General features: G+C 47.0%; 3 protein-coding genes, 2 long non-coding RNA genes and 1 pseudogene across 10 annotated transcripts in view; 5 read left to right on the forward strand and 1 right to left on the reverse strand.

The window, feature by feature from the left end:
• Positions 1–1,668: 1,668 nt before the first annotated feature.
• On the forward strand, positions 1,669–42,157 carry LOC103349599 (uncharacterized). 6 transcript variants are annotated; one of them, XR_007922483.2, is made up of 4 exons: positions 1,669–6,056; positions 35,389–35,529; positions 37,818–37,948; positions 41,691–42,157. It is a non-coding gene; the product is annotated as an uncharacterized lncRNA (long non-coding RNA). The 6 variants fall into 6 exon arrangements; XR_011381993.1 differs by lacking the exon at positions 1,669–6,056 and adding an exon at positions 14,035–18,147; XR_011381992.1 differs by lacking the exon at positions 1,669–6,056 and adding an exon at positions 24,111–24,509.
• A 12,433-nt stretch (positions 42,158–54,590) lies between these two features.
• Positions 54,591–69,942, forward strand: SUB1 (SUB1 regulator of transcription). Its single transcript, XM_002714111.5, has 5 exons — positions 54,591–54,725; positions 57,174–57,246; positions 61,774–61,896; positions 67,732–67,840; positions 69,618–69,942. Exons 2-5 carry the CDS (start codon positions 57,175–57,177, stop codon positions 69,695–69,697), a joined length of 384 nt encoding a protein of 127 aa, XP_002714157.3. The 5' UTR covers positions 54,591–54,725; position 57,174; the 3' UTR covers positions 69,698–69,942.
• A 34,472-nt stretch (positions 69,943–104,414) lies between these two features.
• On the forward strand, positions 104,415–135,903 carry LOC138845176 (uncharacterized). Its single transcript, XR_011381996.1, has 2 exons — positions 104,415–104,882; positions 133,443–135,903. It is a non-coding gene; the product is annotated as an uncharacterized lncRNA (long non-coding RNA).
• On the reverse strand, positions 123,363–124,124 carry LOC127492801 (small nuclear ribonucleoprotein Sm D1 pseudogene; annotated as a pseudogene).
• A 1,616-nt stretch (positions 135,904–137,519) lies between the features above and the next one.
• The window catches only part of LOC138845174 (large ribosomal subunit protein uL23-like), a 1,058,548-nt gene continuing 1,053,897 nt past the window's right edge, over positions 137,520–142,170 (forward strand). The window contains exon 1 of the mRNA XM_070056628.1: positions 137,520–137,911. The gene's annotated coding sequence lies outside the window, so the exon portion shown is untranslated. The remainder of the gene's footprint in view (positions 137,912–142,170) is intronic.
• The window catches only part of NPR3 (natriuretic peptide receptor 3), a 97,515-nt gene continuing 96,751 nt past the window's right edge, over positions 141,407–142,170 (forward strand). Inside the window, exon 1 of the mRNA XM_051853840.2 lies at positions 141,407–142,170. This exon is cut by the window's right edge and continues 6,355 nt beyond it. The gene's annotated coding sequence lies outside the window, so the exon portion shown is untranslated.

Below are 142,170 nucleotides of genomic sequence, written 5' to 3' on the forward strand. Positions count from 1 at the left end.
TTCGTGTTTAACCTGGTGAGAGGGGGTCACTGACAATGCTAATACAGACCCAGAAGCAGAGTGCAGCAGCGGTGAGGAGAGGAGGAGAAAAATAAATGAATCCCTGAGGTCTGCAGAGAGAACCAAAGGGTAGGGGCTGGCATTTGGTACAGAGCTTAAGCCGCTGCCTGAGAAGTCCACATCCCATAGTGAGCTCTGGCTCTTCTACTTCCATTCCAGTTTCCTGTTAGTGCTTATCCTGGGAGGCAGCAGGTGATGGCTCAAGTATTTATTTGGGTCTCTGTCCCCAATATGCGAGACCTGGACTAAGTTTCAGGCTCCTCACTTTAGCTTGGCTCAGCCCTGGCTATTGTGGACATTTGGGGAACGAACCAGAGGACGGAAGATCTCTTGTTCTCTCTCTCTCTCTGCCTTTTTTTTTTTTTTTTTTTTTTTTTTTTTTTTAAAGAAGGGTCCCCTAGAGAGAAAGCCATATAGAAGTCAGCTTACATTTAACTACTAGGAAGACAGTGAATTCCTTGAAAAGGACTCACATGAGGGGAGGGGTTAAAGATTCAATACAGAAGAAATGTGTTTACTTAAGAAATAAATTCAGGGGGGCCGGCGCCGCGGCTCACTAGGCTAATCCTCCGCCTAGCGGCGCCGGCACACCGGGTTCTAGTCCCGGTCGGGGCGCCGGATTCTGTCCCGGTTGCCCCTCTTCCAGGCCAGCTCTCTGCTGTGGCCAGGGAGTGCAGTGGAGGATGGCCCAGGTGCTTGGGCCCTGCACCCCATGGGAGACCAGGAAAAGCACCTGGCTCCTGGCTCCTGCCATCGGATCAGCGCGGTGCGCCGGCCGCAGCGCGCCGACCGCAGCGGCCATTGGAGGGTGAACCAACGGCAAGAGAAGACCTTTCTCTCTGTCTCTCTCACTGTCCACTCTGCCTGTCAAAAAAAAAAAAAAAAAAAAGAAATAAATTCAGGGGCCAGCGTAGTGCAATGTGTTGGGCCACTGCTTGCTCCACTGGCATCTCATGTCAGAGCAGCAGCTCAGCCCCAGCTGCTCCATTTCTGAAACAGCTCTGGGATAATGCACCATCAAGGCAGCAAAAAGATTGCCTAAATTACTAGCCATCAGGGAAATGCAAATTAAAACCACAATGAAGTCTCACCTCACACACACATCCCCATCCCACCCCCATTAGAATGGCTTTCATACAGAAATGTACAAACAACCAATGCTAGGGAGGATGTAGGGGAAAAGGTACCCTAATCCACTGTTGGTGGGAATGTAAACTGGTGCCATTATGGAGTGGGGACTCCAGTTATTCTCAATTTATTGATAATTACACATGCATTGAAATTTAGAGGCCAGCACTGTGGCGCAGCAGGTTAACACCCTGGCCTGAAGCACTGGCATCCCATATGGGCGCCGGTTCTAGTCCCGGCTTCTCCTCTTCCAATCCAGCTCTCTGCTATGGCCTGGGAAAGCAGTAGGAGATGGCCCAAGTCCTTGGGACCTTGCACCCACGTGGGAGACCCGGAAGTAGTGCCATCTGGGGAGTGAACCATCTGACAGAGGACCTCTTTCTTTCTCTGCCTCTCCTCTCTCTGCGTAACTCTGACTTTCAAATAAATAAATAAATCTTTTAAGAAAAAGAAATTTATTTTATATATACAATAATTATGTGTCAATTAAAAATAAATTAAAAGCTTAAAATAAAAAAAAAAAAAGACAATATCGGGATATTGTATGACCCAGCCATCTCACTCCTGGGAATTTACCCAAAAGAAAGGAAATCAGCATATAAAAGAGTGATCTGTACCCCCATGTTTATTGCAGCTCAATTCACAATAGCTAACACGTGGAATCAACCCAGATGTCCATCAACTGAGACTAGATAAAGAAATTATGGTGTCGCTCCCCGTCTTCGTGGAGGAGCGACACTAAACCCTGCCTAGGCTTCATATCCGAGTCACGGCACCATTATGTCGCTCCCCCTCTTCGTGGAGGAACGACACAGGACCCTGCCTAGGCTTCATATCCGAGTCACGGCACCATTATGTCGCTCCCCCTCTTCGTGGAGGAGCAACACAGGACCCTGCGCTGTTCTTTCGTCTGCTCGGCCCTCCCCGGGTTTGCTGCTGGTTCTTCCCGGGTTGGCTACTATCCCTTCCACCTCCGTGGAAGGGCAGTTCCCCCTGGCCACATTCCCCACTTCCGCAGGGGAGCGGCACACCGCCGGCCGGCTCTCTCGGGGGCTGCACAGTGTTCCCCTTAGATGTTCCTCGTAGATGTTCCTGGTGAATGCCGTCTCTCTCCTCCTTTATAGTCCTCCTCCGCCAATCCCAACTCGGCTGCCCACACGCCGAGTACGCTGCTCTCCAATCAGGAGCAAGTCCTACAGTTTATTGGCTGAACTGGAGGCAGCTGTGTAGAAGCCTCTTTCTTCTCTCCCAGCGCCATATTGTGGGAGAGCAGATGCATAGAATAAGTCTTAATTCCAGTAACAGTCTAGTCCGAGTTGCTCCCCACATATGGTATATATACGCTATGGAATACTACACAGCAGTAAAAAATGAAATCTTGTCGTTTGCAACAAAACGAATGCAACTGGAAACCATAATACTCAGGGAAATAAACTAATCCCCAGAATACAAATGCCATATGTTCTCCCTGATCTGTGGTAACTAATAGAGCACCTGACAGGTAAGCTACAGGAGCGAAATTGACACTTTGAGATGCAATGATCTTTTATAGCCCTTGTGTGGACTGTTGAGGAACAGTGTTTTGTTTGTTTTCATTAAACTATTTGCTGAACTCTTGGTGTAGGCTTAATCTTATGAGTATAACGTTAACTGAAAAGAGATCTTTGTAATAAATAAGAATGGGAATAGGAGAGGGAGGAAGAGGAAGGGTGGGAGTATCTCTATGTTCCTGAATCTGTGTATATGAAATACATGAAATTTGTATATCTTAAAAAAAAAAGATGGCCTGAAGGCTTGGGCTCCTGCCACTCATGTTGGAGACCCAGATGGAATTCCAGGCTCCTTTCTTTGCCTTGGCCTAGCTCCTGCTGTTGTGGCCATTTGGGGAAGTGAACCAGCAGATGGAAGATCTCTCTCTCTTTCTCTCTCTCTCTGTAACTCTTCTTTTCAAATAAATAAATAATTTTTAAAGATTTATTTATTTATTTGACAGGTAGAGTTACAGACAGTGAGGGAGAGAGACAGAGAGAAAGGTCTTCCTTCCATTGGTTCACCCCTCAAATGGCCGCCACAGCCAGAACTATGCCCATCTGAAGCCAGGAGCCAGGTGCTTCTCCTGGTCTCCCATGGGGTGCAGGGCCCAAGCACTTGGGGCATCCTCCACTGCACTCCCAGGCCACAGCAGAGAGCTGGCCTGGAAGAGGGGCAACCGGGACTAGAACCTGCTGCCCATATTGGATGCCGGCACCACAGGTACAGGTAGAGGATTAACCTACTATGCCACAGCGCTGGCCCCATAAATAATTAAAAAAAAAAAAGTTTGAAAGAGATTTTTAAATCAGTAAACTACCCCTTTTATAATGCATTATGCTTTGCAATTTCCTAGTTGGATGCTTTAAAAATAAATACATATGTAATTCCATCGGCGTGCTCCACTGATGGGGAAGCAGCAGTTGTGTGATGGATCAATGCCTGGACGCCCTGGGGTGCAGACTCCCAGGCTGTGAGAACCTCCACTAAAGGCTTTGTCTGGAGCTGGAGGGCTGGGGTTGACCTCCTGCCTCGTTTCCCAGCTTCCCTCCTGTTTCCCTCCTTGATGTGAAAAACCCTGGTTTAGAACTGTTTGCACCAGATTTCCCCTTCTTCCTTCATTAGTCACCTTTTAGTCACTGTATTAATCCTCGCATTTCTGGTAAAAGTTAGGTGGGGGCAGGAGCTAAGCCCTTGATCGTCAGCAGCTGAAAGCCTGCCGTCCATGTGTAGCTTGCATCAGGGTCTGCTTGCAGAGGCCCGGGGGGGGGGGACAGCCAGGAGACATCCCACCTTCACCCCGTAGTCTTGGGATTCCTCTTCTCCTGGAGCTCAGTGTCTCCCGTGTTTTTCCCTCCCTTACCCTCTTTGGCTCCTTCTTCAGTTTGAAGGGTCTATGTTTTAGCTGCTTCCATTCCTTTCCTGGATGGACCCAGGACGGTGAGTCAGGAGGGTGCTGGGAAGAGTGCGCCTGCCTTCAGGGAGTGGCAGCGAGCGAGCGGGGATCCAAACCTCCGCACTCCCCAGGTCAGCAGATCTTTAGGTATTAAGAAGTCCGTCAGCCTCATTTTGTTGTTCTAATCTGTTTTTCATTCCCCCTTAGGAGGAAGGAGGGTAAACAAAACAAAAAACCCTCCTTCCTGCTAGAAATCAAATATCACAGATGTTAACTGATGATTACAACAGAGAAGCCGGCCAAGAACCCCTGGAGGAGGCGTGGCCTGCAGCGAGGGGGCGGGGCGTTCGTTGAGCTGAGCGTTCCAGCAGATGCTCTGAGGTTGTGAGTGCGTTCCGCAGCTCTGCTCTTGGAGGGCTGGGAGCTATAAGGCAGTGGGACAAAGAAAGTCTGCATTTTCTACCTTTACTTTCTTCCTTGTTTAGGAAAATGGCACCCAGCTCTGCCTGTGTGAAAAGATGTGGGTGCCTCTTTTATGGAGTGCTACTTAGGGACCCAAAATAAGGAACAGCAGTGGACTTGCTGCATGCATTTTGCCTTCTGGGCAGCCACTGCTGCCTCCTCTGATAGCTGTTATGATGGGGAGGGTGGGGGGCACCCTCACTCTTGGTCCACACTGGGGTTCAGGGGAGGCTGACCTCCACTCAGCCCAATGCCCCTGATCCAAGCTGGGCATGGTTGCATGGGAGTGTCCCTGTGCTGAAAAGTCAGCCCCAGGCCTCTTGCTGGCACTCTTACGAAAGAGGGGAATGCTTCCCAATGCCAGGGCCAACCCTGGGACTTGCTCCCGACTTGCTGGCCGAAAGCTCACCAAGTGAAGCCGAGTAGAAGAGATTCGGTTGAGCAATGATGGGAGAAGGTTCTCTCTCTCTCTCTCTCTCTCTCTCTCTCTTTTTTTTTTTGACAGGCAGAGTGGACAGTGAGAGAGAGAGACAGAGAGAAAGGTCTTCCTTTTGCTGTTGGTTCACCCTCCAATGCCCGCCGCGGCCGGTGCTCTGCAGCCGGCGCTCTGCGGCCGGTGCACCACGCTGATCCGAAGGCAGGAGCCAGGTGCTTCTCCTGGTCTCCCATGGGGTGCAGGGCCCAAGCACTTGGGCCATCCTCCACTGCACTCCCTCCCTGGCCACAGCAGAGAGCTGGCCTGGAAGAGGGGCAACCGGGACAGAATCCAGCACCCCGACTGGGACTAGAACCTGGTGTGCTGGCGCCGCAAGGCGGAGGATTAGCCTAGTGAGCCGCCGGCCGGGAGAAGGTTCTTGAGAACTTGTCTGAAGATCTGCATCCAGATGTAGCTGAAACTGATATTACCTTGGACGTTTTCATTCTGGGCCCCATGAAGTCTTCCCCATCCTTTTGGTTTTTAAAAATTAATTCATTTAAGAAGGAGGGAGAGAGAGAGATCACTCGCCTTTGCTGGTTCACTTCCCAAATGCCCGCAATGGTCAGAGCTGGGTTGGACTGAAACCAAAGAGATGGGAACTCAGTCCACGTCTCCCATGTGGGTGGCAGGAGCCCAGTGCTTGACCCATCACTGCTGCCTCCCATCACGTCACTGCATGCCTCTGCATTGTGAGCGCAAGTGGACTTGTTGTCCCAGACTCACACAGATATCTGCACTCTGCTCTCTTCATGTCAATCTGGAGATTTGATCTAACTGTGGTGGCTGGGAGCTGGGGCCAGTGGCTGGTCTTTAGGCCACTGGAGGCATGCTCTGAGAGGGGCTTCTTTCAAGAGGGTTGATTATTATCTGAGTTCAGCTTCAGCCTAGGTTCTCTCTTTCTGGTTCTCCACGTGATTTTGCCTCTGCACCTGCCACAGCCAGTCTCCGCAGATGCTGGACTATGGGGCCATCGATCCTGAACTGTGATCTCAGAACTGTAAGGTAAAAGAAGCCTTTTCTTTCCCAAAGAACTTCCTCTTGGATATTTTCATTAAAGGAAAGCAGTTTCATACAGGCAGGCAGGAGCGGGAGCTAGGAATTGAACCTCGAGGCTCTGATGTGGGATGCAGGCATCCAGACTGACATCTTAACCACTAGGTCATTTTGCATTTGGTTTTCTGTCACTTGGAACCTAAAGGATCCTACGGGATACCAGTGGCTTTCCCAGAAGACTTGCGCAGCTCCCTGTGCTGAGCAGGGCAAATCAGTGCGGCTGCTATCTGCCTCGCTGCACGGCTGCCCTTCTATGGAGGAAGCCTGGGGGCTTATTTCCACATTGTGTTTGACTCTCAGTACACAGCTGCCTCTGAGAAAGACAGCCAGCCAGGGGTCAGCTGCCAGAACTTCGCTCAGCCATCAACATGTCTAGTTCTGTGCAGGGCTGTCGTACAGCAAGGCTCTCTGAGGACGCCCCTAAAGAATAATGAATGCCCATAAAAGTCCAAAAATGCCTCCACTGCTCCCATATGCGATGGAATAATTGTTCTCAGGCCTGTGGAAGAGATAGCTCTTGGCTCACTGAATGACTGACGTGGAAATGCTCCTTGAGTGGAAAGCAGCAGGAAGCAGCTGTTAAGGGGATGGAGCGTTAGAAAGACGAGGTCACTTGGAATTTCAAGGAAAATTTGAGAAGCAGAGTGAGAGAGAGAATGAACTCCCATCTGCTAGTTCTTTAGTATTTATTCATCTGCCCAGCAAACGTTGAGTGCCTTCTATTGTGCTAGGGATATAAACAGCGAGAAGGCAAAGCTCGTGGGTCAGGGAGACTGCAAGAGAATCAACGGGCCAATCATAGAATTGCTCATTTAAATGGAAATAATAGGAGAGTACTTGTCTGTCCAACAGTCTCCCTCTCCTTTATTTTATATGATCTCTCTCTCTCTCTCTCTCTCTCCCTGCCTTTCAAATAAATAAATAAATCTTAAACACACACACACACACACACAGAGAGAATTCTGGCTCCTATCCCCAGGGTCTCTGATTCAGTAGGTCTAGGTAAGGCCCAAGAATTTGCCTTTCTAACAAGTTCCCAGCTGATGCAGGTGGTGCTGGCCCCAAAACCACTGATCTCAATCAAGCATGGTTATGTTGTTCACCTGTTCTAGTGTTTGGTTTAGGGTCAGTCACATGACCACATTGAGGCTGGTGAAATGCAAGGGAAAGTCAATGGAAGAATTCCAGGAAGGTGTTTTGCTTCTTGGTGAAAGGTGCTTTTTCCGTTGGTTCACCCCCTAAATGGCCGCCACGGCTGGTGCGCTGCGGCCAGCGTGCTGCGCTGATCCAAAGCCAGGAGCCAGGTGCTTCTTCCTGGTCTCCCATGGGGTGCAGGGCCCAAGCTCCTGGGCCATCCTCCACTGCACTCCCGGGCCACAGCAGAGAGCTGGACTGGAAGAGGAGCAACCGGGACAGAACCGGCGCCCCGATCGGGACTAGAACCTGGGGTGCTGGTGCTGCAGGCAGAGGATTAGCCTAGTGAGCCGCGGCGCCAGCCCACTCCTCAAATTTCTGAAAAGTCTGCAACATCTGGGGATGGGTCAGGCTAAAATCAGAAGATAGAAATTCCATCTAGGTCTCCCATGTGGGTGGCAGGAACCCTAATACTTGGGCCATCATGCCCACAGGTGCCATTAGCAGGAAGCTGGATATGGAGCAGATACAGGACGTGGGCATCTTAGCGGCAGTGTCTTAACCTGCTGTACCACAAAGCCTGCCCCTAACCTGGCATTTTGGTTCCATGCTGAGCCTGGCCCTACCCTAGGGTCCTAATGGGGAGTACTTTTCCTCTGCTTCTTTGCAGGGCTGGCTTCTGTATTTCCTTTATTTTTAAATAAAAATTACTTATTTTGAGAGGCATAGAAAGAGATATCCCATGCACTAGTTCACTGGCTCACTTTGCAAATGCCTGGGAACTGAATCTGGGTCTCCCATGTGGGTGGCAGGGGCCCTACTACTTGAGCCAGCACCTGTTTCTCTCAGAGGGTGTGCCATTAGCCAGAAGCTGGAATGGGGAGTGGAGCCAGATCTTGTGGAGCTGGGCCTCAGACCCATATACTCCCATGTGGGAAGCGGGCATCCCAAGAAGCTGCTTAACCTCTGTGCCAAATGCCCACTCCTGGCTTCTTTCTATATTTGAAGTCTCCGCGTAACGTCATCTTCTCAGAGAAGTTTGCCCTGCCTGCCTCCCTCACTGGTCTGCATCTTGGCCCTTTCAGTACTCTTCCTTATTGTCCTAATCACAAGCTATGATTTATTGATGTATTGTAATATTTCATATCCATCATATTTGCTCCCTGAAGGCAGAGACCTTGTCTATCTTGTTCTCTATAATATCCCCTACGCCCCTGCTCCTAGCACAGTGACTTGCCTGTTGCTACGGACTCAATGTTTACATCCCAGTAGCTTTCATAGGTTGAAATCCTAACTCCCAGGTGATGCAATTAGGAGGTGGAGTTTTGGGGTGATTATGTCAAGAGAGTGGAGCCCTTATGAATGGAATTAGTGCTCTTGTAAGAGAAGCCCTTCTTCCCCGAGAGCTCCTTCACCCCTTCTGCCAGGTGAGGCTGTGTGTGAATCAGGCAGTCTACCAGAGCTGTGATCCTGGACTTCCCAGGTTCCACACTGTGAGAAACACATTTCAGTTGTTTGTAGTCACCCAGTCTGTGGTGTGCCGGCATAGCAGCCTGAATGGACTAATTCACCTGGAGCAATTGTTCCAGAAGTATTTGTTAAACAAATGTTAAAGGGGACTTCTCTGAGCCGGCGCCATGGCTCAATAGGCTAATCCTCCACCTTGCGGCGCCGGCACACCGGATTCTAGTCCCGGTTGGGGCGCCGGATTCTGTCCCGGTTGCCCCTCTTCCAGGCCAGCTCTCTGCTATGGCCAGGGAGTGCAGTGGAGGATGGCCCAAGTGCTTGGGCCCTGCACCCCATGGGAGACCAGGAAAAGCACCTGGATCCTGGCTCCTGCCATCGGATCAGCGCGGTGCGCCAGCTGCAGCGGTGGCCATTGGAGGGTGATCCAACGGCAAAAGGAAGACCTTTCTCTCTCTGTCTCTCTCTCTCACTGTCCACTCTGCCTGTCAAAAAAAAAAAAAAAAAAAAAAGGGGGACTTCTCTGAAAGCTAAAAAACATGGCAGTTATCAAATATATGATAACTCTGTCAAATATTTGTTTAACTCAATGAAGGAAACGGAAGAGACAGGAACATATGCGGAGTATAGGGTCAGAGTAGCTGAGTTTACATGAGTCAGCCAGGTTAGAGGCAAACCTGGTTCACGTCCTACAGCTCAAGAAGCTGTAATCTGTGGGGTTTCCCTGAATGTGAAGAATTCGCATCTCTAATATGAAAAGAATCCTTAAGTCAAACAAAACATTCTTCCAAGGAGCTGTGTAGGCCTGATAGACAAAGCTCCAGCATGACATCGAAAGAGCCTGCAGTTGTCTTTTTGCCTTAATTCTAAACCTGGGGCATTAAAAAGAAAGAATGGATAAACAGGTTCTCCAGCTGAAGGTTGGAGGGGAAAGACCTACCATCGTGTGTTGGCTTCATCACGTCTTCTCCAGACACTGTCACTGGAGCCGGCATCCAGTCTGCAAGTCAGTCCATATTTCACCTTTCCTGTGAAATCTGCTTAAACTTTTCTCTCACTCCCTATCAGGGGAACGGAGGTGTGGGATCCTTGTTATCAAGAGGATGATTGTCACCAAGCCCTAGCTTTCTTTCCTATGACTTATACGCTCCTGGTTTGTGCCAAGACACTTCCTTTTACCCTTATTACTCTTGCTGCCCAGGCCATATTTTTGGTTTGTGGATATGCAAGAGACTTTGGAATTCCTTGTGATAATTGAGATGGGGTAGGAAGCAGCGTATGGAGCCCAGTTCCTGCCATCAGCAGGTGAGTGCTAGGGGTCAAGGTAATACAAGCCATCATGGGATGAGCTCATTTGTCTTCCACCCAGGGACACCAGCTGCCTGCTGGCTAGACAGGTAGTGGAACTGCTGTCTCCAGCTCTCAGTCCCTTGAGATGCTACTCAAGAAAACAAGCCCGAGGCCGGTTTCACAGATTTTTCTCTAGATTTTCTCTAGATTTAGAGCTAACTTTATTCAAGGGGAGCATTATCCTTGGGACCAAAGCTGTGAGCATTGAACTGGGAAGAACTCGGGAAGAAAACATTTCCAAGGCAAATAATGACTCAACTCAAGCTGCAAACAGCCCCCTTTGCACATCAGAGGGGACCTTTCTGGCGCGTGGCATCTTGCCAGGGAATTAGCTCAAAACAAATCCCTCACGGGGGATACTGGATGGGGGGTTTCAGAAACAGCACGGGAGGGAGGGCGGACAGCGCAACAGCTTACAGGAATTGCCTGCTGCCGCGAAGCAGCGTGCAGAAGCCGGAGATGTTACATCAGGAGACCTTGGGGACGTTCTGCTCCGTCCCTTCCAGGGTGCAGGTGAGGAGTCCAGGACGCAGGGGGTTTGCAGGGCTTGCGTAAAGGCACACAGTGGAGAGCTGTGAGTAGAGTGCAGGCCTCTTGTGTCTGGGTGCAGAACTCAAGCATCCATCAGCAAACGGGAGGGAGAGATAGAAGCAGCCGCAGTGGGCGGGAGCAGCAGGTGACAGAGTGACAAGATACGTCAGCGCAGGCACAATTTAAAGCAGTGCCATGGCAACCGGGATTTACTCGGTTCTACATCGAACAGAGAACTACAGCCTGCTATTGAAAATGGCCTCCCGCCACCTGGGTGCAATGTCCCAGCCTCTATCCCCCCCCCACCTCCCCCACCCCCCCGCAGTGAGTGACTCTAAAATGCACCAAGCCCTGAATGAGCAAGACTGGTCCAGCTTCTTTGCCCGGGGTTGGGGGATTTCAGCATCGCTCACAGGAGAAGTGAACTCAGCAGCCTTGGGATTCCCCAGCAGGGACAGCGTCTGTGCAGAACGGTGTGGTTTTGCTTCCTTTCAGAGCAAGGGGCGGTTTCAAAGCGTCTTCCCTGAGCACAAAGCTTCCCAAGAGGGAGCCCTGGGTGAGCAGCGGGGTAAGGATGAGGGTGCCACTTTTGTTCCCTTCTTACATAGCGCAAGTTCTGCTGCTCTCCAAGCCGCCAAAGCCTTGAACCGTGGTGGTAGATCCGGCAGAGGCCTGGAAGGAGTTAAGCTCCATCTGCAGGACTGGTTATTGCCTAGGCCATGTGGTCCTGAGATGCGGAAGCTGCCTTGATTTTCACGTTCATGCTTATGTAATCTTGCTTGAAACTGAACTGAAACGGAGACCATTTGTTGTCTCCCGTCACATACATGAGCTCTGTCTCTGTCCCCAGGTTTGCGATTGAGAACACTGCAGGCACGGCGTCCAGCTCCCCTGATGAATAGACACAGTCATCGGACCAGCTTCTGACCATTGCGTTCTGATAGGAAATGCAATTTTCTGGAATATACCCTGTTCTTGAGCCCTCCCCTCTTCCTTTGGGCTGGCTCACAATTGTAGTACTCACAAGTTATCCTGGGCCACAAGGTTGAAGATGACACCCTATGAATGGCATACTTCTATGATTATTTATTAAGATTTATTTATTTATTTGAAAGGCAGAGTGACAGAAAAAGGGAAAGATGGAGAAAGATTTTTCACCTACTGGTTCACTCACCAAATGGCTGCAACAGCTACGGCTGGGTCAGGCCAAAGCCAGGAGCCAGGAGCTCCAGCTGGGTCTCCCACATGGGAGACAGGGATTCAAACACTTGGGACATCTTCTACTGCCCTCCTAGACACATTTGCAGGAAACTGGATTGGAAGTGGAGCAGCCAAGTCTCAAACCAGTGCATCAGTATGGGTTGCTGGCATTGCAAGTGACAATTTAACACACTGACTCATTCACCAGCCACTGTTTTTTTTTATGATAATTTTAAAAATATTACTATTTATTTTTATCACAACTGAAAAAGAGAAGTAGGAGGTATCTAATGTTAAGAAGCCCAGTGTGAGTACTGCTTTTGAAGCAGCATGACCCTACTGACCCTCTATTTTTTATCATCTGAACTTCTGATAAAAAGTTCACTATAATATCTATTGTGTAATGAAGAAAAACAACACATTCAGGAAAAAATTGAGATTAACTTATTTTTCTTAAAAGACTCATATCAAGGAATGCCCAAAGTTCAGTTTATGCCACTAAGCGGTTTTACAAGATCAAACCATGTACAGCTCCTTTACCAAATGCATGAATCTCTTTTATTTTATTTTTAAAAGATTTATTTAAAAGGCAGAGCTACAGAGAGGCAGAGGCAGAAAGAAAGAGCGGTCTTCCATCTGCTTGTTCACTCCCAAATGGCTGCAGAGGTCAGAGCTGGGCCAATCTGAAGCCAGGAGCCAGGAGCTTCCTCTAGGTTTCCCACGTAGGTGCAGGAGCCCAAGGACTTGGGCCGTCTTCTACTGCTTTCCTAGGCCATAGCAGAGAGCTGGATCGGAAGTGGAGCTACTGGGACTTGAACTGGCACCCATATGGGATGCTGGCACTGCAGGTGGTGGCTTTACCTGCTACACCACAGCGCTGGCTCCACATGAATCTCTTTTTAAAAAAGCCATTTTACATATAGCTAAACAGTGTCTTCTTGCACAGCAAAGTGCAGAAAGTTTCTCCAGAGAAATAAAAGTTTTCCATTTGTAAAATCTTTCAGAGTCTCTCCACCTAGCTTCTTATGATCCAATGCCGGGGGTTTTCAGGTTCCTTATTCACTAGGCATTTCCTGTGCACCTGCTGGTTAATATAGAAATTGTGTGCATCCACATCCGCATCTCTTGATCAAAGCCTACTTACAGTGGGGCAGACACTAACGGTGCTACTTTAGGTCCACCTTTTCTAAACCTTTTAGGACTCATGTGTTTTTATAAGACACCATTAGATGAAGTATTTTGTTATCAAAAACAAAAACAAAAACAAAAACAAAAACAAAAAAAAGCTTAAATTGCACTGGTTAAAGTCCAACAGCTGAACTTCCCTCAGTACTCTATCTGGTACTGCCTGAAAGTGAAGTCACCATTTTGTGTACGCAGATGGTTCCAATCAAAACTCCATCTTTTGAACCCTAATTACATCCATTGTGTTAGAGACTAAATCAGGGATTTGTTCTAAAAGAACAATGTGTGTTTTGCCATTTCCTTTAAATATAAGGACAGAGTATAAGGCTCTATTTCTCTATATTTTTTAATAACCCTTTTGATGGTAACAATTAACCCCAGTACTCTATAACTAATACCTCTACCAAAACCGCCAAAAATCATGTTAAAAGTATGAGTATTATTCAGTGTGCTTCAGGCTGCAAGTAACAACAAGGCTTGCTAAAGTAGCTTACAAGCCCAGGAGTTTAGGGGACAATGTGATGCAGCAAGTTAAGCCTCCATTTTCAATGCCAGTATCACATATTGGTGTGCTTGGCTTTGAGTCCTGGCTATACTCCTTCTGATCCAGCTTCCTGCAAATGCACCTGGGAAGGCAGCAGAAGATGGCCAAGTGCTTGGGCTCGTGCCACCACGTGGGAGACCAGGATGGCGTTCTTGGCTTCTGGCTCCTGGCCTTGGCTTTGTCCAGACCTCGAAATCACAAACATTTTGGGAGTAAATTAGTGGTCGGAAGATTATCTCTCTCTCCATGTCTCTGCCTCTCACACACTCTACCTTTCAAATAAATAAGTAGAAATTAAAAAACAACAACAACAACAACAACAACAAGAAAATAGGTTTAAGAAGTAATGTCATGGCCGGCGCCGCGGCTCACTGGGCTAATCCTCCACCTAGCGGCGCCGGCACACCAGGTTCTAGTCCGAGTCGGGGCGCCGGATTCTGTCCCGGTTGCCCCTCTTCCAGGCCAGCTCTCTGCTGTGGCCCGGGAGTGCAGTGGAGGATGGCCCAAGTGCTTCAAGTGCTTGGGCCCTGCACCCCATGGGAGACCAGGAGAAGCACCTGGCTCCTGCCATCGGATAGGCGCGGTGCGCCGGCTGCAGTGTGCTGGCCGTGGCGGGCATTGGAGGGTGAACCAACGGCAAAGGAAGACCTTTCTGTCTTTCTCTCACTGTCCACTCTGCCTGTCAAAAAAAAAAAAAAAAAAAAAAAAAAAAGAAGTAATGTCATTTCACAAGGAATCTAGAGGTAGAATGTTCTCAGGTTTGGCTTGTAGCTGGGTTGTTGTATTAATTTCCTATTCCTTCAATGATCAATACCACAAAGTTGGCTAACAACACTTTATTCTCTTACAGTTCTGGGAGCCAGCTGCCTGCCAGTGTCAGTGGGCTCTGGTCAGCCGGCCACATCATTAGGAACTTTTCCTTTTCCTGCTCTGCCAGTGTTTTGGTGACATCTCCCTTCACGGTTTTCTAGTCACTTTGGAGCTCCAAGCATGGCACTCTCACCAAGCCATGTCCAGAGCATGATGGGAAGGGCATTTCCATTCTGTCTCCCCAGGTTTGTTTTGCTGAAGGTTCCAGCAGACGCCATGCCATGTCCCATTGGGCAAGGCTGCGTCACCTGACGGTGCTTGGGCTGGAACAAGACTGAGAATTTGGGTTTCTGGCATTTTTAACTTTCTTAGCAGGGGCGGGTGCTGCTGCCAAGAGACAACCACTCCCTCTGGAAGGTCCTGCAGGAGATCCCACGGGCACAAACAGATGCCACCAAAGAGCCCTGGGTTCTGGCAACCATAAAAAGTGCCTGTGAGTGGGCTTTCAAGGCCTTCATCCCACATCAAGTACCTGTCTTGATTACTGCCTGTGGCTGCTGATTCCAGCTTCCTGACACGGCAGACCTCTCCCAGGGGAGAGGTGGAGTGAATTCCTGGCTCCCATCCTCAGCCTGGTTCGCTTCTGGCCATTTTGGGCATTGGTGAACTGGTGAACGGGAGTGAACCAGGGGGTAGGAGCTCTCTCTATGTCTCTCTAGTAATAACAACAATAAGCACATGTGATAAAAATATTTGTGGGCAAGTGTAGTAGTGGTATAGTAGCAATGGGTTAATTCTTTTTTAAAGTTCTGATTGGAGATCTGTAATTTGAATTTGGCCCCAAACATGCCATGTTAAGCTACTTCCAGGAAACCTGTGTGTTACAGGCTGAATTGTGTCCCTCTCAAAATTCAATACTGAGCACCTTAGATTGTGGCCCGATTTGGAGACAGAGTCTTTGCAGAAGTAATCAGGTTGAAATGAGGTTAATAGCGTGGGCTGTGGTCCACTGGGAAACAGGTGAGTATTTGGGGAGAGCACTACGGGAATATGAAGTTGGCCATCTAAAAACCAAGGAGAGAGGCCTGGAACAGACCCTTCCCACACTGCTCTCCGAAGGAACCAATGTACCTGACACCTTGATGTAGGACCTCTCGCCTCCAGAACTATGATACCATACATTTCAGTTGCTTAGGATGCCATATTTGTGGCACTTTGTTACAGTAGCCCTAGAAATCTTACCCTGGGACTGGCACTGGCTTAGTTGGTAAAGCCACCACCTGTGATGCCACCATCCCATGTGGGGACTGGCTACCTCTCTTCTTATGCAGCTCCCTGCTAAAGACCTGGGAACAGAAGTGAAAGATGGCCCAAATTCTTGGGCCCCTGCACCCACATGGCAGACCCGGAGGAAGCTCCAGGCTCCCAGCTTCGGATCGGCCTAGCTCTAGCCGTTGTGGCCATTTGGGGAGTGAAGCAGGGGATGAAAGACCTCTCTCTCTCTCTGCCTCTGCCTCTATGTAACTCTGTCTTTCAAATAAATAAATAAATCTTTTAAAACATTTCTATTTAATTGCCTACTCTGGATGGCAGAAAGGATGTTTGGTGTGTATGTGTGTATGTATCTGTGTGTAATATACCAAACATAATGTCCAACAGCTTTTGTAATGTAATGTGTTTTTTTAAGGGCAATATGTGATAATCAAGCTGACTTTTTATTCACTCAGCTGACATTTGGATCACCCTGTTTGTGCCCAGCCACTCCACCGAGGGCTGCAGTTGCACATACAAACTTCAGAAGGCCCTTGTTGTCAAGGAGATCTGGCGCATTGTGAGAGAAGAGAAATAGCAGAGCATTAATGGTGGCCTGGGATGCTGGCGTGGTGCACAGCGACACTTTATGGAACCCAAGAGCCAGGAAGCTTCAGGAAGAAGAGAAGCAGGAAATGAGCCATCAGCCTCCAGGAATGATGATCGGATCATCTCTCAGTCCCAACTCACAATTTCTTTAAAAAAAAAAAAGTTTTATTTATTTTTAAAGATCTATTTATTTTGAAAGTCAGAGTTAGAGAGAGAGGGAGAGACACAGAGAGAGAGAGAGAGAGAGATCTTCCATTCGCTGATTCACTCCCCAGATGGCTACAATGGCCAAGGCTGCCAGGCTGAAGACAAAGCCAGGAGCTTTGTCTAGGTTTCCCATGTCGGTGGCAGGGACTCCAACACTTGGGCCATCTTCTGCTGCTTTTCCCAGGCCATTAGCAAGGAGCTGAATCAGAAGTGGAGCAGCCGGGACTGGAACGGGTGCCTATAGGGATGCTGGTTGGCAGGCGGCAGCTTTACTGGCTACGCCACAATACCAGCCACACCAACTCATGGTTTGTACCCTCTGTGCCTTCTCACTCTTCCTCCTTCTCCGCCCACCCTGGAGTCAGTGGACCCTCCTACAGTGTGGAGAGGTCACACTGTCATATACATGCCATAGCCCAAGGAGGAGGGCTGTAAAGTGGGAGGTACCGCCCCGCACTTCTCAGAGATGATGAAAGGGAAGAGGAAGTGGGAGGTGGGCAGAGACGGCGGTTGTGCTATGAGTCACTTGTGTGAGTTGTCTGTACCCACTGTCAGACGGCTGGTTCCACTTCTCTGCCCCTGGAAGAGAGTGAACCAAATCCCTGCTGGGTTTGGAGGAGAGAGGGGCGTCTGCTGCTTTCCCCAGCAAGCACTCGGGCAGGCTGCCAGGGAGGCTCACGGCAGGCACAGGGCCAGCCTCTGTTGTGTTTGTATTAGGGAGGAAAAGTTAACAGACTGGGGGATGTACATGGGATTTTTCTCTTACCCCAACCGGGTCTCTACCTCTGTCCTGGTGCTCACTTCAGGAAGGGGGCTGGGATGCCATTGCCTGCAGCGATAGAAGCTCACTTTAAAAACTCATTTCCATAACTGCTGAGGGAGTAAATACTTTTTGTAGGAATCAATCTTTCTGGCATTGACATTTCAGGTCACAAAGACCCTGAATCTTAGGAAAGCTGAACTTTGTTTTCTTTCTTTCTTTCTTTCTTTCTTTCTTTCTTTCTTTCTTTCTTTCTTTCTTTCTTTCTTTCGGACAGGCAGAGTTAGTGAGGGAGAGAGAGAAAGGTCTTCCTTTTTCCATTGGTTCACCCTGATCTGAAGCCAGGAGCCAGGTGCTTCTCCTGGTCTCCCATGCGGGTGCAGGGCCCAAGGACCTGGGCCATCCTCCACTGCACCCCTGGGCCACAGCAGAGAGCTGGACTGGAAGAGGAGCAACCAGCACAGAATCTGGCGCCCCAACTGGGTCTAGAACCTGGGGTGCCAGTGCCGCAGGCGGAGGATTAGCCAAGTGAACTGCGGTGCTGGCCAGAAAAGCTGAACTTTGTTCTTGAGAAGTTTGGAGAGTAGAAATGAGAACACTGTCTTAGTCTGTTTCCTTGTTGCTAGAACATCACACACTGCATAGTTCTCAAAAAAAAAAAAAAAGATTATTTAGTTATTTTATTTGAAAGGCAGAGAGAGAGAGAGAGAGAGAGAGAGAGAGAGAGAGAAAGCTATCTTCCATCCACTGGCTCACTCCCCAAATGGCTGCCACAGCCAGGTTGTAGCCAGGAGCCAGGAACTCCATCTCAGTCTGTTTAATGGGTGCAGGGGCCCAGGCATTTGTATCATCTTCTGCAGCCTTCCCAGCCCATTAGCAGGAATCTGATCAGAAGTGGAATGTTCAGGACTCAAACCAGCACCATGATATGGGATGCTGAAGTTGCAACTAACAGCTTAACCTGCTTATCCACAACACTGGCCCCGACAGACTGGGTAATTTAAAAAATTTTTATGTATGAACTTGAAATGGTTCCCACTGCTGTTCCATTCCTCAAGTGTCCACAATGGCCAGAGCTGTCTAAGACAAAGCCAGGAGCCAGACAATCAATCCAGGGTTCACATGGGAGCATGTGGGAGGCAGGAACCCATCTACCTGAGTAATCACCCGTGCCTCCCAGAGCCTCCAATGGTGGGGAGTTGTTATCAGGAGTTGGAGCTGGAACTCGAACCCAGGCATTCCAATGTGGGGTGCAGGTATCTCGTCTGCTAGGCTACATGTCTACCCCTAGGTAATTTATAAAGAAAATAAATTGCTTTCTTACAGTTCTAGGGACTGAGAAGCCCAAGGTCAAGGGGCCATATTTGGTGACAGATCTTGCTGATGGGACTTTCTGTAGAATACCAAGATGACACGGGGCATCTCATGCAGACAGCGGTCTGCATCCGGAGGGCTTGTGAATCTCCTGTGTGATGGTGGTGGTGGCAGAGGCCCGTTGGATCTCGAGTCCTGTTGCTGTAGGGGCCTGCTTGGACTGTCCCCTGCATACTGACTCATGCAGGCTGCTCCGGCATGCCCCTTTCCACTAACAGTCTTTCCATGCACTTGCCAGGTTTCCTCCCCAACCCTCCCCTCCCCTCCTCCTGTCTAGCAGTCAGCATGCTAGCCAAGTTTAATGAAGAGAGTACAAACCAGGCTGGCATCTCAGCAAGGGACTGAAAGCCCAGTCTGTATTCAGACTGGAGTTTTTATGGATATGGATTTGGGCCTTTTGTTTCTCCTCTTCCTCCCTCTTATGGGATATTGTTGGGTAGAGGATTTTTTGGATGTGGATTTCTGAAATTCCTCCTAGAACTTTGTAATGGACCTAATAGCCCCCTTGATATAGGGTAGGGAAGATTTCCCCTAAGCTGTCCTCCAAACTCCCTTGGAGGGAAGGTTGAGACTGCCCTTTACAAGGCTATAAAGCAGAAGCAATACTTTAGATGTGTAACTGCATGTAAGATATACTATTTGAAAGAGAGAGAGAGAGAGAGAGAGAGAGAGAGAGATATCTTCCATCTGCTGGTTCACTTCTCAAATGCCTCCAACAGCCAGAGTTGAGCCAGGCTGAAGCCACGAGCCAGGAACTCTATCCAAGTCTCCCACGGGGGTGGCAGGGGCCATCATCTGCTGCCTCCCAGTGTGCTAGTGGGAAGCACTAGCACTTGGAAGAGCAGCGTAGATGGGGCTTGAACTGGTACTCTGGTATGGGATGTTAGCTTAGCCCGTTGTACCACAAACCTGCCCCTTCAAGCTGTTATGAGGGCACAGGAATCTCGCTGAAGGCAGCCGCTTTGTCTCTGCACCAATCAGGACCCCGAGCCCCAGGCTGCAGGCCTCAGTGACATTGTCCTTTCACCTGTCCCAGTCAGGGTGCACTGTGCTCTGTCTCTCTCCAGCTCTCTCGCTTTCTTCCATCCTCATACCCCTTCACAACATGGCCTATCTGCTGAAAATGGGCAATGAAAAAAACCAGCTAGTTAAGCATTTAAAATGGTGTTCTGCACATACATCCGTGGCACCTCAGGACATCTGTCTAGAGCTAAACCATTTGGAGCCTCAGCAATCAGAAGTCTCTGTGTATTTGCTAAAAATACAGATTGCAGTGCCCTATCCAGAATCTACTGGGTCAGAATCTTTCCACGCAAGTCTTTTGTGCACCAAAACTTAGAATTACCTCAGCATAGCCTCAAGCCAGTTGTCTACTGGGCTTTGTTATTTATTTTTAAATTTTCACTTTATTTGAAAAAGATATCAGGAGAGAGAGAGATGAGTATCTTTCTCCCTCTCATCTGTTGGTTCACCTCGAACATGCCCTCAATAGCTGGGACTGGGTCAAGCCAAAGGCAGGAGCTGGGAACTTGATCTGGGTCTCCCATGTGGGTGGTAGGGACCCAAGTACTTGAGCCATCATCTACTGACTCCTAGGGTGAACATTAGCAGGAAGCTGGAATCTGAATCAAAATCAGTGCCAGAACTCAAACCAAGGCATTCTGATATGGGATGTGGGTGTCCCAAGTGACGTCTTAACCATGGTGCCAAACCCTTGCCCGTCTGCATGTTTTAATATTAAGTTGTGTTTGTTCTCAAGCTGGTGCAGAGCCCTTCAATGTGCATTCAAGCCATGCAGAGGTCTTGTTAAGTTGGGTGATGGGACCTGAGATTCTGTATGTCTAACTAATGCTCAGGTGATGTTGCCACTGCTGGTTGTAGGGCCATGTCTTTTTTTTTTTTTTTTTAAGATTTATTTATTTATTTGAAAATCAGAGAGAGAAAGGTCTTCCATCCGCTGGTTCACTACCCAACTGGCTGCAATGGCTGGAGCTGTGCCAATCCAAAGCCAGGATCCAGGATCCTCTTCCTGTTCTCCCATAGGGGTGCAGGGGCCCAAGAACTTGGGCCATCTTTCACTGTTTTCCCAGGCCATAGCAGAGAGCTGGATAGGAAGCAGAGCAGCCAGGTCTTGAACCAGCGCCCATATGGGATGCCAGCACTGCAGGCGGCGGCTTAACCCACTATGCCACAGTGTAGCAAAGTGTTAGTCCTCATGAATATTCTCTGCATACTTATGAGGCTATCTTGAACCTTCTCAAATCCTTGATGCCAGTGGTTTGCTTGCAGGGGCATTTAAGAGGGCTGTACCCTTATGGGTATTGTGTTTGCTTGGCTGGGCTCTGTCTGGTGGCCACACAGACTCAACCTGCCTACCTGCTTTCCCCCTTCCTCCCTTCAACTCCCTCTAGTGCCATCCTCAGCCTGCTACCCCTCTGTGTAAGGGGCCACTCTACTGCCAAGTCCTGGTCTTGCTTACCCTGTGGGCTACTGTGACTGTAGATAAATAATCAGATCTCATTGGAGAATCTTTAAGTTTGCTAGTGTAGCGAAATTCTTCTTCCTCCTGGGGAAAAACATGGAGGTGATACTTGAACAATAATGGAAAATGGGCCGGCGCCCTGGCTCACTAGGCTAATCCTCCACCTGCGGCGCCGGCAACCCAGGTTCTAGTCCCAGTCAGAGCGCTGGATTCTGTCCCGGTTGCTCCTCTTCCAGTCCAGCTCTCTTCTGTGGCCTGGAAAGGCAGTGGAGGATGGCCCAGGTCCTTGGGCCCTGCACCCGCATGGGAGACCAGGAGGAAGCACCTGGCTCCTGGCCAGTTGTGGGGGTGAACCAACAGAAAAAAAAGGAAGACCTTTCTCTCTGTCTCTCTCTCTCACTGTCTAACTCTGCCTCCCTCCAAACAAACAAAAAAAAAAAATGGAAAATGAGTCAGGAGTTCTTTCTTTCTCTTTGGGTCTGTCATCTGAGGGGAAAGACATTCTTGGCTCTATTTCTGAGTCTAGCTTCCTGGCGATGTGCACTCTGGGAAGTGGCAGCTGATGGTTCAAACAGCTGGGCCCTTGCCACCTATGGGGTAGATTTGAATGAATTCTGTGCTCCTGGCAAGTGAACAAGCAGATGGGAACTCTGTCAGTCTGTTTCTCTGTCTTTCAAGGAAGGATGAAAGAGAGAAACGAAGGAAGGAAGAGAGAAAAATGATGTGATTCTTATCTCCAGCCTGGAACGCTTCCAGTGCTCAATCTTGCCTGGTTTTAATCCCTGTTAGTGAATAATAAGAAAGCAAATCAAAGGAAATACTGACCTGTGGTGTTCTTCAGCCATGGAGAGTCATCAGCCCGTTTGCAAGGTCTTGTCAACCTAAATAACAAGCACAGAGAGTGGTTCTCTAAAACATTGAGCTCTATGGGGAATAGCACAGCATTGCAACACAGAATACAGGTGCCATGGCAACCACAGGCACATTCAAGGAGGCAAAGGAGACAAGGGTTTTTAAAGATAAAATAAGGAGTCCATGTAAGTTGTTTGCAGGTTAACAGAACGTTGATTATAGGGGCTTATTATATAGGAGTTGACGTCAGTTCATTCAGTAGTGGAGACCATGTACCAGACAATGTTCTTCACATCTGGCAAGCCGTCCTTGTGACTCACCCAGCAAGGTGCACTTTGGAAAGTCCTTGGCAAGTTCTTGTTACAGGTGTATGTGCGTAAGAGCTCTCAGAGGTCTTTGTAATAGTTCTTATCGTAGGCATGTATGCTGAGGCCCCTCCCATCTTAGCCTCCGGGTTCTGTTTTGTTTGGATTTGACAAGAGAGACTCCATTTTGTTGTTGACAACTTTCATAGTCTAATAGTTGGTGTGAAGCCAGCAGTGGTCAGTGGACTATGATGGCAATGGATTCAACAAAGGCTCTTGATTGTTCAGTTGCTGACCTGTGGCCAGAGGGTAATCAGAGACACACTGGCACCTACACTAGGATCTGCAGAAACTCCATCAGCATCACCTGGGGAAATTCAATCAAAACGATTCCAAAGCTTACCCTTTGGACAATTTTGGAATTTATTTACTTGTAGGAGAGAGAGAGAGAGAGAGAATGAATCTGTGTATGTGTGTGTGTGTGTGTGTGCATGCGCTGCTCATCTGCTGTTTCACTCCCTATTATGGCCAGGGCTGGGCCAGCTTGAAGCCAGGATCTAGGAACTCAAACCAGGTCTTCGCTGTGGGTAGCAAGGACTAAGTTACTTGAGTCGTCATCACCGTGTTCCAGAGTCTGCATTAGCAGGAAGCTGGAGTCAGGAGTGGAGGCAGGGAGTGAACCCAGGTACTCTGCTATGGAATACGAGCATCTTAACCAGTGTCTTAACCCCTGGACCAAATGCCCACACTTCTTTGGACAATTTTTGACACAGTGTCAGGTTTGGGAAGCAATGCCTCAGCACCATGAGTTTTCAAATTTTCATCAGAGAAACTCTCTTCCTATATAAATGCTTATTGAACAACTTCTATATACTCTGTGTTATTCTAAGCTTAGGAAAAACAATGGTGAGTAATATTGACAAGGTCTTCATAGAACCCCAATTTAAAAAAAAAAAAAGATTGATCTTTCTGGAGTATTAAGGACTCTTTGTTTGACAGGATATTCTGTTGCTTGCTGAATTCCTGAGGACCATCAGGTTCTGTGGTTCACAATTTGACAACCTGGGAAGCAGCTTGGAAGCTTGTCCAGGCTTTTCAGTTTCCTCTTGATGAGGTGGAGAGAAGCCCAGAGAACTGACCACACGGATGGCAGAGTGCAGCACTGGATGTGCACCTGGCTCTCACCGCATTTTTGGTGTTGTTGCTTGGGGACAGGTTACTTCTCTTTGGTTGTGGGCAAGTTCAAGGGGACAGTAAGAATGTACCTGGAAACATGTTGCAAGAGGGGTCTGAGGCTCAGATGGGATAATGAGGAGCACAAAATGCAGAAGCCAACAATGGGCCCACTACTGCCACAGCAGTAAGCAGCCACAGATGTGAAGGTTCTTTTTTTTTTTTTTTTTTTTTTTTTCCACATAGAGTCCTCCTATGATCCAACAGTTCTACTCCTAGGTATAAACCCAAGTGAACCAAAAACATATGTCTACACCTGTTCTACATATGTCTACAAAAGTTCACAGCAGGGGTCAGTGTGTGGTACAGTGGGTTAAAACACTGCATGCAGGGCCGGCATCCCATATGGGCACAAGTTCAAGTTCTGGATGCTCCACTTCTGATCTAGTTCCCTGCAAAGGCACCTGGGAAAGCAGCAGAAGATGGCCCAAGTGCTTGGGTCCCTGCTAGCCACGTGTGAAACCAGATGCAGTCCTGGGTATTGTAGATGTTTGGGGAGTGACCCAGCAGATAGATGATAAATCTCTCTCTCTGCCTTTCAAATAAATAAGTCTTTTTTTTAAAGTTCACTGTAGAATTATTTATAATCACCCCAAAATGGGAACAACACAAATCTCAACTGATGAACAAAACAGAATATATCCATATTGTAGAATATTTTTCAGCCACAAAAGGAATGAAGTGCCCCTTTCATAAAATGGAAACCTGAAAACCTGATGCTAAATGAACGAAATTTAATACAAAGACTGCCCGTTGGAATGCTTCCATTTGTAGGAAGTGTCTTAAGGAAGAGAACCCACAGGCATCGAAGTTATATGACTAGTGTCTAGGAGATGGGAGAAAGAGGAGTGGGAGTGACCGCTAACGGACATGGGATTTGTTTTTGGGTGATAGAAATGATTTGTAGTTAGATGCAGGTGGGGAGATGCACAACCTGTGAGTATATTAAGAGCCACGGAGGTGTACACCTCAGAAGGGCGGATTTTTCACTCTGTTCTATACTGAAGGAAGAACCCGTCATTTGTGAAGCTGTGTCAGGCCATGTCTCAGCCCATGGGGAGTGTGTGAATGGTGTAACAAACGGTGTCACCGTGCCCCCGCGGCTCTAGTGGTGAGTTTTAGAAAACATTTAAAGAATAACATCTGCTTTGAACAAACTCCAAAGAATAGAAAAAGAAGGACCATTCTTTGACTCATTTTGAGGCTAGCCATTTTTAAATTTTTTTGAAAATGGAAAAAATAGTCCACTTTTAACTCATGAAATAAAGACAGATATCCTAAACAAGGTAGTAGTGAGCCAAATCCAACAACCTATGAAAGCAGAGTTTGCCTTACGGGCACTTCAATATTGGTTAAATGGTTAAAAACCTCAACTGATGTAGTTTTTCAGAAGAAAAATCATTATCAGCTCATGGTGGATACAGGATTTGATAAACTATCAAATTGTGACTAAAACAAATTCTTGGCAAACCTGGAAAAGGAGGCAATTTAAAAAAAAGATGTATTTATTTGAAAGGTTTATTTATTTATTTATTTATTTGGCTGGCACTGTGGCACAGCAGGTTAATGCCCTGGCCTGAAGCGCCAGCATCCCATATGGGCTCTGGTTCTTGTCCTGGCTGTTCCTCTTTAGCTGCGGTGATCCGAAGCCAGGAGTCAGGAGCCAGGAGCTTCTTCCGGGTCTCCCACGTGGGTGCAGGAGCCCAAGGACTTGGGCCATCTTCTACCGCTTTCCCAGGACATAGCAGAGAGCTGGATTGGAAGAGGAGCTGCTGGGACTTGAACCGGTGCCCATATGGGATGCCGTCACTGCAGGCGGTGGCTTTACCTGGTAGGCCACAGCACCGGCCCCTGGCCCCAAGATTTATTTGAGGGACAAAGTTACAGACAGAGAGAGAGGGAGAGAGGTCTTCCTTCCGCTGATTCACTCCCCATATAGCCACAATGGCTGGAGCTGAACCAATCCAAAGTTGGGAGCCAGGAGCTTTTTCTGGGCCTTGCACGTGGCTGCAGGGGCCCAAGCACCAGGGCCATCCTCCATTGCCCTCCCAGGTGCATCTGCAGACAGCTGGATAGGAAGAGGAGAAGCTGGGGCATGAACTGGCACCAACATGGGACCCTGGAGCCACAGACAGAGGCTCAACCTACTATGCCACAGCCCCAGGAGGCAACTTCTTTAATCTAATGAACAGTATCCACAAAAATCCCAAAACTCATCAGTTGCTAAAACATGAGAAGTGTTCCCTTTAATTCAAAAAGGTAGATTTTTGAGGTGGGTACTGCGGTACAGCGGGTTAAGCTGCTGCCTGCAATGCTGGCATCCAATATGGGTGCCAGTTCATGTCCCACTGCTCTGCTTCCGATCCATCTCCCTGCTGATGGCCTGGGAAAGCAGCAGAAGGTGGACCACGTGGGAGACCACAGCCCTGGCTGGGCCCAGTGCTGCCTTTCTTTAGCAGGCCTGAAAGGACCTACCAGTTTCTCAGAAAAGAGGGCCGGGTCATGAACAAAATTCTCCTGTTACAATCTATATTATTTCCGGGCTACATGAGTTTTTTATGTACCTGTATGCTTCAGCCTTAGTGATGATCTGGAAGTTTCCAAATAGGTGATTTCTTGTGTTGCTTTGTCAGACTCAGTCCTGGAAGCCCAGAGTGGACAGAAGCACTGTAGTGGGTGTGGGCGTGCCCTGCACATCTGTCCCCCTGGTCCCCAGGCGCACAGGCTGATCGGTAGAGCTCTCCAAGTCTTCCAGGCTCCCGTTGGGTGGGTGAGAAAAGCATTTTCAGGAGAAGCTGCTTGAAATTTACATGCTGTGTGAAAATGTGTTAGGGGGACAGAAGGTGTTTTGAAGCTTGAGAAGTTTGGAGCGTGAATGAGAACGAATGCCTGCCAGGGCCTCATGGCTCAAGTCTCTGGCTCATCACGGCCGTCAGGTTTCCTCCCGGGCGTGGTTCTAACCGTGTGCCACGTGACAGAATGTGTTACTGTGGCTTCCGCGCTGCGGCTGGAGCCTTGCTGCTGCACATTTGGGATTATCACCTTGGGTTTTTCAAACCGCTTTTAAAAAGGAAAACCTGGGGAAGTTCGCTGTTAGCATTTTGCCAGGAGGCTGCTGGGCAGCTGTTTGTGCTTGCTGCTGATTGTTTTTGTACAGGATCAGCGAGCAGCACGCAATTACGTCATTAGCGTGGCAAGCAGGAAACCCAGTTCCCTGTCAGCACTTCTGGGGGAATGGAGGTTCTGCCGCCGGTGATAGCGCTCTGAACACACAGTGGGTAGATAATCCGGTGGCTCCAGGAAAATGGCCCTCTGGTCACCTGCCAGAACCTGCAGCTTCTTCCGAGCCACTCTGGGCAGGCTCTCAGCCAGCGAACCCCAAACGTTCCTGGGGCTCGAGACAGGGTCACTGAGTCTGTATTTGAGCCTCTTGCTGCCCAGACTCCTGACTCAAATCTCTCTCGGCAACCCCCTCCCCCCACTCCTGCTAGCCATGACCCTGAATTAAAGCAATCCCAATGATCTGGAAGTAATTAGAAACTTCTTCAGTCACTGCTAAATGACAGCTTTATGGAAGTATAATTCACATACTTTAAAAGTCACCTTTTTATTTTTTAAGATTTATTTAGGGGGCCAGTGTTGTGGACTAGTGGGTAAAGCTGCTGCCTGTGATGCTGGCATCCCATATGGGTGCCGGTGCGAGTCCTGGCCGCTCCACTTCCGATCCAGCTCCCTGCTAATGCGCCTGGGAAAGCAGTGGAGGAAGGCCCAAGTGCTTGGCCCCCTGCACCCAGGTGGGGGATCCAGAAGAAGCTCCTGGCTCCTCGCTCCAGATCGGCTCAGCTCCAGTCATTGAGGCCGTTTGGGGAGTGAACCGGCAGATGGAAGATCTCTCTGTCTCTCCTTATCTCTCTCTCTCTCTCTAACTCTGCCTTTCAATAAGTAAAATAAGTAAACTTATAAAAACTAAATAATATGTATTTAGTTATTTGAAAGGCAGAGTTAGAGAGAGGCAGAGACAGAGACAGAGACAGAGATCTTCCACCTACTGGTTCACTCCCCAAGTGGCTGTGACAGCTGGGCTGGGCTGGGCTGGGCCAGGTGGAAGTCAGGAGGGTCTCCTGAGTCTCTCTCATGGGTTGGGCAGAGGCACTTGAGCCATCCTTTGCTGCCTTCCCAAGCACATCAGCAGGATGATGGATTGGAAGCGGAGCAGCTGGCAGGTGAGCTGGTGCCCGTATGGGATGCCAGCATTGCAGGCTGCAGTTTAAGCCACTATGCCAGGACACCAGTCCCGAAAGTCACCCTTTTAGAGTATGCAATTTGGTGATGTTTTTAGTGTATTCACAAAGTTGATATCACTACTATCTAGTTTTTTTTTTTTTTAAGATTTATTTATTTATTTGAAAGGCAGAGTTACAGAGAGGCAAGGCAGACAGAGGGAGAGAGAGAGTGAGTTACACACAGAGAGAAGGAGAGGCAGAGAGAGAGAGGGGGGTCTTCTATCTGCTGGTTCACTCCCCAGTTGGCCGCTACAGCTGGAGCTAGGCTGATCTGAAGCCAGGAGCCTGGAGCGTTTTCTCTGAAGTGGGTGCAGGGGCCCAAGAACTTGGGCCGTCTTCCACTGCTTTCCCAGGCCGCAGCAGAGAGCTGGATTGAAAGTGGGGCAGCCGGCACTTGAACAGGTGCCCATGTGGGATGCTGGAGCTGCTGACAGTGGCTTTACCTGCTATGCCACAGCACCGGCCCCAACTGAAGTAGTATCTAGCTTTAAAATCTTTTTATCATCTCGAAGAGAGCCTTGGTGTCATGCCCTGTTCTCTAGCTTCCCTAGGCCCTGACGACTGTGAATGTACTTTTCCTATGGATTTGCCTGGTCTGGACATTTCATGTAAACAGACTCATAGAACAGTTTTTTTTTGTGTTTGACTTATTTCACTTAGTCTAATGTTTTCAGAATTATTTCTTGGGCTAGCACATCTCAAACATGTATTCATTCTCCTTTAAAAAAAAAAAAAAAACTGTGCCTGGTGCTGTGGCATAGCAGGTAAAGACACCGCCTTCAGTGCCCGTATCTCACATGGGCACTGGTTCAAGTCCTGGCTGCTCCTCCTCCAATCCAATTCTCTACTATGGCCTGGGAAAGCAGTAGAAGATGGCTCAAGTCCTTGGGCCCCTGCACCCACGTAGGTCGAGACCCAGAAGAAGCTCCTGGCTCCTGGCTTCGGATCAGCCCAGCTCCGGCTGTGGCAGCCATTTGGGGAGTGAATCAGCAGATGGACGACTTCTCTCTCTTTTTTTCTCTCTCTCTCCCTTGCCTATCTGTAACTCTGCCTTTCAAATAAATAAATAAATAAATAAATCTTTTTTAAAAAACTGTACCAAATGCATATAACATAAAACTGAGCCCCTCCTCCTGCTTTTTTAAGTGCCCAGGTCAGTATGGTTAAGTACATTCATAATGTTGTTCAACCAATCTCTAGAACTCTTTCCATCTTGTGAAACTGAAACTCTCTGCTCATTAAACAACTCCTGGTTCCTCCTTTGCCCTGGCCGCTGGTAACCACCATTCTACTTTCTGTCTCTATTAATCTGTTTTAGGTCCCTTATATAAGTGAACTCATACAATATTTGTCCGTTTATGACTGGCTTATTTCCTTTAGCATAATGTCTACTAGGTTCACCCATATTGTAGCATGTATCAGAATTTCCTTTCAAGACTGAATAATATATATATATATATATTGCCAGGCAGAGTTAGACAGTGAGAAAGAGAGAGAGACAGAGATAGAATTATAGACAGTGAGAGGGAGACAGGGAGAAAGGTCTTCCTTCTGTTGGTTCACTCCCCTAATGGCCGCCACGGCTGGCGCTGCGACCATCTGAAGCCAGGAGCTGGGTACTTCCTCCCGGCCTCCCATGTGGGTGCAGGGACCCAAGCACCTGGGCCATCCTCCGCTGCCCTCCTGGGCCACAGCAGAGAGCTGGACTGGAAGAGGAGCAACCAGGACTAGAACCAGGGGTGCCAGCGTTGCAGGTGGAGGATTAGCCAAGTGAGCCAAGGCGCCGGCCAAGACTGAGTAATATTCTATTACATGTGTAATAACATGTTCTGTTTCTCCATTCATCCAGTGATAGACATTTGGATTATTCCACTTTTTGGCTTCTGTGAATAATTCTGCTGTGAACAAGAGTGAGCAAATATCTTTTGAAATTCTAGCCTTCCGTGCCTTTGGGTAGAGACTCAGAAGTAGGATGGATGCTGGATCATATGGCAGTTCCATTTTGAATTTTTGAAGGAACTGCCTTACTGTTTTCCATAGCAGTTGCCCCATTTTCCATTCTTGCCAACACCTGGTTTCTCCCAGGTGTCTTGAACACTTGTTGCTTTCTGGGTTTATCTACAATGGTTAAAACAATAGCCATCCTCATGAATGGGCCAGCCCCTTGCTGCAGTCTCACAGTCCGTACTTGAAAAGTCGACTTTCCTGTGAACTTCAGCAACTGTTACTCACCAGGTGCCAAGCACGGTGCTAAGTGTGTTTTCTCCCACGTAGTCCTTTCTGTAGCCCCTGGAGGTAGACGGGATTGTCACCCTGTCCCAGGGGAGGACACCGGGCAACTTAGTGCTGTGCCAAATGTTGCCAGGCCAGCGTTGCAGCCTCACTGTCTGCCTCCGTCTCTCTGAAGCCTGTGTTCGCTCAAGCAATCATAGTGGGATTAGCCTGACCTTACAGACTGGACGTGCTGGCTTGGCCATTTTCCCCCACTATTGAGAGCTAACTGGATAGGATGAAGAATTCTCCTGGACCCCCTTCATGCTCCATTGCTGTTTTTACAGAGGAGGGAAAAAGACCCAAGTTTCTGGCTTGTGTCTTAACCAAGGTCATAGACAGACAGGTGGCTGAACACTGGCCCTGTTGCCAAGTCTGGTTCTCCTTTATTCTAGGGGTGTTTTGTTGGCACTTATACAGTTGCCTCCCTACCCGCCACCCCCACCTTATCTGTGGCTTCACTTACCCACGGCCAACTGCAGCCTGAAAATACTGAATAAGAAATTCCTGAAATAAGCTGCATTTTTAAAAAGATTTTATTTATTTATTTGAGAGGTAGAGTTACAGACAGCGAGAGGGAGAGACAGAGAGAAAGGTCTTCCTTCCGTTGGTTCACTTCCCAGATGGCCGCAACGACCGGAGCTGTGCCGATCTGTAGCCAGGAGCCAGGAGCTTCCTTCCAGTCTCCCATGGGGGTGCAGGGGCCCAAGGATTTAGGCCATCTTCCACTGCTTTCCCAGGCCATAGCAGAGAGCTGGATTAGAAGAGGAGCAGTCGGGACTTGAACCAGTGCTCATATGGGATGCCGGCACTGCAGATGGCAGCTTTACCCGCTAGGCCGCAGCGCTGGCCCGTTTGTGAACAGTTTGTTTCTTGCCCACCCCACCCCCCCCAAAAAAAAGTTCATAACCAGAAGGGAACCAGAACGAAGGGAACCAGAATATGTCACTCGCAAATACGCCCCTTGGACATACAAGCTAATTTTGAGCTAAAGGCAATTAAGAAGCAGAAAATGGAGGAAAACTCTCTTTTCTGTCCTTTGCTGGAGATAGCTCCACAGTCTTCTTGCCCAAACAGGGCCCCTGAGAAACCTGCAAGCAAACCCGACTCCATTAGTTTCCTACCACATATTTACCTTCCCCGATTTCCCTGAAGTGCTTTCCTCTGTCTTATCATTTCCCCAGCAATGTATTGTCCTTTGCTGACATCGCTCTGGAAGTCAGAGTTCCAAGCCACTGCCTGGAGACGCTTTTCATTGGCGTTTCTTTTACATGATGAGTACCGTTGATACACTTGTTTATTTTTCTCTCGCTAATCTTATACATTTTTTTAAAATTTATTTTTATTTTATTTGAATAGCAGAGAGATGGGGGGGGGAAGAGAGATAAAGAGATAGACACAGATTTTCTATCTGCGGTTTTATTCCCCAAATGCCTGCAATAGCTAGGCCTGTGCCAGGCTGAAACTGGGAGCCCAGCACTTAATCCAGGTCTTCCTTGTGGGTGGCAGAGACCTAAGTGCCTGGGGCATCATCTTCTGACTCCCCAGAGTGTGCTTTAGCAGGAAGCTAGATTGGAAGTGGAGCTGGGACTCAAACCAGCAACTCTGATATGGGAGGTAGCGGTCCCAAGTGACATTTTTTTTTTTTTGACAGGCAGAGTGGACAGTGAGAGAGAGAGACAGAGAGAAAGGTCTTCCTTTGCCGTTGGTTCACCCTCCAGTGGCCGCCGCGGCTGGTGCACTGTAGCTGGCGCACCGTGCTGATCCGATGGCAGGAGCCAGGTACTTATCCTGGTCTCCCATGGGGTGCAGGGCCCAAGCACCTGGGCCATCCTCTACTTCACTCCCTGGCCACAGCAGAGAGCTGGCCTGGAAGAGGGGCAACTGGGACAGAATCCGGTGCCCCGACCGGGACTAGAACCTGGTGTGCCGGTGCTGCAAGGCGGAGGATTAGCCTAGTGAGCTGCGGCGCCGGCCTCCAAGTGACATTTTAACAACTGCACCAAGGCTGCACCCTGACCACCAACATTTTTACCGTGTCCATAGTTTTTCCTTTCCCAGAATATCTGGTTTCATTCTTACTGCAGAAAAGTAAAGATCTGTAATGCTTAAGCCATGTTGGTGAGAATTATCTCAGCGAAATACATCTTAGCCCAATCATTCCCCAATTGGATTTCCAGTTCCCTGAGGCAGAGGTACTATATTTAATGAGTTTGTATCTCTCATAATGCCATGGATGACTTTCTTTCTTTTTTAAGATTTATTTTATTTATTTGAAAGTCAGAGTTAGAGAGAGGGAAAGGGAGAAACAGAGTGAGATTTTCCATCCCTTCTCTCTGTCTCTCCCTCTTACTTCTGTAACCTAACCTCTCACATAAATAAAATCTTTTTTAAAAAGTGACTAGAAATTAAAAATTTTTTTCTTTAAGTTATACAACTTTCATGTATTTCAGATATACAGATTTAAGAACACAGTGATACTTCCCGCCCTATGAGGTAGGCTTTTAGGATGACTGTGATCAGTTTTACGTGTCAAATTGGTGAAATACCAGATTCGATCTTGAGTCAGAGCAGATTATCTTCCATATTATAGGAGCTGTCACCACTCAGTTGAAGGCTTTCTGAGAAAAGACTGGGGTCTTTCAAAGACCAGAGGATTCTGCCTCCAGAATTCCTTGGACTGAGGCTGTAGCATCATGGCCTTCCTAGTTCTCAAACCTGCTGTCCTGTCTTGAAAATTTCAGACTGGCCAACCCCTACAATCATGGGAGCAAATCCCTTAAAATCGATCTGGGTCTCTTTTTTTTTCTTTCTTTCCATGCTCTCCCCCCACAACACACACGCACGCGTGCACACACACACACAGACACACACTACATTGATTGGTTCTGTTTCTTGAGAGAATCCCGACTACTACAAGTACCCTAAAATGCAAACATGGATGGCTATTGTGCTCCTTATAATTTAGTGCTGGGTGGATATTTACAGCTGCTCAGAGTAGCTTAGCCCTCAGACCCAAACTCTGGAGGGCCAAGACTATAGAAAAAACCAGCAGGAGGCCTGGAAGGAAACACAATGCACACTGACAGCCCTGTTTAAGCAGCACCAGGAATCTTCGCAGCAGCCTGCCCTTAAAGGGCCTTTTTCTTTTTAATGGTGTTCTTCTCCCCAGCAGAGCTTTCTGTCTATTCATCCTGCTGCTGCTGTTTGCTTTTCTCACTCTTGCGGGGAATGTGCAAGACAGCAGCCTACCCCCCCCCCCCCGCCCCCGACAGCCCCAGGCTTGTTCCTGGGGAAACAGTCAAGGAAACGATGACAGGGTTTGGGAATTAATGGTCCGGCCCTGCTCCAGCCCAGAGCTAATCACTGAGCCAGCTGTACTGGAGGCAGCAAGGGAGGGGCCCAGAGGATGCCGAGAGGCCTGGCTTGGAGCAATCAAAAATTGATGCTTACTGGGAGGAGAGAGCGGTGCAACAGCATGGCAGCTGCAGGCAGAAGCAGCAGGGGAGAGGCTGGGGCTGGAGGAGGGGGAGCAGGTAGGGAGTGGCTGGCCTGGGCTTCTCAGCAGCTCCGTTATCCTGAAAGCCACAGCCAGGACAGGGGGACCCCAGCGAGGGGTGTCCCCATAGGCTTTCTCTGTGAGCACCACTAACCGCACAGAAAGATGACCTCAGCTGTTTGTCTTACATGAAAGAAGAATTTCCACGCAGACAAGGCAGAGAGAAAGGCAAGATTTATTTAAGTCACAAACCTCCTGCCGACTCGGCCTGCAGGGGGTCTCCCAGAGGCTGGTGGAAGTGGAGGTTTTTTTTATAAGCACAGTTTTGGGGAAAAACTAACGAACAGCTAACAATCAGTTAGAAGGCAGGGACAAAACCCATAAAAAGGCCAGCTTTTTTTTTTTTTTTTTTTTTTTTTTTTTTTTTTTTTTTTTTTTTTTTTTATCTTTTATTTAATGAATATAAATTTCCAAAGTACGTCTCATGGGTTACAATGGCTTTCCCCCCCATACCGTCCCTCCCACCCACCACCCTCCCCTTTCCCACTCCCTCTCCCCTTCCATTCACATCAAGATTCATTTTCGATTATCTTAGTATACAGAAGATCAGCTTAGTATACCTTAAGTAAGGATTTCAACAGCTTGTTCCCACACAGAAACATAAAGTGAAAAATAATAGATGATTTTTTTTTTAAATGATGATGAAATCAGATCAGACCTATTGTCATGTTTAATCCCAGTGAGAGTCAAGTTGGGAATTGATAGTTTCTTTTCTTTTTTTTTTTTTTTTTAACAGAAGATCAGTTTAGTGTACATTAAGTAAAGATTTCAACAGTTTGCACCCCCATAGAAACACAAAGTGAAATATACTGTTTGAGTACTCGTTATAGCATTAAGCCTCAGTGTACAGCACATTAAGGACAGAGATCCTACATGAGGAGTAAGTGCACAGTGACTCCTGTTGTTGACTTTACAAATTGACACTCCTGTTTATGGTATCAGTAAAAAAGGCCAGCTTTGTAATCTTATTTGCCCTGTCCAGCTTGCTCATAAAACAAAAGGGTGGAATAGCTAGCTTCTGCCTTTACAGTAAAGGGTAGAATCACCACTCCGTTGCTATTCTCATGATAAAACTGGGAGCTCCCAAGGAGTAGGATAGGCACTTTGGTCTTTTTTGGGGACGTGCAGTGGGATTTGTGTACCTTGATTTTAATAACTTTTGGGGAGAAACAAGCATTTTGCACCATTTCAGATTTTTTTAAAAGATTTATTTATTTATTTGAAAGAGTTACTCAGAGAGAGGAGAGGCAGAGAGAGGTCTTCCATCCAATGGATCACTCCCCAATTGGCCACAACGGTCGGAGCTGCACCAATCTGAAGCCAGGAGCCAGGAGCCAGGAGCTTCTTCTGGGTCTCCCATGCGGGTGCAGGGGCCCAAGAACTTGGGGGCCATTTTCTATTGCTTTCCCATGCCATAGCAGAGAGCTGGGTCAGAATTGGAGTAGCCGGGTCTCGAACCGGCGCCCATATGGGATGCCAGTGCTTCAGGCCAGGGAGTTAACCCACTGCACCACAGTGCCGGCCCCTCAAAGAGATTTTCCTGGGGGCCCATGCTGCCGCAGTAAAGCCACCACCTGCAGTGGCAGAATCCCATATGGGTGCCAGTTCGAATCCTGGCTGCTCCACTTCTGATCCAGGTCTCTGCTATGGCCTGGGAAAGCAGTGGGAGATGGTCCAAGTCCTTGGGGCCCTGCACCTGAGTGGGCGATCCGGAAGAAGCTCCTGGCTCCTGGCTTCAGATGGGCCCAGCTCTGGCCATTGTGGCCATCTGGGGAGTGAACCAGCAGATGGAAGACTTCTGCCTCTGTCTCTCTGTAATTCTGCCTTTTAAATAAATAATTTAAAAAGAAAGATTCTCCTTTCCTTATTTCCACCAGGACCAACTCAACCACCTATGAACCCTTCTGACTCCTCACAGAACCCTGCATTTTCTCCCTGGTGTCAGCCACAGTTAAGGACCCGCTATCTCTGTGACTGTCATGAATGCCAGGTGCACAAGAAATGACACTGACCACCTTGTGAGTATCCATCTAGGGGATGTGTGTCAGAGCACTTACGTGAGATTCCTATTGTCTTTGGTATCTAGAGAAAGTAAGTCCCAGAGCTTGCTTGCTATCAATCTTTCCATCCATCCATCCGTCCATCCATCTAGTATATGACATTTTTTCTTTTTTTTACATAAAAGCACAATCACATGTCACGTAACAACACACAGCAAATATGCTGGTGCTTTCCATAAGATTATATGGCAGTGAAGTTGTGGCAATCTTGGCATGGATACACTCTATGATGTTCACACAATGATGAAGAAACCACTTAATGAAGTATTTCCCAGAATGCTTCCCAGTTGTTAAGCAATATATGACAGTATATGCATAATGTTCAGCATTTTTAAAAATTATCACCATAGGCCGGCGCCGCGGCTCACTAGGCTAATCCTCCACCTTGCGGCGCCAGCACACTGGGTTCTAGTCCCGGTCGGGGCGCCGGATTCTGTCCCGGTTGCCCCTCTTCCAGGCCAGCTCTCTGCTGTGGCCAGGGAGTGCAGTGCAGGATGGCCCAAGTGCTTGGGCCCTGCACCCCATGGGAGACCAGGAAAAGCACCTGGCTCCTGGCTCCTGCCATCGGATCAGCGCGGTGCGCCGGCTGCAGCGGCCATTGGAGGGTGAACCAACGGCAAAAGGAAGACCTTTCTCTGTCTCTCTCTCTCAAGGTCCACTCTGCCTGTCAAAAAAAAAAAAAAAAAATTAAAAAAAAAGTTTAAAAAAATTATCACCTATCTGAAGCTCTCTGTCAAGATTCCCTGGACAACAGATTTAAAAAGAATATTCCTGTAGCTGTTGGCATGAGTTTCAGACAAGAAGGGTGGGTGAGGGCATACGTGCTTGTGGATCTTTGGAGATGGAGGGGTGGGTGGAATTTTGGGGGTCTCTGGAAGGCTAGCAGGACCCCATCTCCCCTTCTATTAAGTCAGAGCTTCTCCATGACGTATAAAGCACAGTTGTAACACTTTCGTGGCTATTGTTCTAGGGTGACTGGAATGATGGCTTACTGTTCTGTGATGTGTCCTCATGAAGCATTCCTCTCTTCTCATGCTGGATTCACAGGTTGGCCGAAGCACTGCCAGTTCCCAGACTCTCTAGTTGTCTGCCAAGGACTATTTTGCCCCCAGGAGACATTTGACAATATTTTGGAGACATGGTTTTGGTTGTCACAGCTGGGGGAGCGGTGTGCCCCAGAATCTGGTGGCTAGAAGCCAAGCGGGCACCTGAACATCTAACAGTGCAGAGCCAAGCCCTTTCCCCACCCCCAACAGAGAATTACCTTACACAGAATGCAGCGGAGTCAAGAGCAGATCAGTCATCAGTGCTTCACACAGCGCCCTTGCCCCATCCTTGTGGGGGACACGAGTCCAGTGTAGCTATCAAGTATCGCTGGCTGCTTTGCCTACTCTTCCGCGTGTTGGCGCCCTTCTCCCTTCTCTCTGGGACAGCTTCATCTGGAGAAGCTAATCGCTTTTTTTTTTTTTTTTTTTTAATTTTTTGGCAGGCAGAGTGGACAGTGAGAGAGAGAGACAGAGAGAAAGGTCTTCCTTTGCCGTTGGTTCACCCTCCAATGGCTGCCGCGGCCGGAGCGCTGCGGCCGGCACACCGCGCTGATCCGATGGCAGGAGCCAGGTACTTTTCCTGGTCTCCCATGGGGTGCAGGGCCCAAGCTCTTGGGCCATCCTCCACTGTACTCCCTGGCTACAGCAGAGAGCTGGCCTGGAAGAGGGGCAACCGGGACAGAATCCGGTGCCCCGACCGGGACTAGAACCCGGTGTGCCAGCGCCGCAAGGCGGAGGATTAGCCTAGTGAGCTGCGGCGCCGGCCCAAGCTAATCGCTTTTAAAGCAATGCGAGCAAACACTGCTGTTTAGATGGTGATAGCTTGAATCCTTGCTTCTCTTTGCCCTTTCATTTTGTTTTACCACCAAATCAGCCAGGGAGTCATGCACAGATGGTCCACAGGTTCCAAGTTCTTCTGGGATGTGAATGGCTGGGCCTCCCAGGTGCCTCTTTTATTGAGGTTGGGTCCTGCTGGGCAGAAGCTTCCTTTTATGTCTTCTTAGGGCATTTGATGGCTTGAAAGCAAGTAGAAGCAAATGGCAGGAGACGTTCAGCTGTTCTTTGAAGGCTCCCATGGGCAAATGAGTACTTTGCTTCATCAAAATCGTCTAGACTTAGAAATTAAGATGTCTGCAAAGGGTTATAATAGGAGCAGTTGATAAATTACACAGCTTCAAATGCCTTTCTTCATGTTGTCAGGGTTTGGTGCATTTCTCCAGGCCTGCACAAGGCTTGCCCAGAACTGGACTGGATAACAGAACGGGAGGTGACTAGACTGCGAAATTTGAAGCATTAGGAGGCACTCATTCTCAGCATGTTGCAAGTTCAAGGTCAGTGAAGGCAGCAGAAGCACCCCAGGTACCTGGTTTACTTTCCCCAAATCTTAGCCCTTAGCTTCTTCAGCCTTCCCTGGGGGCTGCCTTGTGTGTCTGAGGACACAGGAGGGTACACAAGGCTTAGAAGACACCCCTAGGGTCAAGAGTGGTGTTGAATCTCCTTTTGTGCAGCTTTGGAGGTAAATCCTAACGGGGTCTCTTGGTCTCCAGTTCTTTCCTCCGTCTCTGACTCAGCCTAATTATAGTCTAGCGTTATGTTACTTGTTCCCGGGACGTTCCCAGAAAGATAATTCAGATTGTGTTCACTCCTCTTTCTGATGAATCAAACACTAAAATCCAGTCTTACCTTCCGCATCCCCATGGTTCTCAGTTAGTACCTTATTCAGGGTGCCTGACAATGTGCTCATTCTCTTCCTTCTTACACTTGTTAATTTCCAGCTTACTATTGTGGAAGGTTAAAATACTAATCACCCAGGTATCCCTAGCCCAAGAGGCGCTGAACCAAGAGGATGGTTGGACCAGAGGAAGGAGTCAGGAGCCAAAGCGTGCTGGCAGCCTCCAGACGTTAGAAAAGGAAGGAATCAGATTCTTCCTTACCGTCCCCAGAAAGGATTGGCCCTGCCAACACCCAGATTTTGGTTCAGTGAAGTAAGTTTCAGACTCTGGCCTCTGTGACTGTAAAACCAGAAATTGGTGTTGTTTTAAGCTACTGACTTTGTGGTGGTGTTTTTGCAACAGCCTGAGGAAGCTAACACATTATCCTTGTGCTAAAGTAAGTAGTGCATAGAATTTTCTAGATCATACCTTCCATGAAGTAAAACATAGCTTGGGCTTAGGAAAGACTATCAGCTCTGGAGCAATGAACCCTGGGTTCAAATCCTAGCTGCTCCCTGAAGTAAACCTTTGCTAATATTTGTCTGATCAGCCAATTAAAACTTTTTTTTTTTAATTTGAAAGGCATAGTGAGAGAGAGAGAGAGCTTGACTGAGATTTTTCCATCTGCTGGTTCACTCCCCAAATGTCCGCGACAGCTGGGATTAGGCCAGGCAGAATCCAGGAGCCAGGAGCTCCATCCCTGTCTCCCATGCTGGTGGCAGAAACCCAAGTACTTGAGCCATACCTGCTGCCTCTCAGGGTGTACTCAAGCAGGAGGCTGAATCAGAAGTAGAGCTGGGGGCCGACAACGTGGGGTAGGAGGTTAAGCCTCCACCTGAGGTGCCAGCATCCCCAAAGGGTGCCAGTGTCGCTCCCCCTCTTCGTGGAGGAACGACACAGGACCCTGCGCTGTTCTTTCATCTGCTCGGCCCTCCCCGGGTTTGCTGCTGGTTCTTCCCGGGTTGGCTACTATCCCTTCCACCTCCGTGGAAGGGCAGTTCCCCCTGGCCGCATTCCCCACTTCCGCAGGGGAGCGGCACACCGCCGGCCGGTTCTCTCGGGGGCTGCACGGGTTCCCTTAGATGTTCCCCATAGATGTTCCTAGTGCGTGCCGTCTCTCCTCCTTTATAGTCCTCTTCCGCCAATCCTAACTCGGCTGCCCACACGCCGAGTACGCTGCTCTCCAATCAGGAGCAAGTCCTACAGTTTATTAGTTGAACTGGAGGCAGCTGTGCGGAAGCTGTTTACTTCTCTCCCAGCGCCATATTGTGGGAGAGCAGATGCATAGAATAAGTCTTAATTCGAGTAACTTAGTCTAGTCCGGATTGCTCCCCACAGCCAGTTTGAGTCCTGGCTGCTCCACTTCCGATCGAGCTCTCTGTTATGGCCTGGGAAAGCAGTAGAGGATGGCCCAAGTCCTTGGGCCCCTGCACCCACATGAGAGACCAGGAAGAAGCTCCTGGCTCCTGGCTTTGGATCAGTGCAGTGCCGGCCACTGTGGCCATCTGGGGAATGGGCCAACGGATAGAAGATATTTTGTTGTCTCTGTCTCTTTTTGTCTATAACTCTGCTTCTCCAATATAAATAAATTTAAAAGGTGAAGAAGAAGAAGAGGAGGAGGAGGAGGAGGAGAAAAAGAAGAAGAAGAAATAGTAGTAGTAATAGTAGTAGAACCAGAACTCAATCCCAGGCACTCCAATATGGGATGCAGGGGTCCTACGTGGCAGCTGAACCAGCTGTGCTGCAACGCCCACCCTGCCCCAGGCTTTTAACCTTCTTCCTGTAGGAGGTAGAATGTGTTAGCTGCCTTCCTAGCATTCATTCTCTGTTTTGCACTGTGAGCAGCCTTCTAATTCTGTCCAGGGTGACACATGTGACCATCTTCTAAATGATCACATTTCACCGTCTCCTTTGAAGCTCCAAGCAGCCAGGGACACAGTGCTTGCCAAGCAGTCATTCTGGGGAGGGGCCACAGGACAAGCTCTTTACAAGGTGGCTGATCTGACTGGGAAGCACTTTTTTCTTTGACTTATCTGGAATTGTGGAGCTGGTCTTCCAGCCCCGGGCTGCCTGTCTCCATCAGTCGTGACAGCTGTGTAACTTCATGGATATAATAAAAACCACAAAATGGTATGCTCTAAAAGAGAGACTTTTATGGTATATGAATTCACTCTCAGTTCTTAAAAAAAAAAAAAAAGACAACACAGAGTGTCTAGTATATGACAGAGATTCTGTGTTGGGTGCTGTGGGTCAGACTTGTGCCTATCCTCTTATTTGATCTTTATAAACCACTTCACTAGGGGTATCTTCCACCACCTTCCCAGACCCATTAGCAGGAAGCGGATTGGAACAGAGCAGCTGGGACTTGGACTAGCACTCTGACATGCTATGCTGGTGTTGCAAGCAGCTGTTTAAATCACATAAGAGGGATGGTATTTGGCTTAAAAGGTTAACACACTAGTTGGAATACCTATATATCCTATCGGGATGCCTGAGTTGAAGTCCTGGCTAATACACACCCTGGAGGCAGTAGATGATAGCTCAAGAAGTCAGGTTCCTGCCACCCATCTAGGAAGACTGGGATTGAGTTACCAATTCCTGGCTTCAGTCTGGCTCACCTCAGCCATTGTGGGCATCTGGGGAGTGAACTAGCAAATGGGAGTGCTCTCTTTGTCCTTTTCTCTCCATGACTCTTTCTCTCTGCCTCTCTACTAAATAAACAGTTTTTAAAATTGAAAGATAGATAAAAATGACCAGGAGAGCTATTATAGTGCTGTGAGGCTGTGGGGATGCCCACCTCGGGGCGAGAACTCCCCAAGGGGATTGGCGGGTAGCGCTCCAACCACATCCTTCTCACAGAAGTCATCTTCTTCCTCTCCTCCGACAGTCACTGCAGCCCTCACACAGCGGAAGTAGCTGAGGGAGAACCTGAGCTAGTGGCTAGGAGGGTGCCTCGAAAGCTCTTCAACTGTGCTGCTCTTCTGACTGCAGAACTTTTTATAAATAGCCCTCTGTCAAAGAAGGGCAAGTCAAAGTGAAAACAGCCTGGTTCTTCTTAGCTAAGCATGCCTGCTTTCCACACCTGTCTTACCGGATAGGGTGTGTCAAGGTGTGGGGGGGTGGACTTTGCTTGATTCCATTCCGAGTCACAGCTGTAGAAACAGATACTTTTTTTTTTTTTTTTTTTTGCCTATTTTACATCCTTAAAGAAAGTTTCTCTTGGAAAACAACCCAATTCAGTATTGACGTTTCTCTGCACGGTTTGATGGTTTTAAAAAGCTAATCGCTGTGCTGTGCTTATTTTGGGGATGGTCCATCGCTCTTGTGTTTGGAACAGCTCAGTTGTCTTTTGCACCTGCAGGGGCTACAACGATGCTGCTCAGGCTTGGGTCCTACATAAGAAGTGTAAACTGCTGTGAATTCAGAAGAAGCAAGAAACACCATGGAGGGCATTGAAATGTTTCCGTAAATTTTAATGATTGATGTCTGTGCATGAACAAATACAAGAAGGAAACATTTAAATATGGAGGTGACCAATGCAAATAAAGATGTATGGACCAAACAACGACACAAAAGCAGAAATAAAAATAGTTTGTTGTGAGTTCAGTGGGCTCCAATAGTTGTCTGGGAGCCCATGGATTAGCTAGCCTGACTCTGATGGGAATGGGAAATTGAGTCCCACAGGGGTAAAGTGACTTGTCCTCACCCTGCTATGGCTGATGTCACTGCTCTCTCCAGATTCAGCTCTTCTGCATCCTTTTCATTCCTCTGTACAGCTTCCATATATCAGTTCTCGGAGAGTCTAAATAACACGGAATCTGAGTTGAATTCAGCTGATTTGTTACTTTTACTTGACTCATGGAGTGTGGATCAGTCTTGAATAGGAAGAAGCAAAACCCCTGCTTAAAAGTATGGTATGGGGCCAGCGCTGTGGTGCAGTGGCTTAAAGCCTTGGCCTGAGGCGCCGGCATCCCATATCGGCGCCAGTTCTTGTCCCGACTGCTCTTTTTCTGATCCAGCTCTCTGCTATGGCTTGGGATAGCGGTAGAAGATGGCCTAAGTCCTTGAGCCCTTGCACCTGTGTGGGAGACCCAGAAGAAGCTCCTGGCTCCTGGCTTCGGATCGGTGCAGCTCCAGCTGTTGCAGCCATCTGGGGAGTGGACCAGTGGATGGAAGACCTCTTTCTTTCTGTCTCTACCTCTCTCTGTAACTCTGTCTTTCAAATGAATAAAATATTTTTTTTTTTTAAAAAAAAAGCATGGTATGTGGGTTGTGCTTAGTATTTGGGGAGCGAACAACTGGGATCAAACTCCAGCGCTGTAACTTACCAGCATCACAGTGCTGGTCTTCTCCTGTCCTAGGCCTGCTGCAACACATTACCTCAAGCTGGGGGGCTGAAAATAAGAGAGATGTATTCTCCCATAGTCTGGAGGCTCCAGGTCCAAAGTCAAGGCCTCAGCAGGGCCACTGAAGATTCAATGTCGTGGAAAGACCATAGTTCAGTAAGTGACAAAATGGAATTTATGATCTTTTCCTAAGGCTCTTAGTTTAGTTTTTTTTTGTTTGTTTTTTTTTTTTTTTTTTTTTTTTTTTTTTTTTTGATGGTTCAAACTTGAATATTCTACATAGCAATCCTGAACTTGAGTTGTGACAAATTGGATTATAATTAGATTTCTCAGTGCAATCATCACCCAGCCCTGAGGTCTCTGGCCAAGTAGCTTTGTAGGCAGATTGAGTTTTGTTCTAGAACAAGGCTGTTCTTTCACTTCCCTTAACCAACAGGCTGATTCAACCCAGACTGTCCTTGCTAGGGGCATGTTGATCGATTGGCTAGCCTAGCACTGGGCCCCAGTAACAGAGGGGAATGCTTAGAGTGGATTCTCATACTGGTTTCATTGACTATCACAAATATAGCAACATAGTATGCATTTTAAGTATTGGGCACTGCTAGAAAGTTTAGCTAAGTAATGAAACACATAGCCTGTCCCTGTAGTAGTCCCACTGAGAGGTCATTTATTTGTTCAAACACTGATCCCACATTTTCCCTCAGTATTTTTTCTCTAGGTGTAACCAAGACCAATTAGTGATCCATATAAAGATATCATTTATACATGCCTTACTTATTCCTATTATTCTTATATCCATGGTCATGGATCTTACTGTTTTTTGCTTTTTTTTTTTTTTTTTTTTTTTTTGACAGGCAGAGTGGACAGTGAGAGAGAGAGACAGAGAGAAAGGTCTTCCTTTGCCATTGGTTCACCCTCCAATGGCCGCCGCGGCCGGCGCGCTGCGGCCGGCGCACCGCGCTGATCCGATGGCAGGAGCCAGGAGCCAGGTGCTTTTCCTGGTCTCCCATGGGGTGCAGGGCCCAAGCACCTGGGCCATCCTCCACTGCACTCCTGGGCCACAGCAGAGAGCTGGCCTGGAAGAGGGGCAACCGGGACAGAATCTGGCGCCCCGACCGGGACTAGAACCCGGTGTGCCGGCGCCGCTAGGCGGAGGATTAGCCTAGTGAGCCGCAGCGCCGGCCCTGTTTTTTGCTTTTAACAGATAGAATTGACCTCAAAAGCTAACAATTTCTTGTCACTAGGAACATATAAAAAGTGATGTCTGAAGTTCTGACAGTCATTTTCTCTCTCCTTTTTTTTTAAGATTGTATTTTATTTATTTGAAAGAGTGACAGAGATAGAGGGGGGAGAGAGAGAGAGAGAGAGAGAGAGAGAGAGAGAGAGAGAGAGAATCTTCCATCTACTGATTTACTCCCCAAATGGCCACAACAGCTTGGGCTGGATCAGGCCAAGGCCAGGAGCCAGGGAGCTTCATCCAGGTCTGGCATGTGGGTACAGGGGCCCAAGTTCTTGGGCCATCTTCTGCTACCTTCCCAGGCCATTAGCAGGCAGCTGGATCAAAAGTGGAGCAGCCAAGACTTGTACAGCTCCCATATGGAATGTTGGTATTGCAGGCGGCAGCTTTACCCATTATGCCACAAAGAGGAATTATTTTTTAAAATAATTTATTTATTTACTGTTCTTTGTTTTTGTTTTCAAAGAGGGATTCTTTTTATTATTTAATAAATGTGAATTTACGAAGTACAACTTTTGTATTGTTGTGGCTTCCCCCCCAACCTCCCTCCCTCCCGCGGCCCTACCCTCTCCCACTCCCTCTCTCATCCCGCCCTTCATCGAGTTTCATTTTCAATCACCTTCATATACAGAAGATCAACATAGTATACACTAAGCAAGGATTTCAACAGGCTGCACTCACACAACCGCACAAGGTATAGGGTATTGTTCGACTAGTAGTGTTGTCTTTAAGTTTCATAGTAAAACACATTAAGGACAGAGATCCTACATGGGGAGCCTGTACTCAGTGACTCCCGTTGTTGATTTAACAATTGGCACTCTTATTTATGATGTCAGCAATCACTTGAGGCCCTTGCCATGAGCTGTCTAGGCTATGGAAGCCCCTTGAGTTCACCAACTCTGAACTTGTTTAGTCAAGGCAGTATCACAGTGGAGGTTCCTTCCTCCCTTCAGAGAAAGGCGCCTCCCTCCTTGATGGCCTGTTCCTTCTGCTGGGGTCTTGTTCACCAGGATCTTTCATTTAGGTTGTTTTTGCCACCATGTTATGGCTTTCCATGCCTGTGAGACTCCAAAGAGGATTTCTAAAAGTTAACTTTGGCCAGTGTCAGAGTCATCACAATGATTATATAGCCATTAAGAAGATGACTTTTGAAGGAGAAAATACTCATTTAGATGTATGTATAGCATATTTACTAGAAAGTAATTATAGTATTTTATAGTACATTAAGTCAGGAATAGCTAGTAAGAGGAGTTATGCTATTAATCTACTAAAATAGTATTTGTATATGTATGTATGTATTTGCTATTTTAAAATGCATTCTTCTATAAAAGGTGACATAGCATTTCAAATGAAAGTTGGATCTATGAATAGCTGTAGTACCAGGTTCAGAAAAGTCACCATAGGGTAAAAACGCTCAGCAGCTTGTATTTAAATGGCTTCCTATTAAATACATGCCTGTTATTCAGCACGTGTGACCTTATGCATACGTCATGGTTATTTATAACTACTCAAGTGGGAAGGCGTATTAAAGTTTTGGAATTACAAATTTACTTTTTATTTTCTTTCTTTTTTTTTTAAAGATTTGTTTATTTATTTGAAAGGCGGAGTTACAGAGAGGCAGAGAGAGAAAGAGAGAGGTCTTTCATCCACTGGTTCACTCCCCAGTTGGCTGCAATGACCGGAGATGAACCAATCTGAAGCCAGGAGTCAGGAGCTTTCTCTGGGTCTCCCACATGGGTGCAGGGGCCCAAGGACTTGGGCCATCTCCAGCTGCTTTCCCAGGCCACAGCAGAGAGCTGGATCGGAAGTAGAACAGCTGGAACTCAAACTGGTGCCCATTTGGGATGCTGGCACTGCAGGCAGTGGCTTTACGCACTGCAGCACAGCGCTGGCCCAACTTTTCCATATTGTACTCTGAAAGTTAATTTCTGAGAGCATACAGAAATATGAGAACCTGGAGTAACTTGTTTGGTAAAATAAAATTGTAGTGAGTGGATTTATTGGGAACAAATGTATTCCTTTCTTCTCCCTCTGTCTCCGCATTGAATCGTCCACTCTGGGATCCAGATGACCAGCGTTGCCTGTAGCTGTTGGCAGGGAATCTCACTCCCCTGGGTTTTGATTGCTGTTGAATCTGATTCAGTTATGTCCCTTGGCGGGCAGACCTGCTAACGCCAGGAGAAGGGGAACATATGGCACGCGCCAGTTCCTTCCTTCTCTGTCCCTAGGCCTAACTCTCCAGGGTCTCAGCAGGGAAGGAAACAAAGGAAATCACTTTTCTCATCTTCTTGAATGCCTGTGAAGCAAAGCTTTTCCCCTGCGACTTATTCTCCCTTTAGTGGTCTGAGGGATACAGCGCATGCCCTGTGGATATAGATGCTGCCTGTATACACTCTTCTTGGGGAGAGGGGTACTGCCCCATCTTAGTTTGGACTGCTATCAAAAACACCTCAGTCTGGGCTGCTTAAATAGGAAGCAGTGATTTCTCACGTTCCAGAGGGCATGGAGTCCAAGATCAAAGTGCCTGCAAATCTGGTGAGGGTGAACGCCCTAGTCTGCAGATGGCAATCTTCTTGTATGGAGGAGAGAGGGAGAGGGAGGGGGAGGGGGAGGGGGAGGGAAGAGAAGGGGGAGGGGAGGAGGAGAGGAAGAGGGAGAGGGAGAGAGGGAGAGGGAGAGGGAGAGGGTAGGGGAGGGGAAGGAGGAGAGGGAGGGGGAGGGGAAGGAGGAGAGGGAGGGGGAGAGGGAGAGGGAGGGAGGAAAGAGAAGGGGGAGGGGAGGAGGAGAGGAAGAGGGTAAGGGAGAGAGGGAGGAGGAGAGGGAGGGGGAGAGGGAGGGGAAGGTGGAAAGGGAGAGGGAGGGGGAGAGGGACAAGAAAGAGGTCTTCCATCCACTGGTTCACTCCCCGAATGGCTGCAACAGCCAGAGCTGTGCAGATCCGAAGCCAGGACCTGGGAGCCTCTTCTGGGTCTCCTACGTGGGTGCAGGGGTCAGAAGTGGGATCAGAAGTGCAGCAGCTGGGTCTCAAACCCGTGCCCATATGGGATGCCAGCACTGCAGATGGTGGCCTTACCCACTATGTCACAGTGCTGGCCCCTCCTGTCTCTTTTTATAAGAACATTAATCCCATTCATGAGGCCCCCCCCCATCATGATCTAATCACCTCCCAAAGGCCCCCACCTCCTAATACTATCATATGGGAAGACAGGATTTCAATATATGAATTGTGGGGAGACATGAACATTCAATCCGTAACAACCCCCATCACGTGGTACAAGAGAGTACCCTTCCACCTTTTAGAATCACTGCCTTGGAGGATGCTCAGGGTTCCTTCTCCTTTATTTTGACTTTTTTGAGTGGCCCAGATGACCTTCTCAGCCTTCCCATGATCTCTAGACATTCAGAGCTGGCTTGTCCTTTCATACCCAAATAGAATTGTTGGTGCTGCCATTCCACGGGCCACGCAACCTCCAGCATTCTTTCTAAGTTCTTCCAAACTTTGCTGGATGGAGTCATGTTCTTGTTTTTTTCCTTTCTCCTTTTTTTTTCTGGGGGTGGGGTGGGGTAAGTTCTGTTCTTCAAGTCCTTCCAGGCTGTGATTTTCTTCCCTGTTTTAGCCTGGATGCTAATCCAGAGGCCATTGGCCTCCCTCTGCACCTACTGTGTCCCTGGAACAAAACACTGCTCCTCTCTGTTTATTTCTTGTTTCCTCCTCTCTGTTTGCTACTGTTTAATGGTTGTCATTCTGTGTAGCGGCAGAAGCTTAATCTTAATCAATTCCAGGTCAGACTCATGATTCCTCCCATGCCCTCTTCCTCCTCTCCTAAATTCTGGACAAGAGTGGCATGGACTTTGACTAAGTCAGAGGAGCGGCAGGATTGGCAACCTGTCTAGGCTATTCTCTCCATTTGTCAGTGCTGCTGTTCACTGAAGAGCTCATCTTGTCTGGTTCTTGTTCTTCTCACTGCTTCTCTGTGGTATTTGTTGAGATGCCCATGTTCTGCCCACTCTATGCAGCTCGTGGCTGGTGGGCTCTCTTTGTCCTGACTGCAAGGCCCTCAGATCCGCTGTCAATGATATGCCTGTGTCACTCGTGGCCGGAGAGGAAGACATTCCCTGAGTCATGCAGCACCCTGGGCATCCAGGACTGCCTTACACCTGCTCTGACACTGCACAGACAAATGTACCCACGCCCTGTAGTTACAGAGGACCCCGAGAACTTCCCCACTGGAAAGCAAGGCACTAGTTTGCTTTGCTCTGACACCCCCAAGCCCTCTAGGTCGTTCCCTCTCCAGGGCTGGTCTGGGCACAGGAGCAGAGCTACTTCTCCATCACTAAGGAGGAGCTTGTCTTCTTTCTCTTCTGACCATTTCCTTCCACAGTGTCAAGAATTTCTAGAGGGTGATGTGGTGAGGATGAAGGAACTGGTATTGACTAATATATATTACTGCAAATCAATAATTTATGCCTGGAATGTGAATAGTTGTTAGTCAAAACTCATGAGACTGAGAGATCCTTGAAATAAAAGGGTTTATTGAGCTATCACAGAAGCTAGCCAGAAAAGGGCGAGGTCTTGGGACAAGTTCCTACAATGACCAGCAACAAGGCTAGATGGCAGTTGGAAATACATTTGCTGGACCTATAAGCCAAGAACATTTAACAAAAATGGGGGGAGTGGTGGTTTGGGGAGGGAAAGAGAGAGAGAGAAAGAGAGAGAGAGAGAGCGAGAGATAACTTCCAGCCATTACTTGAATCCCCTAATGGTTGCAATGGCCACGACTGGGCTAGGCTGAAGCCAGGGCCAGGAACTCAACCCAGGTCTCCCAAGTGAGTTTGCATGGACCCAACTACTTCAGTTATCACCTGCTCCCTCTCATGGTACACATTAGCAGGAAGCTGGAACTGAGAGTGAAGCCAAGAGTTGAATTCAGACACTCCAACAAGGGATGTGGGTGTCTTAACCAATAGGCCAAATGGCCGCCCATCAAGAGCATTTTTGCAGTGAACATTCAAGGAAAGAAATCCTAAGTTTTTAACATTGAATCTACATGGACAATAGAGCAGAGGATGGGATAACACTAAATGGGGAAGGTTTGGGGATGGGAGGATAGTTCATAAGAAGGACTTGTTGCTTCTGGAGTGGCTGGGGTTAGCAGGGTCAATGGCACCTGTGGTTCCAGTATAGGTTTTAACATTCAGGAATGTGCAGTCCTCTTCTGTTGGTTTGACCCTCAGCGTTTAACTCATTAACTCCCTTATCTTGTTCCTCCTCTATCCTCTGGCTCTTGTAATTAAATTTAGGACATCTCAAAAATTTTCTCTTACCATGGAATTGAGCCCCATTTTCACATATGAATTTTGAGAACACCGAAACTACATATTTGAAACAGCAAAAGAAAAGAAGAAAGTCAAAAACTAAAGAATGCGTCACATGTTTTTCCTATTGGATGCTATAGCTGAGAAGATGGGCAACGGTAGATAGGGCAATGGTTAGAAAACAGGAAGTAACAGAGACAAGAGCCACCTTGGGTACTTTTCAGTCACAATCTGCCACCTGAGCAAGTCTTTTTCCAGAGTGTGGAAGACGAAGGCAGGGGAGCCTATCACAGTGCAGCGCATCCAGGGACCAGTGGATGAGCTCCCCAGCCACACCCAGCCTTGCAGCTCCCTGGCTGGCCCCTTCTTAAACTCACTTCTCATTCCTGCTCCCCAATCCCTGCTCCCTGGGGTACCTAAAGATTCTCCACATTCAGCACATTTATTTGGCTTCTTTTTGTGTCACCTTCCTCAGGCCTGCAGTAGAGGGTGGGTGTCTTCCCCATCTAGAGATACCTCCTCTGAGTTTTCCTGTAAAGGGAGTCACACCCCAGCCTGCTCCACACAAATGCATGTGAATTCTGTCTCCCTCTTAGTTGAAAACAACTACAGCCCTATTTTTAAGTAAGTGTCTTCCTTCCTCTTTCAACCAAGTGTAAAAAATTATTCTTATTTCTCTGAATTACATGTACTTCTATTTAATAGACAGCACTTAGGACCAAGGATTTGCTAAGAGTTTCACAAAGTAACACACCCAAGAAAATTGGGCCAACTAAATTTGCATGCAAAGCACCAGGTTGCTGTTTCTAAAAATGCGTACCTCCTTCACAGTTCTCCACCTCTGAGGCTCTGAGAACTAAAACCCGAATCTATAGCAGGTGCACTGCTCAGGTCTCTCAGACACAGAATGTGAATGAAAACTTTTGTGAACAGGGAGAAGGGTAGCGACGCACTAATGGCCCTGGGTTTGCCCTGAAGGTCAAGTGGCTTCTTTAGGAGGTCATCGAGGGGTGCAGTCTCCCAAGACAGCAAGATGGCAGTGTCTATTTTCAAGGCCGCTTTTATTTCATGGTGATTAAGAGTTTCTAAAAAATGTTTTAAGAAATTAATTTTTTTGGTACTTAATCTTTAATAAGTCAAGTAGTGCCTGGAGGAAGAAGGTGTTGGCCAGGGATGCGTTCACATTGAGTGCTCAGATTTGACTCAGCTGCCTGTATTCTTTGCCTCTCCCCCTCATTACACATTGTACCTCTCCCCTCCAACTCGCCCAGAGAATGTGAAACTCTCTGTGCTATGATGGTGGAGTGGGTGGGCTCTGCAGTAATTGCTGCATATGTAGACTCAACCCATTGCCCTCCTCAGCCTTCTGCAACATTTGCAATTCTGAGCTTCTACAAGTTTCTATCCTCTGCTTTGCAAAGCCCTTACCTTATTGCTGACTGCTTTTCCTCTTCTTATTTCAGGATTCTGTACTACATATGTCCTTTGGTGTGGCAGCCACAAGAATGAGCCTTTTGATCTCCTGCTTTAAACAATGCTCTTGATAGAGGGCCTGTTGATCACTGCTGAGCACTCTTCTTCTTTTTAAAGATTTATTTATTTTTTTTGGAAGTCAGAGTTACAGGGAGAGGGAGAGGGAGAGAGAGAGAGAGAGAAAGCTATCTCTTATCTGCTGCAATGGCCAGTTGGACTGATCCAAAGCCAAGAGCCAGAAGCTTCTTCCAGGTTTCCCACATAGGTGCGGGGCCCAAGCACTTGGGCCATCTTCCTCTGCTTTCCCAGGTGCATTAGCAGGGAGCTGGATTGGAAATGGAGCAGCTAGAACTGGAACCAGCATCCATATGGGATGCTGGCACTGCAGGCGGCTTTACCTGCTATGCCATAGGGCAGGCTCTTGAGCACTGTTCTTATCAGGTGCTGCTCTGCCTCTTGGCATAATGTCCTCCCCTGCCTGTCAGCATGGTGTTCTCTCTTGCTGTCTATGAAGACCCAAGAGTTTACTTTTTTTTTCTTTAGAGATAGAGCGCACTCCCACCCACTGGTTCACACTCAAATGCCCACAATTTCTGGGACTGGGCTGAATTGAGCCAGAAACTGGGTAGCAGGAATCCCATGTAGGGCAGGAATCCAAGCAGCTGCACCATTACCTCCCAGGGTCTTCATTCGCAGGAAGCTGGAGTCAGGAGCTAGAAAGGGCATCAGACCAGATACTCCAGGAGTTTATTCTTGGTGGATGCTGGGAGCCTGCACACTTCCACAGCTGTGCCAAGAAGGAAGGTAGGCTCTTTATCCTGTGTTTAATGTAGACAAGTGGATCTCAAAGCCAGAGTGGCTTGGATCCCAGTGGCTTTGAGTTTGGAAGACTAGATCATCTTTTATTCCTAATGCTTACTTTGGACCCAGACAGAGAACTCAGCTGGGCTCTCAGATTGGAGAAGTCATTCAAATGGGAAATGACCTTTGGGAAGTTCCTTATCGCAGGCTACAGGGATGTTGGCTCTTTCTGTTGTGGATAAGTGGTAGGGAAAGTTGTCAGCGCTGCTCTAAACCATTCCCTTCTCCAGCCAGCACGCAGCTTTCCATGGCTTCCAGGTTCCAGCAGCCTAGTGAGCCTTGAGTTATGCCAGTATGGAAGTCCGACCAGACACCCACGCAGCAAGCTCGCCACAGCAGCCCGGAGTGCTTCTGTCCCCCAGGACACTTTGGTCATGTGGCCCTTTGTCGCTCCCCCTCTTCGTGGAGGAACGACACAGGACCCTGCGCTGTTCTTTTGTCTGCTTGGCCCTCCCCGGGTTTGCTGCTGGTTCTTCCCGGGTTGGCTACCGTCCCTTCCACCTCCGTGGAAGGGCGATTCCCCCTAGCCACTTTCCCCACTTCCGCGGGGGAGCGGCACACCTCCGGCCAGCTCTCTCAGGGGCTGCTCAGATGTTCCTCAGGTGTTCCTGGTGCATGTTGTCTCTCTCCTCCTTTATAGTCCTCTTCCACCAATCCCAACTCTGCTACCCACACGCCGAGTACGCTGCTCTCCTCCAATCAGGAGCAGGTCCTGCTGTTTATTGGTTGAACTGGAGGCAGCTGAGTAGAAGCTGTTTCCTCCTCTCCCAGCGCCATATTGTGGGAGAGCAGATGCGTAGAATAAGTCTTAATTCCAGTAACTTAGTCTAGTCCGAGTTGCTCCCAGTTGCTCCCCACCGCCCTTGTGTCCATGTGGGTGGTTCTCTAATTGCTTTTGGGTACATGCTCCAGGCTACCAAGCTACCAAGCTGAACCAGTGGTTACTGAGTATGTTACATCTTTTTAAATAATTTAACTTCATTTTTAACTTTCTCATTGAGGTATAGCTTATATACTATAAATTCACAAATCCTCAGATTTTACATCTATATACAGCCATGTAACTATCACCCAGACCAAGATAATTTCAGTAGCAGATTCTTTTTTTTTTTTTTTCCTTTTTCCTTATTTAACAGGTAGAGTTACAGACAGTGAAAGAGACAGAAAGGTCTTCCTTTTTCCATTGGCTCACCCTTCAAATGGCCGCTACTGCCGGAGCTACCCCAATCTGGAGCCAGGAGCCGGGTGCCTTTTCCTGGTCTCCCATGCAGGTGCTGGGGCCCAAGTACTTGGGCCATCCTCCACTGCCCTCCCGGGCCACAGCAGAGAGCTGGACTGGAAGAGGAGCAACTGGGACTAGAACCTGGCACCCATATGGGATGCTGGCTCCACAGGTGGAGGATTAGCCAAGTGAGCCATGGTGCCGGCCCCAAGTAGCAGATTCTTACTTGTCCCCAAGTGATGTCCTTCAGGGTATTCTGACCTACATGTTCCATAATTTCTTTTGCCTATATTTGAAGTTCATATAAAACAATATACATTGTTTTATTTAAAAAACTGGTCATCAGAGTGGTACTGCATGAAGTAAGAGGGGGATAAAACTTTTCCATTTTTCCTTGGTAGCAGTGTGAATAGGATAGTACATAAATCACTTCCTGTGTAACTCCAGGCAACTTTTACATTTTTTAAAGAGATTTATTTTATTTATTTGAAAGGCAGAGTGAGAGAGAGAGAGAGAGAGAGAGAGAGACGTCTTCTATCCACTGGTTCACTCCTGCAACTGCTGGAGCTGGGCCAGACCAAAGCCAGGAGCCAGGAGCCTCTTCCAGGTCTCCCACGCGGGTGCAGGGGCCCAAGCACCTGGTGCATCATTGGCTGCCTTTCCAGGAACATCAGCAGGAAGTTGGATGGGAAGCGGGGCAGCCAGGACTTGTATCTATGTTCTGATTTGGGATGTCGGAGTCGTCCTAAGAGGTGGCTTAACTTGCGGGACCACAATATGCCCTGAAAACTTATTCGTTTTAAAAACGATTTATTTAGGGCCCACTCTTGTGACAGAGCGGGTAAAGCTGCCACCTGCAATGTTGGCATCCCATATGGGTGCTGGTTCCTGTCTCCGGGGCTCCACTTCAGATCCAGCTCCCAGCTAATGGCCTGGGAAAAGCAGCAGAGTATGGCCCACGTGTTTAGGCCCCTGCATCCACGTGGGAGACTTGAATGAAGCTGCCATCTGGGGAGATACCCAGTGGTTGGAAATCTTTGTCTCTCTTTGTTTCTGCCTCTTCCCATCTCTATAACTCTGGATTTTCAAATGAGTAAATTAAGCTGCCTTTTTTTTTTTTTTTAAAGATCGATTTCCAACCACTTGTTCACTCCCCAAGTGGCCTAAAAATGGCCAACATAGGCCAGGCAGAAGCCAGGAGCCAGGGACTTCCTGGTCTCCCACCTGGACCATCTTTTGCTGCCTTCCCAGGCACATGAGCAGGAAGCTGAAGCTGAGACACCAGTGGAGCTGCAGGCAGCGGCTTACCCACTGTGCCCCCCCTCAACCCCCTTCTCACTCAGCGGTTGCTTGGTAAATCCTGGTTGAATAAATAGGCATTCAGCAAATACCCTATTCACCTGGTTCCCGCTTATGGTGCGGATCTTGCTGTGAACTTACGCCTCAGGACTTCCATTTAGGGTAAGTGCTGGTGGCCAGAGCTTCTGCAAAGGCTCCTTGCACTCTCCAGAACCAAAGGCTGACACTTTGGCTTCCTTCTTGCAGATAGGAGCCACGGCAGGGAGACAGGGTTAGGGTGGGGTGGGAGGAGCATCACTTTTGGGAAAACTGGTCAGAATGTTGATCTTTTCAGTACGCCCTCCCAATTCAATAGAACACACATTGAAGCAGTGGAAAGCTCAGTGCTTTCATGGGCCTCCGCATTCCCTCAAAGGTATCACCCAACCTTTGTGGCACCTCTTTTGAGAGACCATTCTGGAAGAGAGGCGGTCCCTTTAAGGCCCTGGAAAGGGTCTCGGTGTCGGTTTCCGCGAGGAGGCCACGCCCCGTCACGTGTGCACGGCTCCAGCAGGGCAGGGCTAGAGGCTCTTGGCTGTCGTCACTTCCGCTTCTCTGTCAGTCGCGAGCGAGTAGCAGAGTGTTCGGCCGCAGGGACGGAGCGTGAGTATGCGAGCCCCCCGCCCCCAACCCTTGGTGCCCCGACCCGGCCTACCCCCAACCTTGGACGGCGAGCCGCGAGCAGCCCGCCGCCCTCCGCGTCCCTGCCGGCGGTGGGAAATGGCGGTTCCGGCTGACCTCCCCCCTCCCCGCCTCGGCGTCCGTGAGCCCCCTCCTCCGTCGCCGACCCCCTGCCCGACGCGCCGAGAGCCCCTTCGCGCCCGAGGCCTGCTCCAGCGATGGGAGCAGAGGCGGCGGGCGTGGCGGCTCCGGGCTTCAGGGCGCGGCCGGGCGGGGGCGGGGAGTCGCGGGGAGGGTCCCGCGGACGCCCCCGGGACAATGCGGCTGCGGCCGGGCCCCCGACGGGGACGCGCGTGGGGCCTGTGGCTTGCCCCGTCCTCCTTGCGGCCCCGGCCCCTCGCTGGTGTGTGTTGAGGGGTTCACGGGGGGGGGGGGAGAGCGGCGGCGTCGGAAGGGGGTCGGCGGGGGAGAGGAAGGCAGGGTGGCGGCGCGAGGGGGCAGAGAGCGAGCGCTTCGAGAGGAGAAAATGGCGCTTGGTGCAAGTCCCTCCTCTCCTCACGCCGTCTCCTCCGCACTTCGCTGCCTCCCACGCCCCCTCCGACCGAACCTGTCTCCCCTCGCCCGGGCGGCCGCCAGTCCCGGCTTCTAGCAGCTTCCTGGCAGGAGCGAGTCCCTCCCCCGCCTTGGCGCTTTCCACGCCGGTGTGGCACCGAGTCCCTGTGCCCTTCTGTCCTAGTTCATTTTCACCTCGTTTTTCTTGATCCTCCCTGAGCCGGCAGGCAAGGACCAAGGGTCCTCCCCCCACTTCTCGTTTAAATTGCGTTTTGTGTGTATTCTGTGAGAACGTTCTTAATGAATTGCCTGTCCCACCATTTTTTGGAACAGTAAAGCCGCTCATTACATTAAAAAAAAAAAGTGTATTACTGAAAGTTCGAAGAACTGGGCTTAGTTGCCGTTACCTTGTTGTTACCTTATTTAGATTAAATAGGAGGTGGGAGTTTGAAATGATCTTAGGCCTCCAGGCAGCTATTACTAAACGGTGATAGTTGGGCTAGACCATTTTAAAGTGAAAAATATATGTTCGACTTGATTACCTTTTCAAAAAAGGCATTTTGGCAGTTAAAGTAGCAGCTGGCGTAAAAAAAAAAAAAGATCTAAATTTGTTTTGTAGACTAGGTTGTAAAAATGGAGCAGTAAAAGGAAAAAAAAAAATGTACCAGCTGTGCTTTGGATGTCGCTGTTCCTCTCTGAATTTACTCTTCTGGTCTTCAAGCAGTTGCCGGTTAAAATCAACATGGCTGAGTTGGGCTGATTTGGGCTTTTTGAATTTCATGGCCAGGATTGGGATGGCCCACTTCTTTTACCTTGACCTCTTATTGTGGAACACGTTCAATGCCAGGGCCTGCACAAGTTTAGTCTAGAGAGCTGGATTTTGATTTTTTTTTTTCTAAAAGGAAACTGAAGCCTTTCCCCCTTCCAGACATTCAGAGTTTGTCTTTATTAGGCCCTTAGTGGCATACAGAAATTAATAGGACCCATTCTCTTCTGAGATGGGGAAAGCAAAAGCTAAATTGAGAATTGGCGCTTTAGCACCTGGTATTGAGTGCCTTGCAAAGGCGGGCTCACGGGCCTGGAGTTTCTTACAACTGGGGCTGAGGTTTATTGATAGTGCTCTCCTTCCCCTTGGCAGTAAAGTCCAGTTGCAAGTAAAGTACTGGGCTGTGAACCTCTCTGGGGAGGAACTGGGAAACTGGATGGTACCAGTCGCTCTCATAAATAGATTCTTCATGATTTAAAATGATATTCAGGAGTAGAAAATAAGTGTAAAATGGACTGAATCACTCTGAGTTAATATGTAACATTGTGAACTCTGAAATAATACCTGTTATTTTGATGATATGGCCAAAAAGTCAAAATTAACATAAGAAATAGGAGGAAAAGTCATTATGACAAAGTTAATTAGATACCGCATCAGCATTGTATAGCTATTCCCCCTGTTGTACGAATAAATTCCTTGCAGTGAATAATTCTACATTAGTTTCTGCTGTCATTAGAACTATGAAGCACCACTGAGTGAAATTGTTTGTGTTTCTTTGGGTTTTAACAGTAAATGTTAGCAGCTGCTTTCTTACGATCACCCTACCCATAAACTGCTAACCCCACTAAAGTGAAGTATAAAAAGATCCATGGGCTTTGAGGTGGGAATGTGAGTGTGAATGTTCTCTTTCCTCACTGGTTCACAATATTTTACTGTTATTTGCAACTTAGGAGAGTGTAGATTTAAAGCTTGTGCTCAGCAGAATGATCTGTGTATCACAAAGTGGTAGAATGAACCGTACGGTGTGTCGATGAGTTTTAAATGGGAGGAAGAGCGTAGTTGAGGTAATAGGGCAACTTGTAAATTATTTACACAATACATTTTTCTTTTAGAATGCCTAAGTCAAAGGAACTTGTTTCTTCAAGCTCATCTGGCAGTGATTCTGACAGTGAAGTTGACAAAAAGGTGAGTATTACTACACTCAGTCATTTTTGTCGTACTTGACCCATCAATGTTGCCCACATCTAATCCTGAGGAACAGTGAAAGGCATGCCCGAGTATTTATTTATTTATTTATTTATTTATTTATTTGACAGGCAGAATTAGAAAGGTCTTCCTTTTCTGTTGGTTCACCCCCCAGATGGCCTCTATGGCCGGCGCACTGCGCTGATAAGAAGCCAGGTGCCTCCTCCTGGTCTTCCATGTGGGTGCAGGGCCCAAGGACCTGGGCCATCCTCCACTGCACTCCCGGGCCACAGCAGAGAGCTGGCCTGGAAGAGGAGCAACCAGGACAGAATCCGGCACCCCGACCGGAACTAGAACCCGGGGTGCCGGTGCCGCAGGCAGATGATTAGCCTAGTGAGCCAAAGCACCGGCCCGGCATGCCTGAGTATTAACAGAATCTGGGATGGCAGTGCTTCTGAAAGTGGCTGGCCCTCAGATAGATGTGCTTAGGGTGCTCATGGCACAGCCACACTCACAGGCTCTCCGTTAGCTTTAAATCTGTTGAGAACCCTTAGGACCCCCTAAGTGGCAGAACCACTGCTTTAGACTCTAAGGAAATTGGATTCTAATTAGATCCAGAGTTCCTCGTTGCCATTACTTAGAAGTCTGCCTCATCTGCCGGGCTGCTAGTAGTGTTTGGGCTAAATTACCTGAGGTTTTGAATTTGAGTACCAATTTTGAAAGCCGCCTTACAAGTGGTGTCTGTTCCTGCACACAAGGATTACTGAATTTAGACTTGATACATCTTGATATTTTTGCTTTGATCTGTCACTTTGAGTTAAACTAACACCTAGGAAAGCCAATTTGAAATAACTTACTTAGAATAAGCTTTTTGTGTATTAGAAGACAACAGTGCTATAAACTCTTCATTCCGCTTAATCGAGCATCTCAGTGGAGCATAACTGAGCGTCTCATGTGTGGTCAGGACTTCCTTTCACAAACAGCTGTCGCTTATCATGTGTGGGTTTACATGTATCCTAGAAGTAGAATAAATTGGTTGTATGCTTTCTAGTTAAGGTATCTCCTTTCTGAGAAGCAAGTAATTGGCTGTAGAGATCTGTAGTTTTTAAAAAAGATTTATTTATTTGAAAGGCAGAGTTACAGTGAGGCAGAGGTGGAGAGAGAGAAAGAGGTTATCCATCTACTGGTTCATTCCCCAAATGGTCACAACAGCTGGAGCTGGGCTGATCTGAAGGCAGGAGCTTCTTCCGAGTCTCCCATGTGGGTGCAGTGGCCCAAGCACTTGGGCCATCTTCCACTGCTTTCTTAGGCCATAGCAGAGAGCTGGATCGGAAGTGGAGCAGCCAGGTCTAAAACTGGGGCTCATATGGGATGGCAGCTAGCAGGCGGAGGCTTAGCCTACTACGCCACAGGGCCTGATCTGTGGTTTCTGAAAGTTTATCCTAAAGCAGCAGGCCCTCTATCTTCTTTCTTTCTTTTTTTTTTCTTTCTTTTTTTTTTTTTTTTGCTACCAAACTTTAGTTAGCAGTGTTAACTGGAAGAAAAGAGTGCTTACGGGAGGGTTGGGAAGTTGGGACCAGTAAGTATAAAGACAGTGTCATCTGGAAGCTTGCTAAAAGACTTAAGAGAGCACATGTTGTTGCACAACTGAAGAATTCTTCATTTTTTTCTTTGCACCTGGTATAGCATTTGAATGCATTCATGGAATACATTCATATTGAACTTTTATGTGCCAGGCATGCGCCAGTCCACAGGGAATACTTGGATATTGATTTATAGAATAATTGCTTTTTACTCACTGAGCTAAGTTTTGCTGTTTGTCCCAAATAGTTATTCCTAAAATACATCTTATGGTTTTCATCCCATGTTTTGCATATATATATATATTTGTGTGTAATGTTTTACCTAGCTTCATCTAATTTAGTACACTAAGTTAGTAACATTAAAATATTCATACTTTCTCCTCTAAGAAGGAGCATGACTGCCCTCTACTGTTTGGGTTGGGAAGTCTCATGGTTTTATGCACTCCAGAGAATGAGGCTGTATTAGAATAGTGCTTTCACACTGTTGTGACTTGGAATGCTAGTCAGACAGATTGCTGTGTGTCTTTAGTGAGTTTTTGTGATGGGGAAGTTTCTTGATTTGTTGATTTCCTGTACAGAGTAGCTTTCTTCAGTGTTGCCTAATCATAAATTCCTTAAGCCATTTTAAATGCCTTTTGGAATATTCATGTCCTAGAAATGTAGTAAGTTGATCGTAGGTTGCCTGACTAGTGTGTCTGCTTTGTAAAATGTAAGTCATTGACTCACTTCAGTAGACCTGTGGATCCAAAATTTATTCAAAAGCAGCAGTGCTCTTTTTTCTTTCTCTTGTAAAGAAATCTTAAGTGGGGGTGGGGGGACAGCATTTGTCACAGTGATTAATTAAGACACTACTGGGATGCCCACTTTCCATATCAGAGTGCCTGGTGGGAGTCCTGGCTCCACTTCCAGTTGATTTCGGCTTCCAGCTAATGCATACCCTGGGAGGCAGCAGGTGATGACTAAAGTACTTGAATCCCTGCCTTACATGTAAGGGACCTGGATTGAGTACTGATTCCTGGTTTTGGCTTGGTCTAGCCTGGGCTTTTGCAGCTTTTGGGGGAGTGAATCAGCAGGTGGAGCAAGTAAATTTAAAAGAGCCTGCATCGTGGCACAGTGAGTCTGCAATGCCAGCATTCTGTATCGGAGCACTGGTTCAAGGTCCCTGGCTGCTCAGCTTCTGATCAGGCTCTGTTAGCGAGCCTGGGAAAGTGATGGAAGATGGTCCAAGTGCTTGAGCCCCTGTCACCCATGTAGTAGCCACTTACAGAGCTCTGGGCTCTTGGCTTTGGCTCAGAACAGCTCGGGCTCTTGTGGCCATTTGGGGAGTGAACCATCAAATGAAGATCAATCCCTCCCTCCCTCTCTCGCCCCCCCCCCCCCCATAAATCTATCAGCTTTTTAAAAATATTTTTATTTGAAAGGTAGTGTTACAGAGAGAGCTAGAGGCAGAGAGAGAGAGATTAATCTTTAATCCACTGGTTTATTCCCCAAATGGCCATAACAGTCAGGACTGGGCCAGGCTGAAGCCAGGAGTTTCATTTGGGTCTCTTATTGTGGGTGCAGAGGCCCAAGCACTTGGGGCATTTTCTGCTGCTTTCTCAGGTGCATTAGGAGGGAGCTGGATGGGAACTGGAGCAGCCAGTCCTCGAACTAGCCCCCATAGTGGGTACTGGTGCTGCAGGTAGTGGCTTAACCCTCTGTGCCACAGCGCCAGCCCCAATAAATCTTTAAAAAATTAAAATACAAAAAAAGCAATGGAGCCTTTTTGGAATCAATTTTTTTTTTTTTTTAAAAGATTTATTTATTTGAAAGGTAGAGTGACAGAGAGGCAGAGAGAGCTTCCTTTTGGTGGTTTACTCCCCAAATGGCTGCAGCAGCTAGAACTGGCTCACATGGGTGCAGGGGCCCAAAGATTTGGGCCGTCTTCCCACTGCTGTCCTAGGTGTATTAGAGGGAGCTGCATTGGAAATGGAGCAGCTGGGACCTGCACTGGCACTCATTTGAAATGTGTTTTATCCTTAGTTATGTGTGCACATCTCTTTTAAAGATTTATTTATTTATTTGAAAGAGTTGCACAGAGAAAAGGAGAGGCAGAGAGAGAGAAGTCTTCCACCTTCTGGTTCACTCCTCAGTTGGCTGCAATGGCTGGAGCTGGGCCAATCTGAAGCCAGGAGGCAGAAGCGCCTTCAGGTCTCCCATGTGGGTTCAGGGGCCCAAGCACTTGGGCCATCTTCTACTGCTTTCCCAGGCCACAGCAGAGAGCTGGATTGGAAGTGGAGCAGCTGGGAATTGAACCGGCACCCATATGGGCTTTACCCATGATGCCACAGCGCTGGCCCCTGTGTGCACATTTTTTAAGAGTTAGTGAGGGGCGCCGGATTCTGTCCTGGTTGCCCCTCTTCCAGGCCAGCTCTCTGCTGTGGCCCGGGAGTGCAGTGGAGGATGGCCCAAGTGCCATCCCCATGGGAGACCAGGGGAAGCACCTGGCTCCTGGCTTCGGATCAGTGTGGTGCGCCGGCCGCAGCGGCCATTGGAGGGTGAACCAACGGCAAAGGAAGACCTTTCTCTGTCTCTCTCTCTCACTGTCCACTCTGCCTGTCGAAAAGAAAAGAAAAGAAAAGAAAAAAGAGTTAGTGAGTGAGCTTCCATCCTCTGGTTCACTCCCTAGATGGCGATGGTGGGTGGCACTGGGCCAGGCTGAAGCCAGGAACCTGGAGCTTCATCTTACTGTCTCATGTGGGTGATTGGGCCCCAAACACTTGGACCACCTTCTGATGCTTTTCCAAGGCACATTAACAAAGACCTGAATGGGAAGTGGAGCAGCTGGGACATGAACCGGTGCCCATATGGGATTCTGGCATTGCAGATGGCAGCTTTATCTGCTGAGCTACAATGTTGGCTTCATGTGCATGTTTTAACCATGTTCTTGCTTTTTTCTTTAAAGTTAAAGAGGAAAAAGCAAATTACTTCAGAAAAACCTGTGAAGAAGCAAAAGACTGGTGAGACCTCAAGAGCTCTGTCGTCTCCCAAACAGAGCAGCAGCAGCAGAGATGATAACATGTTTCAGGTAAAGTTAGTTGTTTTCTTAGAGCCAGAGGATTACCTGGCTTGATCTGAGGAGTATTGAAAGTACTTTTATCTGATATCAGTGATAAGTTTGTGTTTTGTAATCCTCTAGTTACTAAAATATGAAGCAAGTTAGTAGAAGTTAAAGTTATATGATGCTGGACTGTTGTTACAATCTAAAAGCCTATTGGTTTGCTGAATTTAAAACAATGCAAATTTGAATGCTATATTCAAATGATTCAGGACTAGATGTTCAGACAGCAGTTTGGTGGAGGTGGGTGGGATGTTGGGCTATGAGATAGGATAGGCTGTTACTTTAGGGGAAGCAGTAATATGACCTGCCTAATTTTGGGCTGATAAGAAACAGAAAATGGGAAGGGGGTTGAATAGATAAAAGTAATGAGAGATTTAATGAAATCATCTAAAGACGGTGAGTGTGGCTTCTGGTTTCTTGACCTTGTTTCAAGGAGACCTTAGTGTCACTAGAAGGTGGCTTTACGAGGGTAGAGGCATTAGGGATCAGTGGATCCTGATGAGATTGTAGGCTTTATTTGTGTGGTGATAGATTAGATTGTTTTCCCAAAAAAGAAACAGATGCCTATAAAGATACTGGTGTGGAAGAATGGACTAGAGAAATTAAGCAGGAAGTGAAGTGTGAACTTGATTGTACATGAGATGAAATGAATGGAGCGTTTCCTGTGGTACCTAGACTTGTCTGGGAAGTGTTCCTGTGGGACCATTAGCATGATTGACGGAAGTCTTCAGCTGTAGTCAGAAGAAGAAAGGGGCAGATGAAGGTATGTGTTAGGTGATGGAGGACGGAAGGGAAAAGGGTCGTAGATCAAGACAAAATGGTGAAAGAAAATGTGAACAGCAGTAGGATCTAGAAAAGGATAAGTTTCAAAGAGGCATAAAGTATTAGTTGAAGATGAAAGGTAGTACAGAATGAAACTACATTTATTTTATTGGAAAGTGAGGCCAGCTTGTGTAGAGTGAACTTTGAAAAGGCCATGGGGAAGAATGGAATTATAAGATGTTTATCTTGGTGCAAAAACTTGAAATGCGTAGCTTTTTTCATAATGTGGTTTTTCCATGTGCTTTTTGAATATTCCTTTTATTTATTTATTTTTCAACATCTGATGGCCTTGAAGGGCAGAATGCCAGAATTAAGGTGGAATAGCAAATGGAAGTTGGGTTTTTTATTTTTTTATTTTTTGACAGGCAGAGTGGACAGTGAGAGAAAGAGACAGAGAGAAAGGTCTTCCTTTGCCGTTGGTTCACCCTCCAAGGGCCGCCGCGGCCGGTGCACCGCGCTGATCCGATGGTAGGAACCAGGTACTTCTCCTGGTCTCCCATGGGGTGCAGGGCCCAAGGACTTGGGCCATCCTCCACTGCACTCCCGGGCCACAGCAGAGAGCTGGCCTGGAAGAGGGGCACCCAGGACAGAATCTGGCGCCCCGACCGGGACTAGAACCCGGTGTGCTGGTGCCGCAAGGCGGAGGATTAGCCTAGTGAGCTGTGGCGCCAGCCGAAGTTGGTATTTTTACTCTTGCTTTTTTATTTGCTTTGTTTTGCTTCCAGATGCAGAGTGTTTAGCTAATGGCTTTAAATCCTCTGAATTTTGCTTGTATAATTTAGAGGAACTAGGGACAGACTTGGTTAATTTGATGGAAACAAATAAATATATGTAAGGAAAATCTATGAAAGAGTCCTCATTGCTTTGCTTACTATATTTTGTCTTTTTCTCTGGCTCTGTCAGATTTTTTGTTGCAGTTATGAACCAAGTAGATGCAGTGTAGTTTCATGGAATTTATGGAAGCAGAAATCACACAAATATATAATTGTGACAAGGGCTGAGAAGTTTTAACAAGATGGATCATTATGACAGAGTAGCTGTTCTGGGAATCTCTTACCAAAGAAGTGGCATTTATAGCTTCAGACTTGGAGGAGGAGCCAGCCATGCCAAGTGTATGGGTGAGGGAGGTACTTTGAAGTAGAGAGATTTGTGTCATGGGCTCGCTTGTGTTAATAGCTTCAAGTGGGAAATAGCGTGAATAGTGTAGGTATTACAAAGCTGTTGGTTGGAGCCCCAGAAGTCTGCTGAGTCGAGGTGGGAATGCCGTTGGGTGAGGGGAGAGCAGCTCTTTTGGGGCCTTGCTGTTGGGAGACCATGTTTATCAGTTTGTGGTTTTCCTAAGCACAGTGGGAAGCTATTATAAAGGCAGAATGAAATTTAAAATCAGCAAGAGGATATTTTTTCCTTTCATGGGCTTTCTTCCCATGTAGAATGACTGGCTGCTGTGGAACATTTTTATTATGTTTATAAGTATTTTCAGGGCAAATATCTGCGGCTTTTCTCTGCTGAGTACTGTTCTTTGGAGGCCTGCATCTATGGCATTATAACATATTGTATCTTACTCATTTCATTCCCTAATTCTGTAGGTTAAGAACTAGGAATCTCAGATTCTGTTCTGTTCTATTAAGAGTAGTTTGGAGAAAACCAAATCTGTTTTTAGGGGAATAGTTTTCTCATCTCTTCCTCCAAAAAATGATTTTTTTAGTTCTTTTTAATATTACTTTCATCTACTTGAAAGGCAGAAGGGAGAGCAAGAAAAGGGCAAGGTCACTCCCCAAATGCCAGCAACAGCCAAGCCCAGAAAAGGCCAAAGCCAGGAGCTTGAACTCCATCCAGGTCTCCCACATGGGTGGCAGGAACCCAAGTACCTAAGCCATCATCTGCTTCTAAAATGCATGAGCAGGAGTGCTAGAGCAGAAGGGAGGAGCCAGGACTCAAACTGGGACTCCAGATGTTATGCAGGTATCCCAAGGAGCCATTTCACTGGCCTTCTGCACGTGCCCATCCCCAGCTTCAGTTCTTAAAGCCCTCATTTGGAGTCATTCCTAAGCCTCCTTGGGTAATTTGACACTTCACTTTTTTTTTTTTTTTTGATTTATTTATTTGAAAGGAAGAGTTAGGGAGAGATGAGAGATCTTTCATCCACTCGTTTGCTCCCAAATGCCACAACAGCTAGGGCTGCACCAGACTGAAGCCAGGAGCCAGGTGCTTCTTCCTCCTGATCCTTGTGGGTCCTCCGCTGCCTCCCCAGGCACATTAGCAGGGAGCTGGATCAGAAGTAAGCAGCTGGTACTCAACCGGTGCCTGTATGGAATGCTGGCATCCCAGGTGGTGGCTGGGAGGAATGTAGACTTTATTTTCAAAGTGGCTTTCATAGATCTAACCGTGTAGGCATTCTAAGAGAAGTATTTTTGTTACTTTGGCATTTTCCTTAAAATGATTTTTTATTTTTTATTTTTTAATTTATTAGGTAGAGTTACACAGTGATAGAGATAGATAGAAAGGTCTTCCTTCCATTGGTTCATTCCCCAAATGGCTACTACGGCTGGTGCTGCACCGATCCGAAGCCAGGAGCCAGGTGCTTCTTCCTGGTCTCTCAGGTGGGTGCAGGGGCCCAAGCACTTAGCCCATCCTCCACTGCCCTCCCAGGCCATGGAAGAGTGCTGGACTGGAAGAGGAGCAACCAGGACTAGAACCCGGTGTCCATATGGGATGCCAGCGCTGCAGGCGGAGGATTAGCCATGTGAGCCACGGTGCCAGCCCGAAATGATTTTTTTTTTTTTTTAAAGATTTATTTGAAAGAGTTACACAGAGAGAGAAGGAGAGGCAGAGAGAGTCTTCAGTCTGCTGGTTCACTCCCCAGATGACCACAATGGCCAGAGCTGCTGATCCAAAGCTAGGAGCCAGGAACTTCTTCCAGGTCTCCCGCGTGGGTGCAGGGCCCAAGGACCTGGGCCATTCTCCACTGCTTTCCCAGGCCATTAGCAGAGAGCTGGATTGGGAGTGGTGTAGCCGGGACTTGAACCAGCATCTGCTGGTGCTGCAGGCTGGGGCTTTAACCCACTGCGCCACAGCACTGGTCCTGGTTGGTTATACTAGATTTTAAGTAGCTTAGAGTACATTAGAGTACATTGATTATGTAATATTAAAAGAGGCCTTCATTTTTTTACTTAAAATGACCAAGAATATGCTTTGAAGACAGCTCGTACAGTGCAGAACTTTTGCTAGATCATCAGATGTTAGAATCTTTGAGGACCTAGGTTATAACTCTGTCAAAACCAAATAAATCTAGGAACTGAATAGACGGGAAGTATTGGCTAGTAGCTATAAGACAGGATTTTTAAAAAGACTTTATTTATTTGAAAGGCAGAGTAACAGTGAAAGAGAAGTAAATGAACTATTTTCTGTCTGCTGGTTCACTCCCTGTTGCTTGTGATAGGACTGGGGCAGGCCAAAGCCAGGAGCCTGGGACTCCATCCAGGTCTCCCCCATGGGTAGTTAGGGACCTAAGCACTGGGGCCATCATATGCTGCTGCTCAGATGCGTTATCATGAAAGTGAATGGAAGTGGAGGAGCTGGGACTTGAACTGGCATTCCCTAAAGGATGTGGGCATTCCAGGGGGCAGCTTAGTCTGCTGTACCACAGTGCCTGCTCTAGGATTGTTTTTGTTCAAACTGAAAAATCTCTCTCTCTCTGTAACTGCCTTTCAAGTAAATAAATTTAAAAAAATTATTTGTTTAATTTGAGAGAGCAAGCGAGAGAGAATGAATATGAGCACTCTGCTGGGTCATTCCTGAGAGCCCTAAACAGCTCAGCCAGGAATGTGGAACTTAATCTGGGTCCCACATTATTGGCAGGGACCACGTAGAGTTGCAGTACTTGAACATCGTTTGCTGCCTCTTGGGGTGCACATTAACAGGAAGCTGGAATCGGGAGTAGAGCCAGGACTTGAACCGAACCCAGGTGCTCCAGTATGGTATGCACTTTTTCATTCTTCAGTGGATGGACATTTGTGGTGTTTTCTCTTGGCTATTGTGAATAATGGTCCTCTAAACATGGCTGTTCAGTATTCCTTGGAGATTGTGCTGTCTAGGTATTTTTCGACATGCAGTCATGCACCACATAACAATGTTTTGGTTAGCAGACTATTGACATGAAGATAGTCCTATAAGGTTATATCACCTAGTGACATTGTAGCCAGCTTAGTTTATGTAAGTTCTTGTACACTATGATCCCATGATGAAATAAACTAGCAAGTTATTCATCGGTTCAGGGACCCAAGGACTTGGGCTGTCTTCCACTGCTTTCCCAGGCCATTAGCAGGGCGCTGGATCAGAAGTGGAGCAGCCAGGATTCAGCTGGTACCCACATGGGATGCTGGCACTACAGGCAGCGGCTTTACCCACTGTACCACAAAGCCGGCCTATGTAGTTCTTTTTTCTAGTTTTTGAGGAACTGCCGTACTATTTTCCATGCTAGTTGTATTTTTTTTTTTAACTGATGATGTTTGTAAATGTAAAAATGAAAGTGTGAGGTACTTTATATTTTAAGATTTATTTATTTACTTGAGAGGCAGAATTAACAGGCGGAGGGAAAGAGAGAAGTCTTCCACACTGGTTTACTCCTCAAATGGCCTCAACAGCCAGAGCTGGGCTTATCTGAAGCCAGGAGCTTCCTTGGGGGTCTCTTACATGAGTGCCAGGACCCAAGCACTTGGGCCATCTTCTGCTTTCTGAAGCCATCAGCAGGGAGCTGGATGGAAAGTGGAGCAGCTGGGACTTGAACTGGCGCAAATATGGGGTGCTGGAACTGCAGGCAGATGCCTAATCTATGCCACAGCTCCAGCCTCAAGGTGTTTATATTTTTGATACTGAAAAATCATTTTCATGGTTATAAGTAGATTGAGCATGCAGCATGTTGGTGAATATAAATGCACAACGGTGAAAGGAACAACTTTTTATGTTTTTGCTTCTTTTCAGATTGGGAAAATGAGGTACGTCAGTGTTCGGGACTTCAAAGGGAAAGTTCTAATTGATATTCGAGAGTACTGGATGGATCCAGAAGGTGAAATGAAACCAGGGAGAAAAGGTGAGGTTGCTTTCTTGAATTAGATTCTAAAGCTGAGACTTAATTAAAATCTACCTTACTTGAAATTGTTGGCAGGGACATGGGGTAGGGAAGAACCTTGTGCATCTGATTATCTTTTATTATAAATGATACTTAACTTTTTTTTAATGAGATGCCTCAAAAGATAAGATTAAAACCAAGAAAACACATCCCCATTATCACTCCTAACTGGTTATTAATTTGCTTGAGTGTACATTTCTTTGTAAAGTTATAGCAGTTTTCAGATGCACTATCTGGGAAGTTGGAAAATCAGGAATAGAAGGTTCTGTTCATACTGTTTCCTATAGATGAAACTCAAAAACCTGTTCTTTAGGAGAGTATCCTTCAAGTGAGTCTCTGGCCTCCTTCCCTTTGGGCTTCATTCAGTCCCAAGCCTGAATATTCACAAATACCTAGAGAACATTTTTTTAAAAAGATTTATTTATTTTATTATTTAAATGGCAGAGTTAGAGGGAAAGAGATTCCATTTGCTGGTTTACTCCACAGATGGTTACAACAGCCTGTGCTGGGCTCCATCCAAGTCTCCCACATGGATGACAGGGGCCCAGGCATTCTGGCTGTCCTTCCTCACTTCCCAGGTCTGTGAGCAGGGAGCTGGATGGGACTTGAACTGGTGCTCACATGAGATGCTGGCATTGCAGGCAGTGGCCTAACCAGCTGTGCCAAAACGCTGGCCCCTGGACAGCATGTTTGAGCCAACCTGATTTTGTGTGTTTGGTTAGTTGCTTCAGCTCTAGATTAGTCCTTTGCTGATGAAAAAAATGTCTCCCTATTTAGTTTTATTCTGTCTTCCTATCAGTTTGAAAGCTATTACTGTTTGCTTCATGCAGTTTCCAGGTTTACTAAACTGAATCTTTGTGTGTGTTCCTACCCTTCTGCGTTTTCTTGTTGAGTTCACTTTTGGCTTGACCATTAATATTGTTCCAGAGTGGCCAGTGGGAGGTTTTTTTGTTTTTCAAAACATTTACTGAAACAATTTGGTTAACTTTAAAACCCTTCTCAGGTTGTCTTGATGAATTCATTCTCCTTTTCAACTTCATGGCCACCCAGCAGTTTTCTGTAAAATATGTTAATTCGAATGTTTACTGATGTGTTGGGTGATGGGCTAAGTTCTTTAATCACATTGCCTGATTTACTAATGTATACAACATGTTGATGTGTAAGTACCATTTTATATAAGAAACCGAGGCTCAGAAGGTAGTGTGAAAAAAATTTAAGGTCCTTCAGTTAGTGATCGTGAGGCTGGGATTTGAACCCTGACAGCATGACTGTAGAATGTACTTTCACCCACTACATTCTAAGAAGTCCTCTATGTCCAAGCTGGAATGAGCGCTTCTGAAAGGCCTCAGTGCATTTACTGTAAATGCCTGTGGAATGGAAAGTTAGGGCAGACAGGGGGACTGATTGGATATGACAAATCTGTGCCCAACCACCACTTTGCCTGCTGCTTGGCGGGTCTTTCTGGAATGTATCTTCAAGTTGACATTTTGTTCTCATTGATTGTAATTAGCATTATGCAGGATGTACTGTGGGAGGTAAAGCTAGATGCAAGCTTGATCTGCTTGGGGAATTCTGATGAATCTAGTATAACAAATGTGAGGGATTTGACTGTTAAATATGATAGCATTGTGCCATTCAAAATGTTATTTTGATAAAATGGTATTTTAGTTGGAAATATAAAAATTCTCAAGAAAGCTTGAGTAGATTTTCAAGTTGAATCTTCAAACTTTTCTTTCAGGCATTTCTTTAAATCCAGAGCAGTGGAGCCAGCTGAAGGAACAGATCTCTGACATTGATGATGCAGTAAGAAAACTGTAAACCTGAGCCATACGATACCTGTGACGTCTTAGTTGTTTTACTCTGTCTTTTTACATTGGCTTTTGTTTTCTAAATGTTGTTTTCCAAGCTGTTGTATATTTGGATTGCAGAACACTTTGTAAGACAAATACTTTTTTTTTATGTGCATTATTAAAAATGTTCTGAGTGAAGCTAATTGTCAACTTTATTAAAGATCGCTTTGTGCCCACCTAGTGTAAAATAAAATCAAGTAATCACAATCTTAACTGTGGTGGCCTTTTTTGATCAGACATTTGGTACTATTTAAGGCCAAAAGGAACAGTTTTATAGACCTTTTAGTTTTAACTCAGCTTTTACATTAACAAGGATACTTTGTTCAGTTTTTAAACTTTTGATTTGTGGAATCTGTACTTTATCTTCTTTTCCAATGAAATGTCTAGATTTGTTTTGACTTTCTACCCCAATGATACTTCACTTCCATTTTTCTCCTTTATTCCATTTTCCTTTAATAACAACTCTCTTCATGTTCAGTTTTTATTTTTCTCTTTGATGTTCTTGACTATATTTTGCTGATTTGGAAAGTCAGTGAAATTGTCAAAAATATTATCTCAGTAAGGTACTTAATTAAAATATATGAGGACTACAATCACTAAATCTACTGTATTAAATATTAGCAGATAATTGGTAACAGGGCTTGTATGAGAACGTCGAATAAGTGTATGTCATTACCCATAGCGCTGTATGTAGTATCTTACTGCTTAGTCTGCAGAAAATATTGACTTAGATGTCAGGTTTGCTTTCACCTAGTTAATGTTTGCCGTGGGATGATGTCTGTAAAATCAGATACTGTTAAATAGACTAGGATTTAATAAAAATTGTGAAAGCTTACTGCCCTAACATTTTATTTTCTAACATTTAGTATGGATTATGTGTATGTAGCCAGAGATGGCACTGAGCTTTACTGTCAGGGTAGGTGATGAGGTCAGTTGTTAGGGGAAAGAGCATTTAAAGCCTATACTTGGATTTTTGGTCTTTGTTTCAGCAGACTTGATTATTTTAGACTTGCTGAGTTTTGGCAGACAGTTGTAAGTGGTTTTCATTTAACTGTATTGATGAAACACTACAGATTGAGGCACAGATGTCAGGGGCTTTGCGCAATAAATGGGGCATGGTGTGCCTTAGGAGAAGAATGTAAAGGCAACAGTAACTGAAAGTAAAGGAGGTGGCAGTGAAGAGGAAGAATTCTCAAACCAGATGTTAGATATGTGTTATTTTGAGATTTTGATAACATTGATGGAACGTAATTCTAGATAGAACAGTAAAACTTAGGTTTAAACACACGGAAAACATTGTTGACAGATTATTTATGGTAGCAAATCTCAAATGGTTACTGCCATCAACTAAGGGCTGCCGTATCAGAGGGTTGACCTGTTTTGCTACCAGGTTTGAGTCCTTTGTCTGAAGCATTGTGGTGTAGAATTACCAAGGACTTCAGTTTGAAACCATCTGCCAGCCCACACAGAATTTTTTTTTTTTTTTGTGATAGTTTTTTAAAAAAATTCAGTTAACCTTTTTATTGTATCTAGCAGTAACTGGTAGTTACAAATTGGTGAAAATAAAGACATCCTTGTTCTGGAAGTTTAGCCTTCATCAAATAATAGGTACCAAAGTGTTCAAAATACTGTACATATTTTAGATGAATGATTCTTGATTGATAATCCCCTCCCCCTCTTATTTGGGAATATGTGTGTGTCCTATAAACTTAATTGAAAGATTTGTAAATGAGCTCTTATTTTTGGCACACAGAATGGGTTGGTAGAACACAGAATTTTGATTTTGATGTGGATGGAGAGGGAATAATGGGTAACTTACCTAGGTTTATATGAATTTAGGGGAGTATACATTTTGAAACAATCTGCTAATAACAGATGGTGCTGAAATCTATTTCCTAGGATTTTTCTAGCTGTTTAGCACTATATTATAAAACCTTCATATAAGGAATGTTTCTCTGGCACAGTTGTGTAAGTTAACTGCTAAGTTCATGTAAATACACTATTGGATATGCAGTATGTCAAAATTCATAATCTGTAGGAAAGGGAGAGAGCTGGGTTAAAAGAAGAGACTAACTTGTACAGGAAAGAGAACATAGAGTACTTTGGTTTTCTGTTGAAACTTTATATGTCCTTGCTAAGATTTCTCCCAGCAAGAAGGGTGGTCGTTCTCAAGCATGGGTGTTTATTTTGCAGTGTCTAAGTGAATTCAGTTGATGTCAGTATTCAGGCTTTGTCCTTAATATATTCAGTAGCAGGGCTTTCTCATGGGTTTTTCCCCTCACTGGTTTTTAAAATATAAATGGCATTGACCAACGATAAAAACTCTGTAATGTAATTTGATTCTCTTTTCGTTTGCTGTATAAATGCCTAAGAAATTCTTCTGAAGAATTTGCCTGCCTCATTAGCTATTCAAGAAGGTGTGATGATATAAAATGGTTAGAAACAAAGTGTAGAGGGGAAAAATGAAAGACAATTACGTCATCCTGACTTAGCTATTGAGAAAAGAGAAAAATTGGGTATTAAAAGTTTGAAATTTTAAAGTACTAATATCTCTTGAAATTGTGATTTACTTTTTATGGAAATAATACAGTGAAACACTTTTTTTTTTTTTAAAGACATGTTTTCAAGATAAACTCTAGGGTAAACATGCACAACACAGTCACAATATGTTATTCCGTCATTGTGGAATGCCTGTATGCTTTGTTGGTACATCTTCCATGGAGATGTCATTGACTATAGTACTCAACCTGTGAATATTTTAAATGTTGAAATAAAAATAAGAAATATGCCCTCTGTGTTATCCCACTTTGACCAACTGAGGTTGAATGGATGGCTTATCTGGTGAATGAGTTCTGCTAACAAACAGAATGCTTTCTGTGTGAATGCTTCGGAGTATGAGTTAGGCTTAGAGTATTACATCTTCTGAGGCCCTCGGGACTGGGGCCATGGGGCTGTGTTTTTCCATCTGCCGCACTCTACAAGGGCTTTGCAGTCTGATTTCTTGGTGTACGCAACTGTATAGTGCACTCCTTTGAGTATTTTCAAACTTAAAGTCTCATTTTTGTCCTCATTATTTTTGCTTAGTTATATATTGAGGACTCCTTCAAATTTCTGTTAATGAACTTACAAGAGATTCATGGAAAGCTGCTTTATGACTTAATTCCACTTTCAACTATAAATTTGCTTTCAGTAAAAAAATGTACTCAAATTCAGTCATGGTGGGGTTTGGCACAGCAGTTAAGACACTGCTTGGGGCACCCACGTCCATATTGGACGGATTGCCGTGGTTTGAGTCCTGGCTCGGCTTGCACCTTCCTGCTAATGTACCCCCTAAAAGGTGGCAGACGATGGCTCTAGGGCTTGGTTCCCTGCCACCCTTGTGAGATACTCATTGACTTCCCAGTTCCTGACTGATGTGGAGGGATTTGGGGAGAGAACATTGAAGATCTAGCAGAATTAAAATCCAGAAGGAAGAAAAGCTGCTTGGGTTATACAGTATGGGTCAAAGGAGAGAGCTGGATTGGAAGAGGAGCAGCCAGGACTGGAACCGGCGCCCATATTGGGTGCTGGCCCCACAGAGCAGGCCCCTACCAACCTCTCTTTAAGGTCCCTTGGACTGGCTGTGTTCCTTACATAAAGGTAACCTCTGATTCTCTCTGACCCTGTGTGTTCACCTCACTATCCCTGTGGTGTTCCTGTTGTTTGTTGAAATGGTCTCTTGTTAGAGTCTCCAGGAATACAGAACCAGTAGGATAGATGGATGGAAAGAGATGTATGATGGGACTGATTAGGGAAATTGACTCATACAGTAATGGAATGGAACAGTCACAAGAAACACTGAGTGCAAGCTGGAGAACCAAGGCAATCAAGGTGGCGTGGCTCTCTCCAAGTTCAAAGGCCTTGCAACCAGGCCCAAAGCCTGAGACCTGGACTCTGGGGTGGGGGACAAAGGCTGGAGAGCCTGAGTGTGTTGAGCCCCAGGAGAGAAAACATTACTTCACTTTTCTCTGCCTTTTCATTAAGCTGATTGGGTGGTGCTAGCCCGTCTTGGGAGAAGGTGGATCTTCCTTATTCAGCTCACTGCTTCAAATCTCTTCTGGAAGTACCCTCACAGAAATACCCAGCAATAATGCTTTCCTGGCTACCTGAGTACCCTTCATCCAGTCAAGTTGATACCTAAAGTTAAGCATCACACCCTCTTCAAGCTGGTGTTGAGCGTGACTTTTTCCTGCACAACTGCCACAGTACTAGGTACCAGAAATGACTCTAGGAACTGCCCCTCAAAATTGCATTCAGAATTAGGAGACATGTATATTTATTTATTTGAGTTAGAGGAAAGGTTTATTGTCTGGTGGGGGAAGCCTGATGGGCTGAGGGGAGAGGTTGAAAGGGTGAGAGAGGAAAGAGAGAGACGCATGTTCAGGAACAGGTCCTCTTAAAACTTTGCCTGGGGGCAGGCAGGGAAGTAGGAGCATCGAATTCCATTAGGGTGGTTGGGCCATGGGGCTTAGGGCTGAATCCTGCAGGCCAGGGCATATAGTGGTGAGGAGACATGTATTTAAAGAAGGGCTAATGTCACTTGGGACAGCATGGTGGTGGTAGCAGTGGGGCGCCATAACTAGAACTATGACAGCGTAGAATGAAGGGCAGTTAGAGGTCAAGACCTTGCTAAATGGCCATGACACTTGGTCATTAGCGAGTTGCATGTTGCATTTATAAATACTTTGTGGAGGCTGGTGTGGCACAGCAGGTTAAGCTGTTGCTTGAAATACTAGTGTCCCATATCTGAGTGTGTGTTCAAGTTCAAGTGCTGGCTGCTCCACTTCTGATTCAGCTTCCTGCTAGTGCACCTGGGAAGGCAAGCAGAAGATGGCCCAAGTACTTGAGGCCCTGCCACCCTTACGTCAGACCAGGATGGAGTTCCTGGTCCTGGCTTTGGTCTGGCCCACACCTGGCTGTTTTGGACATTTTGAGGGTGTTAACTAGTGGATGGAAGATTCTTTGTCACTCTGCCTTTCAAATCAGTCAATCAAATCTTTGAAAATAAAAGATTTTGTGGGCACCTAGCTTCTGACAGCCCTGAGAAAGGTGCACAGGGGAAGAAAATCTGTGAACGTAGAAGGAAGCAAGACAGGTAGAACACCTCCCTGGAGCTTTGAGTCGGCTTCATCTGTGGTCACCAGACAATTGTGGGACAAGCCTACGGTTGTCCAGGCTTCGGAGTCACAGCACCACTGAAGTGCTCAGGCCCACCAGAGCTCTTGTTAAAAGGTGCTGTTTGGGAACTGAGATGGGGACATGAGGCTGCAAACTTTGAACTCTGAATTTCCCTGGACTTGGCACAGCCTACAGAGGCAGCTGTCCCTGCCTGCCCCCCCCCCCCCCCCCGCCCCAACCCTGCCCCGTGCCACCAGTTCCCAGAATTCGACCCCAACAGTTCCCTTAAGAGTTCCAAGACCTACTCCAGGAGAGGAGCCTACAAATGAAGGAGGGAATTTTAAGAATTTTCCAGTCTGTGTTGGAGTATCTAGGGAGTGTGGAAATGGCCCCTTACTAGTAACCACTTGAAGAATATTCACGTTGCAACCCCAATGAACTTGGACTTGTCCTTCCCACATTTTATTCTGAAAAGTTTCAAACCTGCAGAAAAACTGGATGAATAGCCTTCACCTATTATTTGGGAATGTGTTACTGAAGTATTGAAAGAAAATCGCGGATACATACACACACTTAGCTGTTTTTACATACTCTTCTGACACCCAATGTTTGCTGCCTATCTCCAGCACCACTTACCTAACACTGACCCCATCTGAGTGTTGTTTGATTCAATTCTGACACTGCCTGGAGTTAGTGTCAGATCCACAAGCCAGAGGGTTCCAAGTCCCAGGTTGTCCCTAGGTAGTGAATGATCAGCTAAAAAATCCAGGGGTTCCCCACACCCCCTTGTGCAGGTTCGGTAATTCACTGGAACCACACAGAACTCAAGAATGCACTTTACCACACCATTACTGGTTTATTAAGAAGAACACAACTCGGGGACAGCCAGATATAGCTGCTGAATAGGGAAGGGACTGGGGTCAGAGGCAGGGAGCATTCTTGTCTTCTTGGGAGCACCCTGCTCCCGGCCCTGCAGTGTGTTCCCCAACGCAGATCTCTGCACCCCATCATTTAGGGTGTTCCTATGGAGATTTTATTTTGGAGGCACGGCTGATTTAGTCATTGACCAAGTCTCCCAGTCCTATCAGAGTTTATGCGGTGGAACTGAAAGTTTGCAACTACTATCAGGTTTCCAGCTTTCTGGCCACCAGCCCCTATCTGAAGCTATCCACGATCCTTGCTAAAAATCGCTTTATTGGAACGAGGACGCTGCTACCATCCTTGCTCCTCAAGAATAGGGTTTCAGGAGCTCTGTGCCTGGAATCAGAGAAGTTAAATACCTTTCTCTGGAGCCACACACACATATGTTCTCACACATACAGTTCTGCAATATGTGACAACAGTACATGATGGTGGTCTCCTGAGCTTTATTGCCTGGTGACATCACAGCTGTTGGCTTGCGTAAGCACACATGGATGTTCCCCCAAGTGTGAAGTTGCCAAGCAATAGTCCCCAGAACGTGACCCTGTCGTTACATGATGCGTGACTACCTGCGTGCATTTTTTGGATGAACTATTTGAAAGTAAACTACAGATGTAGTCTTTCATCTTCAGTACTTAACGTGTGCATTTCTTTTTTTTTATTTTTTGACAGGCAGAGTGGACAGTGAGAGAGAGACAGAGAGAAAGGTCTTCCTTTGCCGTTGGTTCACCCTCCAGTGGCCGCCGCCGCCGGTGTGCTGTGGCCAGCGCACTGCGCTGATCCGCAGGCAGGAGCCAGGTGCTTCTCCTGGTCTCCCATGGGGTGCAGGGCCCAAGCACTTGGGCCATCCTCCACTGCACTCCCGGACCAAAGCAGAGAGCTGGCCTGGAAGAGGGGCAACCGGGACAGAATCTGGTGCCCGGACCAGGATTAGAACCCGGTGTGCTGGCGCTGCAGGTGGAGGATTAGCCTAGTGAGCCGCAGCGCCTCCCTGTATTTCTTAGAAATGTTAGCATTCTTATGGAAAAAAACCACATTTTCCAAAACCAAAAAAAAAAAAAAAAAAAAAAAAGGCTAGAAGAGTGGCATTGTCGTACAGTTTACCAGTCTCTTTAATACACGGTGACTGCGTTTTCCTATCCACTTCTCTCCTTGTTGCTGTTTGGATTGAAGCTTGTGAAACACATTTGGTCTCACAGACATGTTGTTGGGAAAAGCAGGAGTATTTAAATAGCTTTTCCAGGTAATTGTGGATATTTGAAAAAAAAAGCAACAAAACCTGGCGAGTGGTGGTTTCTGAAATGTTGATTGCAATGTGTGATTTTCCCACGCGAGCGTGTGTTCCATCCCCTGTTGGCAGCAAACGCTGTCAGTTGTTTTCCTTCAAATGCCAGGTTAGGCTGGTTCATTTCTGAGGAATGTCTGCAGGATCGCCAAGTCTGAAGAACCAATTTGTCAGTCATTCTTGCAAGTAAAACTGGAGCTGCATGGGAAATGCATTGATTCAGTTTGCAGTCCACGCAGTTATGCCAAAGCTTTTCCTTGAGACGGCCATTGGGCGTGGTGCTTCCTAAGAATGAAGACGGTAGAACCAGACCTTCAAGCTTAGAAAAATGAATTCAGCAATTTTATCTAATATTCGATCTGTGTGTAGGTTCCCACTGTCCCAAAAACATTGTTTATTTCTTCCCCTGATGCAGTATCTGATGAAAGTTTATGCACTTTCTTTTGTTATTACTCTTAGTCCAGAATAATTCCTGGCTACTTTTAGTGACATTGACTTTTTAAAAGAATTTTACTTTTTAGAAAAAAGATTGACTTATTTGAAAGAGTGACACAGAGAGAAGGAGAGGCAGAATAAGATTTTCCACCTGCTGGCTCACTCCACAAATGCTTGCAACAGCTGAGGCTAGGCCAAGCCAAAGCCACGAACCAGGAACTTCATCAGTCTCCTGCATATGTTGACATGTTAAACAATCATTAAATATGTATTTGAGAGGCAGAGAGAGAGAGAGAGAGAGAGGATAAGAGAAAGCAAGAGAGCCAACTCTAATTTGCAGGGTCACTCCCCAGATGCCCTCAGTGCCTTGGGTTGGGCTGAAGCTGGGAGCCAGGAGTCTCCTGTGGATGGCAGGAACCCAATTACGTGAGAGCCGCTACCACTGCCTCCCAGGGTGTGCATCAGCAGGAAGCTGCAGCCAGGAGCTCAAGCCCAGAATGGAACCCAGATAGTCTACGGTGGGGCTCAGATATCCAAAATTTGCATCTTAACTGCTTGGCTAATTGCCTGCCTCAGACACTGCCATTTTTGCAGTCCAAGCTAATGGGCCTGTTGTGTGTCCCACATTGTGAATCCGTCTGTCTTTCCTCACGTCTCAGTTCAGATGCAGGGGCTTAAGACTACTACATGGGGCTGGCACTGTGGCGTAGTGGGTAAAGCCACCTCCTTCAGTGCCAGCATCCCATATGGGCGCCGGTTTGAGTCCCAGCAGCTCCACTTCTGATCCAGCTCTCTGCTATGGTCTGGGAAAGCAATAGAGGATGACCCAAGTGCTTGGGTCCCTGCACCTGTGTGGGAGACCTGGAAGAAGCCCCTGGCTCTTGGATTTGGATGAGTGCAGCTCCAGCCATTGCGGCCAATTGGGGAGTGAACCCGCGGATGGAAGACCTCTCTCTCTGCATTTCCTCTTTCTGTGTAACTCAGACTTTCAAATAAATAGATGAATCTTTTTTTTTTTTTAAATTACTTTGTGGGTGAAGTGCATCACACCAGTAAGTTTGAAGCTAGGGTGCTTCCTTCTTGGCCATGTGAGGAGTGGTCACTGGGTTAGTTAAGGTGATCACCAATCTCTGTTTTTAAGATATTACTCTGTATTTAATCCCTTGGAGCGCAGGCGTGTTTGGGGACTTGGTGTGGAAGGCAGGGGTGATGCCAGCGTTGGTGATGGAGATGCTATTTGGTCACCTGGGGCGTGTCCTGCCACTGAACCAATAGGCAGAGGAGGCTATTATACTGTTGGAACTGCTTTTGTCTGAGGGAAATTTGACTGTCATTACACAATGGCCGCAAGAACTGTTTAGAAAGCAGGGGATTTATTGGTGACTTTTTCTATTCCCTTACCCAATTGTCTGATATATGAAAAATTGCAACACCCCATAAATAGAAGACCTTCAAAGACTCACACTGCGAGCATGATTTCTGAACGCTCCCTGGTAAAGAACCGTGGTCTAGCTGAGGTGTTGAGAAAGGTTAAGGAGGCGGCCAGTGTTGTGGTGTAGCAGGTAAAGCCACCATTTGCGATGCCAGCATCCCATATAGGCACAGGTTTGTATCCTGGCTGCTCCATTTCCGATCCAGCTCTCTGCCAATGGCCTGGGAAAAGCAGCGGGATCTAACCCAAGTGCTTGGGCCCCTACCAGCCGCGTGGGAGGCTTGGATGAAGCTCCAGGCTGAGGGAGCAGCCGGCTGTGTCGTGGGCTGTTAATACTGTGGAGGAGAGGCTTTTCTGCTGGCTGTGGGTCTCCTAGGCGTGAGAGCTACATGCAGAGCATCTGTCTCGTGAGGTCTGGCCAATGCACTGACCTCAGTCAGTTACTTTTTAGAATTTGATTTTGCCATTCCACTGCCCTCCTGATTCTGGGGGATGTAGGCACTTAACAGGCTTCATAGGCTTTCTTTATGATTTGGCTTGGATGAAGTTGGCTCCTGTCATTGTTATTGAACAAGGGACTCTAAAATAATTTGTTTTAAGGTTTAAACTTTATATGTAAGTGATAATATGATATTTTTGGTTCTGTTTTCATCGAACTTCATTAGCAAGAGTTAAAGTAATCTTGTTGATAACAGTTGTAGCAGCTCTGGTGTATGGATTTGCTTCCATTCCTTTGGGAGGTCACCCAACAATTGGCAACAGGTACTTACATGAAAACATGTATCTCTTTTTGTGTAAGTCAACTTTTTTAGACACTTTTGTTTATTTTCATTTTATTTGAAAGTCAGGGGACTGACAGAGACAGATGGAGAGAGATCTTTCATCTGCTGATTCGCTCTCCAAATGCCTACAACCATCAGGGCTGGGCCAGGCTGAAGTCATGATTTGGTAACCCAATTTGGTCTCCCGTGTGGGTGGCATGGACTCAAGTATGTGAGCCATCGCCTCCTGCCTCCCAGGGAGTGCATTAGCAAGAAGCCTGATGGGAAACACAGTAGCCAGAACTTGAGTCAGGCACCGGGTGTGTCTGACACTGGGAAACAGTAGCATATGAAGAACCCCTTTAGTTTTTCTCTGAGGGCATGTGCTGTTCCCAGGTCATGCAGATTAGGAGAGGAAGTCCTTGGGTTCCACCTACTGGCCATGTAGAGAAAGTGCTGGCAGTTACAGTGCTCAAATCATTTATGGTGAAAGACATTTCTAATCAGTTGTGGTCCGATCCTTTTTGTAAAATACAACAAAAATTATTGGGAAAGTCATATTAAAAGCAGATGCACACAAAATATGCCCATTCTTTATTATATTCATCCGACAATAGCATTTTAATCAATTTCTCAACGAAACAGGGAAAAAGAAAATAAAAACTGTACATATCATTTGTTTTAAGTGTAAACAAAAGTAAGCAGAGAGTTACCCTTTCCCCATGCTAAATGCCTAAACAGTGTTTTTTTTTTTTTTTTTAAAGACTTATTTTATTTATTCGAAAGGCAGAGTGGGCAAGAGATAGAGAAATCTTCCATTTGCTGGTTCACTCACCAATTGACCACAACAGCCAGGGCTGGGCCAGGCTGAAGCCAGGAGCCTGGAAGTCCATCTGAATCTCCCACATGGTGGCAGGGGCCCAAGTGTGCATTAGCAGGGCTCAGGAGTCAGAAGTGGAGCCTGGACTTGAACCCAGACATTCCAGTGTAGGATTTGCAGCATCATAACTGCTGCACCAAACTCTCAGCTAATAAACTTTCTGTGTTTTTTTTTTTTTTTTTTTTTTTTTTTTTTTTTTTTTAAGCAACACCTATTATAGGGAAACCAGCTCACAGGAGTGTATTAGTGGGAGTGGGAGAAGAGTCTTTAAAGCATTCTCAGTGAACCCAGGATGTTAATTTTTAACTTGCATGCAGAATTAAGCAAGTAAAGCTATATTTTCCAAAATTCACCTTCGGCCCTTCATAAATAACAAACTTTAGCAACTTATTCTGTCTTGTTATAGTTAAATTTTTGGTGAAAAAAATGAATTCCAGATCTGGGAGAGAGAAAGAGAGAGAGAGAGAGAGAGAGAGAATTTTCATTTGCTGATTCACTCTCCAAATGGCTGCTATGGCTGGAGCTGGGCCGATCTGAAGCCAGGAACCAGGAGCTTCTTCCAGGTCTCCCACGTGGGTGCAGGGGCACAAGCACTTGGACCATCTTCTGCTTTCCCAGGCCGAGCAGAGAGCTGGATCAGAAGAGGGGCAGCCGGGAACCAGCGCCCATAGGAGATGCCGGCGCTGCAGGTGGAGGCTTAGCTCACTAAACCATATTGCCAGCCCCTTGATTTTTTTTTTTAATGCTGAGACTTTATCAATGAAAGGAGTAGTGTGTGTCACTGGTTTACCAGTGAAATTCCAGAGCTAAAAGGTAGAGGCTGGTGTTGCATAGCCTGTGACACTGGCATTCCATATAGCAACAGAAAGAGTTGCTGTAAATGACTGGTTGGCACATAAGAAAAAAGTCAAAGTGTGACCCACATGTTTTGGAACTTTTTTTTTTTTTGACAGGCAGAGTGGACAGTGAGAGAGAGAGACAGAGAGAAAGGTCTTCCTTTGCTGTTGGTTCACCCTCCAATGGCCACCGCGGCCGGCGCGCTGAGGCCGGCGCACCAGAAGCCAGGTGCTTCTCCTGGTCTCCCATGGGGTGCAGGCCCCAAACACTTGGGCCATCCTCCTCTGCACTCCCGGGCCACAGCAGAGAGCTGGCCTGGAAGAGGGGCAACCGTGACAGAATCCGGCGCCCTGACTGGGACTAGAACCCAGTGTGCCGGTGCCGCATGGCAGAGGATTAGCCTAGTGAGCCGTGGCGCTGGCATGTTTTGGAACTTTTTATTCTACAAACCCAGTTGAGAATTTCTTTTTTTTCTATTTACGTCATGATAATGCAGTGCACTTATCTAGAGTGAGACAGGAAGTAAATCACAAAGACGTTCTGTGTCAAGCCGTCACCTCCTCCCTTTCCCAATAGCTGCTGGAACGCTGTCAGCACTGTGTCCCAGAAGTGCTCAGGGAAACCCAGGGCAGTGGGATTGTGAGTTTACCAGGGACATAAAGCAAGGGGCTCTGGCAGCCTTTGTGTGTACTGATGTTCATGATTGTATTTATTTTTAAAAGAGTTTATTTATTTTATTTGTTTGAAGTGCAGAGGGACAGAGAGAGACCACACAGGGAAAGAGATCTTTTTTTCTGGTTCACTCCCTAAATGCCTGCTACGGCCATGTGAACTCCATCCAGCTCCCATATGAGTGGCAAAGACCCAACTACTTGAACCATCATTGCTGCCTCCCAGGGAAGCAAGAATCTAGACTTGGGCCGGGACTCAAACCCAGACCTTCTAATATGAGATGTGGACATTCCAAACAGCACCTTAACCACTGCACCAAATGACTGCCTTTGTACTTGATTTTAAGTGGAAGCAGTGAGCACAGTAGTATGTTCTTGTTTTTCCAGCAACATTTGGGTGGATAAGTGGGTTTAAGCAGTATGGAGTTTTGCAGGTAAGTGGAACAGAGACAAGGTAGCCAAAGGAATTAAGAGTATTTGTAAGAAGATATTTAAAATGTTGGATAAGGAATATAGAGTGAGTTAAGAAGGAATATCATGTTGGAGGTGGAGTAGATGATGGGTAATGGAAAACTGGTGGTGTCAATAGGTTGGACTCCCAACGATGTTGAAGAATTTTTGGAGTGGGCCTGTGGGTCCATTAGCTAGAAAGACAATAGGTGGTAGCTCTAGTTTTGGTACTTTAGTAATTTCAAAGGTGCCTGAGGAGAGGTGCACAAAATTTGGGATGAGTAGGTCAGGGGAAAGAGGGAGTAGGATGTTGAATGGATGAAGACAGCATTGACATTTGAGGAAAGGGTGACCGGGAGGTCTGTTAAGTGACAGCAACAGGGGGGTTTAGAGAGGGTCAGCTACTGGCTAGGACTGCAAATAATCTGTAGTTTTCAAACTTTCATAAAGAAAGAACTTCGGGAGCAGACATTTGGCCTAGTAACAGACACGCTGATTGGGATGCTGCATCCCACACTGGAATCTGAGTCGCAGCTCCTGCTCCCAGTTCCAGCTTCCTGTAGTGCACACCCTGGGAGGTGACAGTGATGGCTCAAGTGGTTGGGTCTCTGCCATCCATGTGGTGACCTGGATTGAGTTCCTGCCTCCTGGCTTTGGCCCAACCCAACTCCAGCCGTTGCAGGCCTTTAGGGGAATGAGCTAGTAGATAGGAACTCTCTCTCCTCTTTCTCTCTGCCTCTCAAGGTGAAACAAAACAAAACAAAACAAAATGAAACAGAAACAGATCTTAAGGGGTTACAGCAGCAGAGTAAAGGTGAGCACTGCCCTCCTGGATTCTCAGAATGTTACTATCTTATATAACCATAACAGAATCAGCAAAAGCAGGAAGCTGATGTTGATACAGTTGTCCAATCTTAGAGATTTCTCAATTGTTCCACCAGTGTCCTTATTTTTGGTCCAGAATCCAAGCTGGGCTCATGCACTACGTTTTTTTCCTGGCATCTCTCCTTTGTCTCCTCTACATCGAAGTCCTTAATCTTCCTTGACTTTGACATTTGTGGGACCTACTGGCCACTCGCTTAGCAGAAGGTCTCTCAGTCTGGGAGGTTTGATGATTAAATCCAGGTTAGACATTTTTGACAAGGCTGCCCCAGAAGCGCCGTAGGCTTCTTAGTCTATCTTATCGGGAAGGACTTGTTTATTTGTCCTGTTCCTGATGACAACTCTGATGGTTTGGCTAAGGCGGTGTCTTAGATTTCTCCAGTGCAGTTTTTCAAGGGGGAAGGAGGAAACGTGTTGTGGACGTGACAAGGAGCACACTTTGGAAGGCACGAGGCCAGCACCCCAGAGTGGGTGGAGAAGGCTGCAAGATCCGTGTTCTTGGGGAGTGCCGGGTTTCAGCGACATCAGGGAAGTGAAAGGGACATCAGAGAAGAGGAGAACACTGAGCAGTGTGCTGCCCGCAGACTCTGATTAAAGACGGGGCAAGGGGCAGATTACGCTGCTGGACAGGCTGAGAGTCCACAGTATGGGGACCCAGCAGGGTTGGGGAACATCTGGCCCGTGGGCCGTATCATACCAGTGAAATTGTTTGATCTGCGGCCAAGGCAGCTGCAGGCGGGATTCGAACTTCAACAAATTACAGCAGGCTGATTTTTAAGTCGATCATTTTGTATGGCCCATGAATGATGTTATAAAAATCCACATGGCCCTGGGCAGAAACAGGCTTCCCCCACCCCAGAGAGGCTTGGGCTGCTGCAGGGACAGGCGTGCTGAGGTGGAGCCTGTGGCCTCAGCCTGTTTCCCCCGCCGCCCCGTGTGGTTCTGGAAGCAGCAGCAGCAGCCACCATACCTGGCTGTACCTGGCAGCTCGTTAGAGACGTAGCAGCCCCAGAGCTGAAGCAGAATCCATGGGTTTAACAAATTCCCACGGGATCGCTCAGCTTCTTAAAGTGTGAGAAGTCTTGTCCTGGTTCTGAGGTGTGAGTGTGTGGCTGGTAGGTCCCCGGGGTCAACAGGCTGTGTTCGAACACAGGCATGCAGCTCGGAGAGCCAAACAATCTGCCCTTCTTGTCTTTTCTCTCTCCCTCCCTGCCTTCCTTTGAAAGGCAGACTGACAGAGAGAGAGGGAGAGACACACAGATCTTCCATCCACTGCTTCATTCCCCAACTGTCTGCAACAACCCGGGCTGGGCCAGGGCTGAAGCCAGGAGTCTGGACCTCCATCCGGATCCCCCATGTAGTTGACTGGGTCTTAAGTCCTTGAGCCATCACCTGCTGTTTCCCGGGCACACTAGCAGGAAGCTGGAGCAGAAGTGCGGCAGGTAAGGCTCTAACCAGCACTGCAATGTGGGATGTGGGTGTCACAGTGGCAGCTTGACCTGCTATGCCACAGCACCCACCCCAGGCTGCTGTTCTTGGCCAAAAGGAGCTGTAGTTCTCCAACCCTGCATCTCCTGGTGCTGAGAGAGGCTACAGCTCCCTGCAGGGTCCTGTATTTTTTTAAAAATTATTTATTTATTTGACAGAGTTACAGAGAGGGAGAGACAGAGAGAAAGGTCTTCCTTTTGCTGGTTCACTTTCCAAACGACCGCAATGGCTGGAGCTGCGCTGATCCGAAGCCAGGAGCCAGGAGCTTCTTCCTGGTCTCCCATGTGGGTGCAAGGGTGCAAGGACTTGGGTCATCTTCTACTGCCTTCCCAGGCCACAGCAGAGAGCTGGATCAGAAGTGGAGCAGCTGGGACTAGAACCTGTGCCCATATGGGATGCTGGCGCCGCAGGCTTAGGATTAACCCACTGAGCCACGGCGCCGACCCCACTGCGGGGTCCTTTTTTACAGTGTGGTTTGGCATTCCTTCCCCGAAGCTCGGCCTAAAATCTGTTTTTTTACCCCTCACAATGCTTCTGTGAATTCTATGTACCAACTCACAAATCTCTTTCTTTCTTTCTTTTTTTGGGCAGGCAGAGTGGACAGTGAGAGAGACAGAGGGAAAGGTCTTCCTTTGCCGTTGGTTCACCCTCCAGTGGCCGCCGCGGCCAGTGTGCTGCGGCCGGCACACTGTGCTGATCCGAAGGCAGGAGCCAGGTACTTCTCCTGGTCTCCCATGGGGTGCAGGGCCCAAGCACTTGGGCCATCCTCCACTGCACTTCCTGGCCACAGCAGAGAGCTGGCCTGGAAGAGGGGCAACTGGGACAGAATCCGGCGACCTGACCGGGACTAGAACCCGGTGTGCCAGCGCCGCAAGGTGGAGGATTAGCCTAGTGAGCCGCGGCGCCGGCCGACAAATTTCTTTCTACTTAAACCACCTGGGCTGCATTCTGTGGTCTCAAACTAAGAACTTTCCCCTTTCTCAGAGTAGTTCCAGCAGTACCTCTGGCTTGATGAAAGTGGAGGAAGTGTGGAACGAGCCCTGGGTGGCTGGTTCTCTCCTCCTGGGACCACAGACGGTGGTTTTGAGAGATGGGCTCAAGCAAACTCATGGGCAGGAGATCATCTGACTCCATCAGTAAACTGACCTCCTTACCACAGCTGCCTCAGGGTGTTACTTCCTGCAGAATCGCCTTTTCTCTCTGTGTCTTAAATTTATTTATTTATTTTTAAGGATTTATTGTATTTATTAAAAAGCAAGAGTTGGGGGGAGAATCTTTCACCTGCTGGTTCACTCGGCAAATGGCTGCAATGGCTGGGGTTGGGCCAGACTGAAGCCAGGAGCCTGGAACTCCGTCCAGGTCTCCAAGTGGGAGGCAGGGGTCTGAGGCTTGGGGCATCTTCTGCTGCTTTCCAAGGTGCAGGGAGCTGCAGCCAGGACGTGAGCTGGCATACATATGGGATGCTGGCGTCAGGAGGTGGTTTAACCCTCCGTGCCACAATGCCGGCCCAAGAAGCTGGGACTTATGGCTCTGATGCATGCCAATATTGGTGAACCCCTGGACTGTAGGGCCCTATGAATAGAAACTTTAAAACAAAAGGGTTTAAAAATAAGGCAAATAGAGAACATTTGTTGCAAGAGAGATTACACAAAGAACATGTTAAGACCTGCAGGTGTCCCTCGGAAAGACAAAAATTGCTCAGAGAAACAAGGACTTAAAGAAAAAAGAGATGACACAGAAGATAAAATGTGAGCTAGCAGAACAAGAAAAGGACTGCGTGGGGTAGGGGAGGGGCAGGTGCTGTGGTTAAGACTCCACTTGGGGCCGGCGCCGCGGCTCACTAGGCTAATCCTCCGCTTTGCGGCACCGGCACACAGGGTTCTAGTCCCGGTTGGGGCGCCGGATTCTGTCCCGGTTGCCCCTCTTCCAGGCCAGCTCTCTGCTGTGGCCCGGGAGTGCAGTGGAGGATGGCCCAAGTGCTTGGGCCCTGCACCCCATGGGAGACCAGGATAAGTACCTGGCTCCTGCCATCGGATCAGCGCAGTGCGCCGGCCGCGGCGGCCATTGGAGGGTGAACCAACAGCAAAAAGGAAGACCTTTCTCTCTGTCTCTCTGTCTCTCTGTTTCTCTCATTGTCCACTCTGCCTGCCAAAAAAAAAAAAAAAAAAAAAAAAAAAAAGACTCCACTTGGAATGCATTCCATGTATGAGTGCCTAGCTCGAGACCCAGCTCCTCCTGTCCATTTTTGCATCACTGTGCACTAAAAAAAGAATCAGTGCTCAATTATTGCTGCCACATTAAACCAAGAAGACTTTGTTGTGGGGATAGGACCCCTAAGTTATATTTTAGCTCTGCCTGGGCTCAGAGAGACCCCTAGCTAGACACATTCCAGGTTCTTGTCTTCCTGCATCTAAGAAAACAACCAAGAGATGTAGACAGAGGAGAACAGAAAATCAGGACTTACAGAAAGGCGGAGGGCGCGCATTTTCAAGAGAGACAATTTCCTGAGATGTCAAGAAGCAGCCTATGGAAAATTTGGGTGAAATTGTCAGGAGCGGGGAGAGGTGTGTGTACTTCCCCCTAGAAACAGCTGCACCTGCTCCCCAAGACAGTAATCTGCATTCTGACTGCGATAGCAGCTTGGTTTTGCCTGTGTGTGTGTGTGTGTGATGATATGTAAATAGAGTCCACAATGTGCCTTCGTAGCATTTTGTGTATGAGATTCATTCATGTTGCTGTGTGCAGTTATAGATGGCTCATGGTAGTCCCTGCCATTTCTCCATGTATTGCTTATGTTTGTTGTGGGCAGTTCAGTCCAAACCTGTCATATCCTGTAGGCACATTTTCCCCACCCTGTTGGAGGACCTGTTTGTCTTACTGCCTTTGAATGACAGTTTGCTGGTGGAGTGTTCTTGGCTTCTTTCATCTGTACATCAGCAGTGCACGCTCTTTCTGGAGAGGAGGGCATGGTGGCCAGGCCAAATCTCAGCCTGAGTACACCCATTCAAGGGGGGACCTGACTTTGCTCTCTTCTGAGCCAGTGAGATGTCCTGTGAAACTCACTCCACCTGGCCACTGGGGTGCCCACTGCCATGGGCTTACCTCTGTTCCCCAACTTGACTCAGTGCCCTGGAGGGTCCTGGGCCACACATGTGCCTTTGGCAAGGCTGAGGTTGGATGACTCTACTGTTGAGGGGTTTTCTTTAAAATTTTTCCTTTTGGGATAGGTGCTGTGACACAGCAGGTTAAGCCATGGCCTGTAGTGCTAGCATTTCATATGGGCCCTTGTGTGTCCTGGCTGCTCCACTTCTGATCCAGCTCCCTGCTTATAGCCTGGGAAAGCAGCGGAGGATGGTCCATGTGCTTGGTCCATGTGCCGCTGCACCCATGTGGAAGACCCAGAAGAAGCTCCTGGCTCCTGGCTTTAGCCTGGTCCAGCCCCCTGTCATTACCTCATTGCATCATCTGGGGAGTGAACCAGTGGATGGAAGATCTCTCTGTTCTCTCTCTCTGTAACTCTGCCTTTCCAATAAATAAATAAATCATTAAAATTTTTTTCTTTTGATTTTTTCTGCTTATTTTCTTGGCTACAATTTTGTTCTTTTATTGCCACTATTCAATTTTGGGCATTAAAACTATTTTTTTTAAAAAAGATTTATTTATTTATTTGAAAGGCAGAGTTACAGAGAGGCAGAGGCAGAAGCAGAGAGAGACAGAGTCTTCCATTTGCTGGTTCACTCCCCAAGTGGCCACAATGACTGGAGCTGGGCTGATCTGAAGCCAGGAGCCAGGAGCCAGGAGCCAGGAGCCAGGAGCCAGAAACTTCTTCCGGGTCTCCCACGTGGGTGCAGGGCCCAAGGACTCGGGCCATCTTCGACTGCTTTCCTAAGCCACAGCAGAGAGCTGGATTGGAAGTGGAGCAGCTGGGACTCGAACTGGTGCCCATATGGGATGCCGGCACTGCAGACAGTGGTTTTACCCGCTGTGCCACAGCACTGGCCCAAAGTACTAATTTGCAACGAATTTATTTCTTCAGGTATTGGAGAAAGGAGAGCCTGTGATCCTATTTTCCTCTGCTGTCTTTGCCTATTCTCAGCCTCTGGTTGCAGCTGCAGTAGGTGCAAGTGAAGTAAGTCCACGTGAATTGTTGGAGGCTCAGGCAAGTCAGAGACGCTGAGAGGTTCAGGATTTTGCCAGAAGGTGGTAGCAAAGCTACAACCAGACCTTGGGTGGCAGATTTCAATGTCGACACAATGAAGAACAAGACAAACCAAATGGGCAAAGCAAAACAAGAACAAAACTGGAAAGAAATGTCATGTGTTTGTCTAATATATGATTTTTATAAGCCCTGTTTTCAGAAGGCAGTACTACTTAAAGGAACTATGTTTCTTAATGCTTCAATTTGATAAAATGATGATTGAAAAATTCTTTAAGAGTCAAAGGCTCTTTATCAAACTAAATTTCTGCCCTGTTAACAGTACTGCCTACTGAATTAAGAGGTTGGAAAAGAAAATGAAATTAAAGGCAGACTAAAGAATTCACAGCATTCTATATATTTGCACAGTGATATGCTATTTGGTGTCAAATTATGATATTCAATGCATTTGTCAACAGGAAAATACTGGGAAAGACAAAGAAAAAATAAAATAATTAAAATGTTCTCTATTGTGACTGTCATAATTAATTTAGGAAATACTGGAGTTAGGAGATGGTAAGGAGAACATAAAAAACAGTGGCTCCTGAACACTGGAAATGTGGCTAGTGGCCTTGGCTTCGGGGGGCTGCATTCTAGTGGGTGCGATAGGCAGCAAGCTATTAAATAAGTCCATTGGCGAATACTGGAAAATGATTAGGTGGTACAAACAAGTGAAACTGGGTCCTGTAGTCACACGAGGAGGAAGGAAAGGGTTCCTTGCAGTGGTCAGGGAAGGGCTTTGTATAAAACCACTGAGGTTAGAGCGAGTGACAGAAGCCAGTCTTGGGATGAAATGGAGAGAAAAGTGTTCTGGGCAGAGAGCACAGCTGGGCAAAGGCTCTGGGTCTGGGAGCTGGCTTGCTTTTGAGCAGTGGGAAGAAAGGTGGTGTGGCTGGCGTGTGGCGTGGAGGATTAGAAGCCCAGGCCTTGTAGGCTACAGCAAGGAACCGGAAGGTTTGAAGTATGGGAGACTGATGGAGACTTTAAACGAGAATTGAGATGTAATTCACATTTTGTAAAGTGACCCTTTGAAAGGGTACAGCTCAGTGGATTTTAGAGATGGCTATCACACGTCTTTCCACCCTCGCTCCTCTGCATCCACAGCCAAGGCCAGGAGTGAGTCTCTGCAGCATTGCTTTTGGCAAACCCAGGGGTTCGCAACCAAGTCTCATGCTTGCTCTTCTAAATCGTCCGGCTCGTCCTAGCTCCTCAAGGGTCCAGGCGATGAGGGCAGGCTCAGAGACTGAGTTCCAAATCCACTCTCTTTAAAATTCTGCCTTGCTCCATCCCCCTCAAAGCAATGACTAATCCGAAGGAAGAGGCAGTTGCTGCCATCAGAGCACTGGCTCACTCCCTGCTTGGGGGAGGGGAGGTTCTGAGGAGGCTCCAGGGGTGGGAGGCAAGGAGCACTGCCACCCAGGGGCCACGTCCCCACATGGCTCCTGCTCCCCACTCTTCCCAGGCACATCATAGTTACCTGGTCGTTTATGAGGGTCCTTGATTTTGCAAAGACAAGGTCAAAGCTGCTTAGAAAACCTATTACAAGCCGGCGCCGTGGCTCAATAGGCTAATCCTCCACCTTGCGGCGCCGGCACACCGGGTTCTAGTCCCGGTTGGGGCGCCGGATTCTGTCCCGGTTGCCCCTCTTCCAGGCCAGCTCTCTGCTATGGCCAGGGAGTGCAGTGGAGGATGGCCCAGGTGCTTGGGCCCTGCACCCCATGGGAGACCAGGAAAAGCACCTGGCTCCTGGCTCCTGCCAGGATCAGCGCGGTGCGCCGGCTGCAGCGGCGGCCATTGGAGGGTGAACCAGCGGCAAAGGAAGACCTTTCTCTCTCTGTCTCTCTCTCTCACTGTCCACTCTGCCTGTCAAAAAAAAAAAAAAAAAAAAAAAAAAAAAAAAAAAAGAAAACCTATTACAGCCTAGCTGCTCATTACGAAGGGAAAATAATGAAACGAAATGATGAAGAGACCTGGGCAGGAAGGCAATCCATGGGTTTCTTTCTTATTGGCGTCTGTCCTGGGAGCGCGAGCCCAGGACTGGAGGAATTCGCATCTATTAGGGACAGTTTAAACTCAGCTCTCCCTGTAGCAGGCGTGGACACGAAGATCTCTTTTCGCCTTCACATTCCAGAACTCTGTTTCCACACAGGGAAATTCCACAAACTCAGCTGGCAACAAGGACTTCCATTTCCAAAGCCTCACACAGCGGAGAGTCAGGAGATTTCGTGGAAATGCTCTGGAAATGAGCTTCGATCCACGGCCTGTTTCCAAGCGTGTGCACAAGGCAAGCTCCCTTCAGGGCGCTGTGAGAACACATGTCTGTCTGTGAGCTCCTGATGTGCGCATGCTCAGCCCAGCAGCTGGGGTGCAGCACTGGTAGGCTGCACACACACACACACACACACACACCTTGCACTGGAGTTCCCGGGACTCCCCAGGTCTGCAATGGGGAGACTTAGCTCTCCGAGAATATATAGAGAGGGATTATTTCTGTTTTTCTCCTGAGCTGTAACCAGCCATGTTTCCACACTCACCGGTGTTCATGAGCTTTCTCCCCCATTTGCTTCCTGGATTGGAGTAGCTTTTGTAATCGCACGGGAGGAACTAAGAAAACAGGTGCTGCATTTCAGGAGCAGAAGAGGAGAGCAGGGAGAGAGGTTCTGTCCTGGGCATGTTGATAGAAGCGCAGGCACTCCCGGCCTCAGGCGCCTGTCACTGCCTGTGGACGTGGGGCTGTAAGGCGGCTGTGCTTTTGCTCTTGTCTCCGCTCTGAGACCGCCTTGGCCTTTAGCGTGGTCCCCTCTGCTGCCATTGGTTTCTGCGGTCCCTTCCTTCCACTGGTGTCCTGATTAGGGTCTGTCTTTTTAGGAAAAGCCCCAAGATCAACCCATCTCCCCCTCGTGGGGATGCCTTTTGGGTTCCTCTGTTTTCTAGGCTGGTCCATAGGATAAGCATCTGCAGGGTGGAGCCCAAGAAGCCAAGAGCGCCCAAGGCATCGTCCCCTGGGCACCCCCTGAGCTTCCTGATAGTCATCTGCCACAGTGTCGGGGCATCTGAGGACCAGATGGCACGGAGGTGGAGGAGGGAGGCTCTGAAGATCTGTCACTTAGGTCCCCTCTTCTGTTTCTCTCTCTTTCTTTCTTCCTTTCTTTCTTTCTTTCTTTCTTTCTTTCTTTCTTTTGACAGGCAAAGTGGACAGTGAGAGAGAGAGAGAGAGACAGAGAGAAAGGTCTTCCTTTTGCCGTTGGTTCACCCTCCAATGGCCGCCGCAGCCGGCACACCACGCCTATCCAAAGGCAGGAGTCAGGTGCTTCTCCTGGTCTCCCATGTTGTGCAGGGCCCAAGCACTTGGGCCATCCTCCACTGCCTTCCCGGGCCACAGCAGAGAGCTGGACTGGAAGAGGAGCAACCAGGACAGAATCTGGCACCCCAACCGGGACTAGAACCTGGTGTGCCGGTGCCGCCAGGTGGAGGATTATCCTAGTGGGCCGCGGTGCCGGCCCCCTCTTCTGTTTCCTTGTTAGATGCTTTCCTGGTGGTTTTCTGAGCAGTGACCATTGATTGGGAGTGGAAGGGAGCTTGGGGGCTTGGAGGGGTTTGGGCTGATGACTCCTCTGCCCAGGGGGAGACGTGCGGAATGGTTCCTGGAGGAGCATCTCCGGTGAAGATCTTGTCCCGAGCAACAGAACAGACCATTTGCTCATAGCTAGCCAGATCTTTCCATCTTATATTCACTCTAGGTCTAGGCCAGAACTGTCCGATGGAAATTTATGCCATTATTTTAAGTTAGAAATTTCATCTAAAAATCTGTTTTAAAATTCTGTTTTGTGGTCTCAATCACCACATTTCAAGTTCTCCGTGGTCACACGTGGCTCCCAGCTACCATATTGGACAACATACGTCCAGCTGGCAACCCTGTGAGGTGGGCGCCATTATGTTTGCTTGTTTATCAGGCCAGGTCTTTTTTTTTTTTTTCTTTAAGAATTGTTTTATTTTATTTGAAAGTCAGAGTTACACAGAGAGAGGAGAGGCAAAGAGAGGGAGAGAGAGGTCTTCCATCCGATGGTTCACTCTCCAATTGGCCGCAACGGCCAGAGCTTTAGCGATCCATTGTATTTACTATGTGTTTGGTGGTTCAGATACTTCAAGAAAAAGTGGCCTATTTGCATTTCAAATTCCTGAGTTATGTCTTAGTTCTGACTCACATGTTCTGCTGATTGTCTTAAGACTGCTGTTTTATAATTTTTTTTGAGACGATGCCAGGAATGTTGCAAAAAAAGAAAAAAAACAGATTGAGAAACTTGAGTCAAACTGAGGCAAATATGAGCCAACTTCATCAAAATGAGAAAGGCGCTAGCAATTTTCAGCAGATATTTCAAAAGCCTGGGTTTTCATTTTGTTAAATTTCATTGCCTAAGTCAGCACTCACTGGGAGATTACAGCATGCCTTCTGTTAAGTATCCTCAGGTTGGCATGGAGGCAGATTCAACATGCTCATCTTTTTACAGACTTATGAAAGAGAGAGAGAGAGAGAGAGAGAGAGAGAGAGAGAGAGACCTTCCATCCACTGATTCACTGCCCAAATGGCCACAATGTTTGTGGCTGGGCCAGGCCAAAATCAAGAGCCAAGAGCTCCATCCAGGTCTCCCACATGGGTGCAGGAGCCCAAGCACTTGAGGCATCTTCCACTGCTTTCTCAGGTGCATTAGCAGGGAGCTGAATTGGAAGAGGAGCAGCCGGAGCTTGAACCAGTGCTCTGACATGGCATGCCAGCTCCACAGACATGGCTGTTGCACCACTGTGCTGGTCCCAGTCATTGCACTGATTCTTGACCTCAGCAATTTTGAAATTTGGAAATATGAGTACAGTAATTGGTATTTTCTTCTGCAGTTCGATTCAGTTTCACAAATCATGACTCAGGGCCTGGGGTGTGCCACCTAACATGCTCAGCATTTGAGAGTCACTACAGGACACCAAGTGGAACACGTACCTTCAAGGCGTTTACGGATGTGAGAATGAAATTCTCAAAGAGTGCTCTGTTTCCTGGGAAAGGAAATGCTGTGAGTTACAAAGATGCTCTCATCCTTCCATCCTGAGGTCCTTTCCTTCTTGCAGTGTGAACTGTACTTTGTTCAAACCAGCACTGAGTTTGTTGAGATGCCTTTGGCTCCAAGGTGGACAGACTTGGGAACAACTTGAACTAAGCTCTGGCACAGTTAAAATTCAATGGGAGAGGCTGGTGCTGTGGCACAGTGGGTTAAGCTATTGCCTGTGATGCTGGCATCCCATATGGATGCTTGTTCAAGTCTCCGCTCTTCCACTTCTGACCGAGCTCTCTGCTAATGTGCTTGGGAAAGCAACAGAGAATGGCCCAAGTGCTTGGGCTGCTGACACCCAAGTGGGAGACTTGGATGGAGTTCTAGGTTCCTGGCCCAGCCCTGGCTTTGTGGCCATTTTAGGGGTAAAGCAGCAGTTGGAAGATCTTTGTCTCTCCCTCTCTCTCTAACTCTGCCTTTCAAATAAATAAATTTCAAAAAATTTCTTTTATAAAAGTTCAATGGGCAAGGCCGGTGCTGTGGTGTAGCAGGTAAAGCCACCCCTTTGGTGCCAGTATCCAATATGGGCGCTGGTTCGAGTCCCAGCTGTTACACTTCTGATCCTGCTCTCTGCTATGGCCTGAGAGAGTAGGGGAAGGTGGCCCAGATCCTTGGGCCCCTGCACCTGCATGGGAGACTCAGAAGAAGCTCCTGGCTCCTGGCTTTGGATCAGCGCAGCTCCGGCCGTGTGGCCATCTGGAGAGTGAACCAGCAGATGGAAGACCTCTCTCTCTCTGTCTCTGCCTCTCTGTAACTCTGGCTTTCAAATAAATAAATAAATATATATTTTTTTAAAGTTCAATGGGCACCTCAACACAGGGCAAGATTGTTCCAGGAGCCAGGGGACTGGTGTTCTTTTATTCTACATATTGATTAGATCATTCCATTTAGGAAACAGTAGTACCTGTAAGTAGTTATCTCCCATCCTCAATTTCCTGAAAAAAGAAAAATCAGATCCTTTAAGGTTAATGGTAGCAAGAGAGCTCCTCAAGGGGAGGAGTAGCTGGAGCTGCAGCCCTGTTGTTTGTCCCCCACGCTTCCCTGTCCTGTACATGCATCCTCTGTACCCCAAACACCCTCTCTACGCTGCAGGTGAGAAATCTATCTTCCTTTTGGTGAAGTGGCCTAACCAGGACGCCTGGCCCTTCTCCCTCTGCATTATGGCACGGCTGGTACAGGGTCACATCATTTAGCACAAGCTTTCCCCAGAGCTGTGAAATGACCAAGGCAGAGACCCAGTGGCTGCCTCTGATGGCTCAGTTGCCTTGGATGACTTCCCCGTTCACGGTCACTGCCTCCTTCCCTAACTCCTGTCCTGTAAAGGTGCCCAAGCCTTCGTTCCACTCAGGAGTGGATTCCTAAGCTCCTTTTTCCTGTTTCCTGTGTTCCCCTCGCTGGGCACATGAGCAGTGGTCACACACCCTGCTTCAGAGGCTATGGTTGGCCGTGGAGGCAGAATCCCAACATGACAACCCCGTGAGATGCTCTCTCACGTCTAGGATTTGTCACCCCCTTACCCCCATGGAGGGACAAAGCACGAATCATCTTTGTGTCTTCAATGCTTGAGATTAGGCACCAACATGTGTGAGGTGACTGTTGTGGACCACATAGCTCGCACGTCCTCTTCCCGTGGAGACCCTCCATAATCCCTCCTTCACCCTCTTCACCCTTGCCTCATCCTTCCTTCCTGACAAGCAACAGACCTCCAGTGCCCCAATAAAAACAACAAAGGGGATGAGATGGAATAATCACATCGGGACGGCTCGGGTCATCTATTCTTTGTATTTACCAAATAAGATCACAAAACATCTGCCCTAAATTCCCCATAGGCTCCCCTGTAGGTGCAAGCAATAGTGAAAGGACTAAGACATACACATTCACACCTGGAAGTGATGAGCTTCCCATGTTTGTGATGGCATTTTTTTTTTTTTTTTGGACAGGCAGAGTGGACAGTGAGAGAGAGACAGAGAGAAAGGTCTTCCTTTTGCCGTTGGTTCACCCTCCAATGGCCGCCGCCACCGGTGCGCTGCAGCCAGCGCATCGCGCTGATCCGAAGCCAGGAGCCAGGTGCTTCTCCTGGTCTCCCATGGGGTGCAGGGCCCAAGCACTTGGGCCATCCTCCTCTGCACTCCCGGGCCACAGCAGAGAGCTGGCCTGGAAGAGGGGCAACTGGGACAGAATCCGGCGCCCTGACCAGGGCTAGAACCTGGTGTGCCAGCGCCGCAAGGCGGAGGATTAGCCTAGTGAGCCGCGGCGCTGGCTGTGATGGCATTTTTTAAAAGCACTACTTTTATACATGCATTTCAGCTATTGAAGACAAATCAGCAGAAAATGTTTCAGTCTAGCAAAGCAGAATGTTGGCAGTAAAAGACAAAGCTTCATTTCTTTTCCCAAATGTGGAGGCATTGTTCTCAGCTCCTGCCACCACTCCTCAAAGCAGGGCACCTGTCTGCATCTGAGGAGGTGGTGCCAGTGCCCCGTCCAGCCGCACTAGGTGCCCCAGGGTTTAGCTCCTGACCGACAGCTCTGGCCCCTCAGAGTGCTGTGTTTCGATCTGAGTGAAGTTTCAAAAGGAGTTTCCTCCTCTTCCTCCTTTTTCTTCCTCCTTCTCCTCCTCTTCCTTCTTCTAAATATAGAAGCATTTAAAACATACAAAAATAGTAAAAACAATTTAAAATAACATTAAAAAATGGACAGTGATAAAAAAGGGCAGGATGATAGACTCACTTTTTTTTTTTTTAAGATTTACTTATTAATTTGAAAGAGTTACACACAGAGAGAAGGAGAGGCAGACAGAGAGAGAGAGTCTTCTATCTGCTGGTTCACTCCACAATTGGCCTTAACAGCCGGAGCTGAGCTGATCCAAAGCCAGGAGCCAGGAGCTTTTTCCAGGTCTCCCACATGGGTGCAGGGGCCCAAGGAGTTGGGCCATCTTCTACTGCTTTCCCAGGCCATAGCAGAGAACTGGATAGGAAGTGGAGCAGCTGGGACTTGAACCGACACCCATATGGGATGCTGGCACTGCAGGCGGCAGCTTTACCCATTACGCCACAGCACTGGCCCCCAGACTCACTTTTGCTTGGAAAGTCTTTCATTTCCACGGTTCCAGTTTTGAGTATTTGGGCACGATGATTTAGCTCTGAGCGAAACTTTCTCAGTCCACTGTTGTGCTGGAATTAAAACAAGCCTGGCCATCATACGAGGGCCACCTGAATGCAGAACAGTATAGCAGGTAGGTCTGGGGGTGCAGAATAGGCCAATGGTGCTCCCCTTGCCTTCGGAGTCGACTGTCAGGACCAACAGCACAGTGAATGGGGCCCTCCAGGAGCACGCAGCGGGGCCAGTTCAGCATAGTGGTCTTAGTGGGAGGAAGTGGGGCTCTGTGATTTGGATCAGTGTGTCTCTCAGGACCTGAGCTGCTGGGTGGTTCACAGCTACCCTGGATTCAGCAGAGGACACAAGAAGAAAGTCCCTCTATTTAGATGACCCTAAGATTAAGAAGAAATGGAAACTCAGGCTTCTTGATCAAACATGGCTTCCTTCAAGAAAATGAGGAGGAAGGAGGAGGAAGTGGGGAGAAAGGCATGCATAAGAACCTCCATGGGAATGTGTGAGTGCGCAAGACAGGTGGCACCGGGCCAGCATTGTGGTATAGCAGGTTAAATCACTACTTGCGACGCTGGCATCCCATATCGCAGTGCTGTTTTGAGTGTCAGCAGCTCCACTTCTGATCCAGTTTCCTGCTAATGGACATGGAAGACAGCAGATGATGGCTCAAGTACATGGGCCCCTGCCACCCATGAGGAAGACCTGGATGGAGTTCCAGGCTCCTGGCTTTGGCCTGGCCCTAGAGCTGGCTATTGTCGTCATTTGGGGAATGAGCTAGTAGATGGAATATCTCTGTTTCTCTCTTCCGCTCTCCCTGTTGCTCTTTCAAGTCAAACAATCAATCAGTTGATTTTTTTTAATGCAGATGGCATTTTAATGCAGATGGTAAGGGACAACTCCAAGACCAACCCTAGAGAATAGGAAGGCTCCAACATGCTGCCGAATGACTCCGTAACACCGCTCCTGGACAAACTCCCAGGACCTCGTGATTTATGAAATTAATGGTTATGAAGTCTATGAAGCACTTGAATACTTTCTAACTTCTGTGATCTCTCTTCTGCTATTTATTCCACCTCTCTCTGGACCACCCCGTGAGTCCTAGCAAGGCTTAGCAAATTCTCGTACATCCTGTTTGTAAGGCGGCAGTGCCGGGCACAGTCGGTAGGTGTCACTAACAGTCCAGGTGCCCACTCAGCAAGCCCTTAGGTCGGAAGCTTCAGGCTCCCTTTGATGAATGAGCTCCCTACTTGGTTGGCTCCGTGAGGCCGAAAACGCTGCGCTTCATATTTACTCCGGCCAGTGGGGACCTGACGTGCCCGCGTCTGAGAGCGTAGCTTGCCCCCGTCACCAGCTGCCGCGGGCATTGCCAGGAGGCCGCAGTCGCCGTCAAGGCTGGTTCAATGGCATTTCATGGCGTCTGGCCCTGGCCCCCTGCCCTCTGGACTGCAGGCTTGAAGCTGTGGCCAGAATCTTCGCTGGGAAGATGGAGACGGGATCAGGTAGCGCATGGTCCTGAGCGCAGGAGCCAGGCTGAGTGTGTCCTGTCACCTGATAGCACGCAGACACTCCTCACCAGCCTCTCAGGACTCCAGGCGCCAGGCAGCAAGTTGAGGTCAGGGAGTTTGTTTTATCTACTGATTTGGAAAAATATTTAGCCTCCCTGGAACAGGGATGTGCATTCCGTGTGCCTGAAGCCATGAAATTTGGCAAGTCCCGTATCAGATGCCTAGAGCTGTTATACAACTCAGTCTAATTTAGATTGCAAGGCTGCCAGAGAGGAGCCAGGTCTCTCTGCCTAGGTCCAAGTCCCTTCTGACCATTCCTAGGGTCCAACAAACAATATCAACAACAACAACAACAACAATAATTGTTATAATAATACACACGATGATGATAACCAGCCCAGATTTTGACCTACAGTTCAAGACACATAGCTCTGGAGGCTCAGCAGTTAGAATCTGGCCCAGAGCAACATGTGAGTGACTTGTGCAGCAATTTGGCCACTGTACAAATAAAGACAAAGGTATCCTACAGTGCGAATTAGTATGAAAGACATCTCCCAAGCTAGTGTTTCTTCCACAGTTAGCTCTTAGAACAAGGAAAGGAAAGGATTCTTGTAACCTTTTCGTTTGCCCCAGAGAAGGGGCCACTGCTTGTCTCAGATAATTTATTCAACATTGTTTCAAAAAAGCTTTAATTCTGTCTCTTCCTTTGGCATGCTGTATGTGAATCTGCAAGGGCAAGCAATAACACTGGATCCTTTGGGAAAACAGCACTTGGAATGGACAAGGAAGCTCAAAACCAGTGTGTCTGGCGCCCACCTTTCAAGTGATCGGTGGGAGTCGTGCTGGGTGTAGACGTTGCGTGTGCAGCTGTCGGGAGAGTGCACAGCTCACGTTCAGACAGATCTGGCTTCAACTGGGGCAGATCGCTCAGCGTTTTTATCTGGATCTTCTGCTCCTCACATTAAGATGTATTCTGTGGAATGCGAATTTTGCAGGATGGGGGAAAAGTAACAGGAAGCAACAAGGAACCCCACTTCAAGGGAAATTTTAAATACATTTGGGAAGGTTAGATAATGAGCAACTGCCTTTGTGACTAGAGGGTCACTCAGAGTCTGTCCTGTATTAGAATACGATGTCATGGCCGGCGCCGTGGCTCACTAGGCTAATCCTCCCCATTGCGGCGCCGGCACACCGGGTTCTAGTCCTGGTCGGGGCTCCGGATTCTTTCCTGGTTGCCCCTCTTCCAGGCCAGCTCTCTGCTGTGGCCCGGGAGTGCAGTGGAGGATGGCTCAAGTCCTTGGGCCCTGCACCCCATGGGAGACCAGGATAAGCACCTGGCTCCTGGCTTCAGATCAGCGCGATGTGCCGGCCGCAGCAGCCATTGGGGGGGTGAACCAATGGCAAAAAAAGGAAGACCTTTCTCTCTGTCTGTCTCTCTCACTGTCCACTCTGCCTGTCAAAAAAAAAAAAAAAAAAAAAAAAAAAAAAAAGAATACAATGTCGTTCTCGAAGAGGGAGCAACTCACAAATGAAAAGACAATTAAATGGATGCAACTGGAGGTTATTATGCTTAGTGAAAAATGCCCTACACCAAGACAAATAGCACACATTTACTCTGATTTGTGGTAGCTAATATGTAGAGTGTAAAAAAATTTAATGTGTATGAGTGAAATTGACATCTTGGGATTTGATTATTGTCTATAGCCCTCGTTCCTGCTGAACATTGTCTTTTTATTTTTTGCTTATTGAACTCTTTTTTTTAAAAAAGATGTATTTATTTGTTTGAAACACAGAGCTACAGAAGCAAAGAGAGAGAGAGGGAGAGAGAGAGAGGGAGAAAGGGAGAGAGAGGGAGAGAGAGAGAGGGAGAAAGGGAGAGAGAGGGAGAGAGAGAGAGGTCTTCCATCTGCTGGTTTACTCCTCAAATGGCCATAATGGTTGGGGTTAGGCCGATCTGAAGCCAGGAGCCAAGAGCTTCTTCTAGTTCTCCCACACAGATGCAGGGGCCCAAGATCTTGGGCCATTCTCCACTGCTTTCCCAGGCCATATCACAAAGCTGGATCAGAAGTGGAGTAGCTGGGACTTGAACCGGCCCCTGTATGGGATGCCAGCACTACAGGCGGTGGCTTTACCAACTATGCCACAGTGCCGGCCCTTTGTTGAACTCTTTATTTAGTGGAGCATTAAGCCTTTGACTGTAAAGTAAATTGAAAATATGCTATTGTAAATATTAAAACAGAAAGGAAGGAAGGAGGGAGGAAGAGAATTTCTATTATGTTCTTAGAGTTGTATCAACAAACTACATGATATCTGGTTTACATTAATAAAAAAGTAAATGAAAGAATTAAAAAAAAAGGGCAATGGCTATCTAAGAGTTGCCCAAACTTATCCAACTATGGGACTTTTTCATAAAGCCACTCATGGAATTTAGGAGTTAAGGGAAGCATGGGCTACATTCCCTGAGACTCCTCAGGTTGCAGGTAGTGGTGACCACACACTAGCTTAGACAAAAAGAGGAAATCAGTTGTTCCAAAAACAAACCAAGGCAGGACAAGGGTTGAGATGGGGGCCAGCACTGTGGCTTAGAGGGTAAAGCCGCCTGAAGTGCCAGCATCCCATGTGGATGCCAATTCAGGTCCCAGCTGCTCCACTTCTGATCCAGCTCCCCGCTATGGCCTGGGAAAGCAGTAGAAGATGGCCCAAGTCCTCCTTGGGCCCCTGCACCTATGTGGGAGAACTGAAAGATGATCCTGGCTCCTGGCTGCAGATCGGCACAGTTCTGGTCATTGCAGCCATCTGAGGAGTGAGCCAGCAGATGAAAGACCTCTCTCTCTCTCTCTCTCTCTCTCTTTTATTTTTATTTTTTGACAGGCAGAGTGGATAGTGAGAGACAGAGAGAAAGGTCTTCCTTTTGCCGTTGGTTCACCCTCCAGTGGCCGCCACGGCTGGTGCGCTGTGGCTGGCGCACTGTGCTGATCTGAAGGCAGGAGCCAGGTGCTTATCCTGGTCTCCCATGGGGTGCAGGGCCCAAGTACTTGGGCCATCCTCCACTGCCTTCCCGGGCCACAGCAGAGAGCTGGCCTGGAAGAGGGGCAACTGGGAAAGAATCCAGCGCCCCGACCGAGACTAGAACCCGGTGTGCCGGCGCCGCTAGGTGGAGGATTAGCCTACTGAGCTATGGCGCTGGCCTCTCTCTCTCTCTCTCTCTCTCTCTCTCTCTGCCTCTCTGTAACTCTGCCTTTCAAATAAGTAAATAAATCTTAAAAAAAAAATTCATTGTGAGATGATCATGTGCCAGGCACTGTGCAACCTCCTTCACATACATTGATTCATTCTGTCCTCAAAATGGCTCCATGAGTTAGGTCCTTTTCATAAAAGTGGAAACTGGGGTTCAGAGAGGCACCCTGACTCTGAGCCACACTTGGAAGCACAGACCGTGTGCTTCTCCAGGGACTTAACTGCGGCCAATGTTTATCTTCTCTGTGTGACCCTTGTGTCCTTGGGTCTACTTGGTTCTCTCCAACCAGCTCTCCCCGTGAGATTAGAGACCTGGCTCCCACCCACCAGGTTGCTCCCTCACCTCCTTCCCAGGAAAGTCTCCTTCTCCGATTTCTCTCAAAACCATTCTGAAGAAGGGCTACAAATGGCTCCTGACTTGAGGTCACGTGCCCCATCCTGGACCAGTTGCTGTGCTGGAAGGGTGGGTTGGGCGTTCTAATCAGCCCAGCTCACATATTGCTGTTGTGGCCAGGAGAGTGGAGAACTGTGAGTAGCCACATCCCCTGGATCAACATGGCCATGAGAGGTGATAGGGAGCAGTTCTCTGAAACAGTGAAAATGTGTCTTACAGAAGTGGCCTTTTAGCATCCAAGGGGACACATATGCAGAGCTCTCCAGCATAGGTTGTTGATTTGTTGTGGCTGCTCTTCTCCCCGGGTCTCAGAGGAGAATGACCTTCTTTTTAATGTGGGGATGCTAAACTAAGCAGGTGGAAGAATTTGATAGGAAGGCTCCTTTGTGTATCAATTCTAAGGGGGTAAAACAAGCCCTGACTAGCTAGGTCAACTCTAGATCTGGGAGCTTAGGTCATGCTGGAAGACAAACAAAACAAGGTCAGAGAATGGGGCAGCAAGACGCAAATTTGTCCCAAAGCACAGACGTGTTTATGCAATAGGCCGGAGGTGCACATGTAGAGATCTAAACTGTGTAAAAGGGCAAAGGCAGGAGTCACATCAGGCAGAAGATCCACCCCAAAGCAAGGTCTGGATAGAGCCACGTGAGCTAGAGTGCAGAATTCCAGCCGCGTGGGGGTCAGGGAGCAGACCTGAGATGTAGAACAGGGGGACAGAGAACAGTGCCCCGGGTTCCAAAACAAGGGGCCAAGTCTCTACCAAGTAGCCAAATGATGCCAGAGAGAATTTCCTGCCATCCCTGGGAGGGAGCGTAAACATAAACCATACATTGATATACATTTTCTTTTTTTTTTTTTTTAAAGATTTATTTGTTTTACTTGAAAGTCAGAGTTACACACAGAGAGAAGGAGAGGCAGAGAGAGAGAGAGAGAGGTCTTCCATCCATTGGTTCACTCCGCAATTGGCCACAATGGCCGGAGCTGTGCTGATCTGAAGCCAGGAGCCAGGAGCTTCTTCTGGGTCTCCCATGTGGGTGCAGGGGTCCAAGGAGCTGGGTCATCTTATACTGCTTTCCCAGGCCATAACAGAGAGCTGGATCAGAAGTGGAGCAACCGGGTCTTGAACCGGCGCCCATATGGGATGCTGGCACTCAGGCAGTGGTTTTACCAGCTACACCACAGTGCCGGCTCCACGATATCTATTTTCAAAAGGTCAGCATTGACTACTTGTAGGAATGGGTTGCCAAGTCCCAGGTAGGGACATGCAGTGTCCTTGTGGTGTGAGCATCTTCAGTTCTGAGAACAGTCTTCCCCAGGCCTGTCTTTCCCTGTCTTTCATCAGACCAGCCGACTCCATCTCAGGGTCAGGTAGGAGCAGTATACCTTATGCTTTGTGAATACCCATAAGGGGAACCCCACCTTTATCCTTGTTAGCTTCTTGTGACTATTGTAGCAAATCCCCACCATCGTCATGGCTTAAAGCAATGCCAATTTATCATCTCCGAGTTCTGCAGGTCAGAAGTCAAAAATGACTCATTGGGTGCAATGGTTTGTGTGTCTCCCAAAAGTTCGTGTGGGAGCTTAGTTCTTCGGTGCAATGGTGTTGGGAGAGATGTTTGGGTCATGGGTTGGAGCTCTTGTAATAGAAAAGTGCCTTTTGTATGAGAATGGGCTGTGATGAAAGTGAGGTCAGCTTCCTTGGTTCCTCTCTTCTGTATGTGCCCTTCTGCTTTCTGCCATGAGTTCAAGCAGCACGAGGGGACTCTGCAACCTTGGACTTCCTAGCTTCTGGAACCATGAGCCAAAATAAGTCTGTATTCTTTATAGTTTGTTTCATCTCAGGAACAGCAATAGAAAGCAGACCAGGGCCCTGGTCTAATGTCAAGGTGTTGGGAAGACTGTCCCCTGGGATGCCCCTGCCTGTGTCTAGAGACTGCCTGCATCCCTGGGCTCCTGGCCCCTTCCACTGTCTTCTAAGGCAGCAGCATAGGATCTGCCTATCTCTCTCTGCCCCTCTCTTGCTAGGACTCTAGTGGTTATGTTGATAATCACCACATCTCAAAAGTCTTGATTATGCCAATGAGGTTCCTTTGCCACGTGAGGAAACAGTCACTGTTTTCAAGGACAAGGTTGCAGGGGTTGTTAATCCACCTGCCCCAGGGGTCAGGTTTCCCTTTAAACCTTCAAGCAGCCTTGGCTCTTTCACGTAGACAAGCATCATTTCCAACACGCTTCCCTTGCTCTGTTCCAGATTTTAGCAGCACCTGTGGAGGCCCATTAGCCGGCTGTGTGGAGGAGAGTGAGGCTAGAAGACACACGCTGCTCCCTGAGTGAGGTGGGCTTCCGTAGGAGTGGTTGCAAATGGCAGAGATCTGGTCACCAGAGATACCTCTCAAGTGCTTCTTTCTTCTTCAAGGAGGTAAGAGTTTCCCAGCGATTTCTGGTTGCTACCTACAGCCATATAAACCCGTTACTCTTTTTTCTCTATAATTTTCTTTGATTTTTTACATGTCACAGAGTTTTATATATATGTATTACATTTTAGGTTAACATGTAACTATCATATATCTATGGGGTACAGTGTGATATTTCAAGATATTTATACAGTGTGAACTGAAAAGGAACTCGCATTTCATTTCCTTAGCATTTCTTTGTTCAGAGCCTTTAAGCTTTTCTCTTCTAGTCTTCATACAATATACAATAAGCTATTGTGAACTACAGCTACTCCACTGTGCTGTGGAACAAGCAAACTGTAGGGAAAAGCATGTGAGATTGAGGGGGCCCTGCTGCAAAAACTCACCCCTGTGCCCCTGGAAGCATGCCCGAGGTGTTTTTTTTTTTTTTTTTTTTGACAGGCAGAGTGGACAGTGAAAGAGAGAGACCGAGAGAAAGGTCTTCCTTTTCCATTGGTTCACCCCCCAATGGCCGCTGCGGCCAGCGCACCACGTTGATCGGAAACCAGGAGCCAGATGCTTCTCCTGGTCTCCCATGTGGGTGCAGGGCCCAAGGACTTGGGCCATCCTCCACTGCCTTCCCAGGCCACAGCAGAGAGCTGGACTGCAAGAGGAGCAACAGGGACAGAATCCAGTGCCCCAACCGGGACTAGAACCTGGGGTGCCGGTGCCACAGGTGGAGGATTAGCCAAGTGAGCCGCAGCGCTGGCCCCCGAGGGTTCTTATCACTGTCCTGCTGTCATGGTGAAAGCCTGCCACCAGCTAAAGCCCCACCCCCTTCGGTGGTAGGATGGACAAGTACATTATTAATATACCCCACAGTCATCCCATGAATGAATTAGAAGTTTATATATAGAGATATGGAAAATATATATTGTTTTGACCGACAAAGTGGATAGTGAGAGAGAGAGACAGAGAGAAAGGTCTTCCTTTTGCTGTTGGTTCACCCTCCAATGGCCACCACGGCTGGCACTCTGCGGCCGGTGCACTGCGCTGATCCGAAGGCAGGAGCCAGGTGCTTCTCCTGGTCTCCCATGGGGTGCAGGGCCCAAGCACTTGGGCCATCCTCCACTGCCTTCCCGGGCCACAGCAGAGAGCTGGCCTGGAAGAGGGGCAACCAGGAAAGAATCCGGAGCCCCGACCGAGACTAGAACCCGGTGTGCCGGCGCCGCTAGGTGGAGGATTAGCCTATTGAGCTGCGGCACCGGCCTTGATATAGAAAATATTAAAAATATACTATTAGGTGGAAAACCCCAAGTTAGAAGATTGTGGGTATGTTCAAGAGAAGGGAACGCACACAGTGCAGCAGGGAAGGAAGATACTGAGTTCTGCTGGACAGGAGGGAGGCTTAAGATAGGAGGAGAAGCAAATACAGGAGAGCAGCCTCAATGGTACATTTTACCTCTCTCGCAAAAGCACTGGAGTGAGTGGAGTAAAACTGAACTACTCAGGGCTGGCATTGTGGTGCAGCCGGTAAAGTTACCACCTGCGATGCCGCATCACAGATGGATGCCCCTTGTGGGGCTGCCCTTCCACAGGGACACCTCCCTTGCTGCCTCCCCAGTGGAGACACCCTCGTTCTCAAGCTAGGGCTGTGTGCACCCGTGCGGCTGCACCCAGGGTCGAATGCTCTGTTCCCCTCGTGAGCTCTGATGCGCTGCTCTGGGCCGTCTTTTTCCTTGTTCTACCCATCTAGTAGCTTCAGGACTGAATGGCTGTGTTGGGTGGGAAGTTAGAAATTAGCTATGTGTGTGAAAGAGGCCTAAGGAAAACAAAGCACCCGCAGAAAGGAGTGTAGCAGCCTTGGAAGCATGCCTTGGAAGTAGCCCCGTATTTTATATCACAAAGTCCTGCCCATACCCCAATAATGTCATAGGTAGTTCCAGCCTTCCCTTCAAGAAAAGCACTCCCAGGGCACTCCTCTTTGCCCTGTGCTGATGAAACTAGGTGATGAAACCTTAGGAGGAATTTCACACTTCACACCCAGAAGCAGGTGGGAGGCAGGAGAAACTGTGCGGAGAAGTGGACTCCATCCCCTGGTAAACTCCAGTCTGAGTGCTAACTGAGCCCTCAGGTCTCTGCTGAGCCGCCCACCTGGCCTGTCAGGTGTACTCTCGTCATTACACTTGGCTACCTTGCTTACTGCAGTCTGTGCGCTGGGCACTTTCCCTCTGATCCATCTGGAGAGGGGCCCGTTGCTTCGGACGGATACATTCCCTCGCGAAAGCTTGCTGCCTTGCTCACCACTGCTCTCTGTCTCACAGCTCAAGTTCTTTTCTTTTTTAAGATTTATTTATTTATTTATTTGAAAGGCGGAGTTACAGAGAGGCAGAGAAAGAGAGAGAGAGAGAGAGAAAGAGAGAGAGAGAGAGAGAGAGAATCTTCCATCCGAAGGCCCAATGGCTGGTATTGTGCTCATCTGAAGCCAGGAGCCAGGAACTTCTGGGTCTTCCATGCAGGTGCAGGGCCCAAACACTTGGGCCATCTTCTGCTGCTTTCCCAGGCCATAACAGAGAGCTAGATCAGAAGTGGAGCAGCCGGAACTTGAACTGGTGCCCATATGGGATGCCAGCATTGCAGGCAGTGGCTTTACCCGCTATGCCACAGTGCTGGGACCCATATGTACTTTTTAATAATAAAACCCCATTCCCCACTACATGAATTTGGGGCCCTTTTTAAAAATGGCATTGATGTGAAGGCGGGCTGCATTGTTGGGCTGCCCGGGTGCCTCTGTGTCAGCTCAGTCCTGGCTGTCAGACCCTCTTATGGATGTCCTGGTTCCTTCCTGCTGTACAATCCCCGGGGACAATCCCAAGGAAGGAGGCTTTTTCCCAGCCTCCTCTGTCTTCCTGGGCATCTCTGCAGAAAGGCCGGGTGATTTACCTTCCTTTGCTATTTTCAGCCCTCGCACGTCCACCCCTGTCCTTCCTTTCCTATACATACGTCTCTCTGGAGTGACTCGGGTTTACCAACGTAAGAATCCTCAGGCCTGACAAAGAGGTGGATGGCAGTGAAGATTCGCTGCTAGAATTTGCTCGTTGGGAACCTGTGACTGAGTTTCCATACATGTGTATTCCTGAGTCTGGAGATTTTAAAGAAAAAAAAAAGATTTATTTATTTATTTATTTATTTATGTGAAAGGCAGAGTTATAGAGAGAAGGGAGGAGGGAGGGAGGGGGAGAGAGAGAGAAAGAGAGAGGGAGAGAGAGAGATCCACTCCTCAAAAGGCCACAGAGGCCAGGACTGGGCCAGGCCAAAGTCAGGAGCCAGGACCTCCATCTGGGTCTCCCATGTGGACGGCAGGGATCTAAGTACTTGAGCCATCTTCCACTGCTTTCCCAGGCCCATTAGCAGGGAGCTGAATAGGAATCCGAGTAGTTGGACTTGAATCAGTGTTTGTATGAGATTTGGGAGTCACAGGCAGTGGCTTAACCCTCTGCACCATGATGCCAGTCCCTGGAGATATTTTTAAATCTTTTTTTCTTAAGACGTAGCATTGTACCCGGCATGGAATAGGCACTGAAAAAATGTTTGCTGACTTTTAATAGCTGATTTTTCTGAATTATAAACATGTATATGGGGCCGGCGCTGTGGCACAGTGGGTTAATGCCCTGGCCTGAAGTGCTAGCATCCCATATGGGTGCCGGTTCTAGTCCTGGCTGCTCCTCTCCCAATCCAGCTCTCTGCTATGGCCTGGGAGGGCAGTGGAAGATGGCCCAAGTCCTTGGGCCCCTGCACCCATGTGGGAGACCAGGAAGAAGCTCCTGGCTCCTGGCTTCGGATTGGCCCATCTCTGGGAGTTGCGGCCATTTGGATAAAAGATGTTTCTCTGTTTCTTTGTCTGTAACACTACCTCTCAAATAAGTAAATAAAATCTTAAAAAAAAACCCTGCAGTTTTATTTATTTTAAAAAAAATTTTAATTAGTTTTTAACGGATTTAATATGGTTTGTAGATACAATTCTAAGAACATAATGATATTTCCTCCCTCCCTCCCACTCTTCTTTCTTCTCCCTTTCTATCTTTTTTTGTTTTTTTTTGAGATAACTTATCTTAAATTTACATTACAGTAAAAAGGCTTAATACTTCACCAAATAAGATGCTTGTGAAGTAAAAACCAAAAAGACCCTAGTTCTGTGGGAATGTAGAGAATAGCTATTAACAATAATTGAATGGAAAAATGACCATTTCACTTATATACGGTAAATTTTAAAAAAATCACAGATGATTCAAACTATAGTAGTATAACATTCTTACCATTGGTTTGACAAAGGTATAAAACAAAGTATCACACAATTATATCTGCAGCAATACTGATACCCACAGGCATTTCTTTCTTTTTTATTTTAATTTTGGGTCACACATATAAGGGTGAACACCCAGTATTTGTCTTTCCTAGCAGGTGATCTTGATCATATTCCTCGACATTTGAATACTTGGTGAACTCAAACTGGAGACAGCACTGTTTCAGGCTTCTGATTTTCATTTTATTATTTTAAAGTTTATTTATTTATTTGAGAAGGAGAGAGAGAGAGAGAGAGAGAGAGAGAGAGAGAGAGAGAAAGAGAGGGTTTGTATCTGCTGGCTCACTCCCTAAATGTGCACAGTAGGCAGGACTGGGCTGAGCTGAAGCCAGGAGCAGGCAACCCAATCCAGGTCTCCCCCAAGTGCAGCAGGTACCCACAGCTTGAGTCATCACTGTGGCCTCCAGGCTTCATCAGCAGGAAGCTGTGCTCAGGAGCTGGAGCCAGGAGAGCCATCCAGGTCTTCCCCAGGCCCCTGACTCCAGCTTCCTGAGCAGGCTCCGCCTTTGTGCCGGGGAGCTAGTCCTTAAGTAATCAAGTGTGGAGCAGAGACTCTCTCCTAGAACAGAGTTGGGAGCTGAAGGGGTTGTCTGTGTACATGGAGGTCGTCACCGGAGACAGAGTACTTGTGCCTGTAATCTCTCCCAAGCAGGCTTTCCTAGTCCACTTGCAGGCCACGTCATTCTGTGTGTCAGCATCAGGACACTGGTGGTGCAGGTTTCCTTGGTCCTGCGTCGGGAATGGAGACCCCGAGAGTCTGCAAATGCTCCCAGCCCCCATCTTTTCTTTCTGTTATAGGAGAGAGACTGAGTCAAGGAACTTTGTTTGGAGTCAAGGGGCCTGGCGGGGTTAGGGCTGACCACACATGGTGTCCCCAAAGACGGAACAGCCCATTTGGCAAATACACCGATAGAGAAATGTGTTCTGACATTCTTGGGGGCTAAGAGCATTACTATGGGGCTGTGGGTGGAGAGTGGGATTTACCCCAAAAGGGGTGGTCAGTCCAGCCACCTGCCCTCGTGTGGTTGGGCAGGTGAGTGGGCCATCCGGAGCTAAAGGAAGGGCTTGATCAGTGTTCTGAGGCCTCAGGCCCCTGAAGCCTGGATGCTGCTGACCAGAGGAAGAGTTCAGAGCCTCCTGTGATGGTGGTGGTGGTGGGCACTGGGCCATGTGACCCGAAGGTCAATGGGAAGGGGCTACATATACACAGATATAAAAGCACCATGGCTAGGTAAGTGGCCTTCAGGGGGTGTACTCACAGAGATTCCATCTGGAGGCAAACACATGTGAAATTGGGGCATTTCCACAACACCCCAATTTTTTTCATTTTTTAAAAGATTTATTTATTTACTTGGAAGGCAGAATTACAAGGAGGCAGAGGCAGAGAGAGACAGAGAGAGCGAGACAGAGGTCTTTCTTCCACTGGTTCACTCCCCAGATGGCTGCAACAGCCGGAGCTCAGCTGATCCAAAGCAAGGAGCCAGGAGTTTCTTCCGGGTCTCTCACATGGAGCACCCCAAATTTTCTTGGGAACTGTTACCATCACTGCTAGAGATTGGATTTCAGGGCTCATCACCTCATGCCAGGAGGCTAAATTCCTGGGTGACAAAAATCTCAGTGTATGGTTGAAAACAGCTGACACGATTCTGCGTGGGTCCTGGGGCTTTTGCACCTTGAAAATTTTGGGGGGCTTGCACTGCCATGCAAGGAGTATGAGGAGTGCAGTGGGCCCCATGAGGAAGTGGGGTGTGGGAGGAGAGGTAGGGAGAGGGCGCCTTCAGCACCTCCTCTTGTCCTGTCTCCAATGAAAGAAGAAGGCGCAGTATTTTCAATGTTGTATTTCTTTCCCATTTTGGACACACACACACACACACACACACACATTTACGTATTGTTTCCATCTAGTTTGGAGAAAAACAATCCTTGGAGCTGTGGGTAGGTTTCATTGTCTATGAAAGGGGGAGGTAGGTCATGTTCCATAGGTTGCTGTGTGAACTGGAGGGAATAGCCCAGTTCATAGCACCCAGAACTGGGCTCATTAAAGGTTTCCTTTGCTTTCTCTGGGGAGCTCCTTTAGGAACTGTTTCAGGCGTGCCTCTGTCTCACACACTCTTGGACTTGCCTCGAGCACTGTATTTCACCAGGCGGAGCCATGTTTTTACTCCATGATTCTTTCATGTTGACAGATATCCTGAGAATCTTCGCAGCACTGAGTTACCTGGCTTATCAAAAGATAATTAATTGTAGGGGCCGGCACTGTGGCTAGTGGATAAAGCCGCCACCTGCAGTGCTGGCATCCCATATGAACGCCAGTTCAAGTCCCGGCTGCTCTACTTTCAATCCAGCTCTCTGCTATGGCCTGGGAAAGCCAGGAAGATGGCCCAAGTGCTTGGACCCCTGCAACCACATGGGAGACCTGGAGGAAGCTCCTGGCTCCTGGGTTCAGATTGGTGCAGCTCTGGCCATTTCGGCCAACTGGGGAGTGAACCATCAGATGGAAGACCTCTCTCTCTCTGCCTCTGCCTCTCTGTAACTCTGCCTTTCAAATAAATAAATAAATCAATCATTTTTTAAAGATAATTGTAAGGTTGGTACTATAGCATAGTAGGCTAAGCCTCTGCCTGTGGCACTAGCATTCCATGTGGGCTCTGGTTCGAGTCCCTGGCTGCTCTTCTGATCCAGCTCTCTGCTATGGCCTGGGAAAGCCATGAAGATGGCCCAAGTGCTTGGGCTCCTGCACCCACTTGGGAGACTTGGAAGAAGCTCTTAGCTCCTGGCTTCAGATCAGCCCAGCTCCGGTCATTGCAGCCATTTGGAGAGTGAACCAGCAGATGGAAGGCCTTTATGTCTCTCCCCATCTCTGGCTGTAATGCTGTGTCTCAAATAATTAAATACAATATTAAAAATGAAGATAATTGCGGGGCTGGCGCTGTGGCGCAGTAGGTTAATCCTCCGCCTGAGGCGCTGGCATCCCACATGGGCGCCGGTTCTAGTCCCGGCTGCTCCTCTTCCCATCCAGCTCTCTGCTCTGGCCTGGGAAAGCAGTAGAAGATGGCCCAGGTCCTTGGGCCCCTGCACCTACATAGGAGACCAGAAAGAAGCTCCTGGCTCTTGGCTTCGGGTCGGCGCAGCTCCAGCCGTTGCGGCCATTTGAGGAGTGAACCAATGGAAGACCTTTCTCTCTGTCTCTCCCTCTCATTCTCTGTAACTCTACCTCTCAAATAAACAAAATCTTAAAAAACAGATAATTGTAAAGAAACAATGACATAAGCAAAATGATGAAACATCAAGGTGGAAACTGATCTAGTTGGGTTTCACATCAGGGCTGTGTTGGGTTTCTGGATGCGACAGTTCTTTGTGAATGGCACGTCTACCCTATTGTGGGGCATTTAGCATCCCAGATTCCCTTAGCTTTTGTGACCCTCACAAAACACCCCACACACTTCCAAATGGCCTGGAAGAGGAGGAAGCACTGTTCCTGTCAGGAACCACTGAGCCCTTTGAGCCCTTTATTTTCATGAGAGGATGGGCAGGCCCAGGAGGTCCTGTGAATTGCCGAAGTCAGAGTAGGTTAGGGAAGCCAAGGCCTCTGACTCCTACAGGTGTGCCTTCTGAGCCTCTTCACCTGGGTTGCCAGGCCGAGGCTCAGCATGGTTAAGGACGGTGTGCCTCCGATCACATAGCAAGCAGCAAAGCCTGTGTTCGGCCCTAGGCCTGATTTGCTTCAAGGTTCACCCACTTTACTCCATGTTGTAGTACTCACAGTAAGCCAACTTCCAGTCACTTAGGAAATGAAGACCCTGGGGCTGGTGTCGTGGTGCAGTGGGTTAAGCTGCTGCTGTGACACAGGTATCCTGCAGGAGTGCTGGTTTGAGTACATGAGTGCTGGTTTGAGTACATGAGTGCTGGTTTGTGTATAGGCTGCTCCACTTCCAGTCCAACTCTCTGCTCATGTGCCTGGGGAAGCAGAAGATGGCCCAAGAACTTGGGGCCCTGCACCCGCACGGGAGCCCCAGATGGAGTTCCTGGTTCCTGGCTTCAGCTGGCCTAGCCCTGTCTGTTGTGGCCATTTTGGGAGTGAACCGGTGGGTAATTCTCTCTGTGTCTCTGTAACTCTGACTTCCAAACAAATAAAAAATAAATCTTTTTTTTTAAATGATGATGACATGCGTGAAACTTGTAGGATATTCCTTCCAGCCCCAGCTTAACCTTAACAGAGGATTAATTCACAGACTTTTCCGTAGTTCTAAAGCTTTCTGATTTTTCTCATATAAAGTGCTATAAGAGGAAACATTTTCAAGTGTGAGATAATGCAGAAGTCTTTAAAAATTTTTATCACCCAACTGTTAACTCATTTTGAATTGTGCAAACGATTATGCTTGGCCAACCCTACATTCTTTCAGTGTGACCAAGTTCACCCTGGGAGTTTTTATAGAGAGATATACAATGTTGACAGAACATTTTACCCTTGATGTCTGCCTGCAAAAGGCAAATTCTTTACATTTTTTCCTATGGAAGTTGAGGGTAGTTACATTTTGCATAAAATGAAACTGAACATTAGAAGGAGGTTTCTGTATATAAACCAAGTACATTAACTAGTTCTGTTAATCTACAGAAACAACATCATTTTGGCATTTGGAACTAATATAGATATATAAAACATAGTTTTTTTCTTATATGGGAGATATGAGAGCTCTTCTCCAATGAAATACTATTGGTGCTACTTGTGTTTCCTACATACTTGTGAAAAGAAGACAAAATTACAAATTAAACAGACTGCTTCCACCAGCAACTATAAAAATCTTTCTTATAATAATACAGATGGGACCTGGATAATCCATGACATGCTGATGTGAAACTCTTGGAGATTACTTTAGAACTGTAAGTGCAAAGTTCAAACATTCTTGCAGCATTCTTATCTCACATATGAAAGCATTTCCTTTTGATGATGCCATAATTCTTCATTTAACTCAGCATATTTCTGAAATTTAGTGTAAAATTTGGTTTTGTTGAGGTCACTTTTTAAAGAAAGGAATGTCACTTGGATTTATTGGATCAGAAATATTTCGAAGTCAGGAAATCCTTATGTGCATTTATTCAGAGAAAAAGCTAAACAATTAGTAGTAATTACTTTTATTAACTTGCTTGTATTTATATAAAGCATATTCCCCCCATTTCTTCCCCAAAGAAACCTTTTATTTAAGGAATACAAACTTCATGCATTTCGTAAGTACAACTTCAGAAATATACTGATTAAAGCATATTTTGTAACTGGAAGTGTGGTCTGAATATCAGCATCTATCTATACACTCAATTTACATGGTTTTTTATGCCACTTGACAATGAAGATAAATATTTACATGCCATATATTAGTGGAAAAATATATTATTATAACCATGAAATCGAAGCTTTTCAACTGTTTAACAGAGATTACCAACAGTCTGCAAGGTATTTTTCTTTTTTGGATGACAGAATGCAGAATGTCAAGGGCATATGCACTCTCAAGCACATATGGAAATTTTACACCAAATCCAGGTCTAGGAATTTATGGCCACAAATGATTGTAATGCCGTCTAAAGGAGTCCTCTCAGGAGGCTTCAATTTATTCCAGGGCTGATCCCATGGCACAAAACCAGTTTCTTAAACTGGGGCTTGTGATCCCTGGGGCTCCAAGGATATATTTTCAGACAACTTTGAGTTCTTCAGAATGGTTAAAATTTGCATTTCTATTCCTAAAGTGATCTCAAAAATGTTAATATCAGCATGTTATGGTTTATCTGGGTGGCCGTTTCATAACCGAGTCCTGCCAATAACTTTTATGCTCCTGTTTGCTCCTGTGTTTCCAGTTCAGCATCTGATAACTCAACTCTGGTTATCACGGGCTAATAAGGAGAGGGCAGATGTGTCTTTACAGCAACTGAAGGCTAAGTAAGGGCCTGGCCTGCTGTCTCAAGGCTCCCAGTGGATGGAAGGGATAAAGTGGTGGGAAAATTGAGTCATCACAACACATGCAATAGCACAGCAATGCTGAACTCCAAAATACTTGCAACGTAGCAGTTGTACTTATTCACATGGGGAGCAGCAGATCAGGTTCAGAAAAATATCATCTGTCAAGTCAAGCTTATGTTAAGTACTTTGAATTTTATTGATTTTGTCATTTTGTTTGTATTGCATCTTAAAGTTTATTTTGGTTTTATAATTTTCTAAGGGATATAAATCCAATAATTTTTAGCCCTGGATCTATGTTTATATACATCTTAGTCATGCTGCAGTGAAAAATAATTTAAGGCAACACTAAATGGTTTGTGACAGTTTTCCTTTAGAAAAATTTTTTTTAACTTTTTTTCTTTTAAGATTTATTTAGAGAGGCAGAGTTACAAAGAGAGGGAAAGACAGAGAGAGAGGTTTTCCATCCACTGGTTCACTCCCCAAATGGCTGCAATGGCTGGAGCTGCACTGATCTGAAGCCAGGAGCCAGGAGCTCTTCCGGGTCTTCCATGTGGGTGTGGGGCCCAATGACTTGGGCCATCTTCTGCTGCTTTCTGAGGCCATAGTGGAGAGCTGGATTGGAAGTGGAGCGGCTAGGACTCGAACCGGGACTCAAATCCTTACGGGATGCTGGCACTGCAGGCGGCAGTGCTACCCACTATGCCACAGTGGTGGCCCCCTTCTTCTACGCTTTAGTTAAAAACAGTCCTTTTGAGAAACAATGCTGAAAACACTTTGGACTTTTTTCTTTAGAAATTGCCTTCTTTGAGTATTGCAGCAGTGGAAGTCTTGCTCCCCAGCTGGTGGACATGTTAAATCCACTTCAGTAGACGTCTTATATTTGCCTTCCTGGTGCCCAGGAAGCCTTCTTTTGGTTACTGCTCCTCTGTTTTCTGTTCTGGAATGCAGTCTTGGTAGAACTGTGAGTTGCAGTGTGCTCCGGCCAAGGGCTGCCCAGGGGACCCACCTGATGTCAATCAGACTCTCTCTGGAATTCGAGGCTTGAAGCAGTGACCCAAGAACTGAAAATAGTTAAAGCTGATTCATTCCAACAGTGGAGGCCCGAGGAGTCTGTCCATTAGTTCTTGCTACTGCATTCTCTGGTTTCGCTTGGATTTTGCCCTTGTCAAGACTTGCTGATCGTTTGTTGCTTTAGTTCTGCGGGCCATCTTTTGCCTGTTAACAACACTTCTTCCCCCACCTTATTTCTGATTAATTTAGCTAGAGTTGGTTGCTGTTATCTGTCACCATTGATGGAATCATAAAGTGAGACATCTAGTGAGAAAGGCTTGGTGACAATGCTGGGGTATTTTGTTTGGGGGTCAATAAAATAATGTGGAAATAAAGTCATGAGAATTATGACATAATATTGGGGATAATAAGAGTACATATCATATAGTATTGTGAAGTTTAAATGAGATTTAATTCATGCTAAAATTGCATTGTCTTTTTTTTTTATAAAGATTTATTTATTTGAAAGGCAGTATTACAGAATGGCAGAGGCAGAGAGAGAGAGAGAGAGAGAGAGGTGTCTTTTATCCACTGGTTTACTCCCCAAGTGGCTGCAATGGCCAGAGAAGGGCTGATCCAAAGCCAGGAGCCAGGAGCTTCTTCCGGGTCTCCAACATGGGTGCAGGGGCCCAAGGACTTGGGCCATCTTCTACTGTCTTCCCAGGCCATAGCAGAGAGCTGCATCTGAAGTGGAGCAGCCAGGACTCGAACTGGTGCCCATATAGGATGCAGGAACTGCAGGTGGCAGCTTTACCCACTACATCAGAGCGCCGGCCCTGGGCATTGCCTTTTAATTCCATTTCTACAAACTTTTTGAAGCCCTCGCATAAGACACATAGAAAATGTTCAAAGCTATAAAATATCCTTGTTACTATGATTTTGGTTTATGTGACAGTCATTGAGCTCCATGCTAAGGATGCAGCAGCCATAGGAGAAAGGAAACTTAGTTCACCCTCATTGTTGTTGGAAAAACACTGGATTTGTGTGGAAGAAGCACACCAATATTCTGCTTTAGGTGGAAAGCAAGATCTCCAAGGAAGAGCTTAATTAATAGTTGAGTTGGGGTGGGAAGAGAAGAGAAATTCCTGCTGGCAAAGTAGGGGCAAAAAGAGCCTTTGGAAGACAAGGGATGACAGGTGGGAGACTTTGGAGTGAAAAGGTGTAATACGATCTTTTTCATTGACTCCACATCATCTTATCAATGGCTAGCAAAAAAGTCACAAAATGTTATTGAAACGGCATTTTAAAAAAAATTAAACCAATTAAACACGGAGTTCTGTGTCCTGGATGCCACTGGGCCGGACCTGCAGCCTCTGTGTAACAGAGGGAGCAGGTGTCACCTGTGTTCCATTGTGGTCTTCTGCATGGGGCTGTTGAATGGAGCGACAGCACTCAGTTCCAGGTTATGCTGGTTCACTTGGAGCAGGACGCTGGGACCGGGCTGTGCATCCATTCAAGCAGCACAGCGATGGCTTCTCTGAGGGGGTGGCACAGAATGGGATGTGGGTAATCCATGGCATGTGGTGCCACCATGGTTACTCAGATCACCCCTGGGAGGTATGAAGATATGAAGTGCAGGTGGCAAGCAAGGCACGGGGAGATCAAGTGGCTGTGGACTTAGTTGCTATAGTGATAGTAGTGTTTGTGAAGATTGTGTTTATAAGGACTGGCTTCTTCTCATGACACAAATGCTACAAGAGAAATGAAAAGGTATGGATGCTGGATTAGGAATACACACGGAGAACCAGAGGCCTCTGTGACGGCTTCGGAAGAATCCTGCATCTTCTGTCATTGTGGGGTTGGTACCACTTGGGATCATGGTGCTGATCAAATGTTTAAAATTATTAGGTGCCTGATCCGAGGCTGAGGGCTCTGTGGGTTGGTGGGGGACATTTGGGCAGATGTGGACAAGGCTGAGAGCTTGGGAGCTGTGGATTTCCCCTATTCCCTTGCCAGCAGCGGAGCAAGACCTCTGCCAGAATCCTCCAAAATGAGACTACCCGGCATTTGCCTCCCACACAAATGGTACCACTCATTTTCCCCACCTATAATAAGAGTTAAAACCCAACAGACCTCCGATGGACAGGCACAAAGACTGGTCTGGGAAGAGAGTTTATACTTAGATTTGTAGGTAGTCACTTATGGGAGTGAGCAGTCAGGGGAGCGTATGTGAGAGTGGGTTGTACAGGTGTTAGACCAAAAAGGACATTTAAGGCTCTTCTGGTCTGAAGGTATTAACATAGAAGTTGAATTAATAGGGTGCTAAATTGGGTAATCAGAATCTGGACTAAGCTGTGGCTTGACAGATTGTTTGCAAGGTGTCTGGAATTTATACCACACCCCATAGGCTTGGCTCTAGGGCTAAGTCAGTTTTCTCACTATCATTATTTATTTTGGAAGAATACTGGTCAAAATGTTTTGATATCCCATAGTTGATGAAAGTATGCTAATAGGACTTGATGTTCAGCAAGTAGCAAATTTCTTTTTTAAAAAATTATTATTATTATATTTTAGTAGCAAACTTCTTTGGTGCCTTAGCAAGACACATATGTGCCACAGAAAGGAAAAGAAACCCTGAGTTTAGGGCTTTTGACATTTTAGTGAGTTGGGTAAAAATCTGGGTATTTAGGGATATTTCTTCTGAAGAGAGACACCTTGCTGTCCCACATCTTCCTCACCATTGAGAGAAGCAAAGCTTAGGAAGTCTCTTCGGGTTTTGCAGGCCTGGACAGGCTGCTGTCATTCACTTCCTGGGAAAGCCCTAGGGCGCAGGTTCTGAACGGGACCTGAGACAGGAAATGGTTCTGCAGCAAGGCCAGCTGTGATCTTAGGGGCCCTGGACCTGGCAGCACCAACAGTGGACAGAAATATCTCTGGGAGAAGAAACCTCAGTATAATGAAAGCAAATAATACTTTAAAATCATTTTTATAAAATAATATGTGCTTACTGTAAAAACCTTAAGAATACAACTAAAGAGGGTAAGTGTTTGGCAGAACGGCTAAGATGCCGCCTGGGATGCTCACATTTCATAATTGGATGCCTGGGTTCGAGTCCTGGCTCTACCCTGATTCCAGCTTCCTGCTAATGTGCACTCTGGGAGGGAGCAGTGAGAGCTCAAGTAGTTGGGTCCCTGTCATCCTTGTAAGAGACTCAGATTAAGTTCCAGGTCTCTGGTTTTGGCTTGGCCCAGCCGGGGCTGTTGCTGGCATTTGGGGAGTGAACTAGTGGAGGAGAGATCTCTATCTCTCTCTCTCTACTTTTCTGTTTCTCTGTCTTTCAAATAAAAAAAGAATAAAAATTAAAAAATACAAATAGGGGCTAGCATTGTGGCACAGTGGGTGAAGCCTCCACCTGTGACATCAGCATCCGATGTGGGCACTGGTGTGTGGCCCAGCTGCTCCAGTTCTGACCCAGCTCCCTGCTAGTAGCCTGGGAAAAGCAGTGGAAGATGGCCCAAGTGCTTGAGCCCCTGCCACCCACGTAGTAGACCTGGAGGAAGCTGCTGGCTCCTGGTTTCGGCCTTTCCTGGTCCTTGCTGTTGCTGTTATCTGGGGAGTGAACCATCTGCTGCAGTGCTGAAGCCAGGTGCCAGGAACTCCAACTGGGTCTCCCACGTGGGTAGCAGGGGCCCAAGCATTTGGGCCATCTTCTACTGCCTCCCCAGGCACATTTGCAGGAAGCTGCATTGAAATAGGAGCAGCAGGAACTATAACTGGTGCTCCTACATGGGATGCCAGTGCTGCAAGTGGTGGCTTACTCCAGTGTGTTACAACATAGGGCCTCCCCACCTCACTTTTTAAATGCAAGTAATTACTTTTGTTTTTCTTCCAAAAAGTGGATTGCATTGTCAAAAGTCAAATCACAACATATTTGGTTGAAAAATTTTATTTGGTTCTTATTTTTGATTATAGAATTGGGCAGAACCTGCCGGCGCTGTGGCTCAATAGGCTAATCCTCAGCCTGCGGCGCCGGCACACCGGGTTCTAGTCCCGGTCGGGGCGCCGGATTCTGCCCTGGTTACCCCTCTTCCAGTCTAGCTCTCTGCTGTGGCCAGGGAGTGCAGTGGAGGATGGCCCAAGTGCTTGGGCCCTGCACCCACATGGGAGACCAGGAGAAGCACCTGGCTCCTGGCTTCTGATCAGCGTGGTGCGCTGGCCACAGTGCCCACTGGGGTGTGAACCAACGGCAAAGGAAGACCTTTCTCTCTGTCTCTCTCTCACTCTCCACTCTGCCTGTCAAAAAAAAAAAAAAAAAAAAAAAAGAATTGAATAGAATCTGTTCCACAAAGGAGAATGAGTGTTCCCATGAGCCGAGCAGAGGGAGCTGGTTTTATGGTAGAAAAGAGCTGAGGAAAGCAGAAGCAGAGAACACCCAGTGGGCTGGCCCAGTTACTTCCAAGTTACTTTTTGTATAAAGGTTAAAGCAGAGGGTACTTTCTTATTTTTTTTTAAAGACTTATTTGTTTATTTGAAAGGCACAGTTACAGAGTGGCAGAGGTGTGTGTGAGCACACACACACACACACACAGAGGGAGAGAGAAAGAGAGGTCTTCCATCTACTGGTTCACTCCCTAAATGACCACAATGGCTGGACCTGGGCTGATCTGAAGTCGGGAGCCAGGAGCTTCTTCCAGGTCTCCCATGTGGGTGTAGGGGCCCAAGGACTTGGGCCTTCTTCTACTGCTTTCCCAGGCCAGAGCAGAGAGCGGGATCAGAAGTGGAGCAGCTGGGACTCGAACCGGTGCCCCTGTGGGATACCAGTACTGTTAGGCAGTGGCCTTACCTGCTATGCCACAGCGCCTCCCCCCACTTTCTTTTTTACTAAAACTGGTCTGTTTGGGGATTTGGTTATTATCTCTCTCTCTTTCCTCCCATTTCTCAGAAGTTCAGGTAAACAGCTTAGTTTTGGCTTGGTGGTGCAGACTTCAGCAAGAGGAACTCCATTTTGGTTTGATTTGTTGGCCCCAAGTAAGAACTTGATCCAGAAATGGCCTCCAATAAATTTTATTTAACAATATCGAACAGGAAGTTTTGTTATTTACATTTTTCATTAAGTTCACTTAACAAAATAAGTTAATTAACTCACTATTCTTCAATATTATTGCTATTTAAAATATTTATTTATTTATTTATTAATGTTATTTATTTGAGAGTCAGAGTTACAGAGAGAGAGAGACCAAAAGAAAGGTCTTCCATCTGCTGGTTCACCCCCCAAATGGCTGCAGCGACCAGAGCTGGGCTGATCTGAAGCCAGGAGCCAGGAACTTCTTCCAGGTCTCCCATGTGGGTGCAGGGGCCCAAGTAGTTGGGCCATCTTCTACTGCTTTCTCAGGTGATAATAGAGAACTGGACCAGAAGAGAAGCAACCAAGACATGAACTGGCACCCATAGGGGATGCTGGCGCCGCAGGCAGAAGCTTAGCTTACTATGCCACAGCACCAGCCCCTATTTTTCAGTTGTATTTGAAAGGCAGGGAGCCCTGCTGATACCTGCAATAACCAAACAGCCAAAGCCAGCAGTCAGGATTCCTCTAGGTCTCCCACTTGTGCGGCTGGGACCCGAGTACATGAACCATCACCTACCATCTCCCAGGGTGCACGTTAGCAGGCCCTGGATTGGAATCAGAGGAGCTGAGACTCCAGCCAGGTGGCAGGGACCTCACTACCTGAACCACCCATCACCAGCAGCCTCACACGGTGCACAGCAGCAGGAAGCTGGAGTTGGCGGTGGAGCTGGAACGCGAACCTAGGCACTTGGATTGGAGGCAGGCGTCCCAGAAATCTTAAGTACCATGCCAACATGAGACCTGTTTTCTCTATTTTATGGTGCCTTGGTATGTTGCTGGCTGGGGGCTGACTTCCCCTCCCTGGCTACCTATTTCCTGGAATTGGTCAACAACTTCTTTGTGAGCACACTTTTCATATGCAAACCCAAACAATGCCCTATCCCTAAGACCTTCTTTACCTAACTGTTCTAAGTCACTCCAAGGCCCTACAAATGGAGACCATCACTATAGCCCAGAGCCCTCTGAAATGACTCAAATCAGCCAATCCCAATCGTGCTCAAACTTGCCTACCCACTTCCTGTATTCCTTCCTATGGAAACCACAATGAGTGCTCTGGGCTGTGCTTTTGCCTGGCAGCCTTCTGCCTTCTGGTCGACTTTGGGGCTTCCCTGTGTGACCCTGTGTGGTGTGGTGTGCTCGCTTCTCTTGGGAGACTTAAGTCTTCTTTCAAAGACATTTGTCTCTCTATCACCCTGCCTACCTGGTGAGAACAGGGCACATTTTAGAACACCTTTTTTCTCTCCTTAGCCATTAACATGCTCAAGCTGCTTGGGATGCTAGTTCATGCCAGCCCCCAGCTGTTTTTCCCAGTTTACAGCAACATCCAGGCAAGGCTGGGTTGCTTCTGAGGTTTTAGGATTACCCTGGCCCTGAGGCTCTGTCCCCTGCGTAGATAAAGATTTTTTTTCCATAATACAGAAATGTCCTTTGGGTATCACAATTTGTTTTGTATTTTTCTTAGTTTTTGACTGGGTCCGCATGATTTTTTTCCTTCTTGAAAAGAAGAAAACAATCCATTATTTTGCTTCATCACCTTTGAATAGCATGAAGCCAGAGGCCTTCTGGATCTTATGTAAAGAGAATATGTCTACAGCCCCGCAAATGTAAATTTTGCACAATGTGAACTTTCCCCAAAGCCTAGTAACTGGATGCGTAAGAGATGTGTCAACCAAAGCCGCTGTTTGATCTCCTGAGCTTTGGTGGCTTAAAAATAACTCTCGTTGAGAAATAGAGGAGTGTCTGCTCACAGTGAGACCGGGAAGTTACAGGGACTTCTAAGAAAATGAGTGATTCACTCGGAAGGGATAAATCACGTAGAAACAGAACCCAAGGGACTAAGCATTAGAAAATAGTTTCCTGCAGAAATATTTTTAGTAAGCTTAAAGAAAAAAAATGGCTTGATAAAATGCTGAATTCAGAAGATTAAGCCAAACACGGTCACACAGTAATATCTTTACACACTTCAGGGTAGGAGCAAACATTCTGAAAGTTCTTCCCTGCCAGCCCCCAACATTTATGTTTATTAAATAGTGACATAAACAAACAAAATTTGTACCAAAAAAATCCCAAATTACTCATCACTTTGAAATAGTAACCTTGAGAGACACTCGCCCAGGACCACCGCTTCCTCCGCTGTGGCCACGTCCTCATCCTCTTCTCGACCTTGACCCTGGCCTCTTCCTGCAACAAGCTTCCATTTTCTAGATTTCAGCTTAGGTTCAACATGCACAAGTAGTGTACCCAGAGTGGGTACACTGTCTGGTAGCATAAAATTTCGAAAGTTATTATTTTTTATAATTTGAGTTCCTTTCTTTTTTAAGGTTTATTTATTTTATTTGAGAGACAGAGTTAGACAGAGAAAGGGAGAGATAGAGAGAGAGAGAGGTCTTGCATCCACTGGTTCACTCTCCAAATGGCTGCAATGGCCGGAGCTGGGTTGATCCAAAGCGAGGAGCCAGAAGCTTCTTCCAGATCTCTCACACTGGTGCAGGGGCTCAAGCACTTGGACCATTTTCCACTGCTTCCCCAGGCCATTAGCAGAGAGCTGGATCAGAAGAGCAGCAGCCAGGACACAAACCAGTGCCCATACGGGATGCCGGCGCCTCAGGCGAAGGCTTAACCTACCGTGCCCTAGCACTGGCACCATGAATGTTGTGTTTTTGAACACTCTGTGTTTCCAGCAGTAGCAGTTCTTTGTTCTTCCTGGTCATTTCTGCAGCTTTAAGATGTGTATTCATGCTGACATCTCCAGCTGTGATTGTTTCATGGACCTATGTCCCATTCTTCAACTCCACTGTTACAGTGTCATGACAATTCCATCAAAATCTCATGGGCTTCATTCTAGTGGCGCTGCCACTTTTTCAGTTTTTTTTTTTTTTAAAGATTTATTTATTTATTTGGAAGTCAGAGTTACACATAGGAGAGGCAGAAAGAGAGAGAGAAGTCTTCCATCCGATGGTTCACTCCCTAGATGGCCACAATGTATCCCAGGCCACAGCAGAGAGCTGGATTGGAAGAGGGGCAGCCGGGTCTTGAACCAGTGTCCCATATGGGATGCTGGCACTTCAGGCCAGGGCATTAACCTGCTGTGCCACAGCGCTGGCCCCTTTCAGTTCTATAATATGCAGAACCCAGCAACCGAGGACTGACTGACGAGGAGTGTGAATGGTTGGACCAGAAGCTCCTAATAACATGGTGTGCACAATAAGATGCATTATAACAAGGAATGATAGAATCACAGTACCTTGGTTCTTGGCTTGGCTTCATTTAGTAGTAATGAGCATTCCTTGAAAATTTCCCATTTCTCTATCTGTGAAATAGAATAAATGAGACTGGCTGATTTTTTCCAGTTCTAAAATGTTAGTAATTTACTCGAGATTCTTTCTATGATTATTCCAAGATCTTTTTTAGGTTTTCCAATAGAAAGGTTTCCAAAAACCTTTCCAAAGAAAGGTTGGGAACTTTCCTCTTATTAGTGGTACTATGAATGTAGGACATATATTTCATAATAAATATTGAAAAAAACACAAATGACTAAAATGGGAAAGCTCTTTGAAGTAATTTTTTCAAAATGAAGAGGGAGCAGTTAGAAGCTTACAATTTGGTTAGGCAAATGGAGACTCAAGTTTGTTTCACATGTGGTAGTGAGAATTGACGTGAGCAGGTTCAACCCTACTTCTGGTTGAATCTAAATCTCTTGGTTTGCTGTGGAACACTTCTTGGGCATACGAGCTTTAGAATCGAACTGGATTCAAATCTTGGCCCTGCCAGACATCACCTATGTGACTGCAGACACATTATTCAAGTCTTTGAAGGTTCAGTTTCATGAACTCAAGATGACTCCTTTAGACAGTTGTTGTGAGGATTAAATGAGATAATGTATGCAGAGGATTTAACATCTTGTACTTAGTAAGCAAAACTCATGAATTAGTCTTCTTGTTATGCTAGTCTGTCTTCTTGAATCTCCCTGTAATTACTTTCCTGCAATTTGCTAAGATGAAAAAAACTGAAGAAAAACATGATATCTGATTTTAACATAAATGTACTATAAAAGAAAGGTGAACTACTTGCAAGTGTAGAAGGCAGATCACAATGGGGATGGCAAAGGCAGAGAAATTAACAAGAAATAACAGATACAAAAAACCCAAACAAAACATTATCATGTTGGGAGGAAATATGACACTTTTGACTCCCATGAAGTTTTAATGCCATGCACATTTTGGTAAGCAGAGGGCAAACTGTGCAATTGTCATTTTGGGGGCATCTGTAGAAAATGGCCAATGGCTTTATATAGTTTCCATGACAACAAAGATTCATTGCTTGGTCACGTTTTGGTCAAGCTCCTGAACCTTCTGCTAGGCCTATCTGTACTCTCTGTGGGAATGAGTGCCTTAGAATTATCTCACCCAAGACGGGTAGGCACTGGGGGATTTCTGAACTGCCCAATGTCCAGCCCTGGTAGCTGCCTTTGGCTCAGGCAGGGCAGCCTTCTGCTTTGAAAAGAGCTTCCAATCAGAGATGCAGGTTCTGGCAGTTCTGGGCTGGAGCACACAGAGGTGGTGAGGTGTGGGTGACATGGGCGTGGTGCTAAGAACGTCTTCTCCAGGGCCAGGGCCAGTACGAATTGCTTGAGAATCTGAAGTAGCAAGGAGAGCACTGAATCCACCCACATCATCCTAAAATTTCAAAGAGCGATTGGGAGGCAGATAGAGAAAAACCTAATGCTCATTGCAGCTGTCGCTTTGACATCTCAACTGTCACTCACAATGCTTCTACACACCAAATAAAGATGCTGCTGCCTAGCAGGCTGACTTCTTCATGGAATTAAAAATGTACTCACCCTTTCCCGTAAGGAAGAACACCCCAAATCACATCATCTGTGGTAACCTGCTTTTAGATCAGGAGTTTTAGGTAGGGTCCTCTAATTCTCTAATTCTGTAGTGATCCTATCTCAATATTCCATAACTGCTGGCCCACAAAATAAAGTCATCAGCACAATGTACTATATAATAGTGGAGTAGTCAGAGAGAGAGAGAGAAAGGGAGGGGGAGAGAGAGAGATAGAAGGGGGACTGGTGTTGTGGTGCAGGGGGTTAAACCTGCCTATGATGCTGGCATCCATATGGGTGCTAGTTTGAGTCCTGGCTGCTCCACTTCCAATTCAGCTCCCTGCTAGTGCACCCGGGAAAGCAGAGGAAGATGGCTCAAGTCCTTGGACTTCTGCATTCATGTGGGAGACCCAGATGGTGTTCCAGGATCCTGGCTTCAGCCTGGTCCAGTCTTAGCTGTTGCAACCATTTGGGGAGTGAAACAGCAGATGGAAGATCTCTGTCTCTCTCTCTGTAACTCTACTTTTCAAATCAATCAATCAATAAATCTTTTAAAAAACAGAGACAGAAAAGGTAAATTAAGAAAATTATGTAAATAGAAGCTCTGCAGAATGAGGTTGGAGACATCAGTTAGAGATTGAAAAGAGGCTATCGTTGGGCTAAGGGACTTCACCATGGCAGGGTCCCTTTCTCTTTCGCTAGAGCTATGTCTTACTTTGTTATTGTTCTTTCTGTCTTCATTATTATTTTATTTATTCCGGGAGAGAGTAGTGACTTAAGCAAGAAAGTTGATTACTTTTCTCATGAAAGTCTTGAGCTAGGCTATCCAAGGCCATCACTGCCTTGTTGTGTTTAGGGTGTTCCTCATACCTAGGTCCAAGATGGCTTCTAGAACCCTAATCATTATGTTGATCTAATTGATGGAGAGGAGGAAAGAGGAAAATAGAAAGCTTTGATTTCTTTAACAAATCTTTCTGGAAGCCACACACAGCCTTGCTGCTTCCTTCTCACCATCACTCACACATCTCCATCCAGCAATATGTGCCCAGTTAGCAGCACTAAGAATCAAATGGACAGTGGACCATGGAAGGCAGTCAGCAGTCCCTGATACACACACACATATAATAAAAATAATAATAATAATAATATAAATAATACAGTAAGTTTCCTTCATGTTGTATCTTCTTCAAGGGAACGTGGACACATTGTTCCTCGAGGCTGTTTTGAGGGTGGGAGTGTTGGGGGTCTGTAACTTCCCCTCACCCTAGTCCTGGCCTTGTGCAATGGTAAGCATATGTTTCTACTTCATCTCTGTTAGGAACTGCTTGTTGATCTCTAGCATCCAAATGACTTGGATTCAGATTGTTCCAAATGTAGGTTCTCCCTTGACATAATGAGTATGTGCTGTGCTGCCCAGATTTTTTTTTTTATTTTTTAAAGATTTATTTATTTATTTGAACTTTTTTTTTTTTTGGACTGGCAGAATTAGACAGTGAAAGAGAGAGAGACAGAGAGAAAGGTCTTCCTTCTGTTGGTTCACCCCGCAAGTGGCCGCTACGGCCGGTGCACTGTGGCCAGCACGCTACGCCGATCCGAAGCCAGGAGCCAGGTGCTTCCTCCTGGTCTCCCATGCGGGTGCAGGGCCCAAGGACCTGGGCCATCCTCCACTGCCCACCCGGGCCACAGCAGAGAGCTGGCCTGGAAGAGGAGCAACCGGGACAGAATCTGGCGCCCCAACTGGGACTAGAACCCGGGGAGCTGGCGCCGCTAGATGGAGGATTAGCCAAGTGAGCTGCGGCACCGGCCTATTTATTTATTTGAAAGTCAGAGTTACACACACACACACACACACACAGAGAGAGAGAGAGAGAGAGAGAGAGAGAGAAATCTTCCATCCGCTGGTTCACTCTGCAATTGGCTGCAACAGCCAGAGCTGCGCCAATCTGAAGCCAGGAGCCAGGAGCTTTCTCTGGATCTCTCGTGTGGGTTCAGAGGCCCAAGTCCTTGGGCCCAAGGACTTGGGCCTTCCCCCACCGCTTTTCCAGGTCACAGCAGAGAGCCGATTGGAAGTGGAGCAGGCGGGACACGAACCGGCGCCCATGTGGGATGCCGGCACTGCAGGTAGTGGCTCTACCCGCTCCACTGCAGCACAGGCCCCAGCCCAGATTCTTCCTGTAGCACAGAGTTAGTCATTTTGCCACCTGCTGGAGTTGCTGGCAGCTGATTGTTCTCTAGGAATTGCACTCAGCTGAGGAAAGTGCCCTCACCCTAAATCATGCTTCTCCCTGTGCATGAAGCCGTAAGAGTCTGTACACTGTGCCTCAAAGTTGGTCATTCCAGCTCCAGAGCTCTTGGTGGGAGTTGCATGGCAGTTCAATCCTTCCTACCTTATTCTCTTGCCTTTACTCTCCCACAGATATTGATGATAAGAACACTCACCCATAAACTTCCTGTGTGCAAATCTCCTCTCAGAGTGCATTTCCTGGAGAACCGTATCTGAGATAGTTGGTGTTAGGTGGTGCAATCATGTCAACCCTACTGTGTGATTTTGGAGCAAGATACCTGCTGGGTGACTGGCATTGAGAAGAGCGGCAGATGGAATGCTGATAGCCATGGCCATGCTGAATGGTGCATACCAGTAGAAAGGAATCCAGAAATGTAGAGGCAAGGGCAATACAGTAGGTGCTGGAAGTTTGGTGGAAATAGTGATTATGAGAGTAATGGATTGGATGAGTATCCCTGAAGGGCCATTAATGAGATGGAACAGAACAATGCAAACATAAGGGGTGCTAATCCCTCGTTAGAGGTTGAGAGTGGAAGAGAGGGGGCCTCTTGGGCAGCATGCGGAGATTCCTCTTGCATTTGGAGGACAGAAAAACCTGGGGATCCGGCCTCCTGTAAGAATAAGAGTGCCTTAGATGAGGCTGAGTTCTCAACATCGGAAAGTCTGTGACACTGCTATCAGGGATCTGGGAAAGAGTGGCACCCTATGACTGAGGACGGGGACATCTGGGTCAATGCATTAGACCATCGAACAATCTGGAGAGCAGGATTCTAGGTCCCATTCTGCCACTAACCGTGTGTGACAATAGCCCTGATCCTCAATTTCCTAGCGTGTGAAATAGTCCTATAGAGGTGGGATGGTTTGGGGATGGGAGGGTGGATATGGCGGGGGGGGGGGGGGAGCCCGCTATAATCCAAAAGTTTTACATATGAAATTTATACTTATTAAATAAGACCTTTCCATAAAAAAGAAATAAGTCCTACAGAACGATATTTTTCTTCATTCTTAAGCAAAGAGATTATGGTAACCACAATAATAACTGATGTTTATTGCATGTTTGTTGCTTACCAATTCCTGGGCTAAGTATTTTTCATAGTATGTAAGTCAGTTTTCTTGATTACAAAAGCCAAAACCACTTATGTTAGATGAAGTGGAAATGGAATTTGTTAGGAATACCAGTTAGTTCACAGAATGTCCAGAAGGGGAGTAAATTAGGTTTGGAAGCAATGCAGCTGAGAACAATGCCTGAATGACAGAGGAAGGCCACCGGGCAGGCCCTTCTGTCCTGGTGTGGTCACCATGTCTTTCATTTTCTGCATTCAGCTGCCTGCACATCTGGGGCCCTGCTAACCTCGAAGGGTTTTCCACTCTGTAGGTGAGCAGCTCCTCGAGATTGCAAGCAGCTCACCCAGGGGCATGTTTTCAAATACACACCTAGTGATCTCCTCTATCTACTTCTTACACTCGGGCCACTTGCCTAAGCACCCCAGGGCTTGGAGCCAGACCCCTCAGGAAAGCATCTAGGCTCCGGATCCCACTGGAATGACTGCAACCAGTCAATCCTAAGTCTGCGCGTCAATGCTTCCAAAGGAGATCACCACAAAGGCTCTGGTCCAGAGTTCCTCCCTTTCCATTTGCCTCCTGACTGACCCCAGTGCTTCCCCGGTGGCTCCCCTTGGCTTGCCACATCATCTCTTGAGAACCGTGATTAGAAAACTATCTTTCATTTATTTATTTTTTAAAAATTTTTTTGACAGGCAGAGTGGACAATGAGAGAGACAGAGAGAAAGGTCTTCCTTTTCCGTTGGTTCACCCCTCAATGGCCGCTGCGGCCGGCGCGCTGAGGCCGGCCCACTGCACTGATCTGAAGCCCGGAGCCCAGAGCCAGGTGCTTCTCCTGGTCTCCCATGGGGTGCAGGGTCCAAGCACTTGGGCCATCCTCCACTGCACTCCCTGGCCACAGCAGAGAGCTGGACAGGAAGAGGAGCAATCGGAACAGAATCCGGTGCTCTGACCGAGACTAGAACCCGGTATGCCGGCGCCGCAGGTGGAGGATTAGCCTATTGAACCACGGCGCCTGCCAGAAAACTATCTTTTCAATGGCAACTGCTTCCTGATATCTTGGCCTTACTGATCCTCAATTTTTTTAAAAAATGATATACTGTATTTTGGGACAATGGCTGCTGGGCTGAGATCCTGCAGCATGTACTGTGGCCTGGGCACAAGAAGTCAGAATTCCTGCCCATACTCCTTCTAGAAACCGGGTCTCTCTGGATCCCTTCACCACAACTCATTTTGCATCACATCCAGTTCTTTACATCGGTGGCTTCTAAATGAGAGATGCACATCAGTATCAGTGTACCTGTTGATGTAGTGTGGGCAAAAGCTCACACCCCAGCCTTAAAAGAGGCTGAGAAATTTAGTTACTGGCTTCCATTTTAGGCTGTACAAACGTAAAAGACATGAAATTCTGAAAACATAGAAAGGATGTTTAAAGGGGTCAAGGATTATTGTTATTGTCTTTTGGAAAAAATGAAGAACGAGAAATTTTTTTTAAAGATTTTATTTATTTAAGAGGTAGATTTACAGACAGAGAGAGGGAGAGACAGAGAGAAAGGTCTTCTATCCACTGGCTCACTCCCCAAATGGTTGCAACAGCTGGAGTTGGGCTGATCCGAAGCCAGGAGCCAGGAGCTTCTGCTGGGTCTTCCACACAGGTGCAGGAGCCCAAGGACTTGGGCCAGCTCCTACTGCTTTCCCAGGCCATAGCAGGGAGCTGGATTGGAAAAGGAGCAGCTGAGACTAGAACCGGCACCATGTGGGATGCCGGCACTGCAGGTGGAGGGTTAACCCACTGCACCACAGTGTTATCCCCCAGAAAATTTAAATGAAAAGGATAATTTCTATTAACCTTTACCATTTCAAAATCAGGGCAGCCAAAGTACCTCCGTATAAACAGGTCAATGAGCCCTGGTCGCCACCTTTGTCTCTCTGTAGAAAATGAATTTGTTAGGAAATGCTCACATCATTTTACTCAGGGCTCATGGGAAGCCAGTTATTTTTGGTAGGGGAGGAGGCACAATGCTTTTTATGGACAGGCAATCTTCTCATTTCCCAAACCCTGTGCATTATTTCAGGACTAATCATGATTAAGCTTTGGTCTCATTTCATCCCTAAGAAATCATTTCCAACTAAGTTTACATATTTTTCTGTCCTAAGATGCCTGCCAAATCTTTTCCAAGGTTTCCACTTATGGCAGGACTGTCTCTTTGAATCCTAGGCTTTCTAGGCTTCTATTCGACTTGTGGTGGTTGTTTGTACTTTATGCAAAGAAAAATCAAGTCTCAGCTTACAAAGAGACAGGTGTACAGTAGGTCAAAATTAATAGGACACGCTGGTATTGGTGTTAAGAAAAACAATGCTGCTAATAAACAATGCAACTCTGGGATATTTTCCAATGAGAGTTTGATATTTCTTTAAAAGTTTAGTCTGACAACTGACTCAACACCAAAAAGGAAACCTCCTGAAGTGAAATGGACACTATGAGAAATGGTGACTTGATCAGCATAGCTCTGACTGCTAATGGACAACTTAATACATTATCCCTCATAGTATTTTTTTTTTGTCTGTTCTACTTAATATGACTGGTTTAATTCTGTAATTATCACACAGTTATTCTTAAGTGTTGAAAATTAACCGAAATGTGATCCCTGTTAAACATAAGAGTGGGAATAAGAGAGGGAAGAGATGTATAATTTGGGACATGCTCGGGCTGACTTGCCCCAATTGGTAGAGTTGGAAACATACCAGGGGATTCCAATTCAATCCCATCAAGGTGGCATGTGCCAATGCCATCTCACTACTCCAAGTGATCAATTTCAGTTCACAATTGATCATAATGAAAGGACTAAGAGTCAAAGGGAGCACATAAACAAGTCTAGTATCTGCTAACACCAACCGATAGAATAAATAAAGGGGAGAGTGATCCAACATGGGAAGTGAGATACTCAGCAGACTCATAGAATGGCGGATGTCCTAAATAGCACTCTGGCCTCAGAATCAGCCCTAAAGGCACTCGGATCTGGCTGAAAAGCCCATGAGAGTATTTCAGGCATGGAAAGCCAAGACACTCTGGCAAAAAGATCTCTGTGAGTGAGATCCCAGTGGAAAGAACAGGTCTTCAAAGAGGGAGGTGCCTTTCTCTGAAGGGAGGAGAGAACCTCCACTTTGACTATGACCGTGTCTAAACAAGATAAGAGTCGGAGAACTCAAGGGGCTTCCATAGCCTTGGAAACTCATAACTGGTGCATAGGGAGATTACTGATGCCATAAACAGGAGTGTCAATTGGTAAAGTCAACAACAGGAGTCACTGTGCACTTACTCCTCATGTAGGATCTCGGTCCTTAACGTGCTGTACACTTTGTGTTTCTATGGGGGTGCAAACCACTGAAATCTTTACTTAATGTACACTAAACTGATCTTCTGTAAAAAAAAAAAAAAAAAAAAAAAAAAAAAAAAAATTTTTCAATTCCCAACTTGACTCTCACTGGGATTAAACATGACAATAGGTCTGATCTGATTTCATCATCATTTTAAAAAAATCATCTATTATTTTTCACTTTATGTTTCTGTGTGGGAGCAAACTGTTGAAATACTTACTTAAGGTATACTAAGCTGATCTTCTGTATATTAAGATAATCGAAAATGAATCTTGATGTGAATGGAAGGGGAGAGGGAGTGGGAAAGGGGAGGGTTGTTGGTGGGAGGGACGGTATGGGGGGGGAAGCCATTGTAACCCATGAGTCGTACTTTGGAAATTTATATTCATTAAATAAAAGATAAAAAAAAAAAAAATAAAAGTTTAGTCTGAGTGTCTACTGAACAGCATCCTCAGAAAAGAGCTGGGAGGCGTTGTCAAAGTATTTTTATAAAAATTAAGATGATTGGGGCCTGCGCTGTGGTGTAGCAGACTAAGCCTCTGCCTGCAGTGTCGGCATCCTATATGGGCACTGGTTGGAGTCCCAACTATTCCACTTCTGATCCAGCTCCCTGCTGTGGCCTGGGAAAGCAGTAGAAGATGGCCCAAGTCCTTGGGTCCCTGCTCCCGTGTGGGAGACCCAGAAGAAACTCCTGGCTCCTGGCTCCTGGATTTGGATCAGCACAGCTCTGGTTGTTGCGGCCAACTGGGGAGTGAACCAGCAGATGTAAGACCTCTCTCTCTCTGCCTCTCCTTCTCTCTCTGTGTAACTGACTTTCAAATAAATAAATAAGCCTTAAAAAATAATAATAAAAGACCTCCTAGTCAGTCTCTTAAAAAAATTAAGTGATCTTGTTGCTAAATATTATTTGGATGGGATAAGGAGGGTCCTTGGAGAGAGCTTCTAGTTTAATTATTAATTCATATTTATTGAGGACCAAGGATTAGTCATGACCCTCCATTACTGGGCTATTTCTTCTATCAAACAGCAACGAAGACTCCTCCATTTAAAGGAGTCAAGGCTTGAATTTAGACATTCTTCCCTCTTTTCAGTGTCTGGAATCTTCTTATAAACATTGATTCCAGCCAGAGGAGCAGCAGTTGAGGCTGGCACTGTGGCATAGCAGGTAGAGCCACCGCCAGTGCAGTGCCGACATCCCATATGGGAACCGGTTCCAGTCCTGGCTGCTCCACTTTTGATCTAGCTCTCTGCTATGGCATGGGAAAGCAGAAGAAGATGGCCCAAGCCCTTGGGGCCCTGCACCTGTGTGGGAGACCCAGAAGAAACTCCTGGTTTCTGGCTTCTGATCAGCTCAGCTCCACCTATTGAACATTGCGGCCATCTGGGGAGTGAATCAGAAGATAGAGATCTCTCTCTGTCTCTTTCTCTCTCCCCCCTGTGCATCTGTAACTCTGCCTTTCAAGTAAATAAATAAATATTAAAAAAAAGAATTTTCTGTCTTGAGGCAGAGCAAGCAGCCAGATAATCTGCCACCCAGGTGCGGAGACAGGCTCTCTAGAGTGGGAAGCCTATATGTCCGAGTCTTTGCTGGCAAACACCCAGGCTTCATCGGCTGGTCCAGGTGCCCCTCCCACCCCCAGCTGTTAGATTTATCCCCACCAGAGATGCTGACCCCTCACCAAACCTACTGCTTACACTCTTAGGAAAATTCTGTTTCCACAGCAACATTTTCTCAGCATCCTGTGTCTTGGAAGAAAGCCAGCTCATGAGGTAATTTGCAATGAGGGGTCAACCAAGGGGTTAACTCTACTAGGGACAGTTTCATTTTCAAAGAAGTTAGAGATTTTTAGGTTTTTCACTGTCTCAGGAGGTGGGACACTGTTCAGCAATGGAATCTTCTGCCCTCAAACTTTCCCAAGATGAGAAGCTCCTGAGGTCTCCTTAGTCACAGAGCTGCAACCTCACCCTAGCCAGTGTCGAGTTCAGTGAGGCTGTTTTGATCTGTTGTGTTTTTCAGATTTTGGCATCGTAGCTGGTTTGGAGGAAATTCAAAGGTCATCCAGGGCAGCCTTCACCAAGGCGGGTACTGCCTCGGCAAGTGCACGGAGTGTCCCCATAGAGTTCCACCTCTGGCTGTTAGATTAACCCAGGATAACCTCTCTTTTGATGAACTTAAAGTCAACCAACTGGAGACTCTCATCACATGTGTCAGCTTCCTTCACAGCAGAGAGTCAAGGTTACAGCAGGCAGTCAAGGTTAGCGTCAGCACTGAGAAGTCACATGAATTGAATGTGTCCTTGATAGGATGTGATAAGGAGGGCAGTGCCCCCTGCAGCCTTCTTCCTTCAAATCCATAACCAGAGGAAAACATCAGAAAACCCCACACTGAGGGGAGCTCTATAAACTGTCTGGTCAATACTCCTCAAAACTGTCAAAGTCATGAAGAACAAGGAATGCCTGAGAAACTGGCAAAGCCAAGGGGAGCCTACGGACACCTGAACATGAAATGTAATGTGGCAAGCTGCATGGACTCTTGGACTAGTAAGAGGAAATTAGGAAAAATTAGGCCGGCACTGCGGCTCAATAGGCTAATCCTCCACCTTGTGGCGCCTTTCTCTCTGTCTCTCTCTCACTGTCCACTCTGCCTGTCAAAAAAATTTAAAAAAAGAAGGAAAAATTAAGCTACATTGAATAAAGTATGGATTTTGGTTAAGATTAATGTATCAATATTGGTTCATCAGTTGTAATGAATGCACGATGTTAATATTGGAGGGAACTGGATGTGAGCTGTACAAGAAGGCTCTGTTAGATTCTTGCAGCTGTTCTGTAAATCTGTAACTACGATAAAATAAGTTTTTATCTGTAACTGTGATAAAAAACTTGAGATGAATTTGCTCATTTAGATAGCTGATTTATATGAATCATATTCCAAACTGACTGCATCCTCCACATGTATTCATGTTGCTGGCTATGAATTGCTTTTTGATTAGGAAGCTTCCAGGTCTTTCCTTGACTTCATGAAGAACTTGCTAACTCTTTTGAATAAAGGAGCTCACCAGCATCAGAATACATTAGCTTGTATATTACTGAGTGTTATGGGGCACCATGTAGAGCACCCACAACTTGACCTGCATTATTTCATGAGGACAATACTATTGGTCTCTCTCTTCCACTTTTTGAGGAAAGCAAGCTCATTTTGCTGGAGATCTGTCTAGGTCTAATTGACTCCAAAGTGTATGATTTTTTTAAATATAAACTTTTACTTTAGAATAGCTTTAGATTCACAGAAAAGTTACAATACAGAGATTTCCTGTATATTGTTTCTTCTAATGTTAGTATCTTAAATAACCATGGCACATTTGCCACAACTATGAGATTAACATTAGTGCATTGCTATTAATTCACCTTTGGTCTTTATTCAGATTCCATCAATTTTTCCATTAATGTCCTTTTTCCTATTTGGGTCTCAATCTAAGATATCAAATTGCCTTTAGTAAGGCTTATGGTTTTGACTATTTTACTTGGTTTACTCTATGGAGAAGCTTATAATCTGCAAGACAATAGACAATTCTACGACTGCTCTGAGTCTGAGTGGCACAGGTTAATAATGGGATTGTTCAGGGGCTGGCACCATGGCTCACTTGGTTAATCCTCCGCCTGCGGCGCTGGCATCCCATATGGGTGCCGGGTTCTAGTCATGGTTGCTCCTCTTCCAGTCCAGCTCTCTGCTGTGGCCCGGGTGGGCAGTGGAGGATGGCCCAAGTGCTTGGGTCCCTGCACCCGCATGGGAGACTAGGAAGAAGCACCTGGCTCCTGGCTTTGGATCGGCGTAGCGCAGGCCGTAGCGGCCATTTGGGGGGTGAACCAATGGAAGGAAGACCTTTCTCTCTTTCTCTCTCTCTGTCTATAACTCTACCTGTCAAATAAAAAAAAAAATAATGGGATTGTTCAGGTCAAATATGACTATTTTTTCTTTGAATATTTTAACTGCTTCTGTTCTCAGGTACACTTTGATTGGGTACCTGGCTTAGACAGAGACTTTCCCTGAAAGCATTTTGTAAAAACTTGCAGTAATTTTTTTTAGTTTCATAGTTTTTCAGGCAAAAAGCTCCTATGACATAAAACTTCGGAGTCTTTGATACCTGTAAGTCGTTTTGTCCTGATGACTTCCTTCAGTGTGTCTTTATTTTTTTATTTTTAAAGATTTATTTATTTATTTGAAAGAGTTACAGAGTTGTAGAGGCAGGGAGAGAGAGAAGTCTTCCATCCACTGGTTCACTCCCCAAATGGTTGCAACAGCTGGAGCTGGGCTGATCTGAAGCCAGGAGCCAGGAGCTTCTTATGGGTCTCCCACGTGGGTGTAGGGCCATCTTCTACTGCTTTCTCAGGCTGTGACAGAGAGCTGGTTGGGAAGTGGAAAAGCCAGGACTTGAACTGGTGCCCATATGTGATGCTGGCACCGCAGGCGGCAGCTTTACCTGCTAAGCTACAGCGCCGGGCCACCAATGTGTCTTTAGTGTTGCGCTCATCACCACCATTCCTGTTGCTATCACATTAGTCTATCCAGGAAATATGATTTCACCTACCTCTGGACTGGCATACGGACCCTTCAAGGTGCTCCTTTCCTGTAGACTCCTTCAGCTCCAAACCCATTTTTTATATCAATACGAGGCTGACCTTTTATTTTTTTTTTTATGGTGAAAAAACATATATTTAGAATTAGCCAGCTGGACTCCGTTCAGATGATCCCAATTTTGTTGGCGACGTCCAGAGCATCATAGTCAGGAGCCAGCTGCACACACGCCTTCTTCTCTCCGTCAGGGCTGATCAGGGTGTTGACTTTGGCCACATCAATGTCATAGAGTTTCTTCACAGCTTGTTTGATCTGGTGCTTGTTGGCCTTGACATCCACAATGAACACCAGTGTGTTGTTGTCTTCTATCTTCTTCATGGCCGACTCCGTGGTCAGGGGGAACTTGATGATGGCATAGTGGTCAAGCTTGTTTCTCCTGGGGGCGCTCTTCTGAGGGTATTTGGGCTGCCGTCGGAGGCGTAGTGTCTTGGGCCGCCGGAAGGTGGGGGGATGTGTGGATCTTCTTCTTCTTGTGGTTGTGGATGCCGTTCAGCACTGCCTTCTTGGCCTTCAAGGCCTTTGCTTTGGCTTCGACTTTAAGAGGGGCAGGAGCTTCCTTCTTCGCCTTCGGCGCCATCTTGGTGAAAAGGAGGCTGACCTTTTAAATGGTTAGTTTCAACAGGTTGTCCTCCTGCTCAAAACTTTTCAGGCCCTACTCAATGATTTTAGGAGAAACCCCGAAGTGTAAAATGTTGTGAAGTGCTTTCCATGTTCTCCCACTCCAACTGTCCCTCCAACAAGCTATGTCATCCAAACTCACTTTCTGTGTCCAAACTAACTTGCTGCAGTTGCCCAACAGGAGCTTCGTCTCCCAGGGAGCCTCATTCCTTCGAGTCCACCCAGCATCCCGCACTCCACTGCGAAGCTCCTGCTTATGCTGGAACTTCTGTTGGGAATAATCGGTGTCCTTCCTTTGCTGTGTCCAAATGTTTTTCATCTTTTAAAGAAAGTTTCGAGGTTTATCTGATGGCTCTCCAGGGTCTGCAAGGGAATGTCCTTTACTTAGTAATTCAGAGTGTCTGATGTTTAAGTATGACTGTGTGTCCAAGTGTAAAGGAGAGGGCTATTCGTGGTTCCAATCGTGTTCTCTCATTTTGTCATTACCAACACCACTTGTTGCCCCTTGGAAAACCTTGCTTGTTTATAAGCAAAGTCCTCTCCTTCTGCACTCCCTGGATAGAGGTGAGACCAAGGCAGAACTGCCAAAGACTTTTCCATATAGAAGGGAAGAACAAAAGAAAAATAAACACCAGAGTCCACAACCAATCCAATTTATTAATACAAGTTACTTAACCCATCTTGATGTATTTGCTAGGATTAGATTCAAAGGTAATGGCCAGGGACTGGCATTGTGGTATAGCAGGTAAACCCACTACCTGCAATGCTGACATTCTAGATGGGTGCTGGTTCAAGTCCTGGCTGCTCCACTTCTGATCCAGCCCCCTGCTAATGCACCTGGGGAAAGCAGCAGTAGATGGCCCAAATGTTTGGACCCCTGCAGTCTGCCTGGGAGATCAAAAAAATCCTGGCTCTTGGCTTTGGCCTGCCCCAGCCCTGGTCATTGTGGTCATCTGGGAAGTGAACCAGTGGACAGAAGATCTCTCTCTCTGTCTCTTCCTCTCTCTCTGTAACTGACTTTCTTTATTATTTTTTTTAAAGATTTATTTATTTATTTGAAAGAGTTACACACAGAGAGAAGGAGAGGCAGAGAGAGAGAGAGAGAGAGAGAGAGAGAGAGAGAGAGAGAGAGATATGTCTTCATCCACTGGTTCACTCCCCAACTGGCTGCAACAGCCAGAGCTGTGCAGATCCGAAGCCAGGAGCCAGGAGCTTCTCCTGGGTCTTCCACACGGGTATAGGGGTCCAAGGACTTGGGCCATTTTCTTCTGCTTTCTTAGGCCATAGCAGAGAACTGCATCTGAAGTGGAGCATCCAGGACGTGAACCAGTGCCCATATAGGATGCCGGCACTGCAAGCGGTGGCTTTACCCGTTACATCACAGCATTGGCTCCTGTAATTGACTTTCAAATGCACAACTCTTTTTTTTTTTAAATGAAATGTAATTGCCAAAGCTCAAAGAACTGGGTAAAAATATGAGTTTATTCACTTTTGTAAAAGAAAGCTGCAGGTCTGTCACTGAAGTCTCAGATCTTGATTTCTTATTTATTTATTTGAAAGTCATAGTTACAGAGAGATGGAGAGACAGAGAGATTTCCATCGGCTGTTTCACTCCCCAGATGGCCACAACAACTGGAGCTGTGCTGGTCTGAAGCCATGAGCTAGAAGCTTCTTCCAAGTCTCCCACATGGGCAGCAGGACCCCAAGCACTGGGGCCATCTTCTACTGCCTTCCCAGCCACATTAGCAGGGAGCTGGATCTGAAGTGGAGCAGCAGAGACTGGAACCAGTGCCCATATGGGATGCCGGCACTGCAGGTGGCAGCTTTACCTGCTGTGCCACAACACCAACCCCAGATCTTGAGTTTTACCTCACATTCTTTGCACAAGGGCCCCGTTGTCAGCATAATTTTCTGGCCTGCTGTGACTGATGGAGTTCTAGCCATCATGTTTGTATTCCAGAAAGGAAAAAGAAGTTTAATTGGCCTTAGTCTATGTCCTCCTTTAAAGAAGTTTCTTGACCATTTTCCCAACAATTTCTACCTCCATCAGTACAGTTTTTAAGCAGAGCAAATTGCTGCCTTGAATAAAGTAGGGTTCTATTAGTAAGGACAAAGAGGAGAAGGAGCATGGCAGGACAGAGAGCCATCTCCTCCACAGATCACTTCCACGGCTCAAAAGCCCTATTCAGTAGAAGTCTTCAAGCTCCAAAAATCTGGCAAGAGCTCAAAGCCCCATTGCCTGTGCTTTGAGCTTCTCTGCAGTCTCTCTATGTGGAGGTGTCACCCTATAGTCTGTTTCCATGGTGCTCCCTCCTTATGTTATGGGCTGGCTCAAGTCAGAAGAGCGAGATGTTTCTATGGGCTTGTCACAGATGGTTTTAGTTACTGGGCCATTTTTTTAAACAATATTTATTCATTTATTTATTTGAAAGGCAAAGTGACAGAGGAGTGAGGGAAAGAAGGAGGGAGGGATGGGTACAGAGAGAGAGAGAGAGAGAAAGAAATTTTATCCACTGATTCCTTCCCCAAATGTCCAAAACTGCCAGGGCTGATCCAGGCCAAAGCCAGGAACCTACAATTCTACCCAGGGTTTTCGTGTGGGTAGTAGGAGCCTAGGTACTTGAGGCATCTTCCACTGCTTTCCAAGGTGCATTAGCAGGGAACTGGATTAGAAGCGGAGCATCTGAGAAATTCCTAGAAACAGCACTCTGATATAGGATGCAGGTGTCACAAGTGGCTGCTTAACCCACTGTGCTACAATGCTGTCCCCAGGTTGTAGTTTTAAACATATACTCTCCAGTGAGCACTTGCTTTTGATAATTAAGCACCTCTCTCTCTCTCTCATAACAACACAGAGATTTTACTTGAGGAAAACAGTGATTCAACTATCACACACAGTTCCTCTGCCCACAGTGATTAGACAGGAAGAGGCAGGTGACCTAATCAGGACAATGAAAGGTCAGGTCCAGGACTTGTGTTCAAACTGTCTTTTCATCTGGAAGACAGAATCTAAAGTTAGGAAGGATCTCAGGTAATTGGTTCAGTCCTTCTCTTTGATGATGGAGACAAGCATTAGAAACATACTAAACTTAGACCCAAGGAAACCCATGTAGAGTTGGTGCAAATGTCAATGGATGTGCCGTTCTGCGGAGCGCTCTAACTGTAGTAAGGAAAATCAAAGCACATTATTCATACCTCTGAGTCCAAAACACATACACCTAAGAAATGCTCATACATGTCCATATGGGGACACAAGATGAGGCCCTTCATCAGAGCAATACTGGTAGCAGGGAATTAACACAGTTGTCAACAGCTGGGAGAATGAGTACAGAAAATTACGGTAAAATATTCAGCATGCAGTAGTCATGATGTCGATTTCACACAACATTGTTCTTTACATCTATCTCTGTTACTCTCTGGAAAAATAAGAATTAACACAAAATAATTTCTGTATTGGAATGCATAGCATGCATACACAAGAAACTTTCTGAAGAGTATAGATTTATCTGCAGTGTGTATTAAGCACATTAAAAAGGATCCTATGGAATGAAAAGAATTTGAAGAGAGCAGTGAAGGGGAGAAATCAAAATAAGACACGGACCTTGCAGACTGATAATGTTGATAATGAGAGCGTGCCAAGAATTGTGGATGTGATTAATTAAAAAATTGTGTGTGAGGTTAGCAAAGATTAATAAAGTGATTCACTATAATGCGAATGATTTGCAATGTGAGATAATGTTTGAATATAATAATATTTGAAATTGCCGAAGTTGAATGTCATTTCCATGTCAGACCACAGGACAACTCAAAATCTGAAAAACAACAGGGTTCAAGTTAAAACAGTCCTTCCTGTTTCTCCCAGGCAGCTTGCAAAGGGAAAATGAAGATGAAGGCTAGAAAGAGAGTATGTTTGCAGAACAGATGAAGAGCAAAGAAGAACAATTCATGTCAAAGGAGTTACAACAATTGAGTAGGAACAATGTCAACTTGATGGAACAATTTTCTCCACTAATAAGAGGGGGAAATTTGATGTCACAACATGATTACCAAAAATATGAGAGGGCAAATGTCAAGAATTTTCCT

This window comes from Oryctolagus cuniculus, chromosome 14, assembly GCF_964237555.1.
Source record: "Oryctolagus cuniculus chromosome 14, mOryCun1.1, whole genome shotgun sequence".
NCBI classification, from domain to species: domain Eukaryota; kingdom Metazoa; phylum Chordata; class Mammalia; order Lagomorpha; family Leporidae; genus Oryctolagus; species Oryctolagus cuniculus.

Coding starts and splice junctions, on each gene's coding strand:
- SUB1 (XM_002714111.5), top strand. CDS start 57,175: ATGCCTAAGTCAAAGGAACTTGTTTCTTCAAGCTCATCTGGCAGTGAT. Junction 61,897..67,731: donor GAGATGATAACATGTTTCAG/GTAAAGTTAGTT, acceptor GCTTCTTTTCAG/ATTGGGAAAATGAGGTACGT. Junction 67,841..69,617: donor AATGAAACCAGGGAGAAAAG/GTGAGGTTGCTT, acceptor CTTTTCTTTCAG/GCATTTCTTTAAATCCAGAG.